Source organism: Cnephaeus nilssonii, assembly GCF_951640355.1.
Source record: "Cnephaeus nilssonii genome assembly, chromosome: 5".
In the NCBI taxonomy this organism is placed as follows: Eukaryota; Metazoa; Chordata; class Mammalia; order Chiroptera; family Vespertilionidae; genus Cnephaeus; species Cnephaeus nilssonii.
The window spans coordinates 31,282,973-31,423,052 of record NC_137076.1 but is presented as its reverse complement, the minus strand read 5'-3'; the positions used below and the strand labels follow the sequence as shown (position 1 = coordinate 31,423,052).

The 140,080-nt window shown below is 56.0% G+C and overlaps 4 protein-coding genes across 5 annotated transcripts; 1 reads left to right on the top strand and 3 right to left on the bottom strand.

Annotated features, from left to right (window-relative positions):
- Positions 1–56,280: 56,280 nt before the first annotated feature.
- Positions 56,281–74,410, top strand: ONECUT3 (one cut homeobox 3; the record flags this gene model as incomplete). Its single annotated transcript, XM_079771033.1, has 2 exons — positions 56,281–57,457; positions 74,121–74,410. The coding sequence occupies 2 exons, from the start codon at positions 56,281–56,283 to the stop codon at positions 74,408–74,410; spliced, it is 1,467 nt and encodes a 488-aa protein (XP_079627159.1).
- Positions 74,411–78,490: 4,080 nt separating this feature from the next.
- On the bottom strand, positions 78,491–101,248 carry ATP8B3 (ATPase phospholipid transporting 8B3; the record flags this gene model as incomplete). The annotated part of the gene is made up of 27 exons (XM_079773082.1): positions 78,491–78,544; positions 80,360–80,536; positions 81,687–81,814; positions 82,019–82,157; positions 82,352–82,585; positions 83,215–83,298; positions 84,912–85,135; positions 85,225–85,609; positions 85,895–86,012; positions 86,228–86,303; positions 87,667–87,778; positions 87,912–88,076; positions 89,677–89,789; positions 89,867–90,055; positions 90,506–90,662; positions 92,843–93,071; positions 93,170–93,360; positions 94,852–94,940; positions 95,411–95,569; positions 96,933–97,015; positions 97,462–97,532; positions 97,666–97,738; positions 98,237–98,298; positions 98,619–98,717; positions 99,785–99,898; positions 100,638–100,729; positions 101,200–101,248. The coding sequence occupies 27 exons, from the start codon at positions 101,246–101,248 to the stop codon at positions 78,491–78,493; spliced, it is 3,666 nt and encodes a 1,221-aa protein (XP_079629208.1).
- Positions 101,249–104,769: 3,521 nt separating this feature from the next.
- REXO1 (RNA exonuclease 1 homolog) lies at positions 104,770–126,089 on the bottom strand. Of its 2 annotated transcripts, XM_079770141.1 has the most exons (17): positions 125,618–126,089; positions 114,543–116,311; positions 113,213–113,317; positions 112,073–112,283; positions 110,111–110,274; positions 109,632–109,763; positions 109,416–109,539; positions 108,607–108,720; positions 108,336–108,473; positions 108,062–108,175; positions 107,359–107,432; positions 107,030–107,140; positions 106,337–106,452; positions 106,048–106,186; positions 105,767–105,887; positions 105,582–105,666; positions 104,770–105,493 (listed from the first exon to the last, which is right to left on the bottom strand). In XM_079770141.1, exons 1-17 carry the CDS (start codon positions 125,772–125,774, stop codon positions 105,472–105,474), a joined length of 3,696 nt encoding a protein of 1,231 aa, XP_079626267.1. In that variant the 5' UTR covers positions 125,775–126,089; the 3' UTR covers positions 104,770–105,471. The 2 variants fall into 2 exon arrangements, with proteins under 2 accessions (XP_079626267.1, XP_079626268.1); XM_079770142.1 differs by having other exon boundaries at positions 104,771–105,666; positions 125,618–126,069.
- Positions 126,090–130,389: 4,300 nt separating this feature from the next.
- Positions 130,390–138,490, bottom strand: KLF16 (KLF transcription factor 16). The gene is made up of 2 exons (XM_079772346.1): positions 137,875–138,490; positions 130,390–131,161 (listed from the first exon to the last, which is right to left on the bottom strand). Exons 1-2 carry the CDS (start codon positions 138,329–138,331, stop codon positions 130,860–130,862), a joined length of 759 nt encoding a protein of 252 aa, XP_079628472.1. The 5' UTR covers positions 138,332–138,490; the 3' UTR covers positions 130,390–130,859.
- Positions 138,491–140,080: the final 1,590 nt, after the last annotated feature.

Below are 140,080 nucleotides of genomic sequence, written 5' to 3'. Positions count from 1 at the left end.
ACGAGAGGCCCCTCCCAGAGCCAGGTCTGCAGCCGCCAAGGTGGCTTGGCTGGGCCCCTGCCCGCTCTGGACAATGTTACCACACTGTCAACAGTCAGGCTGGGGGAGGGGCAGGGACCCCAAAGGGCTGAGTCATTGGGCATCTGAGAGGGGATATGCAGGGCCCTATCCTTCCCTCTGGCCCAGCCCTGACTTCATGCAGGATGCGGGAGTCCATGGTGGGGGACACCAGGGTGGGGGAAAGGAAGAGAATAAGTGAACCAACCGCTCATCTCTTAGGTCTCACCTGCCGTCTGCCAAATCCCCAGGTGGGGCTTGAGCCCTCAGGGCTCTCCCCTCACGTCCTAGGAAAACTGAGACACAGGGTAGGGGTGCCAGAGGAGGGCAAACGCTTCCAAGGCCTGGGTGTCCCCCTGGCTGCTCCCAGGGGTGGTGGAGACTCCTCAGGCCAGGGGCTTGGGCCTGGACCGTCCCCACCTGGTAGTTCCCTCCAGGTCCTCCCCAGGTTTCCCCCTCAGGTCCCTCCTACCCCCACCCCCCCGCCCCACATAGCTCATCTCCAAGTCCCCCCCTAGGTTCTCCCCCAGGTTTCACCCAGATTCTCCCTACAAGTTCCCTCCTCTGGTTTCTCAGCTGCAGGCTGAGAGGTGAGCAGGAACGCCGGGGCCCAGAGGGGAAAAGGCATTTCTGGCAGAGGGAATAGAAGCTGCAAAGGCCCTGAGGCAGCAATCAGGATGTGGGGAGGGGGGGGGGAAGGGGGAAGGCTCTGAAGCTGGCCAGGCTTCGTGGGGGTAGCGGCTCGTGATCCATGGGAGGATTCAGGTCTTTTTCTGGAGTTCACCAGGAGCCACAGGAGGCTTTAGAGTAAGGAAGGGATGAGGAAGGAGCCATTTTAAACCTGGGCTCCTGGGAGGGTAGGGATGTTGGGGGGTGGGGCGGGGGGGGGGGGAGGCCGAGAGGTGAGGAATCTGGGATGAAGCTGAGCCCAAAGTCCACACACACACCAGGGAGGACTGAACTAGGTCTGAGATGGAGAGATGGGAGAGACAGGCCAGGTGTGCCTTCCTGCCCACCTCCTGAGACCCAGGGGGGAGCTGGGTGGCCAGGAAGGGGTCCAGGCTCAGGAAGGGGTTTGGGGCAGCAGCCGTGGCCCCGCTGGCCCCTCTGAAGCAGTAATTAAGGGCTGTGGCGTCCCCGCGGCGTGATGTATGTGCGCCTTAACTAATCATTTATTAGGGCACTGATGGTTCGTCAATATTAATTCATTTATTTAAACAACTCGGCTCCGTAATGAAGATGTTGCCTGAGAGGGGAGGCCGGCAGGTGGCGGGGCTGGGAGTCAGGGAGGGGGCTCAGACCAGGGCCTGGGGGTCTGCAGGGTTTGGGTTAAATGTCCCCACCGGTTAGGGTTAAGCCAACACCTTGCTGGGCCAATGGGGGGATTGAGGCCAGAGCGGGAGGTGACCTGCCTGAAGGCCTCATATCAGTCAAGGAGGGCGGGGCGAACTCAGACTGACCACCCTGGACACTTCGCCCCTGCTCACAGGACCCCCTCCCGGCTGCCCTGCTCCTGGACCCCAAACACCAGCCGGAGGGCTACAGGCTGGCATGCTTAAAGGCTGGCCTTCTCCTCCCAGGGCTGTGCCCTCGGCTGGCGCTTCCTCTCTAGTCTCCCGCCTGCCCGGTGGGCTGGTCCAGGGAGACATTTAAGAACAAAAATCAGATCACATTCCTCCTCTGCTCAGGATCCATTCATGGCTCGCCAGTGCCCTGCAGAAAACATCCACATCCATCTGTTCCACGGACCTCCCTGGTCCTCCCCAAGCCAAGGGCCCCCATTACATCTCTATCACCCGTGACCCTGGTATTTCCCCAGCAGCCTCACCTGGGTAAGGAAAGGGACCCTGCCTATCCCAGAGAGTGGGTGGCACTGAGCAAACGCGCCCCCCCCCCCAGCAGACACTGTGGGGCCTGGGTATCCGCCCCTTGGCACCTCATTCCAGCACAGCTGCGGCTGCCCTGTAGGGGCAACGGAGGGTCTGTTCTCCCTCCAAGTCTCTGCTCCCCGAGGCCCCCGTCCCCCAAGGTGAAGGGCCAATGCCCCTCCATGACCTGATGGACAAATGCCTGTCCTTTACCGGTGGCCGTACCACCCTGGAGCGAGTCCCTTGGAATCCCTGGGAATTCCTGGCAGAGGGACCAGCACATGCAAAGGCTCAGAGGTGTGGAAGGGCAACCTTAGAAGTCCCATCCAACCGTGGACAGAGGCTCAGGGCCTGTGAAGGTCTCTGCACTCTTGTGGCAGAGCACTGGGGAGCCACAGAGAGTCTCAAGCGAGGGAGGGACTTGCCTGATTTGCCCTCCAGATTTACAAGTCCACTCTGGGTTATAAGAGCTCCACTGGGCATCTGAGACATGGCAAGCACTAACTGAGCACCTACTGCGTCCCAGCCTTTGTTCCCTCTCTCAGAGGGGACATCAGGCAGAGGCCAGAACTGGCACTCCGTGCAGGCAGCTGTCTTCCCACATGCCTCATGTCTGCACACAGGAGGGCGGCCTCCCAGGCCAGCCTGGGTTCCTCCTGGGCCTTTCTGCACAGCTGGAAGCCGTTGAAGCTCACGGGAGCTGGACTTGGTGGCCAGGCGGTGGGTGGCTGGCCTGACCCGACACGGGCTGGCCCACCGGGGAAGCACCCACACGTCTGGGTTCTCCCTGCCACCCGTGGAACCGTCCAGCCACTCTGACAGTGTGGGAGGCAGACGGCCAGGGCATTAAAGTTAACTTCCTCTTAAACAGACTTAATTAGTGTTCTCCAGTCCCACATAAATTAATCGTGGCCGGCCACGGAGGCTGGGATGCCCGATCGATGGGCAGCTGGACGGCTGCGAGGAATTCTCTGGCTCATCCGTCATGTCACTCTGGCTGATAACGGCTCATGGCTTTATCTTCTCCAACCAGGCCCTGGCGGCCGGAGGGGGTCTGGGCGGGCAGTGTCCCACTCTCGGCCCCACTTGCCACATCTGTGAAATGGGGTGCTCAGATGAGGTGAGGCGGCCATGAGCCTGGAAGGGAAGAAGGACCAGCCTGGTGCTAAGTACCACCTCATTTAATCCGGGCCAGGGCCCTGCAAGGCATCCCTGTCGTCCTTAGCTTTTCTCCAGATGTGTCAGCTGAGGCTGGAAGAGGTCGAGGGAGCTCGGGCATCAAGCCCCAGGACTTGGTTTAACCATGTTCCTCGGTGTCTCTGGCTCTACAGGCTGGGGTTTTGTGGATGGTCACCTGTCCCTGGGTTGTGCCCTTGCTGTGTCGAGGAAGGGGCTAGGAGGAGCTTAGAATCCCCAGAAGGCCCTGCACCCTGAACTCTGCAAAGGGAAGAGGGCGCCACAAGTCTTTAGGAGGCAGAGGGCTTGACCAGGGTCGGGGGGGGGGGGGGGGGGGCGGGTCCCAGGAGGCAAAGGGTGCAGGCAGCTCCAGGCCGCCCCTCTGGAGAAGCCCAGCCTGGCACACTTGTTCTTCCAAGGCCAGGGGACCAGGCAGGAGTCTCCAGGCACCCCACATTCCCACATATCTACACAAAAGTCCTGTGACTACCTCCTGAGTACCAGCTCCTGGGTGGGATCCTGGGGTCTGGGTGATGACACCTGGAAGTGGCCTCTTTCTGTGGCAGAGACAAATGGATGTCTAATTAGAAAACGGTGGCGGGTTCAGGGAGGGCTTCCTGGAGGTGGGGGTGTTGGGCTGATAGATAACTGGAGGGGAAAGGGCTGAGGGGACGGGTGGATGAGGGTAAATTGATGCCACCACGAGGGGGTGGAGAGTGGGAAAGGTATGAAGGGGTTCCAGAAAGACCCCCAAACCTAAAACCATTCTGGAGTGGCGGGGGAAGTTAGTGAAGAAACCGCTGGTAAAGGGCAGAACCAGGCAGCAGTGTGGGCACGAAGGGGTGTGGCTTTTGTGGGGGCGTGGCCAACACTAAGAAATGCCTTGGGGGCTTGGTCTATAAGAGGCCTGGCTTTCCTTCCCGCAGGGGCATGAGTTGGGCCAAGGTTGGGGGCCCCTATTTGATGACCAGGGCACAGGTAGCAAATGCCCCTCCACTGCCCCCTGCCCCCCAGGAATCTTTGAATAAAATTGAGACCCATGAGACCTCTGTCTCAGAGTGGAGTCAGAGAGAAGAACCCAGGACTGGGGGAGGAGCCTGCAGGGGCAATGGAGGGTCTGTTTGGAGGACAGGGAGGGATTCCCCAAGGAGGGGCTTTGAGGAAGGAGGAACTGGCTGGGTGGGAGAAGATAGAGGAAACTGCATGTGCAAAGGCCCTGCGGCAGGCACCGTGTGAGGTTTATTAGCTTCAGGCTGAGTGGTGGCGGGGGAGCCTCAAAGATCAGGTGGAAAAGGTTTTACTGAGGAGGAAGGAGCCCTGGGGGCTTCTAGCACGTGGGTGGAGGCAACAAAGCAGCTTTCCTTTGGAAAAGTCCCTTCTGGTACCACCTGATGGGCAGGCAGTCCGAGGCAGGAGGGTAGGAAGGGGGCGGGGGGGGGGGGGAGACAAAGATCCAGGCAGAAAGAAAACAGGGGTGCCCTGGACTGTGGGAATGCAGAGGTGGGGAGAAGTGGGCAGATTAGACATGCTTTTTTGTTGTTGTTTGTTTGTTAATCCTCACCTGAGGATACTTTCTCCATTGATTTTTAGAGAGTGAAAGGGAGGGAGGGAGGGAGGGAGAGAGAGAAAGAGAGAGAGAGAGAGAGAGAGAGAGAGAGAGAGAGAGAGAGAGAGAAGAGAGACATATTGGTTGCTTCCCACATGGGCTCTGATTGGGGCCTGAGGTGGAACCTGCAACCCAGGTACATGCCCTTGAACAGGAATCAAACCCGAGACCCTTAGGTGTGCAGGCTGATGTTCTAACCACTGGGAAACATGGGCCAGGGCTAGAGATGATTTTGAAGGGGAGGTTGGAAGAACCAGGAGACCCTCTGCTGGGTGTGGGGGAGGCACAGATGGTGGTCTGTCCCCGCCTCCACCCACCCCCACCCCGTGTGTTCTGAGCCTGCCAGGCCTCTTCAATCATGGTGGCTCAGGTGTTCTGGAATTCTTATCCATAAACATATTTCAAGCCCGGCCACTGAGCTGGGATCCAAGCCCTGCACTCTGCCCACCATGTCTGATGGCTTCAAGGAGCTCAGCCAGGCATGGAAGAAACTGGTCCTGGCCCAGCACCAAAGAGTCAGCCCAGGCTGGGCAGCTCCCCTAGCGGGCCTCAGTTTACCCATCTGTGCAGTGGGCTTCATGCAGACCACGACAGAAGAAGGACTGCTAGTGGGAGATCTGCAGGCAGCTGGGCGTGGATCTGCCTTTGGGGACGCTTAGACACCGGGGGGGGGGGGGGGAGAGTAACTACACAGAGACTCTCAGTCCCAGAGATCAAGGCAGGAGACAGGGGAGGCACTGCTGAGGGGGAGCATAGGGGTCTCCCTCTTAGGGTCTCAGTTTCCCCGTGTGGGTGGGTGTGCTTGATTGCCAGGCAAACAATAACAACAAAAATATTGATAATAATCCCTTTCCTGGGTGGCTGAGGGGGGCCTCCAGTCACCCCCCTTACTTGGGCCAACTGACCTCTCCCTCTGCGCCTGGCAGGCAGCAGGCTGGAGGTTTGAGAAAAATGTTGTCTTTGTTTGAATAGTGATGGTCGGGGCGCAGCTGGGCAGGGTCCTCTGCAAACGTGCCAGCCCTGCATCCACGTCCCGTCTCCACAGACCGGTGGGCACGTTGCCACGCCCCTGGGCTTCAGTTACCTGGGAAGTGGGGGTGATTGGTGACACGAGGCGCAGTTCTGAGACATCAAGTCCCGAACTGGGTGCCAGGAGTGAGATTTTTGTGGGTAAAGTGAGTTATTGCCTGCTGCCCTCCATTAGAACCCCACCTCCTAAAGGTTGTCCCACCCCCACCCACCTCCACCCCGTGTCCAGAGCTTGAATGTGGAAGAGAGGAGGGAGGGAGGGACGGAGGAGCTAGGGTTGCCTTGTCCCTGTAGGGGGCCCGGGCCTCTCTAAATTCACAGAATGGCCTGCGATAGGTCTCCACGTCTTGTACTTCAGTTTCTCCAACTCTGAAATGGCCGCAACTGACCAGCAGGCCTCTGTCGGAGCCAGGAACAGACCCTTCCCCACTCTGAGGGGCCTTTCTTCCCAGCTCAGCCCCCGCTCTGCTGGTACATCCCCCGAGGGATGAGGCGCTCACCCGCTCCATAGGGCCTACGGGTGGAGACTTGATGTGCGTCAGGCGGGGGCCCGGGGATGGGTCTGGGGGAGGCAGTTCTGAGAAGAGGTGAAGACAGTTCTCAGAAACCCCGAGACCCTGAGGGATGCCTTTCCCTTCTCAGAAAGGCTTCCCCACTGACGCGGGAAGAAATGTGGGCACTGCAGGCAGGGGGCTTGGACCGGCAGCAGGGGCCAGCCCCAGGCTGCCCTGAGTTTCCCCCTCTCCCACATGCACCCCTCTATGCCAGGCCCATGTCTCTCACCTCCTGCCAGACCCCAGGGGCCCCATCCTTCCCCCCAACGCCTGGATGCACGCCCCACCCTCCCCAGTGTCCCTCATGGTTCCAAGCTAAGTAAGGGCTTACTCATCCCTGCCCCTTGTCATCCTGTAACCCCCTCCCTTTGGGCTGACAATCTACGGATCCAGGACTCACACCCACGCTGCACAAAAGTGGGGGCTGCTCTCCAGCTGTTTGGGCCCACGGGTCACGCTGGATAGAAGCAGTCCCTTCAAAGTGGGGTGTCTCTGGGTCCCCACCTCTGGGAAACAGCTCAGCCTGGGGGACCCCCCAGGTGTCTTTGCTGGCCGTCCTGAGACAGCGGGGCCCCCTGAGGTCCAGGCTGAGCAGCAGCTTCTTTCTTACGACTGGGGTCTCACCCTGGGCCCCAGCAGGGGAGCCCCTACTTACCCCAGGTCATCCGAGGTGTCCACAGAAGGAAGGTAGGTCTGTGGACATCTGCTGGGCAATGATGGGGGGGTTGAGACACAGGGGGAGCCCCTGCCTCAGTATTGGGGTGGAAGCGCTGGAAAGAAAAGAAGGAACATCACCTTTCCCTGCTGCTCCCAGAGCAGAACCCCCCCCCCGCCCCCGCCATCGCCTGAAAATCCAGGTGGTCCCTCCGGAAGGAGCCGGAGCTGGTGGGTACCGTGGGGTGAGAGGGGGAATTCAATTAGACTCAGGTCCACAGCCTGGCGACTGGGTGTTTAGGTTATTGCTGAGCCTCACTGGTGAGGTCTTCCATGAGGGGACTCGGCTTCATGAATGCTCTGCGCCCCCCTTCTTCTACCCACGCCCCCGCCCCCCACAAGCAGCAGTATGTCCCTAATCCCCAGGCATGTCAGCCCTCCCTCAGAAATCACTAATGGGTTGCCCGTCATAACTTGAAACTTCCCAGCCTCCAATTGCTGCAATAAATGTCAGGTTTCACACCCGGTAGAATGGCTTTAAAAAATGGTCAGTTTGAAAAACAGGAAATGCCAAGTGTTGGCGAGGAGGTGGAGAAACTGGGACCCTCACTCCCAGCAGCCGGTGGGATGTTGGATGGAGCAGCCACCACGGAGGACAGCATGGCGTTTTCTGGAAAAGTCAGACAGAGTCACCACACAACCCAGCAGTGTGGGTGGCTGTAGCCGCCCCTGCAACACCGGGTTTTTAAAAATTGAGGTAAAATTGACATAAAGCTAATAATTTTAAAGTGAACAAGTCAGTGGTTTTTAGTACATTCACAATGCTGTGCAACCAGCACCTCTTTCTAGTTCTAGAACCTGCCATCACCCCAAAGTAAACCCCATCCCCATTAGCAGAGGCCCCCCGGGAGCCTCTGTCCATCATGAAACCACTTCCTGTCTCTGTGAATGTGCCTGTTCTGGACATTTCCCGTGCCTGGCTTCTCTCCCTGAGCGTCACGTGTTCAAGGTCCATCCGTGCTGTGGCGAGTGTCGGTGCCTCGCTCCTTTTCACGGCTGAGTCGTGTTCCCCGGGGGGGTGGACACATGGTGTGTGTGTGTTCACCTGACTTACAGGTGGGTTGTTTCCACCCTTTGGCTGTTGTGGATCCTGCTGCTGTGGAAATTGGTGTACAAATGCCCGTAGAAGCCCCTGTTTTCAGTTCTTTGGGATATACACCTGAGAGTGCAATTGCTGGGTCATAGGGTGATTCCATGTTTAGATTTTTTTTAAAAAAATATATTTTTAAAATATATTTTATTGATTTTTTACAGAGAGAAAGGGAGCGGGATAGAGAGTTAGAAACATCGATGCGAGAGAAACATCGATCAGCTGCCTCCTGCACACCCCCTACTGGGGATGTGCCCGAAACCAAGGTACTTGCCCTTGACCGGAATCGAACCTGGGACCCTTCAGTCCGCAGACCGACGCTCTATCCACTGAGCCAAACCGGTTAGGGCTTAAATATATTTTTATTGATTTCAGAGAGGAGGGGAGCAGGAGAGAGAGAGAGAGAAACATCAATGATGAGAGAGAATAATTGATCAGCTGCCTCCTGCATGCTCCCTACTGGGGACTGAGCCCGAAACCCAGGCATGTGCCCTTTACCGGAATCGAACCCTTCAGTCCACAGGCCAACGCTCTATCCACTGAGCCAAACCAGCTAGGGCAATGTTTAGCTTTTTGAGGAAACTCCAGACTATTTTCCACAGCAGCTGCCTCATTACAGCCCTGAATTCACCTTCATCCTCTGGGGAAAAGTAGTCATCTGAGGAAATAGGGTGTGAAACCAAGAGGCTTGATGAGGGGGGCTCTCAGCTCAGTCAGACCATCACTCAGACTTCCACCAAGTCATGCTCAGCCTTTGCCTCAGTGTCCCCATCTGACAAATGGGCTAAAAGGGGCACCAGGGTTTCAAATCTTTGCATGTAGTGGCACAACCCTTTTTTCAACAGATCAGTTTGGAGAAGGCCAGTGTGATTAAAAGGGGTCCTCTCCTCCAAGTGGGGGTGCAGGTTCGGGGGCATGTGAGTTTTCTGTTGAGGCTGTAAAAACTCACCACAAATCAGGGTTTAAGCTACAAACATTTATTCTCTGACAGTTCATTTATTGTCACCCTCCTCCACTCCCGCTCCACCTGGGAGCTAGGACACCATTCATAGGGAACCGTGTGAGCCTCTGAGATGAGATGATCTCCAGTCACTCACTTACTGAATAAGCATTTATCGAGCACCTGCTGTGTACCAGACCTCTGTAGCAGGGCTGGCTTTGTGAGCACTGTCCACAAATCCACGCGTGGCTCAGTGCGCTGCTGTCGCTATCTTGAAATTCTTGCTAATTTAATCTCTGAATTTGTGTGTTGTAAGTGGAGTCTGATGGGACAATGGAGAACAGGACACATGCACAACACACGTGTCCCTCTCGGTTCCTGGGGGGCCCCATTTGCACCCACCAGCTTCCACAGTGTTAGAAGAACATTTGAATGACCACAAGTGAAACAAAAACAGCTTGGTTTGGGACCGTGCATCAGTGCGCCTGATGAGAACAAGATACACACATACAACCTACGAAACACAAATGGTTCAATGTCGGTGAATCTGCCCACATGCGTTCTGTGCTCTTATATGAATTTATTTGCATTTAAGACTGATATTGCAGACAGAATCTGTCCCATTCTGCTGCTTGTTCACATTTTTAATTTTTCTTTATGTAAAATGACAGGGGATGGCAGACGGAAAAAACCATGGCAAGTGGAGAGAGAGACACAGTTAAAGAAGGAAAAAGCTTTACATCTTAGCACCTCGAATGACACCTTGTTTCTTGCATTGGGAACAAGTGGCCCTGCATGATTAGTTTGCAGTGAGCCCTGCAAAGCACATAGCCGGTCCCGTAGGTACTCTGAGTGCTGGAGACAGTGTGAACAGACAGACAAAAATGTCCACTTTCACGGGTCAGACATTCTAGTGGGCAGACGGACAAGAAATAAGTGAATATTACACATATAAGGTGACGTGAGCTGTGGAGGAAAATTAAGTGGTAGGGAGATTGGGAAGGCGGAGGGAGTTGTGGTTATTTATTTGTCACATAGTATCAAATGTTTACCATGTGCTGGTGGTGATGTTAACCTGATTTCAAGTTATTTGAGTAAAAGAGGAGACTGAAAAATCTCAGGGAAGGACTTTGATTGGCCAGTGTGGGTCATGCACCCATTCCTAGACCAATCACCACAGCCATGGGGAGGAGATACTACATGATTGGCTGGCTTGGGTAAGATACCGATTCTCATGGACAACACTTGGTTCCTCCCCAGATTGGGAGGAGACAGAGCTGGACACATATTTCCAGGCCCAGGTGTTCAGGGCTGGGGTGAAGGGTGGGGAGAAGTTATAATCAAAGGTTATGCTTCTGGTTCAGGTGAGAATTCAGAGAGGAAGGGGGGCATTGGAGTTGGGGCTTTGAGAGATGAGTAGTAGTTTGCCTGGTGATGAAGCTGAAGGGCAGAGGACATAACATCAGTGAGAGAGCATGGCTGTCAAAGGGGGTAGTGATGGAGGTCAAATTCTAAAGAGCCTTCCACCCCAAGCCAAGGAGAGTGGGACCTTTGTCCTCAGGCAATGAAGAGGCACAGAAAAGGTTTAGAGCAAGAGAAGTATGTACCAGCTTTTCAAAAAAAAAAAAATGTATTTTTTAAAATTGATTTCAGAGAGGAAGAGAGAAGGATAGAGAGATAGAAACATCAATGATGAGAGAGAATCATTGATTGGCTGCCTCCTGCATGCCCCTAGTGGGAATTGAGCCTGCAACTCGGGCATATGCCCTGACCAGGAATCGAACCCTCACCTCCTGGCTCATAGGTCGATGCTCAACTGCTGAGCCATACCGGCCAGGCTGTACCAGGTTTGAGAGTGAGAAAGAGCCTGCTGAGGTCAATGTTGGGGGTGGTTTAGATAAAGAGTCAGCAAACAATGACCTAAAAGCCAAATAGGGCCCTTGGCCTGCTTTTATAAATAAAGTTTTATCGGCACACAATCATTTCTGTGTCATCTACAACGCTTTCACTACAGGAGCAGAACTGGGCAGTCCTGAGACCATCTGGCTCACAAACCTGAAACTATTTTTGCTCTGGCCCTTTGCAGTCTGGTCTAGAGCAGTGAGAACAGAGGAAGGTAGGAGACCCTGGAGGGGGTAGGCCCATGGGCACACTGCAGAGGGGCCTGTTCCAGGGGTCCTGAGGAGGCAGACTGGGGATGTTGGGAGGCCTGAGTGTGGGGTTGAGGGAAGGAGAGAGGACAGTGTTTCTAGCTGGGAGATGGGTGGACAGCATGGCCATCACTGACGGGGCCTCAGGAAGACCCTGAGGCCAGTTAAGCTGGCTGCGTTTGGGACATGGGACAATGGGGAGGGTTTTCTTGGACGAGAGATAGATGCACAGACCTGGAATGTTCTGTGGGCCCTGGCGGGCTGGGGGCCAAGGCCTCCAATGGCTGTCTTTAGAATGGCCCTGCATGGCGGGCGCTCCAGTACAGCCTGGAAGGCGCCGCAGTCCAAACATTCTGAAGGCCGGCATTGCCCGGAAGGCAGGCACCAGGCATTGAAGCTCTCCTGCAGGGCTGCCTGGCTGACCCCGGGGGAGCTGCAGAGTGCGGAAGGGCCTGCGTTGTTGGAGGACGTTCTGTGCCAGGAACCCCACAAGCCATTGTCTGCAGGGCATTTGAAGTATGTGGGGTCCCTGTAAGTGCCGGGCTGAGGTGCCTGTGCCGTGGGGCAAGGCTGGCATGGGGCTTGGGGTCAGTTTGGACAGAGCTTCAGATGACCACCTGAGGCACGGGGGCTTCCACCACTAACAACGGGGACCCTTGAGCCTGCACGAAATGCCCCACCCAGCCCTGCCTGTGCCCTGTAAATGCCCCAGGGCAGGGCTGCCAGATTTGTCTCGATGGCCTCTGCTGACCTGGCACCCCAACACCCTGCCTGGGCCCCTTCAGCCTCCCTCCACCACCCCGGGCCCCACCTGGCACAGACCTGGTGTCCAAGGGTGCCCGGAAGGATGGGCCATGGGGAGGGCCCCCACGATCAATAACTCCGTCAGTCACCGGGGCCGACGGAAGCCAGGCCTCGGCAGCCGCTTGCCATCCCCCATCCCACCCTCTAGGAAGGCGGATGAGACTAGGGGACCCTCTTGAGCGAAGCCCGGCACCCGCCTGCCGCCCAGCACCCCTATCTGCCGTGGAAGGACCCAGTTCCTGAATTGCTCGGATGGGCCGCGCCGCGGGCCTCCACCGAAGCCTTTAATAGCCGGGGCCTAATGTTTTATTGTTGGTTTTAAAAGTGTAATTAGTTCAAGTGTAAACAGAAAAAACCTGCTTAATTAAGAATTTTAAAACAGGGGCATAAAGCTCGAGCGGAAACATTGGCGAACCCCTAGAGCTGCTTTCATAAAATCGATCCGAAGAGGCTCCGAGTGGAGGGGCTGGGCGGGGCGGGGGTGTTGGGGGGGCCTTCTGATGGAGGCTATTTGCCTGCCAGGGCAGGGGCCCCAGGGACCTGCTGTTTTACGATCGGGGTCCTGGGACCAGTGCCTAATGATTTTTACGCATTAATGGAGATGAGAGTTGGCCAAGGCAGGCTGTTTAAGAAGCGTTTATGGGTGGCTTGGAGCTGAGTCATGTGACCCTGGGGCCGGCTGGGTGGTGAGAACTCCAGCCCCAGCCAAGGAGGCCCCCAATGCTACCCCTTCTCTTTGGGCTGCTGGGCTGGGCACCCTCTTGGTATAGGCCACACACACAAGGCATCACTGGACGGAGGCTTGGTGGTCACTGGGAACCTCCTGGCCGATCATGCCTGTCCCCTGTGTGTGTCAATGCCCGCCCGCCCTCAATGTCAAGGGCTTAAACTTCCCACTCAATTTAGACAGAGCCTGCCTTCCACTAGGGACGAGGCAGTGTCCACAGTGGGACTTGGAAGTCTTGGTACAAACCATGGCCTGAGGCGAGATCAGCTGGACCTGGCCTCTGGGGAGGGGCTGGTGGGACTGTCAGCGACCACCAGGAGGTCAAGGAGGCCCCAGATTGGACCCGACTACTCACTGAGTCCCAGAGTTTGGCTCTTCCAAGTGTCATGAGCTGGAGAAGCAGGAGAAAAGTCACAGAGAGCCAAGTAGTGCATGGCACTGTGTCTGTGCAGTCTGGAACCTGGGGCTGCGAGTCCTGGGGTCCGGGCACAGGCCAGGCAGGGTGTGCAGCAAGGGCTCCGGCCCGGCCTCAGCCACCTCCTCTGTGAAGCTCTCTGTCCCTTCCTTATCCCTCCCCGGCCGCCATGGCATCTTTCTGAAAACAAAACTACTGAGGTGCGTTTTGAAAGCAGTCGGCTGGTGGCTAGGGTCCCACTTCCAGCCTCGGAGCCTCTCAGATGGAGAGGGGTTGGTGGTCTCCTTCCCCTCCTGGGAGCCCCTCAGGTGCACCCAGCTCTGCTCCGATGGAGACGGGACGGGAGCTGGCCTGGACAGGGGTTCTTGTGCTCTAGGAGCTGCACGAATTCTGCTGTTCCTGCCACTGCCCCCGCACTGGACAGGAGTGGATACCTGGGCTTGCCCCGTCTCCGTGGTGGCCCAGGTGTCTCATGCAGCGGTGTCTGGCTCCAAGGCCTGAGCTTGGAACCACTGAGCCTACTGGAGACTGCCAGGGGGCCCTGGGTGGAGGCCCAGAGGAGAAGACCCTCCATTTCCAGAACAAAGCGCCCCCCGCCCCCGCAGGGAGCCCGGTGGATGGTGATGGTGGTGGCTAGTCCCTGGAATCTTGGCTGGAAGGGACTCAAAGGGCCCCTTTCTGGTGATCAGAGAGGCTGAGAAGGCCTGAGGCACCCCAGCTGGTCAGGGCAGGGGGATCTTGGATCTTGACCTCCCACTGTCCCTGCCTAAGGGACAGAGGTGTGTCTCCAGTGGCCTGTTTGCCCGCCCTGGTGTTGGGGGCGTCTCTGGGCTGGTCCCCCAGGGTGGTGATTGCTTCCTATGAATCATACAAAAAAAAAATACATGGAAGTGGCCAGCATTGACGCCACTGCATGGAGCCCCGCCTGCCCCCAGCTGCAGCCACGAAGGCAAATCAATAGCTGGCGAAGTGGCCGCCGGATGGGGGATTTCTCTCCTCTAATTGGGAGGCGAATGCTGAACACTGTTAGGGGGCGAGGCCTGGCTGGGTGTGCTGGGAGCCAGGCCCGGGCCAGATGTGCGCGTGTAGCTGGCAGGCACATCTGCTGAGCAGGGGTCAGGGCTCCGGCCTCACTCTGCCACTCTCCCATTTGTGGGTCACTCTCCGTGTCTGTGTCTCTCGTGTCTCTGTGTTTCTCTCTGTGTCTTTCTATGCTTCTGTGTCTCTTTATCTCTCCTTTCTTATTAATCTCTGTTTCTCTGGGTCTGTTGCCGTCTCTCTCTGCCTAGTTGGCTTCTCTATGTCTCTCCCTCTGTCCCTGTCCCTCTCTGTGCGTCTTTCCCTGTCTCTGTCCCTCTCTGTCTGTCTCTCTTTTCTCCCTTTCAGAATCCAAACTGCCTGGGTGGATGTCCCTGTGGTTCACTCTTTGGGTCCGGTGATTTTTTCTTTTGTAACGAGTGGCCTGACCGTGGCCCTGGCTCCAGCCCGTGAAGGAGAGGTCACCCGGGGCCACTGGCAGTGGGATCTAGGACAGCAGGGACCTCAAGAAACCAGAATCAAGGGTCCAGGGTGCAGGGCAGCCAGGTCTCACAAGGCTCTCTACTGCCGACATGTGGACACCAGGCTGGTGGTCCCAGAGTGTCCACCCCCACTTTCCAACGGGACAGGACAGGGCAGAAGCACCCAGACCTCTGGGTGGCACGTGGCCACCATCCCTCCAAAGCCATTTCATAAGTGCGCAGTATGGGCGGGGGTGGAGGATCCACAAACAGAGGGAGGGAGGGACACAGAGAGACACACAGAGAGAGGGCAGAGTTAGAGGCTAGAAAGGCACCAGAGACGCACTCAGCAGCAACTCTCACTGTCTATTTCTCTCTGTCCGTCTCTGTTTCTGTCTCTCTGTCTATGTCCGTTTTTTAAATTTATTTATAGATTTTTAGAGAGAAGAAGGGGGGGAGAGAGATCTATTTGTTGTTCCACGTATTTATGCATTCATTGGTTGATTCTTGTATGTGCCCTGACCAAGGATCGAACCCACAATCTTGGCGTATCTGGATGAAGCTATAACCAACTGAGCTAACTAGCCAGGGCTGTCTCTGTCAGCTTTGACTCCACCAGGCCAGCTAGATAACAGATCTGTACATAAAACACAGGCAGAGCTTGGAAGGTGTGACTCAGGGGTAGAACGCTGACCCATGAACCAGGAGGTCATGGTTTGGTTCCTAGTCAGGGCACATGCCCAAGTTGCAGGCTCCATCTCCAGTAGGGGATGTGCAGGAGGCAGCCAATCGATGATTCCCTCTCATCATTGATGTTTCTATCTCTCTCCCTCTCATTTTCTGTCTCTGAAATCAATTTAAAAAATACAAAATAAAATATATATATATATATATACAGGAATAAATGAAGAAGGTATACAACCCAGGATTTCCATTTCTAAATATCTCCCCAGAAGAACTGAAAAGAGGCATTGAAACAGACACATGTAAACACACCTTCATAGCAACAACACAGCATGATTCACAATGGCCAAAAGGTAGGCATAATCCAGTATCCATGGATGGAGGAATGGATATACATACACAATGTGGTCCATCCACACACTGAATATTACTCTGCCATGAATAGTAGTGAACTGACACTCCCTACAGCATGGATCTTGAAAACAGAATGTTCATTGAAATAAGTCAGACCCAGAAGGACAAATACTGTATAATTCTACTCATAGGAGGGCCCTAGAGGAGTCAGATCCATAGAGACAGAGAGTAGGTGGTGGGTGCCGGGGAGTGGGGGATGGGGATGGGGAGTTAGTGTTTAATGTGGACAGAGTTTCAGTTTGGGAAGATGAGTTAATGGTGAGAGTTACATGACAATGATGGGCTTAATGCCACTGAACTGTGCACTTAAAAATGGTTAGGATGGGGATCCAAGATGGTGGCAGAGTACGTGGAATTGACACTCACCTCCTCCCAGAACCAAACTAGAATTACAACTAAAATACGGAAAAATCAACCTGAATAACCAACTGAAGACTAGCGGCACATAAGTCTTAGGACCAAAGATTTACAGAAGTCACTCGAGCCTGTTAGGAAGGGCAGAGATGTGAACTGGGTTGGCCCCACACCACGTGCAGCCGTTGACGATCAGGAGGGATGTCTCAGCTGTAAGGTCCCCCTGAGGAGCATAAGGTCTCAACCCCACGTCGGGCTCCCAGCCCGAGCACCGGAGCTGGGAAGAGGCACACAGCCTCTGGCTGTGAAAACCGGCTGGGGTTTTGTCCTCCGGGGAGCGGTGGAAGTCTGCCAGGCGCCCTCTCACAGGGCTAACGCACACAATCTTGTTTGCAGCCACTCACCCTGGGCTTCAGTGGAGGGAGGGCGACTGGGAGAGGACCGGAGTTGTGTGAGGAGAGACTGGGTGGTATGGCTCCAGGGAGAGAGCTGGGTCCCTATGCTGAGTCCCCTTCCCACACAGCCCACAGATGTCACCTTTCCTGGGCTGAGCACTCCCCTCCGTATAGCATCAGCCTGGGGGAGTGCAGTAGCCCCGTCTCCCGGCTCTCTGTCAGCTCTGTGGAACTCATGCCCCGTGGAGGAGTCAGGGAGCAGGGCCTGGGATGTAGAGGTCAGGGTGGACACAGGGGGTGTCAAAGACTGAGTTGTGTGGGGTGGGGCCATCCTCCCTGCCCCCGTCTCACCTGACCAGTGCTGGCCCCCTCCACAGGGGAGATCCATCAGCCCCACCCTCCTAACTCCTTGGGACACTGCCCTGCTGAGCTCTAGCCCTACAGAATTGCCAGCTGGCTGTGGCCAGCCTGGTCTGCAGTGCAGACTTTCTAGGAAGACTCTCGAGGCAGCGTGGGCAGAATGGGGAAGAGACTGGGTGGTGTGGCTCTAGTGTGGGGGCCATTTCCCCCTTGGTCTCCCGACGGGCACCAGTGTTCCTGTGCAGAGACCTCCCTTCACACAGCCAAGTCTTGGTCTGTTTGGGCCTGATGAACCCCGCTGGCCTCACCCGGATGACGCTCTGAGACCCCCTCCCACCATAAAGGTCCGTGGGCACCCGGCGGGTGGGGTCTGGCCTTGGTGTACCCTGGAACGTTGGCTGAGTGACCTCAGACCCAGCACTGGTGCCGAGTTTGAACCTGAATCAGTCTGAACACCACTCACCCCGACCTGGTGCCTCACTGAGAACCTGCCTCGCACAACTCGCTACGGCCAGGCTCTTTCCGGGCCTGAGCCGAACAGGCAGCTGGCAGGCAGGGGCAGATCTCAGGGCGCCTGGGGCCTTTTGCTAGCCTGCCCCCCCGCTTGGTGTTAGTGACGCCGGCCCTGGTGCACAGCCTGGTCCTTCCCCCACACACTCAGGCCCAGCAGAGGCACCCACAAACGGTGGGTTGCTTTGTAGCTCCAAACAGGTAGTCCAGAGCTGGTCACAGGCAGTGCCTGACAGTGCCCTGCACTGAGTCCCTCCCAAGAGGCCCCAGAAGCAACACTTGGTGGCAGGCTTCAGATCACATCAGAACACAACACAATTAGCTCCACAAATGGCACACCCAAAGGCAAATGCTGCTTCACAGGGTCAGCCTCCACATTGTGTGATCCTCATAGTTAGCCAGCCTGAGGGTCAACCCCAGTCATGAATGGGCCAACAGCAATCAAGACTCAGCTACAACAGGAGGGCTCACATAACCCACATAAGGGACATTCCTAGCTCAAGTGACCAGGGATATTGTGTCACCTACAAGACACCTACTACATAAAGCCACCCCACCAAGACTAGGAGATCTGCCTAATACACAGGAACAGATAAGAGAGACAGCTAAAATGAGGAGACAAACAACAAAACAAAACAAAAACACATGCCCCAAATGAAAGAACAGGAGAAATCCCCAGATAAAGAATTAAATGAAATGGAGACAAGCAATCTACCAGACACAGAGTTCAAAACAATGGTTATAAGGATGCCCAAGGAACTTAGAACTTAAAAAAAACATATATAGCAAGCATAAAAAAAGACATAGAAACCATAAAAAGTCAGACACAAAGAATACAATATCTAAAATGGATATATTAGAAGGAGTCAAAAGCAGATTAGATGACGAGGGGACTGAATCAGCAATTTAGAAGACAAAGTAGCAGGAAACACCCAGACAGAGCAGCAAAAAGAGAAAATAATTTAAAAAATGAGGATAGCCCGTTGATGTGGCTTAGTGGTTGAGCATCAACCTATGAACCAGGAGTTCATGGTTTGATTCCAGGTCAGGGCACATGCCCAGGTTAGAGGCTCCATCCCTGGTAGGGGGTGTGCAGGAGGCAGCCTATAGATGATTCCCTCTCATCATTGATGTTCCTATCTCTCTCTCCCTCTCCCTTTTTTTCTCTGAAATATACACTGAGTGGCCAGATTATTATGCATTCAGAGATCATAATAATCTGGCCACTCAGAGAGTGTGTGTGTGTGTGTGTGTGTGTGTGTGTGTATAATTGAAGAAGGTATACAATCCAGGATTTCCATTTGGAAATATCTCCTCAGAAGGGGCCCTGTCCAGTGTGCTAAGTGGTTAAAGCATCCTCTTGTGCACCGAAGGGTCCTGGATTTGATTCCTGGTCAAGGGCACATACCTGGGTTCCAGGTTCAATCCCCAGTCCCGGTTGGGGTGCATGTGGGAGGCAACCAATCAATGTGTCTCTCTCATATCTTTCTCTCTCCCTCCCTTCCACTGTCTATAAAAATCAATGGGAAAAATATCCTTGGGTGAGGTTTAACAAACAAAAACAAAAAAAGAAAAAAAAAACAGTATGGAGGATCCTAAAAAATTAAAAATGGAACTGCCTTATGAGCCAGTGATTCCACTTCTAGGTATATATACGGAGAAACCCAAAACACTAATTTGAAAGGATATATGCACCCCTATGTTTATAGCATTAGTTACAATAGTCAAGATATTGAAGCAACTTATGTGTCCATCAATATGCGAGTGGATAAAAAAGCTGTGATATATATGTATATATATATATATATATATATATATATATATATATATATATATATACACACAATGGAATATTACTTGGCCATAAAAAGAATGAAATCTTACTATTTGCAACAGCATGGATGGACCTAGAGGGTATTATGCTAAGTGAAATAAGTCAGCTAGAGAAAGACAAATACGTATTATTTAACTTATATGTGGAATCTAAAGGACAATATAAATGAACAAACAAAACAGAAACAGACTCATAAGTACAAAGAACAGACTGACGGTTGCCAAAAGGGAGGGGAGGTTGGGGGAGTGCGTGAAAAAAAGCGAAGGGATTAAGAAGTACAAATTGGTAGTTACAAAATAGTTCTGGGGATGTAAAGTACTGCACAGGGAATGTAGTCAATAATATTGTAAAAACTATGTATGGGGACAGGTGGGTACTGGAAATATCAAGGGGAACATTTGTAAAGTATATGATTGTCTAACCGCTATGCTGTACACCTGAAGCTAATACAATATTGAATATAAAGAATGGTTAGGATGGTAAATTTTATGTTATGTCGATTTTAACACAATACAAAAACATTCTTACAAATGGAAAAATGATGAGATAAAATTTATACAGAGTGAAAGGCACAGATCTTAGTCTAGTGTTTGATGAGTTATAACGAATATGACTGATGTAAAAAGAGTTCTGCCCCATTGGCCTGCTGTGGTCCTAACTCATGAAGTTTAGTTTTTCAGTTTACTGGTCATGTTATTGCTGTGCTTCCTCCTGTGGGAATTTCCTCACTGTGCTTTTTTTTTTTTTGCAACGAAGCCTGTGGTCATGAGGAACCAGAGCCACCGCAATGTCCCTCCAAAGGAGGCTGGTACAGCAGGTCTGGCTCCTGGTGGGACACTGTAGGGAACTGAAAGTGCTCATGTGGGCTGAGTTCAGAGGTGTGTCACCTAATGACAATCCTGAGGTCAAAGAGCGTTGAAAGAGACACATGAGCAGATGCTACACTTGAACAAAGCAAGCCTATGTCTGGAAGGAGACCCAAGACCCTGGTGATGTGTCAGTGGGGAGAAGGACTGAGACAGGGGTCTTTAAAAAATTTATTTATTTATTTATTTATTTATTTATTTATTTAGCTCTATCATTTTATTATTATTATTATTTTATTGTTTAAAGAAACAGTCTAAATGCCCATCAGCAGATGAGCGGATTAGAAAACTATGGTACACCTTTAAAAAATTTATTGAATTCAGAGAAGAAGGGAGAAATAGAAACATCAATGATGAGAGAGAAACATCTATGGGCTGCCTCGTGCACGCCCCCTACTGGGGATCAAGCCCAAAACCCAAGTGTGTGTCCTGACCAGGAATTGAACCATGACCTCCTGGTTCATAGGTCAACGCTCAACCACTGAGCCACACCAGTCAGGCAAGAGATGGGGATCTTTTTGCTGTTTTATTTGGTACAGCTGAAAGTATTTTTTTTACCACTTGATATAATAAAATACATATGTCTGTAATTTAAAATTTACTACTGGTGCCTCTATCCCCAGAAAGCAGAGCCCCCTCTCTAGCCCAGGGTTGAAAAATCCTTTCTGGTTGAAATTTCTTGTCTCCCCTCAAGTCCCATCTCTAGGCCTTTGAGGCTCATCCTTCCCCTGGCAGAGGACTGAGTGTCCCTTCCCAGCCATGATTCACCCCTGCACAGTGTTGACTGGAAGCTGGGGAGACAGACATACACTCAGGGATACAATTGGATGAACAGACCAAAGAATGGATGGGTGGGTAGAGGGTGGACAAGAGGAAATACATGAAAGGTTTAGAGCAGGACCTGCACATGAGTAAACAATCAATGAAGAGTTAAATTGTGGTGGGAAGGAGGAGAGAAGTGGAGGGTAGAGAGTGGAATGAATGAAGGATGAGGTGGTACTAAGATGGATGAATGAATCAATAAATGAATCCATGATGGACAAGTGAATATATAGGCAGACTAGATATATAAATAAGTGCCTACATCAATATGTAAACCAATGTTTGGGTGGATGGGTGAATAGACACATGGTAGATTAGTAGGTGGGTGGATGAATGGATGAATGATGGATAAATGCATGGGTCTATGGATGAATGATGGGTGATGTATGAATGGATAGATGGACAGACAATGGATGATAGGCATATGGAAATACGAATGGACAGATAGATGATGGATAAATGAATGAAGGTATGGATAGAAGGGTATATTATGAATAATAGATATATAGATGGCCAGATGAATGGATGAATGGATGGATAGATGGATGGAAGAATGGATAGATTATGATGGGTGGATGATGGACAGATGAATGATGAATGGATGGGTGGATGGATGGATAGATGGAATGAATGGATGGAGGATGAATACATGTATGGATGATGACTGGACAGATAACTGGCCATACACATGGATGGATGAACAGATGCATTGACAGATAAGTGGGTGGACAAGTGTGCCCGTGTGTCCCACATCCAATGGGGCTGCATGCCATCACTTCCAAGGCCATGTTGATTCACTGAACTTCCAGCCCTGGATGCAGCCATCAGCTTCCCTCTGGGTCTCAGCCTCTCCCACCTCACCCTGAGGGAGGGGACATGCAGGGGCCCAGTATCCTCTATGTTACCCTTCCCACACCACCCTGCACTCCTCCTCCCCAGGAAGGGCAGGTCCAGGAGCGAGGAATGAGGTGGAAGGAGCAAAGAGGTAATTAATCTGTGGAGAGGGAAGCAGTGTTAATACCTTGGAGACACTGGGGACACACTGTCAGCTCCTACCAATTAGTGGCCTGCACCTGTGTGGGTGCTCTCCGTGGTGTGGCCGACTTGATTACTCTAATTAATTTTGTATCGACCCACATGGATCTGCTGGGAGAGCACTGATCAGCCTGAGAGACGGATGCTGCCAGCCTGCTCACAGCCCCCAAGGCCCGGCCGCCCCCCATCCTGAGAGTCAGCCCCCCCATCACTGCCCAGTCCACAAGGTCAAACGCCTCCCCACCTGGCCTTCCAGACCCTGAGAAGGGGGAAGGCAGCCCCTCGTCTCCAGAGTCCAGTCAGCTGCCCGGGGCCCACACCTAGACCTGCATCACTTGCTTCTTTGCAGGGTAGGGAGGGGGCACGGCTGTGACTCTGCACCCGCTCTAGCCGCAGGTCCTTGTAACAGTGGTGGGGAAGCGCAAAGCCTCTCCCAGGGCAGAGAGCCCTTCGTGGTCACTGGAGGCTGCCCCCTGAGAGAGAATGTGGGTGGGACACCATGAGTCACATGCTTGCAGCCAATGAAGCTTTCCCTGTGGTGGCTTCTGGTGACAGGCAGGCTCACCTCCCACCATGCGTGGGTGACTTACCTAAGTCGAAGAGGGTATTCGTTTCCTATTTCTGCTGTAACAAATCTTTACAAACTCAGTGGTGTAAGACAACACAGATTTGCTCTCGGATAGTTCTGGACGTCAGACGTCCAGGGAGAATCGTTTCCGGCCTTTTCCAGCTTCTAGAGGTGCCGCATCCCTGGCTCATGGCCCCTTCCTCCATCTTCACAGCCAGCAGCTCAGCCTCTTCCATCTCTGACTCTCACCCCTGCTGCCTTCCTCTTCTGAGGACGCTGGGATGGCGTTGGCCCCTCTGGAGTAATCTAGGGTCATCCCATCCCAATCTTAGGATCCTTGACTTAATTCTATCTGCAGTGTCCCTATACTACAGGAGGTGACATGTCCACAGGTCCCAGGACTAGGATGGGGACATTTTGAGGGGCTGTTCTTCTGCTGACCACAGAGGAGCATTCCCATATTGAGACAAAGCGATCTCCCAGCTGTGGTCAGAAGCTGGCTACAGCATCCGTCTCTCAGGTGAACAGAAAACCAGAGACATGAGCTAAACAACACATCCAGAAAACAACGTGGGACCAACACCTGCCCCCAGACTCCAGGCTCCCCATCATTAGGCTGAATGGAATGACCTCCAGTGTTCAGTTTATAATCACTGGATTTTGTTTAGAGCTGGATGAATATTTACATATAGATACACCTACTAACCCCCACCCCACTGAAGATCTGCACCGTTTCCTTTACCCCAGAAGGCTCCCTCCTACCCGCCTCAGCAGTCTGTACCCCTTGGAGGTAACCACTACTCTGACCTCCATCACCAAGAATTGTTTTCCAAGAGTTCTTGAAATGCGCATATCTGGCTTCTTTTGCTTAACATCATGTCTAGGAGATGCGCCATGTAGGTAAGGTGTATTGGTAGCTTATGTTTTCTTATTGTCCTGTAATATTCCATTGTATGAATACACCACCATTTATGTATTCATTCTTCAGTATTTGGGTTGGATGGACATTTGGGTCATGCTTAGTTGAGGGCGTCCATGAGTAAATCTACTATCAACCATCTTGCATAAGTTTTTGTGTGTGCGTGTGTGCGTGTGCACATAAGCCCTCATTGCTCTGGGTCACTTTCTCAGGGGTGGAATTGCTGGGACCCAAAATAAGTGGGTATGGTCAGTCTTCCAACGTGGCTGAACCAACCTATACCCCCACTGGCCGTGGATAAGAGTTCTCAATGCTCCATTGCAGGAGGATTGGCCAGCAGTCAGGAGCAAAGAATATTCACACAATCCTCTAGCAAACCGTAGTCATCTCAGCTCTGCCTTTACTTAAGGGTAACAAAAAATAAGAATAAATTTCATGAAAACTAAGAAAAGAGCCCAAACCTTCAAGGAGACTAGAGCTGCAGATAGGAGCGCATGTTGCTAAGAGAGCTGCTCCAGGAAACAGATGACAAATGTTTCATGCTCTCTGAAGGAAATGAAAGAAGACATGGATTATACAGGAAAAAAAGATGAAGGATTCAATGCTAAGTAAGAGACTAAGATGAGCACAGGCTGGCAGGGCTAAGGAATGATGGAAAGGAATAAATAACAACAGAACAAACATTTTAAAATCGTTAGGTGTTATATCAGAATCCACATTACCGAAAATCAAATTCATGTGGATCACTCGTTTGATAGATTATTCCAGAAGGCAGGGAAAAAATAGACTAAACAGGGCACTGTGCTCCCAAACAGAGCTGTATCCTGTAATCTAGCAAAGAAAACGTCCTCAGATAAAAAGGGGCCTGAAGCTATAGTCCAAAAAGGGCTTTCATTTTTTAAGGCAAAATGACAGTAAAACAAGCAACACCTACATTTCTACCGGGGAAAGGTGTGCACGGTTAGACTATGGGGAAACACACAGAAGAATGCAGATGGAAACAAACAAAATCTGAGCGCAGTCACAGCCCAGAGGAACCCAAACAGACAGGGGGACTGAGGGTCCTGTGGGATTCTGGGGCAAAAAAAAAAGACATTTCGGGGAAACTAAGGAAACAGGCATGTAGTATGAACTTCAGTTATCAATTACATATCAATGTTGGTTCATTAATTGTGACAAACGTATGATACTCATGTAAGAAGCTGATAATCGGGGAAACTGAGTGTGGTTTATAGAAACTCTTCGTATTGTCTTAAATGTTTTCCTATAAGTTGGAAATTGTTCTTTAAAAATCAAGTTTATTAAAACAAACAAGCTGCAAAAGAAAAAAAAAATCAGGGGTCCTAAAACGTGGTGACGGGAGAAGATTTGACCTTGGGTGGTGGGCACACGGGGCAATCTGCAGATCTTGTAACATAGAAACCCACACCTGAAACCTATATGTTCATGTTGGAAAATGTCACCCCAATCAATTTAATTTAAAAAATCAGGCAGGCTGGGTTCAGAGTTTGTTCTATAACCTCACATTTTAAAGGCAATAAAAGAATTTTCACCAAGAATATATAACTACCAAGCAAAATAGAGACAGATTCATAGACAGAGAGCAGGTAGGCAGCTCTGGGCAGGGTGGGAGGGTGGAAGGAGAGAGAGAGAGAGAGAGAGAGAGAGAGAGAGAGAGAGAGAGAGAGAGAGAATGAATTCATGGACATGGACTACAGTGTGTTGAATGTGGGGGTGGAGGGGAGATGGGTGGATGTGCAAGAGAGCGTAGAGGAGATAAATGCTGCTGGGAAAAAATTTAAAGAAAATATAAACATTGTTCAATGTTCACCAAATCTTATTAGTTTTGAGTTTTTTAAAAGCAGGTTTCAAGACAGGTGCATGATTTGAGCCCACATAAAGTATGCATGAAATCTGATAGGTTAGACATGAAAGTTCATTTGATAGCTGTTTCTTGGTAGTATGACTGTGATGATTCAAATTTTCCTATTTGTGTCTTCTTAGGTTTTCCTCATTTTCAGCACAGAATGTATGTTTATAATCAGAAATAAAGGTTTATTTTTAAAAAAGAAAAACATCTACGTGTATATAAATATGTGAGGTGATGGATGGTTAGCTAACCAGATGGTGGGAATCCTTTTTCATAATGTACATGCATATGAAGTTACCACGATGTACACATTAACTATCTTGCAGTTGTATTTGTCAATTATACCTCAATAAAGCTGGGGGAGAAGAAAGCAAGATAAATAAATCCCCAAGAAGTAGCAATTAAATATTGCTCTGGGTATGTAGGATGATTACAAATGTGATTATAAGACAGATAGTAAATATATGTTTTGAAAGATGATGCATAATTTACAAACATAATAATTTAATAGCAAAAAAAAAAAGCTGGAACAAAAATTCTCAATTGTATAACCAAAAATTGAGAGTTTGAGGATTCAGCTAAAAATCTTTAATGGGCGTGGAGGCCATAGATAGTATTCTTTTTAAAAATTTTCCAATAATTATTGTTGACATACAATATTATATTAGTTTCAAGTTTACAAGATAGATACTACTCTTTTTTATTATTATTTCAGAGAGGAAGGGAGAGGGAGAGAAAGATGGAAACATCAATGATGAGAGAGAATCACTGATGGGCTGCCTCCTGCATGCTCCTACTGGGAATGGAGCCCACAACCGGGCATGTGCCCTGATCTGATGGGAAATTGAACTGTGACCTCCTGGTTCATAAGTCAATAATGCTCAACCACTGAGCCATGCTGGTCGGGCGATACTATTATTTTAATAAAACTGCTTATTTGAAAAATTAAGGTCACTGTTGTTTTAACCTAAAAGTGACTACTTCCTGGTCAGGTAGCTCAGTTGCTCGGTTGGTTAGAGCATCATCCTGATATGCCAAGGTTGCAGGTTCAATCCCTGGTCAGGGCACATACAAGAATCAAACAATGAGTTCATAAATAAATGGAACAACAAATCAATGTTTCTCTCTCTCTCTGTGTCTCCGTCTCTCTAAAATCAATAAATAAAACTTTTAAATAAAAATAAAAGTGACTATTGGTAGAACTATAAAATGCTGTATTATTCCCCAATTACTGGGGGGGGGGGGGGAATCCAAGAAAACATTGACCACAATCAAAGAAACAAAGCAATCAGTAAGAGGCATTGATGGAAGAAAAAATAAAACCACATTATCAGAGTAAAGCTGGAAATCTCTGGTATACAAATAAATGTAAATGAGATAAACTCACTTATTTTTTTAATATTCCTAATTTTGGAGGGGGCCAAAAAACAAAATCTAACCTTATGTGCACACAAGAGACCCAGGTGACTTGGAAAATTCCAAGGAAAAGATGTTTTGATGCCCTGTGGGATTCTGGGACAGAAATGGGACGTGGGAGGAAAACCTGGGGAAACTGAATAAAGTGTGGAATTTAGTTCATTAGTAATGTCCGTGTTGGTTTCTTAGTTGTGACAAATGTGTCATTGGTGATGTAAGATGTTAACATTGGGCAATATCTGTATTATCTTTTTTTGTTTGTTTGTTAATCCTCACCCAAAGATATTTTTCCATTGATTTTTAGAGAGTGGAAGGGAGGGGGAGAGGCAGAGAGAGAGAGAAACATTGATATGAGAGAGACACATCGATTGGCTGCCTCCCCCCATGCACCCAGGACCAGACCAGAAGTTTCTAATTATTTTATTTATTTATTTATTTTTTTGCCAATCCTCACCGGAGGATATTTTTCTCCCTATTGATTTTTAAAGGGAGTGGAAGGGAAGGGGAGAGACAGAAAGAGAAACATCTATGTCAGAGAGACACATTAATCGGTTGCCTCCCAACTGGGGTCATGAATAGAGCCCGAAACCGAAACTGAGGTACGTGCCCTTGACCAGAATCAAAACCAAGGGATCAAGCCTGCAAATCAGGTATTTGCCCTTGACTGGAATCGAACCCAGGACCCTTCAGTCTGCAGGTTGACACTCCAACCACTGAGCCAAACATGCTAGAGTTGTATTATCTCTACAACACTTCTGTAAATAAAGAATTATTCCAAAATTTAAGTTATTTTAAAGCATAGGAGAAAATTTAGATGAGCTTGGGTACAGTGATGACTTTTTAGATACAAAGGGAGAATCCATGAAAGGCATCATTGACAAGGTGGCCTTCATAAAATTAAAAACTTCTGCCCTAGCCTGTTTTGCTCAGTGGTTAGAGCGTTGGCCTACAGACAGAAGAATCTCGGTTTTGATTCTGGTCAAGGGCACGTACCTCAGTTTCGGTTTCGGGCTCTATTCATGACCCCAGTTGGGAGGCAACCAATTAATGTGTCTCTCTGACATAGATGTTTCTCTTTCTGTCTCTCCCCTTCCCTTCCACTCCCTTTAAAAATCAATAGGGAGCCAAAACCGGTTTGGCTCAGTGGATAGAGCGTCGGCCTGCGGACTGAAAGGTCCCAGGTTCGATTCCGGTCAAGGGCATGTACCTTGGTTGCAGGCACATCCCCAGTAGGGGGTGTGCGGGAGGCAGCTGGTCGATGTTTCTCTCTCATCGATGTTTCTAGCTTTCTGTCCCTCTCCCTTCCTCTCTGTAAAAAATCAATAAAATATATATATTTTTAAAAATCAATAGGGAAAAAAATATCCTCCGGTGAGGATTGGCAAAAAAGTAAAATAAAATAAATTAATTAGAAACTTCTTGTCTGGTCCTGCTAATGTGACTCAGTGGTTGACCATTGACCTATGAACCAGGAGGTCACGGTTCAATTCCCCTTCAGGGCACATGCCTGGGTTGCTGGCTCCAGGCAGTCAAATAAAGAAAAAGAAAAAGAATGGATAAAGCTACACCAGGTAAATGAAGGCCTAAAAGGTAGGAAGGGCAATGATTCTGAAACAAAAACGAACTCAGGGTTAAAAGAATGGATGCCTGCCCTAGCTGGTTTGCTCAGTGGATAGAGCGTTGGCCTGCAGACTGAGGGGTCCCAGGTTCGATTCTGGTCAAGGGCACATGCCCAGGTTGCGGGCTTGATCCCCAGTGGGGGGCGTGCAGGAGGCAGCCGATCAATGATTCTCTCTCATCATTGATGTTCCTATCTCTCTCTCCCTCTCCCTTCCTCTGAAATAAATAAAAATATTTAAAAAATTCCTTCATGCCCTGACTGGTGTTGCCCAGTGGTTAAAGCTTCAACCTGCCCACCAAAGGGTTAAGGGTTCGATTTTGGATCAAGGGTTTGATTCCCGGTCAAGGGCAGGTGCTGGAGGCAACCAATCCATGTGTCATGTGTCTCTCTCACATTGATGTTAGTCTCTCTCTCTCTCTCTCTCTCTCTCTCTCTCTCTCTCTCTCTCTCCCGTCCTCCCTCCCTTCCACTTTCTCTAAAAATCAATTAAAAAAATATCCTCAGATGAGGATTAAAAAATAAAACAAAACAAAAAAAATTCATTCACAATAACAATAAGAGGCTTCAGAAGGAAAAAGGCATGACACATGCAGGACTTAAAAAATACAAAATTATCAAAGGACAAAAAATGACATAAAATAAATGGAGAGATGTTGTTTCAATTGCTGGGTGAAAAGACCCAATAATGTAAAAATATAAATTTCCTCTAGACTAATCCATACATTTTTATTTCAATACCAATCAATATTGCAGTCAGATTTCCCCCCACAGGGTGAGGGAGAACTAAATAAAATTATTCTCAAGTTCATGTGCCAGGATTTTTAAGAACAGAATGCTGGGGGGTGGGGAGACACTTATTTTTTGCAAGGAATTTAAATGTATTGTTGCATTTCAATGAATTGTTACACTATTATTATATTAAAAGCTAATCAAAGTCATATTAGCTTTGAGTATAATTAAGGTGTCATCTTTTCCATTGGATACCATACAAATACAATGAAGTGTGTTGTGTCTTATTTTCTTATACCAAAGAAAAGCCGGTCCCAGTGTCCACCATCTCTCACAACCATGCAGAGATGGTTGTAAGATGTTCATGGCAGAATTCTTTGACTCTTTTTTAATTAGAAAGAATCTAAATGTCTGTATCAACCAGCTATCAAAACTTGTGAAAAAGGTGGCTAGCTCCTGGCTTATCAATTTCACAAATAGCATTTTGCTCCCCTATTTATAAAATAGGGTGTATTTGTATCCCCAGTTATATCTGCATGAAAAAGGCTTGAACTATCCTGGGTCAAAATAAGAGAGGTCTAAACCCTTTGGTTTGATTCCGGAACAGGAAAAGGATGTGAAAAACCTGGGGAAACCCAACACAAGTGTACACCACGTAACACAGTGTCCGCCTGGCCTCAATTTCTCAGTTGTAACCAACATGCCATGAAGAAAAGTTATGGGGGAAGGGGAGTGTCTGTCTTATCTTTGCAACTTGTCTGTACATTTAAAATCATTGCAAAGTGCCCTGGCCAGTTAGGCTTGGTGGTTGGAGCATTGGCTGGTGCACTGAAGGGTCTCAGGTTTGATTCCCAGTCAAGGGCATGTACCTCGGTTGGGGGTTCAATCCCTGGTCCGAGTCTGGGGCGTGTGTGGGAGGCAACCAATCAGCCTCTCTCTCTCTTTTTTCCCCCTCCTCCCTCCCTTCCACTCTCTAAAAGTCAAAGGAAAAAATATCCTCAGGTGAGGATTAAAAAATAAATTTAAAAAAATAAAATAAAATGATTGCAAAGTAAGAAGTTTTTTTTTTTTTTAAGTAAAAACTGCTATTTCTGTTCTAAGAAATGAAATGACCAATGATTGCATTGTCCCCATTACACTTTCCAGTGCTTTCTAATATTTCTGACCCTGGAGACATATTACTTTTTTCACTGGAAAGAACTGCTAACCTTAAAAATATATAAAAATAAAAAGAACTTCTAACTGTTTAGTGCAGGTGACAGAAAATGTATGAAGCCATTTTTGTAAACTTCTCTAATATGTATGTACAATTATTTTACATGGGTATGCACATGGGCATGCTAGAAATCACACAAGCTTTCTCTCTGGAACAGTGAGATGGATATTTTTAGTTGTGATGGTGGATGAATTTCATTTTACTATAATTTCACTACCATGGACATGCAGCATTTGTGCAATAAAATAATAACAGGATTTATTTTTTTCCACCCCGAAACGTCCCCCATGGCCTACTTTGAATTTGCCCAATGACCTTTCCCGATACCACAATAATTGATCCTTAATCAAATATTCAAATGGGGGCTTTAAAGAAAGACACAGTGGTTTGGCAACTTTGATGGTAAATATTTCTCTGCTTGGCCCCCCCAGCTTCTCTAGTCCCCCCCCCCTTTTTGCAGCCTAGATATCGCCCTCCTCACTGGAGTCTTGCAAATATCTTTTGGTTTTAAGAGTTCCCCGGGGAAGCCTTGTTCTAAACGAGGTGTAAAAATCTAAGCGGCACACAAAAAAAATATAGCGTGAGGTGGGAATCAATATTCTCTTCACAGCTCCATCGATTAACAACCATATTCTTCATTTATTAATTATGAAGGGGGTTTCAGAGCCGCAGCCTCCTTCTCTCGCTGTGACATGTGGCTTCCCCCTCATCCCTGCCCCCTCTGCTACCTCCCAGGGTACCCTGGTCTGGGGCCAAGGTACTCCATCCTCAACATCCAGGGCCTGGGAGAAGAGGAGGCACAACACATGCCCCTACCAGCCAGGAGCACAGAGTTTTAGAATCGACCTTGCAGCTAATTATTCTATTTCTTTGCTCCTTTGCTTTTTTTTTCTTCTCTTCCTGTCTCCTCCAGTAGCACATAAGCTCCGTGTGGGACCCTGCCTGCTTTCTTCCTGCTGTGTTCTGAAGGCCAGGCATACGTGCTCAATAAAGATTTGCTGAGTGATGGAGCAGGTGGAGACAGAGAGAAGGGGCCGCCAGAGTTGGGGCCGTGAGGAGAAGAGTTGGAATGAGAGCTCTAACCATGGTAAATGCTTGTGGGTTGTCCCACGAGGTCTTGCCAAGGCCATCACGGAAGTGACAGCTGGCTTTGGCTCCAGGCAGTCCTGGTCTTACCCTCCCTAACTGTGCCGGCTCTGTTTACTCATCTGTAAAAGGGTGTTCAGATGAGGCGATCCCTCATGTCAGCCCTTGTCTGGGTTGGCCCGGGTTGTACATGTGAGGGTGACATGTCCTTGGTCTGAGAATTCATGGGGCAGACTCACCTTATCCTCAGAGTGCAGCATCAGGGTGGCCAAGAAGTGACCAGCAAATGCTTGTGGTGAATGTGAATGAATGGGTAAATTGATAAATAGATGGGTGGGTGGATGGAGGGTGGAAGGAGGGTGAATGAATCAGTGAATGGGTAGGAGGGTGGTTGGATGAGCAGATGAATGGAATGGTTGATAAATGAATGGGTGTGTAATAGATGGGTAATAGGTTGGTACATATGTGGATGGGTGGAAAAGTAAATGGATGGGAGGAAGGATCAGTGGATGGCTAAAAAGATAAATGGATGCATGAAGGAATGGATGTTATTGAATACATGGGTAGGTGGGTGAATGGTTTGGTGGATGGATGGATGGATGGATGGGTGGATGGATGGGCAGATGAGGGAATAGGAGTGTAATGTGTGGGAGAATGAATAGATGAATGGGTGATGGATGGATAAATAAATGGGTAGGTAAATGGCTGGATGAATGGATAGATGGATGTATGGATGGGTAGATAGATGAATGGATGGATGGATAGATGGATGAGTCATTCAGTGTCTTAGTGAATGGCTTGTTGACTGTCTGCATGGATTGCTAAAAGGATTAATAAATGGGTGCATTGATAAATGGATGAGTTGGTGAATACATAGGTAGATGGGTGAATGGTTTAGTGAATGGATGCATGTATGGATGAATGGCTAAATGGGTGAGTGAATAGGTAGATAAATGAATAGGTATGTAAAGTATGGGAGATGGAGAGACAAATGGATGGATGGATAGATGGATGCTAGGAGGATGAATGAGTAAATCAATGACTGGATGAGTGATTGAATGAATGAGTGGATGAATGGATGGATGAGTTGCTGGGTGCATTGGTGAATGTACGGCTTGTTGACTGTGTGGGTAAATGGCTGAATAGCTAAATGGACAAGTGTCTTGGTGAAAAAGCATATGGATGGGTGGGTTGCTGAGCAAATCAATGGGTACATGTCTATGAATACATGGATGGGCATGTTGGTGAGTGAGGGGGTGAGCAGGCATCTAGGTGGATGAACCAAGGGGTTTAACCTGCACAGCCCTAAGTTTTCTGGAACTCCCTTTCCAAATACTTACTGTGCCTGTGCAGGTGCTATGGGAGAAAACCTCAGCCAGGATTCTTTGCAAAGAATGGCACACAGGGTCGGGGAGGAAGGGTGGGTAAATGGATGACACTCTATAGGAGAGTGTCACAAGAGCAGAAGTAGGCCCTGGACTTGAAGCTGGCACAGCCCCAGAACAGCAGGACTCTGGGCAAGGAGGGATTCTTGTTGGGGGTAGGGAAGCCGGAAGGCCCAGTCTCTGCCTTCTCCTAGCCTGGCCTCCTTCCTGAGGGACCCCTAACACCTGCAGCTGGTCCCCCAACTTTCAGGACTCCAATGGCCTTTACCTCCCTCCACCCCCCTCCATCACACAGGTTCTGTTCACTCTGAACCTACCCTTTCCCTTGTCCTGTCTGTGCCCTGCCCCCCAGTCCTTCTCTCCCAGAGTTGCTGGAAGAGAGGGGGCGGCTCTCTGTGGGGTGCTGGGGTACAGAGCCAGCAGCAAGAGCTGTCAGCGCCAATCAGGGGGAGGGGCACCTCTGCCTGCCCGAGGTCGATGGGAGTGGGGGCTCAGGCTGCGGTTTACACTGAATCCACGAAAATCACCGAGGCTTGAAAAGTGCTCAATACACCATCGATCGCTCTCTGCTGATCGGCTCCGCAGCAGCAGGCTGGGAACAAGGGCAGGCGGCTCCCCCCACCACGGGCCCCAGGCAGAACCAGGGCTGCGCACCCCACCCCACCCACCAAGGCTCCAGCCCCTTGCCCCCAGGGCCTGGGAACAGCGCCCCCTCCGAGCCCATACAGACTTCAAAATGCTCCCCAGCTGCTTTGGGTGACAATGGAATTAAGACAGAAAACCAGACTCCTCCACGCTGGGCTGTGTGACGTTGGATGCATTTCTTTTCCTTCCTTCCTTCTCTCCCTCCCTCCCTCCCTCCCTCCCTCCCTCCCTCTTTCTTTCTTTCTTTCTTTCTTTCTTTCTTTCTTTCTTTCTTTCTTTCTTTCTTTCTTTCTTTCTTTCTTGATGCATTTCTTAGCTCTCGGGTCTCAGTTGTCTTCTCTGTAAATTAGGTATTATAACAACTCCTGGTGCCTCCCTTTCCTTCCAGCTGGGGGAGGGTTTCAGGCAGAGGGGAACGGTGTGTGCAAAGGCTTGCAGGCTGGGCATCTCATGGGCATTGAGGCAACTACAAGGACAAGTTGCTGCCACCTGCCTTTGAAAGGAGGGTGCGTGGGGAGGACTGAGATCTGTGTGCAATGTTGGGAACAGCTTTGGTGTTTAATCCCAGAAGTAACAGGGAGGATCTGCAGTGACACGAGTAGATTAGCATCCTTCCCCGAACCTATGCCTCCTCTGCCCCCCCTCCCAGGGCCCATTGGCCACCACTTCCTGCCCTTCTCCCTCATGAGTTCCTCCCTGGCTAACCCCTGGCTCCCAGGGACCTTTTTAGTCCAGATCTAATCGCCCCTCCCCTCCTCTAAGCCATCCCATAGCTCCCATTGCCAGTCTGGAAGGCTTGGCCTGATGGTTCATGAAGTCTGTCCCACTGAGTCTAGCCACACACCAACCAGCCCTCCCTGCTCTGCCTCACACTAGCACCGCTATCACCCCACCTGGATGTGTCCTCCTGCCTGAGTTCTGTCTCTACCCAATATGCCTGCTAAACCCCTCCTCATCCTCCAAGCCCCCCATCCCAACCCCCACCCCCGGCAGCATCTCCCCAACACCCCTAGCCCTGGGGCTCCTTGGGCTGTGTCTGGTCCTGTTTCCTCCAGCCCAGAACTGGGGGCTCCCTGGGGGCCCTGATGTCACCCTCCTTGGGGCTGGGCTTGCGGGGGTGTCAGCTATGAGTTGTGAAGGGTAAACCAGGAAAGGTGGAAGGAGGAGGCCTTCATAGCAGAGACTGGGAGGGGGCTTTGCAGACACAGAACCTTCCTCCAACTGCTGGTGAAACTGAGGCCCAGCTGTGGGGGTCCTGCCTCCCTCAGGTCCCCCTTGCCTTTGAGCCCAGCCCCCAACCCACACCCAGCACGACTCTCCACCCCTCAGCAGTTCCCATGAGGAAGAGAGAAAAGAAAAAAAAAAAAAGGAGAGAAAAGGGAATGAGACCAGTGGCTCCCCTCCCCCACCATCATTCTTTTCACTGGACCCCCCTCTCCAGACTCTTCTGAGGGAACCCTCCCCTCACACGTCCAGACCCCGCACCCCCACCTGACCCCTGCCAGCAGGCTGCCCCTCCCACCGCCCGTGTCCTTCTCCCCAAAGGTCAGGGAGCTAATGTCATTCCTGTGTATCTCTCACACCTCAATGATTAATAATTGAAGGAAAATGTATTTCTTCAGGGGCCCGGGGTAAATCAGAAATAACTACAGCATTCATATTCATATGCGGCCATAGGGCTGGGAATGCGGTGAGGAAGGCAGACCCGGGAGGGGAGTGTGGATCTGACGCTCCAGCAGCATCATAACAGCAAAAAAACATTTCAAGTCATTCTAATGGCAGCAACAGCAGCAACCTTTCCTGGGCGCCTGCTTCCCCGGGACACTGTACGTGTGAAGTAAAGGGTCTTGCTGCTCCCAACTTACAGATGAAGAAACTAAGGCCTAAATCAGGGTAAGTGACTTGCTCAGGTTCACACCGCTGGGATTCAGGCTCAGGGGTCCTATCCCGCACTTGGGACTCTGTCCAGGACCCCCCTGGCATCTTCTCTTTGGGATCTTGAGGCACAGTCCCACGTGGGGTAGGATGCGGATGTGTGATCCCATGTAGGGTCTGTTCACTGCCCCAAACCTGCTTCATGGAAATGGATGAGGTCAAAGTCACGGAGGTACACCCATGTTCACAACAGCATGATTCATCATGGCCAAGGGGTGGACACAACCCAAGTGTCCATCAGAGGATGAATGGATCAACACAACGTGGTCACTCCACACACTGGAATATCACTCAGCCACGAAAGGGAGTGAAGCACTGACAATCAATACACTGTGGATGGACCTTGAACACACGATGCTCAGTGAGAGAAGCCAGGCACCAAAGGACAAGCACTGTGTGAGTCCACTCACACGAGGTCCTCAGAGGAGTCAGATTCACAGAGACAGAAAGCGGAGGGTAGGTGCCAGGGACTGGAGAGTTCGTGTTGAACAGGGACAGAATGTCAGTTTGAGAAGATGAGAAGGTTCTGGAGATGCGTGGTAGGAATGAGTACACAACGATGTGAATGTACCTAACGCCACAGAACTGTATACTTAAAAATGGTTATGATGATCAATATCATACCGTGTATATTTTACCACAACGCAAAAAAATAATTTAAAGAAGGAGTGAGGCACTGACACTCGCTGCAACATGGATGAAGCTTGAACGCAGGACGCTCAGCAAGAGAAGCCAGACACCAAAGGCCACACGGTGTGTGATTCCATTCATGTGACATGCCCAGGACAGGCACATCCACAGAGACACAGAATGGACTCATGACTGCCAGGGACTGGATGAGGGGGGTGGGGGTGGCTGCTAATGGAGATGGGGTTTTATTTTGGGGATGATGAAAATGTTTAGAAACTAGATAATAGCAATGATGGTACAACGTTGTGAATGTACTCAGTACAACTGAATTGTACACTTTAAAGTGGTGAGTTTTATGTCATATGAATTTTACCTCAACTAAAAAGAAAGATGTACAATGAGAGTGAAGCAGATCACCCCATCCCTGTGATTTGGTGGTTCTGGCTCCCTATGGGTGGGGTAACACTCTCAGTGCTTTTAGTACAGTGTAGAGGTGCAGGGGTGGGGTCTATGTCACCTGTGTTCTCATCCCCAGTGGATTTATGCCTCTTACGCTTACCCTATGCTATTTGCCATTTGCCAGAACAAAGTGGGCTGGGACTAGCCTTGCCGCCCCAGCAAGGGGGATTAATAAATAGTGGGTGTCTTCTCCGTGGAGGGGAATGCTGGGTGGCTATTAAAGGAGATGAAGGCAGAGGAATTGTAGTGACGTGGAAGGATGCCTGTGTGATAAAATTAAAGACACAGGCCACATGACAGCCAGAGATGACATGAGCCCACTTTGGTAAAACCCTGGTGACCATTTCCCAGGGGTCCTCGCCAGAGCCACTTATACCCAGAAATTCCTGGGACCCTGGAGAAGGCCACCCTATGTCCCCCTCCCTCTGTGTCCACCTATAGCAAGTCAAACGGTGCCCTCCAAAACTCATGTCCACCCAGAACCTCAGAATGTGGACATATGTGGAAATACAGTCTTTGCAGATGTCATTAGTTAAGATAAGGTTGTACTGAATCAGGGTGACGTCTAAGTCCAATGACAGGCGTCCTTCTAAGAAGAAGAGACACACACATAGACACAGAAAGATGACAGCCATGGGTCTACAGAAGTAGAGATTGAAGTGATGCAGCCACAAGCCAAGGAATGCCACCAGAGGCTGGGGCAGGCAGGAAGGACGGCCGCCCTGTCTACACCGTGACCTCAGACCTTTGGCCTCCAGAACGGTACTAGAATAAATCTGCTGTTGCAGCCTCCCGGTGTGTGGGGCTTTGTTACAGCAACCCCAGGAAAATACTACGTACACCCCCAATCTTGGAAAGATGAAGAGAAGTGAAGGAAAGTACAGGAGGCAGTGCTATGGAAAACCTCTGGGCTTTGAACCCCAACAAGTCAAAGGAATGAGGAGGAGAGAGGGGAGATTGAGGGAGGAGGGGCAAAGTAGGAGAAAGTGTGAGGAGGAGAAAACAAAGAAGGTGGTGGAGGAGGGAGAAGGGAAGGTGCTAGGAAACCGCTTTTCCTGCTTCCTCGTCTGTGAAGTGGAGATAACTTGCCATTGCACTGAAGTTTTGAAGAACCAATGGGTTAAATATGTGCAAAGCACCTAGCTCAGTGCCTGGCTCACTGTAAATGCTCCGTGAATATTATGAAGGTAAGTCGAGGCCGAGCAAAGTGAGGGGTAACAGGATGAGTGGGGACCGCTTGTTCTGTAACAGCTGCAGTTTTGAGCCGGGTGACTTCCCCTCTGGGGCCTCAGTGTCCCCACCTGAGAACAAAACATGGCTGATGCCCACCGAGAAACAAAGCACCTTACCGGACTCCTCACAGAGACCTCCGGACAGGTGCTGTCTTTATCCCACTTTACAGGTAAGAATCCTGGGGCTCAGGGAGACGAGCTCAGGTGCCCAAGTCCACTAAGCTGGGGGTTGGTGGGGCCAGGATGCTAACTTGGGGAATCTGACCCCTGAGTCCACCTCTGGGATGAGGCCGGACACTCACTGACTACCTTGGCTGGGATGTTGGGGGATTTTAAGTGCAATTGTCCAGCAGGCAGGAAGCTGCGTGAAGGTGAGCTGCTGTCATTGTTATTATTCTTATGGAAGGGAGCAGCAGGGGAGGAGGAGGTGGGTGGCGGGGGCGCCCGAGCCCCTCCCTTAAACCCTTCTCCGAGCTTATTAAGCGCCTCTGGCCGCGGCGATCGATGGCCACTGGGCGCCGGCTGCAGCATCCCTCCCGGCCTTGGACCACGCTTGCGCACAGGAGCCCGATTGATCGCTGCAATCTCTGCTCCATCACCGCCGGGGCCCCGCCCCTCCTTCCCGGTCCGCGTTGCCCGGCAACCACTGCTCGGCGCACTCCCATTGGCCCGCGGCGAGCTAGGCTCCCGGGCAGCGCGTGGTCAGTTGGTCAGCGCGGCCGCAGCGTGGCCAGGGGCCTGGCTCCGGGCGCGGGTCGATGCCACCTCCCATCTGACCTTTCCCGGCGAGGGGAGGGAGCTGCAGGCGGGAAGGAGGCCCGGGAGAGGCAAGCAACTCAGTAGGTCTTGGAAAAAAGTTTATTGACCCATTTCTTATCTCGGGGTCACAAGGCTTCCTGCGGTGGGGGCGACTGAACGGCGGGTGGGGAGTGAGGAGGCGGCGAGGACCCCTTCCCAGCTCCCCCTGGTGCCCAGCACGCAGGGGCTGCACCTGCGAGCTCCGCCTGGCCACTTCCTGGGCTTATCCAGTCACAGAATTTACAGGGTGGAGGGGGGCCTGGTAACCACACGGTGTGACTCAGGGCCTTCAGATTCTCTCTGCCACACCAGGCTGACTCTAGGACCCTCCCACCCCCATCCCTCCAAAAAAGAGGCCAAAACATTCAACCAGTGCTCACTGAGACCCACACTCTTGCTGCCTATGGCCCACAACTCAATAAGGAAGGACAATGATTTTTGTTGTTGTTAATCCTCATAGGATATTTTTCCCCCCATTGATTTTTAGAGAGTGGAAGGGAGTGGGGGGAGAGTGAGAGAAACATTGATGTGTCTTCATGGATTGGTCACCTCCTGCACCTGCCGGGACCTGAGGCATGGGATGGAACCTGCAACCCAGGTACCTGCCTTTGACTGGGAATAGAACCCTGGACCCTTTGGTGCAGGGATGGATGCTCTAACCACTGATAAACACTGGCCAGAGCAGGAAAGACAATGATTTAAACTAAAATGTAAGGTTGACATTAAAGGGCTTGGGAAGCTGTGGAATCTTCTTGCCTACACAGCTCCTCCTCTCACGGAAGTCCAGGAAGGGGCAGGTCCTGACCCAAAGTGTCAGACTTTTTTTTTTTTTAAGACAGTTTAGCCCTAGCTGGTTTGGCTCAGTGGATAGAGCATCGGCCTGCAGAGTGAAGGGTCCCGGGTTTGATTCCTGATTCCGGTCAAGGGCACATGCCTGGGTTGCAGGCTTGATCCCCAGTAGGGGGTGTGCAGGAGGCAGCTGATTGATGATTCTCTCTCATCATTGATGTTTCTATCTCTCTCTATCCCTTCCTCTCTGAAATCAATAAAAATATATTTTTAAAAATTAAATTAAATTTAAAAAGACAGTTTATTTTGAAGGGATGGTTTGTGGTGTTCTAAACTTTCCAGCGTAGTAAAAACACAAAATTCCAAAGGCCCCAGAAACCACTTGAGTTTATTCAAAGGAAAAACTGGATTTTGTCAAAGGAAGGCTTATTGTAAAAATTAAAATGCTGTTTATAATAAAATGGTAGGGTTCCCTCTGTGGGGCCAAAAATATTTCCTCCTTCAGGGGTGAAAAACAAGATTGAATCATTTGATGCAAATGGATGAGTGTTTTAAAAATTTAGTGGACATGACAGTTTAATATGCATTCTGTGCCAAGTCCAGTGCTAGGAAATTTATTTAAATGATCTCAATTAACCCCCACAACACCCCCCCCCAAAAAAATCAGCATGGTTTTACAGAGGAGGAAAGTCTCAATGCAACTCTATAACCACTTTAAATGAAATAGAAAAAGACAATCCCTCGGCTACAGCCTTCCCCAGCTAAAACCAGCGGTGGTCATTTTGTTCAGAGTCCCTGGCCTCTGTGCTACCCACAGACATGCTTTACAGAGCTGTAGCCTTCATGTCACCCTCCCCAAATGTTTGCATTTATTTCACTTTATTTGTCACATAATGCTGCACCTGATGAATCTCCAGTCTCCCTCCACAGATTTTGCATTTCCAATTCTTAACAGCTGAGGAAGGCAGCACTGACCGGTGGGTGGGGGTGGAGTGAGAGTAGGGATATTTCTGAAAGCAGATGCTAGAATTCAATTTTCATTGTAACCACATTATTGCGTGGGGAGGGGGAAGGAGGCGGAGGTGGGCCAATTTGCTTGCAAGATTAAAAAGCTGGATTTTATCAAAAGATAAGCTATTTTTGACATGGCTGGTTAGGTTTGTAATGTATGAATGGTCCTATGAGTGTGAGTGAGCATTCAACTGTGCATTTTAGTGTGTGAATAAATGTACGAGTGTGTGTGGATGTGTACATGTCTGTGAGTATGTGCTTGAGTGGGAGCATGTGAGTGACTGTACATTTGTGTGCACATGTGTGACATGTACATAAGTATGAGTGTGTGTGAACGTGAGGAGAGGGAGGGAGGCTGAGGCTGGTCAGTGTATGTGACTGTGTATTTTAGCATGTATGCGCATGTGTATGTAAGAGTGCACGTGCATGTGTGTGACTATGTGCATATATGTGCACGAATATGTGAGGGTATATTCAAGGGGTGTTTGTCCATGTTTATTTATTTATTTTTTTATATATTTTATTGATTTTTTACAGAGAGGAAGGGAGAGGGATAGAGAGTTAGAAACATCGATGAAAGAGAAACACCGATCAGCTGCCTCCTGCTACCGGGGATGTGCCTGAAACCAAGATACATGCCCTTGACTGGAATACATGCCCTTGACTGGAATACATGCCCTGGGACCTTTCAGTCCGCAGGCCGACGCTCTATCCACTGAGCCAAACCGGTTAGGGCTGTCCATGTTAGTGTGTGAGTATATGTGTATACATATGGGTACATATTTGTGTGCACACATGTATGTTTGTACACATGTATGAGCATGTGAAGCATGTCAGTGGTTACTGGTCACATGAGTATATGTGCATGTGAGCATGTACCTGTGTTTGTGCACATGCATGGGGGTGTGGGGCACACATGGGTTTGAGTGTGTTTTTGCACATGTGTGGGTGTATGAAGGTGCACAAGTGCTTCTGCTTTCCACCCCTACCGCCTTTCTTTCTTGTCCAAGCTCCCAGCTTTCTGCAGCCACTCCGTCCCTGCCTGGCCTCCTGCTGGTCCTGCCACAGGATCACATGTATCTCTCTCCCCTGCTGACCCTGCCCATCTCAGGTCCCCTTCAAGTGCCACCTTCCCAGGAGCCATCCTGGATCTGCCGCTTGGGAGAACACTGGTGATTCTAAGCCTTCATTTTCATTTCATAAAAGTTGGCCATCCTTGGGCACCCTCTGAGAGCAGGGGCCTGTGGTCTTGAGCATTGCTTGGTCCCCAGAGCCAGAACAGGATGAATGGATGAGAAAATGACAATCACAGGTGAGCCTCGAGACAACTGGTCTGAATCGTGCCTGGCACGAGGTACCATTGCCAAGGCGGATGCCCCCTTGATAAATGGAGAAGCTGGGGTCAAGACAACAGGTCCCTCCACCCCAGGATGTGTCCCCCTCCCAACCAAGTGCCTGCCCTGGTGGGTATCAGCTGCCCTGGAATGCTGCCCCAGGTGGATGTGGTCTGGTGCATGGATTTCCGAAGCCATCTCTCCATCTGGCAGCTTTATTAACCCAATTCGACTGATCAAGTGATTGACGTGCTTGTTTATCAGCTCCTCCTGCTCCTCCAGGGACCTGTGTCAGGTGCCCCCCACCTCCATCTTCATCAGCCCAGGAGGAGAAGGGCACCAGAACCCCCTTGCAGCCCCATTTCTCACACACACAATTATACACTTTTGATGATCGGGTCAATTTGAGTAAATCTTTCCAGAAGGCAATGTGCCGGTCTCTAACAAAATTTAAAAGGCACATTTAAAATGAGAGGTTGGTGAGGACAAGAATTTTTATGTTACCTTCCCCACTCCGTCCTGAGCCCCTTAAAACCATGCTCAGCACACAGTAGGTGCTCAGTACGTGGTAAACGAATTCTCTAGGCTCCTGTGTCCCCACGGTTGGGAATTTAACCCGGGGGTATACGTGCAGAAGTGTGGCAATATTTACACAGGACCGTGCTCCCAGGAGCATTAATTCCGAAAACAACCTAAATAGGCAACAATAGGACACTGGTTAAATAAGTTAGAGACCATCCACACCACAGAGCACTGCACAGCTGCACCAATAGCAGCACCGAATATCCCTCCCATACGTTTGGTGAAAGGCTAGCTGCCCCGAAGGAGTTAGCAAGCAACCACATCCACACAAAAACCTACACAAAGGTGTTTTTACAACAGCTTTAAACGTAACTGCCCGAAGCTGGGAGCCACCAAGGTGCCCTTCAAAGGGTGAATGGATAAATCTACGCAGACAATGGAATATTATTCAGCACTAAAAAGAATGAACTATTGAACCACAAAAAGACATGGAGGAACCTTAAATGCATATTACTGAGCGGGGTAGGGGCGGGGGGAAAGCCAGCTTGAAAGGCTGCACACGATAGAATTCCAACTCTAGGACATTCTGGAAAAGGCACCACTGTGGAGACAAGAAAAAGATCCCCGGTGCTGGGGCCTCAAAATGAGTGGCTGAAACACGGAGGCGTGCTCCCTCCCAGCTCTGCAGGCCTGGGAGTCGGAGAGCTTCAGCAGACCTGGTTCCTTCTGAGGCCACCATGGAGTGCCTGTTCCAGGTTCTCTCTCCTGACCTTGGTGGCTACAGCCATGCTTGGCGTTCCTTGGCTTGTAGACCTCTCACCCCATCTCTGCCTCTGTGGTCACATGGCCTTCTCCTCCCTGTGTGCACATCTGTGCCCTAGTGTCACCTTTTTATAAGGACACCAGTCATATTGGATTAGAACCACCCTAATGTTTTCCTTTTAACTTGGTCATCTGCAAAGATCTTGTTTACAAACTAGAGGCCCAGCGCATGAAATCGTGCGCGGGTACGGTCCCTAGGCCTGGCCTGCGGTCAGGGCCATCTTCCCCGGCTGCCCCCAGCTGGCCCTGTCCCCCCACTGCCACCCACCCCTGGTTCCCCATTCTCCATCAGGTGATCGGAGCCTACTGGCCGGAAAAGGAGACTGAAAGGTGGTCAGTGCGCCTCATAGCGACTGGTTGAGAGGTTGTCTGCTCGTTCCACCTTTAGGGTCAATTTGCATATTACCCTTTTATTATATAGGATAAGATCCTATTCATAGGTACTGGAGTGAGGATTTCATCTTTTGGAGGAGGGACACAATTCAATTCTTAACACTTAATAACAATGTATTAATATTGGTTCATTAATTGTAACAAATGCACCACACTGATGTTACAATAGAGGAAACTGTGTGTGTTTGTTGTGGGAATGCATATACCAATTCCCTATACATTGCTCAGTTTTGTTTTTGTTTTGTAAATCTAAAAATATTCTAAAAAGCAAAGTCTATTATTTTAAAAAAAGAAAAAGAAAAAGCTAGGTGCCAAACAGTGAGTAGAGAATGCTCACAGTTGCATAAAGAAATGGGCGTATATCTATATGTGACGCTCACATTCTTTACACACATGAGACCCAGGAACAGAGGCTGTTGTGCAGACGGGACTGGTGAAACAGGGCAGGTGAAATGAAAATGGAGGCTTAAGGTTCCCTGTATGTTTTTTGTTGCTTTAAAAAAAAAATAATTTGTCCCCTATGCATATATTCCTTGCTCAAAAGCACTTAGAAAATATAGCAAAGACTACAGAAATTCCTATTTGTAACTCAGCCTTTCTGAAGTTAACTGTGACAGGGGAACCCTGGCCCTCCCATTGTCTCCTCTTCAGATGACTCTGTCTGATGTTCACTCTCCCCTGGGACCTGAGGTCTGTCTCCCATGACCCCTGCCCACGGCCTCCAGTTTTCCCAGCTCATTAGCTCTGAGCAGGAAGGAGGTGTTGGGGACTCACATCTACATAACTCAGTTTCCCTTCTATACAGTGAAATTAACATCACCAGCTTATCTTAAAAACTGCTTGTTTTTGTGTGTTTTTTAAAATATATTTGTATTGATTACAGAGAGGAAGGGAGAGGGAGAGAGAGATAGAAACATCAATGATGAGAGAGAATCATTGATTGGCTGCCTCCTGCACGCCCCACACTGGGGATCAAGCCTACAACAACCCGGGCATGTGCCCTGACTGGGAATCGAACTGCAACCTCCTCGTCCATAAGTCAACGCTCAACCCCGGAGCCCTGCCAGCTGGGCACGTGCTTGTTTTTATTAAAATAATAATAATAACCCAACCGTGTTCCCCCTACTTTAGCCCCTCCCCTATCCTTTGCATATGCTGTACTCACTGCCTGGAATGCGGTTCCCACTTCTCAATTAACTCCTGTCCCACTATGGTTATCAGAGCAAATGTCCCCTTCTCAGGGAAGCCACCAGTGCCCCTTTCATCTGGGTCATACATTAGGGTCTGCAGCAATCCCCCTCCTGTGCCCAGCTCCAGGCTTGGCACACAGTAGGCACAATAAAGATTCTATGGGCAACTGCAGAGATGAAAATACACGGAGAGTCCACAGCTGCATGAGCAGGAACTCAGCAAAGGGGATCAGCAATGGGAGGATTACTAACAGGCCTCTGGAGCCCCCTCTATGAGCCCCCCCCCCAAGATGGACAGGGGTGGGGAGATGAGGCAGAGGCCCCTTTAAGGGTCCAGCATCACCTTCTTTTCTCAGCGGCCCGGCACCCACCCACCTGAGTGAGACTCAAGCTGCCCATTAAGCGATTTTTTTTCCCTCCACTTACAGCTAGCGGCATCGACAGGGATGCTCAATATCTGAAGGGCTGTTGGCCTTGGAAGAGAGATTGCAGCCGCCCGGATAAAATATTCCTTCTCGCCCAGGCCTCCCCCAACCCCATAGAAGCTGCGTGTCTGATCCCCTTCCCTAATGAGCTCGGTTCTCTGCCCTCCAGGTGGATGAGGCACTGCCCACCCCCACCCCCTTGGCCTTTTAAGCTCAGCTCAAGATTTGGGGGGGGGGGGGAAGGGGTTGGAAGGAGAACTATGACACCTTCCACCTGTCTGGGTTCTGCTGTGGCCACCTCCCCCAGGAAGTCCTTTCAGACCACTAAGGCCAGGGCTCCATATTCCTGATGATCTCATACTTTGAGGTGGCGGGGGGCGGGGGGTGGGGTACAAAGAGGGACTAGAGCCCCTGTGGAGTCACACCACAGTGTCTAGGTGCCAAGATTCTTGTTTGCTCATTTGTTGCACACAAGGGGAGGCAGAGCTGGGCTCCTGTACTCCCATCCCTGTGGGGCCAATGTGAGGGGCTGGGTAGGATGGGGTAGGAGCACAGGAGATGAAGTGGGGGGGAAGGAGATAAGACAGGGCATACAGAATTGGAGGGGGCCCCTCAGAATGAAATAATGGCAACTTGGAGGAGAAACAGTCCCAAAGTGACTGGACCAGGCTTATCCAGCCTGCCTGAGAGAGGGAACACAGGTCCGACCTCCGGGCAGGAGAGGGGATCCAGATGGCTGGGCTGGGAGGGAAGGCCCATGCCCAGAGCCAAGACCTCCGTTTCTAGCTTCAGAACCAAGGACAGCTCCCTGCTCCCCTGGACCTGGGGAGGGGTTCCCGCCAGTCAGGCCATCCAGAGCCTGGAGCCTCCCTAGGGGTTGCCCCACAAAGACCCAAGTGCTTCCTTGGATAATGCCTCACCCTCGGTGGGGGAAGGGAGGGGGGAGGACTGAGAGCTGCAGACAGCAACGCTGTTTCCAAACTATGATTTCTAATGTCGTCGGCCGTTGTTCTGTGTCTAGAGAACATCACAAACTCTTCATACAGAAGGGGTTCAGAACATGTTGGGGGATGTGTGAGTAAATAAGTGATTCCAACATTTTAAATCCAAACTCCTCGCTTCATAAAAAGGGAAACGGAAACGTGAGAAGAGTGTGGCCTCGCTTCTCCTCCTCAGCCAGAATCCAGATCTTCTCTCCAGGCCTGAGGGGAGGTGGGGGTGAGCCCCGCTCATTGTCCAAATACCGGCCCATCCTTCGGGGGGTGAAGCTGAGGTCCTGAAGGGATCAGCTCTGACCCAGTTCTCAGGAGCCCCCAGGCTGTGGGTGAGACAAGGACACTGGGTGGGCCTCAGAGAGAGGCACCTAGTGCTGGGGAGTCCCTGGGGGCAGTGAGGGTACTGTATTTGGGGCTGGGGAAGGGCAGCAAGGGTTCTATCTGGGAAGGGAGGGGAAATTGTATAAAGGAGAGGGCATTTGAGCTGGGCTTTGCAGGTAGAGTAGGAGTTTCCTAAGGAGAGCAGAGGGACAAAGGAACATCAGAAACACAGGCAGGAAGATGGGAGGACATGACCCATTTGGGGAGAGTTAGAAGGAGCTCAGCTGGGGAGGATGACCCCCTCCAGGGGAGGACAGAGGCGGACTGGGGGGCCAAGCTTGTGGCTGGAGGCCTGCAGGAGGCTCTGTCAGTATGAGGAACAGGTGGGGGTGAATCAGAGGTAGGACAAGTGGGGAAGCTGCTCAGAGGGACCCAGGCACCCACTAGGGCAGAGCAAAGCCTCCCCTCTCCCCACTCACTAGACATCAAACCCAGACTTCCCCCCCTCCAGGTTATTAATTTTTCAGAGAAGAAAATGCTTTTTGTATTTTTTCCAGGCAAAATATTGATAATGGGCTTAATGTGCCTTTCCAGCTTTTGTGTGTTGAAAGGGCTTTTCCGTCCTGGTTGCTGCAGAGGCGGCACATTGCACACAGGCGTGCGCGCGCACACACACACACATACACACATCACAGTCCCCCACCGGCAGATCACACTTGTCTTCAGAGACATGACTGGGAATGGGGTGGGGGTGTTTTGATCGCTGCCCAGCAGGTTGGCACAGCCTCCTCCCCGCCTGGAGCCCCCACCTCTGCTCCACAAAGCCAGACACTCGTCAGCAAGGGAGCTGGTGTTTCTGGCAGCTTCAGGCTGAGATATAGCTTTGAGCTGTTTAAAATTTGCCTTCCCTTCTCTTGGCAATGTGGAAACAGAAAGGTAGGGAACTCCGTTCATTCATTTGTTCATTTATTCATTCACTCATTCATTCATCCATCCATCCATTCATTCACTCACTCATTAGCCAGTTACTATGCACCTATTGTGCACAGGTCCCTGCCTCCTGGAAGTTCATAGTCTGGTGGGAGAGAAGGGTACTAAGCAAAAAATTCCAGGGAGGAAAATATCACTATAGCACGTCGGGTGTGGCTCAGTGGTTGAGCATCCAGCCATGCACCAAGAGGTCATGGGTTCTATTCTCAGCCAGGGCACATGCCCAGGTTGCAGGCTCTCCCCAGCAGGGGACGTGCAGGAGGCAGCCCATCAATCAATGTTGATGTTTCTCTTTCATCGATGTTTTTATTTCTCTCTTTAAATTTTTTCTTAAAAAAACACAGCCCTGACTGGTGTGCTCAATGGTTAGAGCATTTGGCCCGTGCACCAAAGGAATGAGGGTTCAATTCCCAGTCAAGGGCACATACCTGGGTTGCAGGTTTGATCCCAGCTTGGTCAGTCAGGGCTCCCGCGGAAGGCAACCAATCAATGTGTCTCTCTCACATTGATGTTTTTCTCTCTCTCTGCCCCTCCCTTCCTTCCACTCTCTAAAAATCAATGGGGAAAAAATATCCTCAGGTGAAGATTGACAAAAAAAAAAAAAAAAGATAGCTAGGGAGCTGGAGCCTTAGTTGTTTACCCATAAAATGGGTGACCGCCCTGGCCTTGCCCACCTGCCAGGATGTGGAGGAGGAGAACTGAGACTGATGATGCCTACGGATGCCAAATCCAGGCCTCCCTACTCCGCTCCCAGTGCGATCACACCTGCCACAGTGAAAGGAACCAGAAAAGTCCCAGCCCTGGGGAGGTCCAAGGAACAAAACAGTCAGGGGGTTGGTATGCAGAGGCTAACCCAAGGCCACCTAGCTCCCCATCAGGGGCCCTGCTGCCTCCTCCCAGAACCTCCTGTGTAGTGGGGTCCACACTGTCCAACTCAGAGGATCCCGGAAGGCAGCAGCAAGGACGTGCAGAGCCTGGGGCGGGGGGGGGGGGGGGGGAGGAGCCACCCTCAGGGACCCTCTGCCCAGCCACCCCTACCTGTTGGCTCTCACACAGTGTAGTGTGAGGATCAGGCTTGGTGGCTGAACTCATCCACAAGCACTTTCTCAACATCTATTGGGCGCCATGGAGTGTGCAGTGTCTATGCCCATTTCACAGAGGAACAAACAGGCTCTGAAAGAGGCAGGGAAGTGAATAAGGGGGCACTGGGGCTCGAATCCAGAACCTACTCTTAATATTGTGGGGGTGAAGCTGGTGGCACCTAGAAGGCACTCAGGGGATGGTCTCCTTGGACCCTGGGCACCCCAGGGAGATGTCAGCCCAGTGGGTGGATCAGCTACCCCCCTGAGCAGCCAGCACAGGCTCAGTCTCCCCACTCGTGAGATGAGCAAATGAATCAGCCACAGTGGCCCTAAGCCAGCCCCCCCACACACACACACACATCCACCTGCACCTCACCTTTTATTCTGCTTCTGAGATTTAAAGGACTTCCATTGTCCCAGGCAGCTGAGCGGTGCCTGCTCTGGCAGGTGGAAGGGTTCCACCTCAGTTTTCTCCCCTGGAGAACAAGCAAGGAGTCACTAGGTGACCCTCAACCCTCCCCAACCTCTCCCCAACCCCTCCCGCTCCTGCTGGGGCTATGACCCCAGGGGGCCTGGCCAACCAGGCCTGGAAGCCCGCCCAGGGCCTGTGAAGGAAGAAAATGTCCCTGGTTTCTCACTCTGCCTGGCCCCCCAGCCTCCTGTTTCTCTCCTCCCAGTGGAGGGCTGAGAGGGTGAGGAGGGGGCTGGAGGAGGTACTCCCCCCCCCCACGCCCATTCCCAGGAGACACTGTCTATGGGGGCCTGTCTTACCTCCAGATGCATAGGAGTCAATAATAATAGAAACGTGATGCTGTGCTTGTTGTTTTTTTAAGCGAGGAGAAAGAGAGGGAACTCCAGCAGTTCCTACACAGCCAAAGTTTGGATATTCATTATGAGACCATTACAGAGGGAAGCCATGGGGCACTGCTTGGAGGGGTGGAGGGGTGTGGGTGCTGATTAAGTGGACTAACCAACAACATAGCTTTTAGCCCTGGAGGGGAGGGCAGAGGAGGGGAGGGGAGGGGAGAATCAGGGGAGGACTTCTGAAGAGGGGAGCATCAAGAATCCCCTTTCTACCCTGGTGGGGTGGCTCAGTTGGTTAGAGCATCATCCTAACCAAAAGATGTCAGGTTCAATTCCCAGTCAGGGCACATACCTAGGTCTCGGGTTTGATCCCTGGTCAGGGTGTGTAAGGAAGGCAACCAATTGATGTTTCTCTCTCTCTCCCCTCAGTCTCTGTCTAAACATCAATTAAAAAGAAGAACATTAAAATAAAGAACCCCCTTTCCTTACCAGCAGGAGAAACTGAGGCCACCCTCACCCTCAGCCCCTGCAGACCTCACCAGGCTCTGCCTCCCCCACCCCCACCCCTGGCCCGAGGGCTCCCCAAGGGGTCAAATTCAGGAGAGTTTGGGGGGGGACAGCAGGGGTCTTTTTTAGGAGGAGCCCGGGTGGCTCTTCCCCTCTGGATTCCTTTAATGATGAACCGGCTGGGCTGAGCCATGGCAGGAGGCACTGCAGACTCTACAACTTTGTCCCCACCACCTGGCTGCTGGGCACAGGCCCCGGAATAGGGGATCCTCCCCGAGTGCAGGCTGGACTGTCCCTCCTGGTCTCCTCACCATTGCCCCCCAATGCCACAGTCTGGGAGGTCCTAGGTTCCCTGGAATTTTCTGCAGGGCTGGGAGTGGAGGGAAGGACGCTAGTTGGGGACACTCTGTATAGCTGGAACCCCTGCCCCACACATTCAGCCGGGACTTCACTCAGGGTTGCTTCTGAGAACAACTCAATTGCTAGCTGGACACTCCAGTGTGTCCACATAATTCACACAAACTGGATGCACGTTGGGACTCAGCATATTGTGAGGGTGCAGGCGGCCCTCGGGGACCAGTCCTGTAGACTGGAGGTCAGCTCACCTGCTGGGGATTTGGGCAAATCCTGGGACCTCTTTGTGCCTCCGTTTCCTCACCTGAAAAATGGGGATAATTAGCCGCTCTCTAAATCTCAGCTCAAAGCAGGCAGAGTGGGGGGGACAAATAGAATGGGGTTCTGCTGTGAGCATCCCGTCCCCAGGTTACCAGGATCCCCACCCCCACCCTCTGGGGAGGGAGGGAGGAAGGAGAGCCTGATGATTGAAGGAAAGGAAAGCCTTTTCTTTCTGCACATAGTGACTCACCTACTGGGCTCAGGAACAAACAGCTCTCCCTCCCCCCTCACCCAGCACTTGGGGGAGGGGGAGGTCAGTCATTCTGCACCCACCATGTCTCTGATGACCCCCCTTTGTGCAGCCTGATGCCAGAGGGAGTCCTAAAGGCCACTGAGACCCTTTCCTGCTGGCCGCCCGAACAGCAGGAGAGAGCATGACCTCCTGGCACTCCAGGCCTGGCTTCGACACCACCCCCTCCTGTCCGTCCCAGCTTTATCTCATTGACTCACTCAACAAATGTGTCCTTAATGAAGGCCTGCAATGTGGAGCTAATGCCAGCCATCTGCCCCGCTCCACTTCCTACCCTCCCACATTGTAAGGGTCTTTTCATCCCTTCACTCCCCACCTGAGGGAACACCTACACATCCTACAAAACCCAGTCTCAGGTCCTCTCCCGCCGGAAGTCCTCCCTCCCTGCCTCCCCAAGCCCTGAAGCTACACGTGGAAGGCAGGGGCTGAGGCCTCCGCGCTAAGGTGGGGGCTACGCAGACAGGTCTGTTAAAGCAAGGGAATGGCCCAGCTCCCTTCCTCCATGCTCGACTGTGGATTCCTACACCCCTTTGCCCCAGCCTCAAACCCTCCGGGAACCTCGGAGAGGTCTTTTGGCCTCTCAGCCCCCAGCGGCCCCGGCAGAGGAGACAGGCTGGAGGGCGGCAGGGGAAGGAGGAGGTCAGCCATGCTGTCAAGTGGGGCAACAGCCGTCTCTACCTCCCCTCCCCCGTCCCCGGCTGAGCGGAAAGGGCGCGGGTGTATTCAGATAAATGGCGCGTTAATGGGGCGCCAGGCCGGGGCCAGGTTCCCAGCCGGAAGCCACCTGGGGCGGAGGCGCTGGACGCTCCGAGGGCGGGGTCCTCGCTCCGGGCCCGAGCCTCCGGCTCCGCGTCTGGAAAGTGGGCGCTTGCCCAAGCCTGTCCTCCCCGCCTGTGTCTTCGCGTCCTGGGCTCCCGAACCCAGAGCCGGGCACTCGGGGTATGGAAGCCGGCGCGCTCGGGCTCCGCGGAGCCAGCGGCCGGGACCCCGGGCCAGGCGGTTCCTGGAGGGCCCCCCGCGGCAGCCCCGCTGCAGCCCCGCCGGACCCCCAGCTTGGGGCCTCCGCAAACCGACCCAGGCTCCGGGGTCCGCCGGCCGCCTCTCTCCCAAGGAGAGCACGGTGGATGAAATGCACACAGATTTACATTTTTAACAGCCAGAGCCTCCTTTCCTGGGAGGGCCGGAGGGCACTCGGGCCGCGAGAGGGCGGGGGTCTCACCCAGCTGCCCGGGGCCGTAGCTCCGCGGTGGGGGTGGCGCGTGGGCCCCTCTGGAGCGCGGCGCCAGATGCGGGTTTCGTTGCGCCCGGGAAGCCCGCGGCCTGCGGTGCCCGACCGGCGCGGTCGGCGGCGTTGGGTCCTGGGCGGCCTCGGGCCCCTCCGCGCGCGCCGTCCTCCTCCCCATCCTCCAGGAGGCGCAGCCGCGCCCGGCCTGGCCTAGCCTCGGTTTCCCCAACTGCAAACTTGGGGACAGACTCCTAGTTTCCTCATGACCTCCAAGGGGTGGGGGGTGATCTCGGCAGAGAGGACGGGTCTGGGTCTGAGGTAGGGGGGCTCATTCGTGTCTGCGGCTCTTTCTGGCTGCGCCTCCAACTGGGTCTCGCCGCATTTTCAACCTTGGGGATCCGCCCTGCTCCCGCGATCCGCCCTGGACCCGCGGCGCGCAGAGGAGGCGACAGCGGGCAGAGGGAGCGGGAGGGGAGCGAGCAGACCTCGAGGGCCCTGCGATGCCCCAGCCCCTGAGTGTCTCTCTTCAGATGGGGAAACTGAGGCGTGGACGGAGCAGTGCGGGCCAAAGCCCGTAGTCCAGGCCCCCAGCGCCAGCTCGGCCTACGACCACCCATCCGCGCGCAATGAGTGGGGTGGGAGGGGATGGATTTCCTCCGTTGACTGGGTCCCTCGAAGTCCGGACCTGCGGAGGCCCAGCAGCGGGGGGAGAGGACCAAGGTACGAGGCCCCCAGACGCACAAGCCCTGCCCGCCGCGGACGTCCAGCCCCGGTGCCCCAGCGCAAACAAACGCCGTGTTTGCAGAGAGCGCGGCGGGCGGCACGGCCCCGGAGCGATGAGGATTCGATGGAGCCGCGCACCGCGGCGGAGGCGACGGAGCCCGGGCGGGCGCGGGGATCGATCCCGCGCAGCTGTTGCCAACAATCCCGCTGGAGCGTCTAACCCGCGGGCCCACCCGACCCGGCGCCCCCCGACCGCGGGCAGGAAGCTTGGGGCGACTGGCCCGCCAGGGGCGAAACCCCAACGTCGCTGAACCTCAGCTTTGGCGCTGGGAATGTCCCCGCGACCCGACGTCCCGATGGTGAAACCTTGGGGCGTCAGGCGCGCAGCCTCGCCGGGACCCCCCGCCAGGCCGGAAAACCCGAACACCCTGCCCCCCAAATCCAAATAAGTCCTCTGACCCCGCCCGAACGAAGGAGCCAGAGCTGGGCGGAGGAACGGGCCCCGCCAGGTGCGCGCCGGCTGGGCTGTGGGGCACCGCAGGTTTGAGCGGCTGGAGCTGGGCCGGCGCGGACCCCGGGCTCAGCCTGGGGGAACGTTAGTCGGCACCAGTTGTTAAAACCTCGCTCTAATAAAAGAAGGGGTGCGAGCGGCCGGTGAGTGTCATTTCCATGGGAGACGAATCGAATCAGGGCCCGCCAACCGTGGAGGCGCTTTGGAGAGGCCCAGGAAGGAGGAACTTGAGGTGCATTCGCCCCCACCCTGCATGCGGGAGCCAGAACGAGGGACGCGGCCTGTCCGAGAAGAGGGGAGGCGGAGGGAACTGATCAAAGATTCCAGCTGGGGGAGGGTGGGTTTTGACGACTGGAGCGGTGGAGACGACTGGGCCCCCAGGCCGAGGAGGAGACCTGAACCCCAGTGGGTCCTCCTGCTGCTCGCCGGGCGCTTGGAGCCTGGGGGTCGGCGGACTGAGACTGCGCTTTTCCGTTCTGCCGGGGCTGGCTGGACACAGAGAGGGTGGGCGTTGGCCAGGAGCAGCCCAGCCCCGCAGGGGCGCCCCCCGCAGTGCAGACTCAGGCTCCAGGGGTCACATTCCAATTTCCCTCGAGGGGATGCTGAGGTGGGAGAGCTTCCCCCACAGGGACTAAGGTCCCCAGAGAGTCGAGAATGGGGGGCACCCTGCCCCCACCCAGCTCTCCCCTCCCTGGCCGTCAATTTGCCTAATGATTCAAAATCGATCAGGCTCAAGCCACCAGCCCGCCCCTCGGCAGGCTCAATTCTATTTTACTAATTACTAAAAGGCCGGTGGCGAGGAAGCTGGTCCTCCGGCTCCCGGGGGCCACCTCCCTCTCTTTTTCTGGAGGTTGGAAAATTCTGCTCAGTCTCCCAGTGGGAGCACAGCCTGCTCGGGCCCAGGCAGCCTGTCCGAGACTGGGGAGCTCAGGGGACCCTGAGGCAGCACGAGGGAGGAGACTCCTCCTCAAAGCCACCAGTCCCCTCTCTTCCTTCAAAATGGACGCTTTCCTTATTAGACTAGAAAGCCACAATGCTCGCTATACAAATGAAAATGACCATGGATGGGGCTGGAAGAATATAAAAAGGGCACAAGAGATTGCTTGACTGTGACCCCCACGAAGCACCCCTTTGTTGACATTTGGGGGTTCAGCTTTCACCTTTGCTTTTCCAGCCATGGAGACCCTGATCCCCAGCTTCTGGGCCTGGGGTGTGATCATGTTATGAGACTGATTTTTAAATCCCACGAATACTTTTAATTGCGTATCTGTACCTGTGATTGTTGGAGGGTCAGATGGGGGCGCCCAGGCTGGGGCTCTCAGCAAAGCCAGAATCTGCCCTCCCACACCCCGACTTGGAATCTGCATGGGAGTCTTCAATTATCCAGACCCACCCATCTCTCCTACCTCTGTTTTCCCACCTGGAAGATGGGTGCAATGACAAAGAACCTGAAATTGTATCCAAATCATGAATTTGAAATGCCCATGGGGTCCAGTGTCACACTTGGACACAACATGGGAACCAAGGGGGAGCCCTCCCTATCCCCCTCCCACCACCACCCCGTTCTACCTGGGTCCTGAGGCAGAAGGAGAAAGTGATTTGACTCCCCCTCGGGCTGGGGGAGGAGAGAGTGTGTGCCTGGGAGACAGTAGGCAGCCACTACATGCCGAGTCCTCAGCACTAAGCGGGAGCTCTGCCCTACCCCACCCCAGGACTTGGATCTGACCACGCTACTGTCTGGTTCTCCCCCCCCCCGCCCCCCCGCAACCCCTCACCCCGGGCAGGGGCTGGCTCACCTGGTCTCCTGACTCCCTGGACCACAGAGAAGGTCCTCCCTCACTTTGGTGCTCTGCTCTCAACTGGGACAAGCAGGAAAAGGAAACGGAGACACAGAAAGGGCCCTGCACAGACTTGCAGTGCCAACAATCAAGTCCCCAAGGTGTAGCCACACCTGCAGGGGTGGGGGATCCCATTGAAGGTGGGGACGGGGTGCCTAAATGGTTTGCATGGGGGATTCCAGCAGAGGCATTAATAGCTTTACCATCCCTCCCCTCTTCTGGAAAATGAGCAAAGGTCCCCCTGGGGGCAGATGCAATGGGGAAGTGGGGAGTGGGCTGATTCGAGGGCTCCCTCCCCATCTAAGACTCTGGTCTTGAGATGGGAGCACCCTTTGGGGTCTGGTCTGGCCGCTCCAGACCCCCCTTCTGACCTGCATCTGACCCCACTGGAGGGATCACCTGTGAGTGTCTTTGAGTGTGGGAGGCCCCGGTTTCTCCCAGTCCCTGGGGGCCCTTGGCCTCACCTGTCTCCAGGTGGTGAGGAAAAGGAGGGTCTTTGCTCCCGCAACCCCAAAGAGAAACCCCAGGGAAGTGGGTGATAGAAGCAGGGTGGGTGGGGGAAGCAGAAAGGAGATGCATCCTTTACTGGCCTGTGCTGGGGGACAGGGGCTCTTTGCGGGTGAGCCCCAAGCCACGCCCACCCTGAGGAAGAAAGTAGAAGGGCCTGGAATTGGGCGGGGCCTTTGGCACCCCTGAGGCCAGGTTCTCCGTGGTACAGCTGAGGAAACTGAGGACCAGGTGCCCACAATCAGGAGCAGCTCCGTTCATTCCAGCGAACAGGCCCTGAACCGACCTGAGGACCCTCCTCTCCTCACCACTGCTCCCCAGAGAGAGTGTGAGAGGGCCGTGGCTCCCTGCGGGTGTGGGTAGAGGGAGCTGAACTTGCGGGGGATCCACCTCCTGGGGTCGGTGGGTGCGCTGTGGGGGAACAGGGGATCGTAGGTCCCTAGTCAGCCACAACCCCACCACACTCCCTTGAGATGGACCCGGGCGTCCTTGGCAGGAAAGTATTCTCCCTGACCCTCTGGGGAGGGACATGGAATCAGAGACCCAGAGAGGAGGCCCCAGCCCCAACTCGCTAGTCTGTCCCCAGGCCCCCTCCCGTAGTCCCCGGTAAGTCCGGCCCCCAGGAGGCCGCGCAGAGCGGGGGACCCCAGAAGGCCCACTCTGGCCGGCCTGACGCTCGAGGGGACCCGGGAGGGCGGAGAGCAAGGTGGCGGGAGGCGGCGGCGAGGGGAGTGGGTGGGCGGGGGCGCTGACGTCAGACCCGGGCCCGGCCGTCGGCCGCCGATCCCCCGCCACATCCTGGTGGCCGCGCTCGCAGCCAGGCCAGGCCCTGCGCCGCGCAGCCAGGCAGCCTCGCGCGCAGCCACCGGGGAGCAGGCGGGGGCCATGCAGCGGTCTTGAGCGCGCCGGGCCGGCGCTGAAGAGAGCGCGCGGCGGGCGGGCGGGCGGCCCAGCATGGAGCTAAGCCTGGAGAGCCTCGGGGGCCTGCACGGCGTGGCCCACGCGCAGGCGGGCGAGCTGCTGAGCCCGGGCCACGCGCGTTCGGCGGCAACGCAGCACCGCGGTCTGGTGGCACCCGGGCGCCCGGGTCTGGTAGCGGGCATGGCGAGCCTGCTGGACGGCGGCGGCGGCGGCGGTGCCGGGGGCGCGGGCGGCGCGGGTAGCGCGAGCGGCGGCGCCGACTTCCGCGGGGAGCTGGCGGGCCCGCTGCACCCGGCCATGGGCATGGCCTGCGAGGCTCCCGGCCTGGGCGGCACCTACACGACGCTCACGCCCCTGCAGCACCTGCCGCCGCTCGCGGCTGTGGCTGACAAGTTCCACCAGCACGCGGCGGCCGCGGCTGTAGCTGGGGCTCACGGCGGCCACCCCCACGCGCATCCGCACCCGGCGGCCGCGCCGCCCCCGCCGCCCCCGCCTCAGCGCTTGGCTGCCAGCGTGAGCGGCAGCTTCACCCTCATGCGCGACGAGCGCGCTGCGCTCGCCTCCGTGGGCCACCTCTACGGGCCCTACGGCAAAGAGCTGCCCGCCATGGGGTCGCCGCTGTCGCCTCTGCCCAACCCGCTGCCACCCGCTCTGCACGGGGCCCCGCAGCCCCAGCCGCCGCCGCCGCCCCCGCCGCTGGCCGCTTACGGCGCTCCGAGCCACCTGGCCGGGGACAAGCTGCTGCCGCCCGCCGCCTTCGAACCGCACGCCGCGCTGCTGGGGCGCGCCGAGGACGCGCTGGCCCGCGGGCTGCCGGGAGGCGGCGGCGGCGGCGGCGCGGGCGGCGGGGGCTCCGCTGGGCTGCTGGCGCCACTGGGCGGGCTGGCGGCGGCCGGGGCGCACGGTCCGCACGCGGGCGGCGGCGGCCCAGGCGGCGGCGGCGGCGGCGGCCCTGGGGCTGGCGCGGCGGCCGAGGAGATCAACACCAAGGAGGTGGCGCAGCGCATCACGGCGGAGCTGAAACGCTACAGCATCCCACAAGCCATCTTCGCGCAGCGCATCCTGTGCCGCTCGCAGGGCACGCTCTCTGACCTGCTGCGCAACCCTAAGCCGTGGAGCAAGCTCAAGTCGGGCCGGGAGACCTTCCGCAGGATGTGGAAGTGGCTGCAGGAGCCCGAGTTCCAGCGTATGTCGGCGCTGCGCCTCGCAGGTAGGAGCACGGCGCGCACCGCCCGACCCCGGGACGCTGGCTCGGGGCTCCCCAGAACCAAGCAGCCCCAGCCGCCTCCCCAAGTCCCGGCCGTACACCCCTCAGGCCAGCTCGGGGAGGTTAGAGCGTGATCTGCGCCCCTGCCCGTCTGTACCGTCGCCAAAAGGGAGAAAAGCGTTGTGCCGCCTCCCCCCCGCCCCTCCCGTAGCCCTCCGCCCAGCCCGTCCGGGAAGCATCCTGCAGGGTCGATTATTGTGTGTGTGTGTGTGGGGGGGGGGTAAGGGTGCTGTGCCCCAGACACGCCGTCGCTGTCAGTTCGGGGTGCCACTCTCCCCTTCCCCGAACAGGCCCTGCGGTGCCTCCAGCCCCGGGGCAGAGCGCTCGGGCTGCACGCTGGGTGAGGGCGCGCCGGCGGCCAGGGCCAGGCTGGTGCTCAGCCCCTGGCCCCAGCGCGCTCATCTTTGTGGTTCAGCCTCTGCGATCGATAGCCCCCTCCCCATCTCCGGCCGCTGGCAAAGGTCACAGGAGAACCGGCGGGGGAGGGGAGGCCCGGGGAACCCTCGTCCTGCGGTCCAGAGGCCTTCACACCCCTGCCTGTCGCCCGCTGGAGCGTTTGCTCTGGGCCTGGATGCACACTCCCCTGCCCGCCTTGCTTTTTTGTTTTTGTTTTTATGTTTCTCTCATTTCTCCCTTCTCTCTGTCGGCACGACCTGATTATCTATTTATTTTTTGCTTGCTCGCCGTTTTTCTCCCGTCCCGCCTCATTCTTTCTCCTCTCTGTCACTCTTTCTGTCTCTCAGCCTCTGTGTCTGTCTCACTCAGCCCCCAGCCCCTCTGGGGACCCTACTCCTGCCCCCAGAGAGGTGGCCTGACCAAGCCTCCTTCTCTTGGGTGCATGTGGGGGTGCAGGAAAGCAGCCCCACTGTCATTTCCAGGGGCCGGGCCTGTGAGGGGTGGTCTTCCCCTGGCCACATGGGGAGGGGGCTGCAGATGCTCCCGCCACCGGGACAATAGCTGCCGCGGGCGCTGGATCGATGGCTTCTCTGAGCACAGGGGCGAGTGGGCTGGATGGCGTGCGCTAGGGCTTACACTCGGCACCCCTCAAGCAGGGAGGCAGGGGGGCCTTGGCTGTGCCCCTCCCAGACAGGGGGGCTGGGAAGAGGGGGCCTATGTTCCTTCCTCCCCTCCCCCCCCCATACTGGACAACTGGGGAGTCTGCACCCATACAGGAGCCTTAGTTCCCCTCTCTGCAGAGTGAGGTGACTAGCTGAGCTGCCTATGGGCTTCCTAGATCCTCCACCTTGGGGAGTGGGGGAATAAACTCTCCTTATGTGGCAGGTGACGGAGTGTGTGGAGAGGTTATTGTGACGTGAGAAATGGTCTCAGGAACCTGCACGGTTTTGTGTAAGGGCGGCACCGGCTCTGCCTTGCTCCCCACGACACATGCAATGACAGGGGGGGGGGGTATTTGAAGGGGACACTCAGTCATGTCAACACAGCCACAGCCTGCTGTGAACAGAGTAGGTGACATCAGGCAGCAGAGAGCACCCGCCCCCCCCCATGCTCTGGCCAAAGGTATCTCCCAAATGCATTAGATACTAAGGGGCACTTGTTAAATGGGCAACACGTGGCGCCTGACATATTGCCACCGTCCACCTCCTCCCCAGAGCCTATATTTTGGGGACATTGTGTTCAACATGGGTGCATCCCAAAGAACACACGCCGCTTTCCATTTTCCTCGCTGTCACGTTATGTAACTACCATGGCCCCTTAGCGGTATCTCAATCTCATATTTCGGGCCCGAAAGATAGCCCAGGCCCCAGAAGGACAAAGCGCAGGTGGGAAAGCCCTGTGGAGGGTGCCGCTGCTGGGGGAGGGAGGGAGTCGTGGCCGGTGTCCTGACCCGAAGTCTGGGCTTCCCTTCCCGCCGCCTGTGAATTACAGATGCGGCACCCGAGGCCGCGGGCTGGCCTCCCGGACAAGGCAGCTCCAGCCGCCGCCTCGCCCTCTGAGCCTGGGTGTCCGCTTTGGGGAAATAAGAGTCAGCATCCGGGCCCTGAGGGACGCGGGAAGGGTGAGTGCAGGGCCTGGCCGCGCTGGGGGGTGGGGATAATGAACCGGTCAGCCGGGAGTGTCCCTCACGCCGCCCGCCTCGGCCCCCGCGGTGACCCCGCCGACCCTCCCGGTCCCGCCGGCCCCGGGGCTGCCGCACCTCTGGCGCCCTGGGGGCCGCGTCTGCGCGGGCGGCGCTGGCTGGGCGGTGGGAGGCCGGGGGGCTCGGGGTGATTAGCACCGGCCGGCACCGAGGCCTTTAGTTCCGGTCGCTGGGCAAAGGAAAAGCAGTTAAGTGGCGGCAAATCTCGGCAGTTAGAGGGGGGAGACAGGGCGCACGCCCCTCCTGAAGGTGCGACCCCGCAGGGGGCAGCCCCGAGCGCCTCCAGGTGCCCCCACCCGCTCCTCCTCGGCACCTGTCCAGCCCTGGCAGGGAGACCTCAGCGCCCTCCCTCTTCCCGTCCCGGGCCAAGCGAAAGCCGCTCGCCTTCCCCGCGGCCTCCTGGCCCCGGAGCATCAAGGGCTTTGCGCCCAGCCTGGCCCGCGCGCCGGCCCGGCTCGGGGCTGTCGCGTCCGGGTGTCCGATTCCGATACTGCGGCCAGGAGAGGAGGAGACAGACACACGCAGAGACACGGAGAGGGAAGAGACAGACAGAGGTAGGAGAAGCGGAGTGACAAAACAAAGGACGGGAAGAGGCAGAACTGGAGAGACCAAAAGAGAGAGACCAAGGGTGTGGGGGGAGAGAGACCCAGAAAGGGAGGTGAGAGTATGAGGGTCCGGGTTGCAGCTCCTCTGTGTGGGGTCCACAGGGCCGGGCTCCACCCCCTCCTCTCTCTCTCTCCGGGATCAGGAGCTGAGGGGGAAGGGTGCTCTCTTTGTTTCTGCAAGGCACCCGAGAAATCTGACCAGGTAGACCTCAGAGTCCCCCCACCCTGCTACTCCACCCCCCGCCTGCCTTTTCTGCGTGCCTCAGTTTACCCATCTGTAAAGTCTGTGCATTAGGGGAGCCAGGTTCTGGGTCTGACATTCTTAGATTCTAGGACCCCCTAGTCTCGGCAAGGCCAGTCCTACAGCACCCCCAAACCCACTGCCATGGGGGCCTCACCCCACCCCATCCCAGGGTCCTACGATTTCCGGCAGCTTCTCAGCTGCCTCCTCTTCGAAGCCCTCCCAGCTCCGTCTCGAACAGTAATTATGGGAGAGGGGCTGGGGGAGGGGCAGCAGGCTCCTGGGCCGGGGCGGGGCGGTCGATGAATTCGAATTACCGTCTCTAATTCATCACCGTTGCCGGGGTCGATAGCTTCGGCGGGCTTCAAATATTGTTTAAATTGCAACTCCGGAGAAAAAAAATATTTTTTGTTACTAATCAGAAAAAAAATATGTGTAAAATAAAATATCAGATGGAGGCAATTGAAAGAAGGGCCCTCTCCGTCCCCTAGGCCCACTGGTGAGTCCAGAGCCCAGAGTCGCTGAGGGATGATAGAGGCCAGTGTGGGAGGGGGCCATTTCTGGAACCAAGTTGCTGATGGGGGCCCGTGCAGTGATGACGGACATCAGGGTTGGCGGTGGGTGGGCAGAGCAGTGGTCAGGGTGTGGAGGTCTGGAGGGGGTGGTAAAAATCTAACTTGAACTGCAAGGGGGCCTCCACACCTCTCAGAGCCTGTTCCTGCCCCACCCCCACCCCCTGGGAAAGTCATCCCAGCAGAGAGCTTAGATTAGAGACGGGGACTCACCTGGGCTGCAACACTGACTGATCCTGAGCAGGGTCTGAGCCTCAGTTTCCTCATCTGAGAAATGGGCAGAATCAGATACCAGCTAGCAGGTGCTTGCTGAGGTTAATCTAGTCAAACCTTCTCCCATGGAGATCCTCAGACCCTGCACCCTGAGACCATGTTGCTTAATCACCCCCTCACACCCACTTCTCATCTTGGGGGGCTTCCCGGTTTCCTTCAGCAGCCTGGCTCCGTTGGATCCATGGAGACTAGGCAGGGGCTGCTGGAAAGGGCCTGGAGTCCGGAGGGGACACTATAGGCCCTCACGGGGATGCACAGAGTAGGAGGAATCTGAGTGTGGGGCTGTGTGTGCAGAGCCATATGGGTTCCCCCCAAACCAGCCCCCTCCTTCCAGACCACAGAGCTGGGTTGGGCCAGCTCCAGAACCCTGCCAGGGTTCGCCCCCTCAGACAGAGTGGGAGGGAAGAAGAGGAGCTTACTGGGGTGCTGAAGCCCTCCCCCGTCTCTCAGTGCGCCCACCAAGAATGAAAGATGGAATCATCCAGAATGACCTTTTAAGCCAAATGGGGTTATTGTGCCCACTGAGCAGCCAGGGCTGAGAGGAAGGAAGGGATTTGCCAAAGCCACAGACCCAGTGAGAAGTGGCACCAGTTCTGGCATGAGGGTGAGCAGACCCAGCTCCCAGCAGTAAAGGGGGGCCAGGGGTTGCAGCCCCCCAAGTCTGGTGGAGCTGCAAGCCCAGCTTGGTCTGCTCAGGCTCCCACCCCCTGCAGAGATGGGACCATTACAGGCAGGTAGCCCAGTGGAGACAAAGGCTGGGGGTGATGCTCAGTGAATTGGGGTGAGGACAGTAGCAAGGCTCTTAAAATCACCACGCGGGTGACCCTTGGTCGAGTGGACAGAGGGAGCTGGGGAGGCCTGTGCTCCTCACAGCTCTCCTGAGGGTGGCAGGATTGTGGGCCCACCTGCGCCCATCCCCCAGGGACCAACCAGAGACCCTCAGGGAGTGTGTGGGGGGACCAGGTTCTATTCCTCCCCTGCCCCCTCCAACTCCAAGCCACCGGGATCCCTCCCACCCCCAGGCTTTTCCTGTGAACCTCCCCGTCCTCCAGGCCACTCCCTCCTGGATGCCTGACCCTCACGTGGTCCTGGGCCCAGAGTTGAAAGTCCAGCACTCTCCGAGCCCAGGACCAGCGATAGTCCCTTCCTACCCGAGAGAGAAATGGATGGTCACCCCCTCGTCACAGACAAGCACACAGATGAGTCTGGGGGAGTCCTTGGTAGGGCAAAGGGGCTGGAGCTGACCTTTGGCTTCTTTATCCTGAAGGAATGAAGTCCTAGAACCAACCAAGGCCCCATCATTCTCCTCCTCAATCTTTCCCACTCCTGTGCATCCTCCCTATCAGCCACCACCACTCTAGTCTGAGTGACCCAGCTCCTGTCACTGCCGCCTCCTTGCTGGGCTCCAGGCTCCGCCCTCACCCCTGGTGTCCTCTCCGCCTCCGCTGGGCTGGCCGCCGACCTTTGAGGATCACGTTGAAGCTCTTTCCTCCTCTGCTTGGCGTCCTGGCAGTGGCTCCCAGGGCCCCTAAGATGTGAAGCAAGCTCCTGCCACAGCCTACAAAACCCAAAAGTCCTACCCGGGGAGTGTGGAAGGGCAGTGCTAGCGAGGGAACCTGGAAGGCAGGCGGGGAGGGGGAAGCGCAGAGAGAGCAGCTGTAAGGACTGAGGCTGGGCCCCTGCAGCGGGTGCCTTTGTGTGGAGCCAGAACCTGAGGAGCTCAGGCTGTTTGAATCAAGTTTTTAATTAAATATGGCCCTTGATCAATAAGGAAGGCGGTGCTGGTGGGGGAGGGGAGAGACTGGCCCGGGAGGCCCACGTGACCTCCTCCAGTCCCAGAACACCTGCAGCCTCAGTTTCCCTTCTGCCTAGGAGGCATCGATGTGGGTGTGGCTAGGAAACGGGATCTTCCTGCTTCTTGCCCTGTGGACAGATATGCGGGCGGTGGGCGGTGAGGACGCCCCTCAGACCTACGGAGTCTCGCGCAGAAGGCCACAGACTCACCGCAGGTAGAAGGAAGGACAGAGAAGGGCCTGGCGCGGCTGGCCAAGGAGCGAGGTGCAGGGACGCAAATGGACGCGCCCACATTCACACTAGGACTCGCGTGTCCAGACTCCGCCTCAGGACCCCCACCCACCCTCGGGCCGGGTCTGGCATATTCGAGGCCGCCCGGGTCTGGGGGCGCCAGGAAGAACTCCCCCAAGACCCGCGCTGGTGACTGGGAGTCATCCATGGGCCCCAGGGTGGGCCCACAGGACCACTTGGTCCTGTGTCTGGGCAGGTGCTGTCTGACCCTACCTCCTAGCGCCGAGGGCTTGGGAGGGAGTGGCATCCGCCCACAGAGACCGAAGTGGGTGGGTAGGGACCTGGTTCCGGATCCCCCGTGCCACAGCAGGGCCCAGGAGTCTCCAAGCGCCCTTGCGCACCCGCAGGCGTTGGGGCGGATGTCTGCCTGTGTCCCTCACGGGGAGGATGCTACCCCGAACTGCCTGGGAAGCCAGCCGCGGCGTCCCGCCAGGGAGGGTCCTCCCCACACCCACCTAAACCCGACAGAATCCAGCGTGCACCCGCCCTCCGCAGTCTGGCAGGACCTTGGGTGCACGCAGCCCGGCTAAGGAGCCGGTCCCTTGCCCTGCACATCCGAGGCCTCGGACCTCAGGGTTATCGGTGCATGCTCCACGGGAGAACCAATCCTCGGCGGGCGCCCGGATCCCGGCGGGGGCGGGGGCGGGGGCGGGGGGGACCACAGCCTGCCCGGTGGGAGCCTGGGGCTCGCCTCCTTCCCGGCTGAACTCCCCAGGGCAGCGGTGGTCCTGGTGCGCTGGGCTCTGCTCTCCCGGCGTCGTCCTGGGTGAGCCGCGCAGGCTTCCACGCGAGGGCTGCGGAGGCGGCGGGGGTCCAGGTAGCGCTCAGGGAGGAGGGCGGGGCGGCGACGGCGGCCTTGGACACGTCGCTTCCCATCCCCCTATCCCGTGCGCACCTCATTCCCCCAAATGAAGACTGGACTCCCCAGCCCAGAGGGAGCAGGAGGTGGATAGAGAAAAAGGCTCCCCCAACCCCCCGCCCCCGCAGTAAAAGCAACGACAAAGCCTCTGCTCTCTCCCTCCACCTTTCTTCTGTCCCCACTTCTTTGAGAATGCTGTAGTGCTTCTTAAAGTTTACACATTCTCCAGGCTCCGGATTTTTTCTTCTTCTACAAAGAGGTTACACCGAATCCTCTCCTCCTCCTTTTCTTGAAGAAATACGCACACGCACACAACACACACACACACACACACACACACACACACCGGAGAGAGTCCACTCTGTTCCCTTCCAGACACCAGAACATCCCACATCAGGAGAGAGAGCGCCTCAGGTCGTTCTTGCCGGCTGCCTGGTATCTTCCCTTTGTCCATGTCCTTCTTTCTTCAGCCACCGTCCTGCCCAGTGATTCTTCGTCACCCGGGGCTGTGGTGACTACCACGAGGGGGGCCATTTTGCATGTGCGTTGCTCTGTGCCTTTGTTTCTCAGTTACTGAAATGCTGGGCTCCCCTCACCCCTGGTTTCTGTGTTGGCCTCTCTGCTCTTTTTCTTATCTCTGGGTTCTTTCCTGTCATCTTTTTCAAATTCATTTCCAACTGTTGGCTGCTGTGACTTCTCAACATTTAAAAAAAAAAAAAGCTGTGTGTGTGTGTGTGGGGGGGGGTTGCCCCTTGGTGACTGTGCCTGAATGAGGGGAGGAGTCTCCGAGCAACCCCCCACACACACACCTGGTGGTGCAACCTCCAGATGAAGGCCCAGGAGAGGTGGCCCAGAGTCTGGTGGAAACACTTATTTTCCTGATAAGTCATTGAAAGGCTCAGAACTAATTTGAAAATGTGGCCATTAAAATCTCATCTGAGGGAGGGAGGGAGGGAGGGAGGGCCTCTCAGAAGGCTGGCAGAGGTACCTGCTGCTGGGCAGGAAGGTGTAGGCCAAGCTAGCAGGGAGGGGAGGAGAGGCAGAGTGGAGAGGCAGCAGGAACAGAGTGGGGACAGATGAGGGGCTGCCAAGGCCTCCAGGGGTCCTCATCTGAGGGCAGGGGCCTGGCTCAGCACTGACTTGCCCCCCACACACACACACACTCATGGGAACCCCTTTCCCTCAGGGGTGCAGGGTGTGGATAGGGAGGGTGGGCACATGTTCTCCAGGCCCCCCTCAGAGTGAGCTCTGTGTCACCTTGGGCTAGTCACCCACCTTCTCTGGCCTGGGGAGGCCAGCAGAGGATGCTCAGGGCAGCTCAGCCCAGTGGGACAAGCCACAAGGTGAAGGAAGGCATCAATGTTCCCCACATCTGGGGCTGGGCAGCTGGTGGCCAGGGGCGGGACTTGTTGCCAAGGAAACCGGTCATCATCCCAGCCGGAGACTGGGCTCGGTATTGAATTGTCTGCTCCGTGAAGCCAGAGCTGAGCACTGGAGGTGGCCAGAGGGGAGGGGACAGCCAGCTCCAGCTCATGCTCCCACACCCCCACCCTTTATGCCCCATTTGACAGACACTGGGGCAGGAAGGCTGGGGGGGGGGGTGGAGACAAGAATGCTCAGTTGCTGCTTTGGGTGCTGCACAGACAGCAGCGGGACAAGAACTATCCCTCAGTCAGGTGCTCCATCTTCAGTGTCAGGGACACCATCCTGTTGTTGTCCTTCCCTGGCAAACCCAGCCTTGGGGGGGGGGGGCGGGCAGCTCATCCTCCTAATGCCACTCTGGCTCATGTCTCTTCTCCTCCCCTTGACTTTACTGCCCCCCTCCCCACTGTCCCAGACACCCAAGCTCTGTCTCCAGTTCCATCCTCCTTGCCCAGGTCTGTCCCCACGTGGAGGTCTCTCAGGACCCAGGCCTGCTCACATCTTCCCCCCACAAATTCCCCACCCAGACTGCACTTCCATTCCCCCCACCTCCTGCTGCTCTGAGCGAGGCAGCGGCAGCCCTGTTCTGGAACCAAGATTGGTAAATGTCCGAGGAAGGAAGAAAGAGGCTGCAGGGTCCCATTCATTCAGCACTTACTGCCCAGATCTCATGACCCCTGCACAGTGAGGCCGCTGTCACCCCACTTACAGACAAGGATAACAGGGTCATGGGTCACTGTGTTCACCTGATAAACCAGGAACTGATGTCCATAGAGTGTGTGTCAAGGCCACTTGGCCTATGGAGCCCAGGCCTGCCATCCCTGCTGACCATGAATGGCCAGGGGGTGAGAGGGCAGCTACCCGGAGCCAGGCAGACAGGAGCTGTGCTGGAGGAGGGGGTCTAGATGGACACAGCCTGCATCGCATGTACTCAGACACAGCGGGCCTCCACCCACCTGATGTCCCAATGTCACACCCCGTTGTATCACATCATACCATTAGTTCTTCACACCGTGTGCCCCAAGGCCAGCTACAAGCCAATGTCACACTGAGCTCTGCAGCCCCCAGGTCTTTCCCACGAGCTCTGGGCCTCTTCCCTCCATCGTCCCTCCAGGTCCCCACGCTGCTGCCCTTCTGTCCTGCCTAGATGACCCCTGTTACCATCCCAGGTTGTCCCAGTTACTCAGAGGCTCACACACGTGTGGACTGGTTGTGTGTGGACACACACCCTGTAGCAAAGTACACCACACACCCATGCCCACGTACTGCCCTCCATCCAGCCAGGCCCCATGCAGCCCCGCACTGTCACACTCAGAGGACCAGGAACAGACAGATGCTTGCACATTCAGTCTGCTCAAGGCCAGGGATAGAAAGGATGAGCAGGAGACGATGAACAAGACCCACTGACCAACCTAGGAGAGGGAGGCAGCGAGGGGGGAAGAGGGGACAGGAGGGGGAAGGGGAAGGAGAAGGGAGAAGTAATGGAAGAGGAGCAGGGAGAAGGAGGGGGAGGATGGAGAAGAAGACGGTGTCTTTCAGGAGATGATGGGGGTGAACAGGGTGGATCCCAGCTTCCTGAGGTGCAGACCCGATTCTGCTCAACCCACTGAGGAGACTGAATCTGGGCTCCCCTTCTCCACCTGCCTGTGAGCAGGCCCAGCTGCTCCCTCACTGGCTGGGGAGAGGGTGCTCCCTGCTGAGGGTGCTCCCAGGGGTCCCACTGGCCCTCCAAGGCAGTGGCCAGCTGGGTCTCCCCTAGCAGGGTCCTGAGTCCGGGCTGAGTCCCCTTACTGTCACACTACCCAAAATGGGGTGTCACCAGGAGCATCAGTCATTGGACAAACACCCAGCCAGCAGGCTCCTGTGGACCGATTCCATGCTGGGGGTCCCAGAGGAGGGAGCTGGAGCTCTGATGGGGGTGGGGGAGGGGAAGGTTTTCCTGGGGGAAAGGCCACTGCTGCAGGGCTTTGAGGGATGTGTAAGAGTTCTCTGGCTGGGGCAGCCCGACCCCCTGCTCCTGACCTCAGTTTCTCCATCCCTCCTCTCTCCAGTAAGAGTCCAGAAGAGGTGCTGAGGCTTGAGGCCTGTCCTGAAAGTGGGAGAAACCTCATGTCCTCCCGTCAGTGGGTCCCAGAGCCGGGATCCTCCCAGGGAATCTCAGATAGGAGCTTGGGGTCTCATCCCAGTCCCACCATGGTATTCGGGACTTTTCTAGCTAAATCCCTTTCCACAGCCCAGCAAGATAGAGGCCATGATTAAGACTATTTTTCAGTTGAGGAAACCGACGCTCAGAGAGCTGACATGGTACAATAATCCACCAGATGGTGGGGCCTGGCTCTCCCTTGGGCCCCTGGAGGAGTCCTGGTGGGTGGAGATGGTCTGCTGAGCCCAGCAACTTTCTAGAAAGGCTGGAAGCAGGAAGAGAGAGGAGCTGTGGGGGCAAGTCCCAGAGGGTCTGAAACGAAAGGGCTTTCATCTGGAACTTGAGGGTCCCAGGGTTCACCTCCTTTGCCCCGGCCTTGACGTGGGCCTGCGGCTCTGGCCCCGCCCCTCCTACGTGAGCTGGTGCAGGACGGCTGCCCTCTGCCGGTAGCGTCGGGAACCTCGGGGCATGTGCTGCAGAAAGGCCCCAGTTAGCGCCCTTCCTGGGTGACGGGCTGGTTTGAGAAGGGAGGCAGGTTGGGGTGGAGCACCGATGTCCTGAGATCCAAGGGTCTCAGATTCAGCGGTTCTTAGCGTCAGGCTCTTAGTCCCTGGGGTCACAAAGGGCGGATGGGAGAGAAAGTTGGGACCCAAACCCTCACTAAAGGGGCCTCCGGATAGAGTGGGTGGATGGTTGTAAGTGCTGTGGACAAAAAGATAAAAGTGTGGGCGGGGAGGAGTTGCAGTATTAAATTGAGGGTCAGGGTAGGCCTCACAGAAGAGATGTTGGAGCAAAGACTAGAAGGAAGTGAGAAAGCCCTAAAGAAATGTGGGGGAGAGAGGTTCAGGCAGGGGTGACGCCAGTGCAAAGGCTCTGAGGTGGGACCATGCCAGGGAGGAGACCGATGTGATGTGGAGTGAGGGGCAGCAGTGAGAGATGAGGTGACTGAGTCGCGGGTGGGAGAAAGCTCACTGAAGTGGGGAGAGCTTGGAGCAGCTGATGTTCACTGAAAAACGTTTGAAGGAGGCAGTGCCCCAATTTTGCAAATGGGGAGACTGAGGCCCTGCAAGGGACTGACTTGCCCAGGGTCCCAGAGGGGGTGTCAGATGCCCCAACTCCCCCAACAAACCCACAAGCCAGCCCTGCTGGATCCTCCACCAGCTGTCGTGGCAACCACAGTTCGTGGTGAAGGTCTGTGTCTGGGGCCACTCCCTGTCCCCCCCACCCCGGACTGAGTCCCTTTGTGCTGGGCACATTCCAGGTGAACCCTATGGTGGTGTTTGGTGATGTAGCTGAAGATAATGGAGAAGATGGTGGTGGAGGTGCTGGTGCAGGTGATAGTGATGGAGGTGAAGAAAACACAGTAGGTGGATGGTGGTAATAAAAAGGTGAGAGCGATGTAGGGGAGGTGATAGCAGTGCAGGTGATGAAAATGGAGGTAATGCTATTGATAGAGGTGACGGTGGTAATGGTGGAGGTGATGGAGGTGCAGGAGCTGATGGGGTGGAAGGGATACTGATGGTGAAGGAAGTGATGGAGGTGGGAGAGGGATGAAGTACTGATACTGATGGTGGAGGTGGTGGTGGAGAGGTGATGGCAGTGATGGTAGGAGGCATGATGAGGCAGAAGTGACATTGAAGGTGGAGGAGGTCATGATGGAGGGTGCAATGGAGATAGAAGGGATGCAGGTTGTGGAGGAGGTGAGGGGGGAGAAGATGATGGATGGAGAAGGGATGCAGGTAGAGGAGGTGATGGTAGAGGATATCATGCAGGTGGCAGTTCCTAGTGGAGATCACTGGTGATTGGTGCCCCGGGTGAGTCCAAGACTTCTTCTGTTGGATCTCTGTCCCCTGGCCTGCTTCCGGGTCAGTCATTCTCTCCCAGCCTCCGTTTTTACTTCCGTAAAAGGGGTTCATACCCATGGCCTCTTCCCTTCTTGGGGCTGCCCTGGGTCGCACAGGAACTGCAGTGGCCTTTAGGCAGTTGGGAAGGATCCTGAGTGCCAGGAAGGATGCTGATGGAGGGGCGTTTAGGGCCACTGGCAGGGGCCTCCAGGCTGGTGAGGGGGCCTGTGGGGGATGGAAAGGATGACAAAGCTGCTCAGGGTAAACAGCTCCAACTGGAGCCTGGATCGATTGGGGCTGTGAGGAGCTGTAATTAGATTGAACGCTGGGAAGGAAGGGGGCGGGTGAACGGAGCCTCTTTTTGCTGTGATGGACAAAATGCGGAAGTTTTTTCACAACTCTGTTTCCCCCAGGCCCCTCCCCCAGCCTCTGCACCCATTGGGCACTTGATTGGACAAAGGGGAGATGGGTGGGAAAGGAGTGACCCACGTCTTAGACTCCCTTCCTGTCTGGGCTAGTCAACCCTGATTCCTGTTCAGCTCTACCCTGCCTGGCTTGCTGGGCAACCTTGGGCAAGTGGCTCACCTTCTCTGAATTCTTAAGGAGAAAACTCCCTGCCTTATGGAATTATTATAGGATTAAAAAATAAGATACATGTAAAGTTCCTGTGAGCTTTCTGAGGAGCATTGGTATCTCTGTAAATGTATGATGAATCTGTGAGTAAATTGCTAAGTGAATGAGTGAGTAAATGAATGGATTGAAGAGACAGGGATTTAAAGACCTGGGGCTGTTTTTTTTTTAATATATTTTATTGATTTTTTACAGAGAGGAAGAGAGAGGGATAGAGAGTTAGAAACATCGATGAGAGAGAAACATGAGAGAGAAACATCGATCAGCTGCCTCCTGCACACCCCCTACTGGGGATGGTGCCCGCAACCAAGGTACATGCCCTTGACCGGAATCGAACCTGGGACCCTGGAGTCCGCAGGCTGACGCTCTATCCACTGAGCCAAACCGGTTTCGGCTCTGGGGCTGTTTTGACTCTTCCCCCTACCTGGCCTCGCTGCCTGAGACCCAGCTTTCCCTTTGAAAGAATGGGAGACCCCCTCCCATGACCCAAGTTCCAAGGAGATGGGAGGTCAAACAGTTCCTTACACTTCCTTCCAAAAAATGAACATTAAAAAAAAAAAAACAACAGCCCTAGCCAGTTTGGCTCAGTGGATAGAGCATTGGCCTGCGGACTGAAGGGTCCCGGGTTCAGTTCCGACCAAGAGCACATGGCCGGGTTGCGGGCTCGATCCCCAGTACTGGGCGTGCAGGAGGCAGCCAATCAATGATTCTCTCTCTTTTTTTTTTTTTTTTAATTGATTTTTTTTACAGAGAGGAAGGGAGAGGGATAGAGAGCTAGAAACATCGATGAGAGAGAAACATCGACCAGCTGCCTCCTGCACACCCCCTACCGGGATGTGCCCGCAACCAATATACATGCCCTTGACCAGAATCGAACCTGGGACCTTTCAGTCCGCAGACCGACGCTCTATCCACTGAGCCAAACCGGTTTCGGCCAATGATTCTCTCTTATCATTGATGTTTCTATCTCTCTCTCCCTCTCCCTTCCTCTCTGAAATCAATAAAGAAATATATATATTTTTTAAAAAGAACATAAGTTCTTTCTCCTTTGTTTTGTATACAGAAGGCTATGTAGTACCCTATTCATCCCCTGGGTTTGTCTCACCATCTTCCCATATTCATATCTCACCCTCTCCCTCTGTCAGCTTTTCAATATAGTTACAAATACATTATTTTGCCAAAATCAATATACAGTATTAACATTATTATGATTTCAGTGAATATCATTGACAACTGGAATACTGGGATTGCATTTCCTCTCCTGTACAACCGTTTGTTTTTCCATAAGTTAATAATTGCCCATCACAAATTCTTCCCACACTCTCCAACAAAATGCAAAAATAATTCAATAGGATTTTCCACACATATTGGGTCATCTCCCCTACACACTTCGGTGGCGCGCCCGCTCTGATCTGGGTATGGCTTCCCTCTTGCCCTTGGTGCAATTTCCTGCTGTCTTCTAGGCCCTCCCCTCCTCATTCGGGGGGCCTCTTTTCCCTGTCTCCTAGTTTGAACCACGTTCCTGAATCCCTTCCTTTTTTTTATTTAACTCCTTATTTTGATGGAACACATCCTGCAGTATCTTTCTCAGAAAGATGTTGAATGTCTGACTGTATCTTTATTCCCACCTTCATGCTTGATGTTTGGCAGGCCATACCATTTTATTTATTTTTATACCATTTTAAATGAACATAATTGTCCCTCTGAATTTTAAAGGCATCACTCCACTGTCACTTAGTTTTTTCGAAGTCCAAAGCCACACTGAGCCTTAGTCCTTTGTGTGATATCTTCCTTTCCTCTCTCAGGGCTTTTACAATCTTCTCTTTTTTCTGGGTCACTAACATTTCACAAGGAGGGGCCTTAGGAGTGTCTTCTTTCATTCCTTGAGCTGAGCACTTCATGGGCTCTTTTAAGCTGGACTCTCATGTCCCTCAAACCTGCATTCTTTTTTTCATTATTTATGTGCCAATTTCCTCTATTTTTGGATTGCCTCTTGACCAAGTGACAAACCTGCTCAATTCATCTTCTAACTTGACTATCTTTCCCTTATTTTCCATCCCTGCACCTGCCTTGTCCTGTTTCCAGGGATATTTGCTTAGCTGTATGTTCCAATCCTTACGTTGGTTTTATTCCAGCTATTATGTTATATATTTATATTCTAACACATTGTCTGACCCTTCCATGATCCTTTTTATGGAACACCATCCTGTTCCCATTTCATGGATGCAGTATTTTTCTCACACCACTCTGAGAATATTAATTATAGCTTTCCCTGTTCTGTCTACCAGCATTTCTTTTGAGATCATCATCCCCCTCACCTCCAATCATTCCCCGCCCCCCAATTAGAAACTTGACTAAAGTGTCCAGTAAGCTCCAGCCGTCACTCTTATGTAATCATAAAGCCCGAAACAGCCCATAAGCAGTGTCCTGAGTTCAGGTCAGACAGAGGGAGACAAGGAGTGCAGTGGTGTGTCAGTTTACAGGAGAGAACCTGTTGTCCCTGAGAAGTGAGCCACAGCACCAGGAACATTCCTCTCTGTTTATGGACGCGCGGACATTGATCTGGTTCAGCCTGTCCTGGAACCGAAGGGAGTGAGCTCCGTGCGAGGTCCCCGCGGGGCTGGCGGTGGAGGTCTGCTGGGACCACTGGCCACTGCTGGGGAAGTAGCTGGGGGGGGGGGGGGCGGCGCGGGGAGAGTAGGACCACGGGTGCCAGCTCTGCTCCACACCCCTGAGCTGCTGCTGTTTCACCTTTGCAAGCATCTGCCAGCCTCCGGCAGCCTCTCCCTGCTCTGCACAGGTGGCCCTAGGAGAGGGAGGGGTGGTCCTGCACCCACCCTTACCCCCATCCTCCTCAGACCCTCCCAGCTTCCTGGGGCACTTGAGCAAGGCCAAGCCTGGGTCTCAGCCTGCCGATGGGGTTGGGAGGTGGGGGGGGACAGAGCGGGGGAGGCAGGACAGAGTGGCAGCTCAGATACTGGAATCAGACTGTGGACGCCAATGTTAGCCTCATACCGGGCCGCTGAGGTGGTCAGGCCTCAGGTGACAGCCCAGGGAAGGAGGCATGGACCTTCACAGTCCTTCTGAGAACTGGAGTGCCCCATCATCCCAGGGGGAGGTGACTGGGATGTGTGACTCACCCCAAGGACCTATTAATTAACTGCTTCTTTTGCCCACCTACAGTGAGCCCAGTAATTCAATTTCCAAGTCATTTCCCCCAACATCCCCCAGGTGTGGGCTGCGGGGGTTGGGGGAAGGGGGGAGGGGAGGGGGAGGGGAGGGGAGGGGAGGGGAGGGGGAGGGGAGGGGGAGGGGAAGGGAAGGGGGAGGGGAGGGGGAGGGTAGCCACCACCACCAATTGTTGTACTCTCCGGGGCGCGGAGCCTTTGGCGGGGGTGGGGCAAGAGGTTTGGGGATGTGAGCTGGGACGGGACTAGCCCGCAGAAGAGGCACTGGAGGGTGGTGGCCCGTGTCTGTAGAGCTGTGCTCACACTGTGTCCCCTTCTTTGTCTCCCCGCCACCCTATCCGCCTGCCCCGTGTCCTTGTCCCCTCACCCATGACTGTCTGCCCCCCTTCTTCTGTTTCTGTGTGTCTCTCCCACCTCCTTGCTGCCTCTTGGTCTCTCCCACGTCACCCTGCTGACATCTGTGTGTCTCCCCATGTCTTTCGGTCCTGTCCCCTGCCGTGTCTCCCTCCCTCCGGGCTTCCCACGTTCCTGCTGTCCCGGTGTCTCTGCGCGGGGCGGTCTCTTTCCGGCGCTGCCTGTCTCCTCCCACCCGGCCGCGCGGTGGCGCTGTCTCCGCCCGCCCGCCCCGGCGCCCCGCGGACCGCAGCCTGCAAGCGCAAGGAGCAGGAGCAGCAGAAGGAGCGCGCGCTGCAGCCGAAGAAGCAGCGCCTCGTGTTCACCGACCTGCAGCGCCGCACGCTGATCGCCATCTTTAAGGAGAACAAGCGGCCGTCCAAGGAAATGCAGGTCACCATCTCGCAGCAGCTCGGCCTGGAGCTCAACACCGTCAGCAATTTCTTCATGAACGCGCGGCGCCGCTGCATGAACCGCTGGGCCGAGGAGCCCGGCGCGGCCCCCGGGGGTCCCGCCGGCGCCGCCACCTTCTCCAAGGCGTGAGGCGCCCCAGCTCCGCGCCCTCCCCGCGCCCGCGGTCCGGGCGCTGCCCTCCCGCACCTCCCACCTCACCCAGACGGCCCGGAGACCCGCCCCTGGGGCCCCCTGGAGGGGGTGCAGTCCGGGCCTCCCGCACCCAGGGAGGGGACGCAGCACACCCCTCAGCCCAAGTGCACAAAAGGGCCCCCCTCCTCCCTCCGTCCCACCCCTCCAGGCCAAAGGAAGCCCTCCACCATCCTCACCCCGAGGGTGCGGGTGGCAGAAAGGGGCTCCCCAGCTCCCTCTCCATTGAGGACGCACAGGGGCCTTGGGAAAACCAGGGCTCGCCGCGTCCTCCCCGAAAGCGGGTCAAGAAGCACATACTAGAAGTATAAACCGGGTATTTAAAAAAAGAAAAGGAATTTTCAGAATCATCCCTGCTTAGCCCCAACCCAGACCCCCAGACCGCCCCTTCTAAAGTCGCCATGTCCAGCGAGACCCCTGCAGTGCCCCCACCCAACACCAAGACCGACCCCGTCGGCTCGCGGAACTGCCACCACAGCCAAGAGCCCAGCTGCCCCTCCTAGCGGCAGCCAGGATTCCTTGTGCCAAGAATTGCTTGCCTTAATGTCTGGGAAGGGGGCCTGCAATGGCGACCGCCCAGCACCGATAGGCGAGCACCCACTCCCACCCCATCCCAGACTGGAGGGGTGGCACATACAAACATGCCGGTAAACCCCAGCCGCTTCCCCTCCCCCTGCACCCTTCTGTCAGTTCACTTTAGCTTTAGACACCTTGATGAATGACACACAGGGAGAGACCGACCACAGCAAACAGAAGAAGACATCCAGATTCCACAGAGAATTCCCCTGGACAGCGAGAGGGCACCGGAGCTGGGGCCATGGTGTTCCTATCTACCTGGAACCCTTTGGAAGTCACTCAGCACCTTCCGGCACTTGGGGTGCTGCACTGGGCCTGTAGGGGCAACAGGGGTGCACCTGTGCTTGCCATGTCTCTCTCCACAGAGAAGAAGGTGGAATCTGTTTGCTCCGTTTTTTTGCCAAAAAAATTTTTGACAAGGGGGTAGGAAGGGTCAGAAATGAAGATGAGCGCCACCCACCTCCCCTGCTCAGCTGGTCCGGGTGACCTCCAAGACTGGCCTGCAGCTGGATCCCGAGAGCCCACCCCCTCGGGGTTCATGATCGAGAGGCTAGAAGGAACCTTCCCCAAACCTGGTCCTCTGCTGCCTCCCAGCGAGGTGGCCACTGCCCCCCTTGAGAATGCAAGAGACATTTCTAGTGAAATGCCCCTCCCCCTTCCCAGGTAAAGGCTACCTCACTCCAATGTTCATGTCCGTGATTGGAAAAATCACACTGATACCAAAGATTTCCCCCCCCCCCAAGGACTTGTGCTGGTTGTTAGAATTCCCTCGAGTTCGCCTCTGACTGTGTGCTCAAGGGCCTGCCCTGAGCCCTGCCCTTTAGGTACCCCCCACCCCCAAAGAGAGTGAAAGAGAGGGAGAGAGGATAGTGAGGTCGATGAGTGCCTTTTTCTTGAACCAAAGATGTGTGTGAAATGTTCTCTTGTCCTTATCGACTCGCTATTGTCCGGGCCTTCTAAGCAGCTGGATCTAAGTGATGCTTCTAAAGCCTTTGGGTGTTGGGCATTATCCTAAGAATGCCCATTCTGGCTCAGCAACCAACTCCTTCCCCCAAACACAGGTGGACACAGCCCCTTTTACCCACCCCCACCCCCATACCCCCACACCCACTAACACCCGGGCCCCACTGGCCGGAGCCCCTGATGGCAGGGACACAGCTTCTTGGACACTCTGCTGGGCGAGTCACTTGCTCTTCCCGACATTTGAGGCCCAAGGATAAGAGGCCAGGAGCCTCCCGATCTGTCCCCTGCTGGAAATTTAGAAATTGTCTGAGGATCCTTCTGGTTGTAGAAACATTCTAGTTACGGTGAACTGTCGTCACATCAGGTCAAGCCCCATTGACACAGGTCACAGAAGCATCCTCCCATTCCTGGTTCCCGTCCTAACACCTTCCTATCACACACGTGCACACATGCACACACACACACCAGCTCCTGTACCCCCTTCCCCGGTTGGCCAGTCCCCCTCCAGCAGGCCTGCACCCGGCCCTCTCCCCGAGCCCCCTCGGGTCCCACCCCTCCTGTCGCCAACACCCAGCTGGTCATCACAAACCAAAGACCATTCTCCATGCAGGGAACAACACCTCCAGCACAGCTCCTTCGAGCCTTTGACAATTTTCTCTGAAATACCTCAAAATATTTAATGTATAGTTTATGTGATTTTAAAAAAAAAATCCTTAGATAGCTTTTGGAATACGTGACTTGAAGCTTTATACCGTAAAATTATAATTTTGCAGACGATGGTATGTCATTTCTTTGACGAGTTCCGTGGGAGACATAATGAATGTTGGGGCAGCGAAAGCTGGGTGGTCAGAAGAGAAAGACAGAGGGAGCGAGAGCGAGAGACTGAGCTCACAGGACCGAAGGACCAGGCGTTTACAGATTTCTTATTTAAACGAGTCCTTTAGGAAAGAGGAAGAGCGAGAGGAAGAGAGAGAGAGAGGGATACTTTTGTGTTCTCTGGTGTGTTCTGCTTCTTGTTTTTGGAGTCGTGTCTTATAAGAGTATTTATTATTCTATGTGGTCTGTGTTCAAATGTAATTTAAGAAAAAAAGACGAAATGGAATTTGATTTGATGCATGACTAATGTACTCTTTCTTGATAATGTACTAAGTGGATGGGGTGGGGGGTAGGGACGGGCGCGGGGCCAGAGCCCCCAGTCCATGTGCATCCTTGTGTTTTGTGCCCGAGCCGTGCTGTCTGGGCCCTTTGCACTGCTCTCTGTTGATTTCCCCCTTTCCAGCGGGCGGGCGGTGGGGAGGAAAGAAGGCGGACAGCAGGGCTTAAGCACCCAGACCAGGTTCCCCTCCTGGCGCCCACCTGCCCCGCCGGTGCCTGCCGGGTCTCCTGCTCCAGGCTCTTGGGCGCAGGGGGCGGTCACTGCCATCTTGGACCCCCGTTGGTTTCACATTAGCATGAGTTCCCAAGTGTCTTGTTCAGAGGAGAGAGACAATCAATTCGAGTCTTGTCGCCCAGGGCGGTGTGAGGCTGGGGTGTACCCCAACTTCCCGAGATCCTAAGAACCCTCCTGAGACACCCCACAGCGACCCGGGACAGGCACCTGGCCAGGCTCCACCCAGACACCCCCAGCCTCCTCAGCTCTGGGCTGGGCCTGTGCACACCTTTCTGTCTGGCCTGGGAGGCCGGGGGTTGCATTTCCTCCTTCCAGCCTGCTTTGGGACCCCACACAACCCTACAGGAAAGAGGACGCCTTGCCTGGAACCCCACTTCCGCACGAGGCCCCACACTTCCACCAGGATAGCCCACCTTCTAAGACAGGTCCCAGGAAGGGGGTCCCTCATACCCTGAAGGACAAAAAGCCAGTTTGGAGGATCAGCCCCCCCCCCCCAAATGGGGGTGGGGCGCACATGCCCCAGGGCACTGCCACCCAGCCCCTGCGTCAGCTGGAATGTGGGCCATTTCACATTCTCTGCCCAAAGCCACACCAGCCCCTCAGATCCTTGGGCTCCTCCTTGTGGCCCCGGCAGACCACAGCCGTCCCCCCACCCCACCCCCGACCCCACCCCTCTCCCACGGGTTGGTCTTTGGGTGGATTCCCTCAGCCAGGGGTGAGGGAGAGCCCTGAGTGTTCAATCAAGACTGGACACTAGGGCTGTTTTCAGGGGAGACACTCCTGGGGTCATCCAAAGTCCCTCCCAAGGCTAGAGGGGACCGACGCCCTCTTCACCCCACCCTCAGGCGACAGGCTTAAAAGTAAAAAAAAAAAAAAAAAAGAATCATCTTCATTGTTAACCATTGCTGTGCTGGATTTGTTGTTTTGTTTTTCTCCAATAAATTATTTTCTAGTCACTCACCTGGGCGTGTGTGTTGGCTGACAGTGTGGAGGTGGCGGGGTGCAGGAGAGGGAGGCAGGGGGCTCACCCACCATGAAAATGGGGAGGAACAGAGGGGACCAGCCCAGTCCTCTCCGGTGCAAACCCTGCCCTACTCCATGGCCACAGCCATCCCTGGGCCCTCAACCCCACAGGGTGCCACCTTCTGTGGGAGCCTTAAAGCATCTGAGAAAAACTGAAGGCCTTTGAGCCGCCAGGCCTGACCACAGAGAGCCTGTTGGGACTTGCATCTGAGGCATCAGTGCCCACTGCTTTCTGGAGCTTGAGTTGTAAGGTGGTCTGTTCGAAGGGAAGAAAGCAGGGCAGCCTGGCAGGGGAATAGGCTGGGTTGGTGCCAGAATCGGACCTTATCAACTGCCCTGGGAGGGCCAGCAGGCAGCAGCCAGGGAGCCAGGACTGGTAAGCGGAATCTGCTCAGCACATTTCTCCATTTTGAGAGCAATGAAATTTTATCTACATTATCTACCCCAGGGTGAAGGAGGGGAAATAAACAAATAAATAAAACAAGCTTAACTGCCCTCGCTAGCACGCTCAGTGGTTAGAACGCTGGCCTGCACACTGGAGGGTCACGGGTCAATTCCAGGTCAAGGGCATGTACTCGGGTTGCAGGTTCAATCCCTGCCCAGCCCCTGGGGCAGGGGCAGGGGGCAACCAATCGATGTGTCTCTCTCACAAGGATGTTTCTCTCTCCCTTCCTCCCGTCCTCCCTCCACTCCTTCCACTCTTTCTAAAAATGGATGAAAAAAAAATATCCTCAACAACAAAACAAAGCTTTTCCTGCAAATCTTCCATCTGGCCACTAGAGGTGAGTGTTTTGATTTTTAAAACCAGGAAATCCGCTGAAACTGGTTTGGCTCAGTGGATAGAGCGTCGGCCTGCAGACTCAGGGGTCCCAGGTTCGATTCCTGTCAGGGGCATGTACCTTGGTTGCGGGCACATCCCCAGTGGGGGTTGTGCAGGAGGCAGCTGATTGATGTTTCTCTCTCATCGATGTTTCTAGCTCTCTGTCCCTCTCCCTTCCTCTTTGTAAAAATCAATAAAATATATTAAAAAAAAAAAAAAAACAAACAGGAAATTCTTCCAGGATGCATCTCAGAAAGAAGCACAGGAAAAGAGTGACCTCAGGAGCCCTGGGGTCCGACGGACCCTGGTTTATTAGAAAAAGAAAAGGATGTGAAGCCCTTTCATGGTGGGGAGGGGGTGCCGGTCCTCCCGAGGCAGGGGTGGCTGCCCCACCAGAGCAGGTGGGACTTGGCTCCCACGAGGCACTGGCAGGCTCTCCATGGGTGATGGCTGCCTCTCGAGGGCGAGGGCGCCACCTCCGTAGGTTCTCTATTTGTGGATGATTCTCTCTCCTCCTCCATGGATGCTGGCTGGTTCTCTTTTAAAAATGACTGGCCTGGCCCTAGCTGGTTTGGCTCAGTGGATAGAGCGTTGGTCCGCGGACTGAAGAGTCCCGGGTTTGATTCCGGTCAAGGGCATGTACCTTGGTTGCGGCTCAATCCCGAATGGGGGGATGTGTGGGAGGCAGCTGATCATTGTTCCTCTCTCATTGAAGTTTCTGACTCTCTATCCCTCTCCCTTCCTCTCTGCAAAATCAACAAAAATATATTTTTTAAAATGACTGGCCTGAAGGCCATGGCTGGCTCTTAGAAAGGGGCATCTGGCTTTCTCTGGGGGGTGGTGGCCTCTCCTTGGTTGGTGGCAGAGTCTCAGGAGAATGTGGGCCGGCCTGCTTCATTGGCAATTTCCCGTGGAAAGAACCAGGCTGCCAGGGTGTGGAGGGAGCCAGGTTTTTGGTGAGAGAACTGCTCCTCCACGGTCAAGGAGGAGCTCATCGAGGGGGTGGGCTGCGTGTCCTTGGGGGACACCTTCCCGCGGTGCTGGTGCCTCTTCCTCCCCAAGAACGACATCGTCTTCTGGTGCGAGGGTGACGCCTGGATGGGATTGTGTGGCCAGCCAGAGGGTTGCTATTGACCCCTGGTGACCTCCGCAAACTTGTGCCCTGTGTGATGAGGTCTGCGTAGCCTTCCCGGTGGGAGAAGGCATAGCTAGAGCGCCGGGCACGTGACTGCCGGCAAAGGTAGGGCAGAGGCTCCGCGGTGATCTCCTCAGCCTTCTCCTCCTCCTCCTCCTCCTGCAGAGCAAAGGGGCAAGCAAGGGTCATCAGGCTCCCATACTCGGTTGAATACTCTCGGTCACCTGCTCCCAGCGGGGGCCATTCATAACCCTTGGTCACCATTCATTGGCCAGGCTCTTCTCTACCCAACTACAGTTCTCCCTGGGACCTAACTTTGGACCAGCCAATTGCAGTCCTTCCCTGGGACTTAACTCTAGATCAGCTACCAGGTGCCTTAAGTGCCCTCGTTTGGCAAAGCTGGGAGAGGTTACCCTGGGCAGCCGTGTCTCCAGCCTGTGTGGCAGAACATAGCAGGTCTGTGGCCATATCTTGGCCACTATTTCAGTCAGGTCTCCAGCCCAGCCCAGCTGCAACTGGTCCTTCTAGTTTTTTGTTATCTGAGCCAGTAAGTCCCCCCAGCCCCCATGCACATTTTTTCATTTGTGGTAAAATAGACATAAAAATATACCATTTTAACCATTTTTAAGTGTACATCTCAGTGGCATTAAGCACATTAACATTGTTATGCAACTATCACTTCCACCTCCAGAACTTCATCTTCCCAAACTGACCTTCTGTGCCCATTAAAAACGAGTTCCCCCCCAGCCCCTGGCTCCCTCCATCTACTTTCTGTCCATAAATCTAACCCTCTAGGGACCTCTTATGAGTGGAATCACACAGTATTTGCCCTTTTGTGACTGGCTTATCTCACTGAGCATAATGTCCTCAAGGTTCATCTACATTGTAACAGGGGTCAGAATTTCCTTGTCTTTAAAGGCTGAATAGTATTCTACTGTGTGCATGAACCACACTGCGTTTATCCATTCATCCATCGATGGACACTTGGGGTGTTTCTAAGTTCCCCTTTTTGCCTAAACCTTTTCCAGGTCACTTCTGTAATCCCAACCCCAAGTCCTAGATAATTCACCGTGGAAGTCTGACCACGTCACTGCTGGAACCAGGCTGGCCGCCTCCGTCCCAGGAAGTATGGTTTCTTTTCTGAGCTCCTGGGGCCTATTATTTGCCCCTCCTGCGGGCACTGGGTGTGCACCTGGGTCTCCGACCCTTGACCCCCAGCTCCGTATCTCCTTGGAGTCCCTGCTCCCAGCACCAGCTCTGGTTGATGGGTCCCAGGAATGTGCAGGGGGGGGACCCCAGCCATCCTCACCTTGGAGTGTGGCTTCTTGAGGGCTTGGCAAATGACAGGCAAGGCCAGCCTGGGCAGGGTGTTTAACGACACATTCAGCAGGACCACCAGCAGGATGCAGGGGTGGGACAGCACGTTGCGGTCAGCATCTGGTGACCGGGCAGAGTCACAGCCTGGCCCAGGGTGAAGCCTCCCCAGAGCCTGCTCGGTGCCCCCTCTTCCAGACACCCCACCTCCTTCCTCACCTTCACCCCCAGAAGGCCTTTGTGCAAATTCTCTAAAGACACAGGCCCCACCCATTTCCAGGGCTGCCACCCTACTCCCTGCTGCGTTGGGGGGGGGGGGGGGCTCACACAGAAAGGGGAAGGTCTTGGGGGAGATAGTGAAGAGCCAGAAGCTCTGGCTTGCCCAAGTTGTCACCACGTAGAAGCAGATGCTGAAGAAGATGGCCAGCACCGTCAGGACCGTCCAGTACTGGATGATGAGGATGACCTGAACGGGAAAGGAGGGGTAAGCCATGGGGGCCGGAACACCAGGCCAGGCTACGCAGAGGAGGGTGGGGACCAAGCCCCCAGGTTCAAGGGGCACCTGCTAAGGCCTCTCAGGAAGGGTCACCAGGTGATGAGACCTTCAGGGTCTGTGCCCAAGTTCCCACCAGGGGTGGGGTGGGCAGCAGCCTGGCCTACCTCCATGGTGACGGACAGCAGGCTCGACAGGGCCACGACCACGGCAAAAGACTGATAGTCACTGAGGGGCCCAGCTGTGCCGTGACTGATCCACAGGGTCATGAAGAAGTTGACCAGGGAAGTGGCCATGCCGTGGACGAGGGCTCGGAGGAAGACGCAGTAGTTGAAGAGCTCATCCTTCTGGCCGGCAGTGTACAGCTGGGGCAGCTCCAGGCTCTGCTCAGCACTCACGTCCTGGGGGGGGGGGGGGCGGGGGAGGGATTCTAGAGGTTGGTTCCACAGCAACATGCACGTGCTGGGCTGCTCTCGGGATGCCTGGACCATGTGCGTGAGAATGGTGAGATGGAGAATTTTGTTATTGGTGTTTTGCCACCGTTTTAAAACTTTTTTAGAAAACGAAAGGAAAGTCTCGTTCCTCAGGTCACACCAGGCATGCCTCAAGTGCCCATCATCAGCCACCTGTGGCTGGTGGCTCCCACCTGGACAGCACAGGCAGGAGACACTTCTGTCATCCTAAACATCCTACTGGACCACCTGTTCTGGATCACTTAGCCAGACCCTCTCAGCGGGGAGGGCAGGGCAAACGGGAGAACCATCTTTTCTGACCCCCTCCCCACTGTTGGGCAGATGGGCAGACAGACGGGCAGACAGTGGGACTGAGATTTGGGAGTGGCCCCAAAAGGGCGGGGGTAGCTGGGCAAAAGGACTTCACCCCCTATCGGGGTGAGCTCCGGTGGGAACAGTTACATGGTGGCGGTCTAGGAGCCCTGCCCGCACCCCACCCCAGCCCCCCAGGGGCAGAAGGTGTGGCAGAGACAGGAGTATCTACAGGGAAGGAGGAGGCACGTCCTCAGCGGGCTCACCTGCTCGAAGAGCCCAATGTACAGAACTGGGAGGCTGGTGTACAGCAGGTTGAAAAGCACCAGGAACCAGCCTTCATACAGAGGCTAGGGGGGGGAGGGAGGGGAGATGTGGCCAGTGGTCAGCCTTCAGATGCCAAATGGCCACAAGCAGATGTGCTCTCCACCTGAGGAGACCCACCCAAGGCAGCTCAGCGCCTGCGGAGGATTCCGGGTGAGTGAGAAAACTCGTTGGAATCAAGGGTTGGGTTAAGTGATGCTGGGAGGTAAAAGGCAAAGAGGAAAAGCAGGGCCTAATTCTCTTAAAACTGCGCTTTTGGGTATTTGTTTTCATTGGAGGGCTTCCCTACAGAGCTACAGGAGGGAAAATGGCTAAAGAATGTGGTTTTGGTCATTTTAGATTCATGGAGTCACTGATGGATGGGTGAGAGACTTGGAAGAGACCTCACAGACAATGAGCCCGCTCCTTTCCCAATGCAGGAATCTAGTTCAGTTAAGGATATGGGTTTCAGCCCTCGCTGGTTTGGCTCAGTGGATAGAGCATCCGCCTGTGGACTGAAGGGTCCCGGGTTCTATTCTGGTCAAGGGCACGTGCCTGGGTTGCGGGTTCGACCCCCCAGTAGGGGGCATGCAGGAGGCAGCTGATCAATGATTCTCTGTCATCATTGATGTTTCTATCTCTCTCTCCCTCCCCCTTCCTCTCTGAAATCAATAACATTATATCTAAAAAAATAATAAAAATAAATAATTCCATAAATAAATGAGGGAGAAGGAATGGTTGGTTCTTCCTACAGAAGAATTCTAGTTACCAAAAGTAGAAAGATGGAACACTGTCCTCCCTAAGCTCAGGAACAAGACAAGGATGCCAGCCCTCACCATCTCACTGGGAGTTCCAGCCAGAGCAAGTAGGTAAGGAAAGGAAATAAAAGGTACCCACACTGGAGAGGAAGAAGGAAAACTATCTCTATTGTCAGATGACATGCAGAAAGCCCCAAAGGATCCACCAGAAACCTCCTGGAGCCAATGAAGGAATTCAGCAAATTTACAGAAAAACCATCTGTGTTTCCACACACCGGCAATGAGCAATCCCCAAAGGGCATTCAGAAAACAATCCCAGGTACAGCAGCATCTAAGAGAATAAGATATCTAGACACAAAACAGTAAAACAAACGACGTATAGTTATCCAGGGTGCCTCTGTAAAGCTCCCTCTCAAACGCCTTGGTATCAACGACAGGGAGCTGATTCCCTGTCTCGGCCATCCATCTTCAGACAAGGTCCTTACACACAGGGGAAACCACCTCTCTATGGCTCTTCTGAGGTGCCAGAGGCACATCTGTTCCTCACCATGCTACTGTTAAGAGTCTTGAAGTCAGGGACCCAGCCCCCACAATCGTCTCTTCTCGGGGGCTCAAGCTTATCCTGTCTCCCCTAGAAAGATCTACCTTCGGAGAAGCTGCCCTGCCTGGCTTCACAGCTCAACTCTGTCCAATACCCCGGCTGGGCAGGAACGATGCCCTCCCTCTACCTGGACTCTGTATGTGGACGGATGCAGCCAGGGAAAAGGTTGCATGGCCCTTTGACCCCAGGCCAGCCCTGCCCACAGGACCCCAGGGTGTGAGCGAGCCTGCTGCCCTCCCGGGAGCCGTGAGAGGGGCCCAGCATCCCCGGAATCCCCGAAGGGCTGTTCGCCCCAGCGCACCTGGGCAGTGAAGCCACTGTAGAAAGCGAACCAGACCTGAACCATCATGCTGGCCAGCGTCTTGTAGATGAAGTAGCGCAGGAACTTGCACACGCGCATGTAGGACCAGCGCCCGTGCACCAGCAGCAGCCGCCGCAGGAAGCGGAACTGGGCCAGCATGTAGTCGCTGTTCTGCACCACCTGCATGCCCTCCTGGCCCGCCAGCCCGACGCCGATGTCCGCAGCTGCGGGGGGACACGCAGCCTGTTGGCCCTGGGCCACGCCCAGCCCACACAGGCCTCCCCCCACCCCCGGCCGGGTGCCCACCACCCACTCTTGATCATGTTGACATCGTTGACGCCGTCCCCGATGGCCAGGGTCACCACCTTCTGGTACTTCTTGACCAGCGCCACCATCAAGGCCTTCTGCTTGGGTGTCACCCGGCAGCAGATGACGGCTTGGCATCGTGAGGCCAGTTCCACGAAGGCCCGCTCCCGCCGCACCTCGGGGCTCTCGGGGGTGTTGGGGTGCTTGTTCTTGGGCACCAGCCCCGGGCACCTCAGCTGCATCCCCAGGGTCTGCCACGTCAGAGAGGGGCGCCCCGCCTGCCGGAGGTCTGCCCTCTGCTCACCTGGCTCCTGCCGGGACTCCGCCACGTCCACGTCCACATTTTGGACGAGCTCCTGGGCATCCTTGCTCAGGGACAGCAGCAGCTGGTCCTGGCCAGCAGGGAGGTGGGGGAGGAGCGCGTCACTCTGCCCGCACCCCTTCCCTTCATGAACACCCCAACTGGCCACTCCTCCTGGCCCTGCCCCAACCCCAGGCTAGCCTTGACCTCATGGCTCCAGTCCCTGAGAACCATCTCTTGGTGTAGCATTCACTCTGGCTTTTCCGATAGTCCACCCCCCCCCCCCCGCTGCCCCCCCCCCCACCCCCGTCTGCTGCTCCTCCCAGCCCCTCCCACGCGCCGGAGGCCCCACAGTGAGCCCTGAGCTGACACTGACCAGGAACTCTCCGTTAAGGACCATGGCTGTTTTGACCTGTGACAGGAACCGGTTCTTCAGGGACCCCTTGCCACTCAGCACGTTGTTGTTGCTCTCCCAGTAGGCCTCCAGGATCTGACTGCAGAGACCCACTGGGGCTCAGCCACGCCCGGGCACAAGCTTCCTTCCATCCCCTCCCCAGCTGTGCCTCAGTTTCCCCCTCCGGGAATCCAGCCAGGTGGAGGCTGAGGACGTTCTGCAGACCTCAGGGCCACATCTGAGCCATGGGTGTCCCCGATCCCCCGCCCTCACCCTGCTCCCACCAGCTCGTCCACCCCCACTCCCACTCCTTACACTATCTCCTTCTCCTCCAGAATGAGCATGTCCTCCGACAGCAGCTGGCAGGCAAAGCTGATATTCACCGCAGTCTCTGAAAACCAGCCTCGCTCAGCCCCTGGCCGCCCCTGCCCAGGGCCATGCCCACCCTGCCCCACCCCCTGGCAACGGTGATTGGTTCAGAGGAGGGCATGTGACCCAGGCCGTCCAGTGAGAGCCAACCCTGAGACTTTGGCTGCAGCTCTGGCTGGCTGGGGCTGGGCTATTAGAGGGAAGTGAGTCTGGGGCCAGGGATCATTAGATATATCATGCCTAGAGCCCACAGGCACTTCTAGGAACTCACAGAAATGACTTAATTTCTTTTAAAATCAGAAGAAGAAGAAAAGTAAATGTGTTCCAGCCTGGACATTTGTCTTTATTCCAGCACAGCTGTAAACCGTCATTTTCAATCTTTCACGTGTATGTGCCTCCCGCCACAAAGTGCTAATGTGGGCCTGCTGTCACCCAGCCCAGGGGGGTCCCAGAGAACCTGCAGTGGGTGGGGTAGAGTCAGGGCTCCAGGGCTAAAGGAGCTGAAGTTCCACGCCCGCTTTTTCCTAAGTGGCTGGCAACCTCCAGCAAGTGCCCGAGGTCTCTGAGCCCACTGGGCCCATCTCCCACGCATGGTAACCAGTTTCCACCTCATGGTGTTGCCATGAGGGCCAGATACTCCAGCAGTTCTTGGCACAGGGCCACCCATCTGAGGGAGGGGCCTGGGGGGCCCCCACCAGTTCTGATCACCCTATTTCTCCCTTTCCCAGGACAAGGTGGGCGGCAGGGCTGAACCCGTACAAGTGGAACAGGCTGATGGTCACGCTTGGGACACAGATGCATTCTCTCCCACCCATCTCCCTTCCCTCCCACCCATCTCCCTTCCCTCCCACCCATCTCCCTTCCCTCCCACCCATCTCCCTTCCCTCCCACCCATCTCCCTTCCCTCCCACCCATCTCCCTTCCCTCCCACCCATCTCCCTTCCCTCCCACCCATCTCCCTTCCCTCCCACCCATCTCCCTTCCTTCTCTCCCACCCATCTCCCTTCCCTCCCACCCATCTCCCTTCCCTCCCACCCATCTCCCTTCCCTCCCACCCATCTCCCTTCCCTCCCACCCATCTCCCTTCCCTCCCACCCATCTCCCTTCCCTCCCACCCATCTCCCTTCCCTCCCACCCATCTCCCTTCCCTCCCACCCATCTCCCTTCCTTCTCTCCCACCCATCTCCCTTCCCTCCCACCCATCTCCCTTCCCTCCCACCCATCTCCCTTCCCTCCCACCCATCTCCCTTCCCTCCCACCCATCTCCCTTTCCTCCCACCCATCTCCCTTCTCTCCCACCCATCTCCCTTCTCTCCCACCCATCTCCCTTCTCTCCCACCCATCTCCCTTCCCTCCCTGCTGGGGAAGGCTGCCCTGTGACCTACCTTGCTTATCTCCTGTGAGTACCCACACTTTGATGTTTCCTTGCTTGAGACACTGGATGGTTTCAAGGATGCCGTCCTGGAGCCTGTCTTCAATGGCTGTGGCTCCCAGCAGCTGGGGGTGGAGGTGGGGGCCCAGGGAACAGCCTGAGCGGGGACTCAGCTACCCGGGCAGCGGTGGGAGAGCTGGGGACCCACAGGGCTGGAACCAGGAAGCTGGAGCCCCCTCACCGCCCTGCCACGCCCACCTGGAGGTTCTGCTCCATCTCCTCGTACACTTGGTGCAGGGCCCGGGCCCGGTTCTGAAGGAGGGTGCTGGCTTCCTGGTGCCGCCGGCACCACTCCTGGTAGGTGTCCTCATCGACCCGTTTGTAGGCCAGGCACAGCGTGCGCAGGGTCTGCCGGGCAAAGGACTGGGGCCGCCCGGCAGGCAGGCGCCACCCTGTCACCACCCTGCCTCCCGGCACTTCTCCGGGCAGCCCCTCTCTCAGCACCTCTCTCTTTGCCTGGGCTCCCCGAACCTCGACCCCCCCCGCCCCCAGTCCGTCCTCCCCAGAGGGGGCTGGGCTCACGTGCTGCCATGCTCCCTAGTTGCGGTTTCAGCCCCCCAAGAGGTCCAGTTCTGTTCTGTCTCCAGAGCTCCCTGCACGCTGTGCGGCCATTTCTAACTACCCCCGAAGACGCTCAGTGCAGCCCTGCCAGGCCCCTCCCCAGCCAGGGCTCCCCCAGCCCTTGACCCCCGCCTCTGCACCCCCCTTAGGAATGTCTGTGCTCCCCACTCTGCCTCATTTTTCAAGGGGCTCTGGGGGTGGAGAGGGAACAGACAGAATCCTGTGGGTCTCCAGCACCCCCCCCCCCAACCCCCACCAGAGGACCCAGAGATCCGGGGATGCCCTGGGGACTGGGTGGCCCCAAGAAAGGTATCTGTGGGCTCCTTACTTCCCTCCTACTTCCCCATCTCCCAGGCTTTCTGCCCCAGTGGGTGGCCCCAGGTCTTGCTTTTGCTCTCGACTGGAGGTGGGCCTCAGAGGTTGGGCTTGGCTATGACAGGGCTCCCTAGCCATCAGAAGCTTCACACAAGCCTTTGCTCCTCTCGTGCCTCAGTTTACCTATCCGTTCCATGGGGCAGTTGAACCAAGCCATCTTGCCAAGCTCCTGGGCTCTGGGCCATTGTTCTGACTGCACTTGCTCAGTTCTTAGTCAGAGACCAGCCACCTGCCCGGGACTCCCCATCCTTGCAAAGCAGGGCACTCTGAGAAGTCCTGAGTGAGGAACTCAGGGCATGCTTTGCATAAACACTCCCCCGGGCCCTATGCTGGGGACCCAGCAAAGCCCTTAGGGAACCCCAAAAGGTCAGGGCTGGGCCAGAGAGGGGTAACCTGGCGTGACATGACAGCCCCATGTTAGTGTCAGGTAGGAAAGTCTCCCTGGAGGTGGGGACCTGGAGGTGGCAGAGCCCTGAGGACCAAAGTTCCTGAGTGACAGAGTAGAGGAAGGCGTCCAAGCAGAGGGAACAGTGTGTGCAAAGGTCCTGGGGCATCACCTGAGCATGAGGAAAACTGCAAGCCGGAACCTAGCATCCTGGGAAACACCCTGGGGGGCGAGAAGAGCCAGCCCAGAGAGGTCAGCAGGAAGCACAAAGACACGGCTTCGAAGGCTTGGCTGAGGGGCTTGGGCTTCACCCACAGAGACAAAACATTTGGGGCAGGAAGGCTGCCTGTGTCCCGGAACCCGGGCCTGGCTGGGAACGGGGCTCAGTATCCAGGGCCAAAGCCTAACCAGAGAGAAGCCTCGTGTGACTTACAAAAAAATGCCCCCCCCCCCCCGCCCCCGCCGTGCAGGTGTAGCTTGGAGTTCAGCTCCTCCCTGCCCGTGTGTTCATGAGCACCCTGGACACCTGAGGCAATTTCTCTGCACCTCCTCCTCCTCCTCCTCCTCCTCCTCCTCCTCCTCCTCCTCCTCCCCTTCCCTCCCTCCACCCCTCCCCCTCCCTCCCTCCCCACAGGGGCTCACCGTTAAGGCCTCTTCCGTGGTCTCCTCTGTCAAGCCCTTCTTATTCAAGCGGTCGAAGATGACAGTGTCTGCGCCTTTGGTGTAGAGGTAGATGGCGCCCTCGGGGTTTCGGACTGCAGAGGGAGAGGCTCGGCTGTCGGTAAGCACTGCCCTTCCTGCCCACCTCCATCCAGGGGCTGAGGGTGCTCACCCAGCACGGACATGCGCTTTCGGATGCTGTTGAAGTCCATCATGGCCAGGACCTGGTACACCCGCGCCTCCCCGAGCTCCATCACCGTGATGCTGTCCTGCGTGCGCGCCACGAACACGTAGCCGAAGTTCCGGGCCGCTGTGACCAGGGCCTCCTCATCAGGGGACGCTGCCTGGTACAGCAGCTGGTCTGGTGGGGGAGGGGACCACGGGAGTGGGCTGGGGGAGCACAGTCACTGAGAGCCGGTTGTCTTTGGGGGACCCACCACCCATCTGCGGCAGGTTCCCCTTCCGTCTCCGTAGCCCAGGGGACCGAGTGGACACGGTGGGTGCTCACCAGATATCAACAAGACAATGGTCTCTTGGGCCAGTACAACCTCTGAGCCAAATGAAAGGAGGTGGATACTTGCGTCCCAGGCCAGATGGCCTTCCCCACCCAGTTCAGTAACAGATCTCGAGCCCTGGGCTTGGACACCCGCTGGGTCCAGAAGAGGTGGAGCTTGGGACACAGGCCTGAGAACCCTCTAGGCTGGATGACAGGAGCCCTGGGGCTGGACTGGACAACCTCTAAGACCAGAAGACCCTGCAGGAGCCCAGGGTCTGAGCACCCTCACAGGCGGGGCGGCCCACACCCACTCACTGCCTTCCTCCTGCACCATCACCGTGTGGCAGATGGCCAGCAGGCGCCAGAACTCCTGCACCATCGTGTCCCTGTTGCCACACACCGCACTCAGGAGCCTCGCGTTTTGGAAGAGCAGCTTCCCATCCGCAAATTTGTTCCGGAGGTAGGGGTTCTCCTAGGGTGGGGACAAACCGGTTCTGGGTAGGTCACTGCCCGGCCACCCCTCCCCCACCATCCAGTGCTACAGGGCCAGCACTCACCTTATGTGGGGTCTGCTCCTTCTCCTCCTCCTCCTCCTCCTCGTCTGGGCCTGGGGAAAGACCCTGCTTCAGGCCTCAGCACCCCAGACAGCTTAGGGTCCCACCGTCCCCACCCCCAATGCCAGTCTTCCTAGGGTCTGGACTCTGAACCCTAAACAACAAAGGACCCCAGCCTCAGCTTTGCCTTCTGCACAAAGGAGGGAAAGATGGGGCCCCATCTCCTGGGGGAATCTTTTTGTTGTTGTTAATCCTCACCCAAGGATATTTTTCCCATTTATTTTTAGAGCGAGTGGAAGGGAGGGGAGACATAGAGAGAGAGAAACATCAATGTGAGAGAGACACATCAATTGGTTGCCTCCCACACGTGCCCCTACGGGGGCTGGGGGACCTGCAACCAAGGTATGTGCCCTTGACCGGAATCCAATCTGCCACCCTTCAGCCCAAAGGCTGATGCTCTAACCACTGAGCAAACGGCCAGGGCTCCTGTGGGGGTCTTAGAAAGACTGTCCGGAGAGGGATGCGGCCCCATGGAGCACATCTTGTTTGAGCTATTCATGGTGGTTTATAAAACTTGGCTGGCTACTTTGAAAAAGTGGATGATTTCAAATAAAAGTCTGGTCCCAGAAACACGAGAGAGAGAAGGAAAACAGAGAAAGCAGCCCGGTTGATGCCACTTACCACAGACCCCACGTCTCGCTATCACCCACCTCCTAGACCCTGGCTCGGGGTCAGGTGGCATTTCCATTTCTCATACTGATGACTGCCTGCGGCACAAATTATTCCCCAGCGGATCCTCGGTCAGCTCCTGCTCTACACCTTGTGCCCTGGTTAAAAACTAGCCCAGGGGCTGGCGAACTTCGCCCGGCACCCTTACCAGCGGCTCTGTGGCCTGCAAGCTAAAAAGAGTTTCCACATTTCTAACTGGTTGGAGGGAAACTGAAAGAAGAATATCGTCTCGAGAAACATGAAAACGCTATGAAATTCAGAACTGGTGTCCTCAGGAAAGTGTGTGACCATCAGAAGCAGAACACGCTATATTCTGACATGTGAAGATGCTATGAATTTCAAACGGGGGAATCCACGTCAGAGGTTTGTGAAAACCAAGGTAACACTATTTCGTGACACGTAAACCGCTATGACATTCGAAGCTCAGCGTCCACACACAGCGGAGGCTGCCGTCCGGGGACAAGGGCTGAGCTGAGTCTCCACAGAGACGGGGCAGCAGGGGAAGCTAAAAATATTGACTTGCTGACCCTGGCTGGTGTGCTCAATGGTTAGAGCGTCTGCCCGAGCACTGAAGGGTCATGGGTCCGATTCCTGGCCAAGGGCACATAACTGGGTTGCAGGTTCGATCCCAGTCTGGTTGGGGTGCATGCAGGAGACAACCAGTCAATGTTTCTCACATCCATGTTTCTCTCTCACTCTCTCTCTCTCTCTCCCCCCACCCGTTTCCCCTTCCCTTCCACTCTCTCTAAAAAGCAATGGAAAGAATTTCCTCAGGTGAGGATTAAATATACACTGAGTGGCCAGATTATTGTGATTTCTGAACGCATAATAATCTGGCCACTCAGTGTATATCCTATATAATTAAAGGCTAATATGCAAATTGTCCCCTCGACCAGGAGTTCGACCAGCAGGCAGGCCAGCCAACTGCCCATGTCCCCTTCCCCTGGCCAGGTTGGCCAGACCCCACCCATGCACAAATTCATGCACCGGGATATAGATATATAGATATATAGATATATAGATATATAGATATATATATATATATATATATATATATATATATATATATATATATATACTGAGTGGCCAGATTATTATGCGTTCAGAGATCATAATAATCTGGCCACTCAGTGTATATGTATATTAACTTGCAGGCCTGTTACAGGCATCGCTTGCTGACCCCCAAAGAGGATGCCTTTGGCTGCAGTTCTGAGCTTCAGATCTGGGGAGGTGTGCTGGGGGTGGGGCCCAGGCTGGGGCAGGTCAGCGGACCCTGAGACCCACTCAGGTCTCCTGGTGATTGCAGCTCCCCAGGGCTCCCCTGCGCCCAAAGGTCAGTCCTTGCTGGGCAGCGCCGTGGGGAAGGGACACGTCCGGGCAAGGCCCCACCGTAGACAATGCCGTTGATGCAGCACTTCTTGAAGGCCATGATGTTCTGTGTGAGCGTGCCGGTCTTGTCCGAGAAGATGTACTGCACCTGACCCAGCTGGTCGCTGAGGCTGGTGCTTCGGGCTCTGGCAGGCATGTTCTGGGGCGCGTAGTACATCTGCATGTCCCAGTTGATGAAGATGCTGTTCCCCAGGTAGATGAATTCGGTTCTGCAAACACACGCTGGGTCAGGCCTGGCCCATAGCCCACCCACGCTCCCCCTTCTCTCTGGCTGAGTAGTGGGTGGGGAGAAGCCCCAGGGACTCACAGGATGAACATCGCCATGGGCACCGTGACGCTGAGTAGAATGAGGAAGCCCCAGAAGGTGAAGAAAGACTCGGTGGTCACACTATACGTGAGCCTCTCAGACACATAGTGGTGCTTGGCCTTGAATTCCTTCACCTTGTCCCAGAAGCCCAAGGTCAAAGCCACCGAGATCAGCACCAGGGACATGAAGATCTGCTCAGCAAACAGGAGATGGTGGAGCATGTGGAGGGACCCAGGGCAGCACCGAGACACCCCAGCGACTAGCCAACCGGGACACAGCCGGCGTAAAGGACAAACAGGAAATGAGAAGCCCCCGCCCCAAGTTCTGCCATCAGGATGGGGAAGTGGGGCTCGGGGGAGGTGGCTGGCAGTCCCGGGGAGGGAGTGGGGGACTTGCAGGGGTTTTGTGGCTGCTATTTTAAAAATTATATTACAACAATTTTTAAAAAGATAAAGTTGAGCCCTGGCTGGCATGGTTCAGTGGTTAGAGGGTTGGCCAGGGCACTGAAGAGTCTCAGGTTTGATTCCCAGTCAAGAGCACATTCTTGGGTTGCAGGTTCAATCCCCACCTTGGTCAGGTTGTGAGGCACTTGTTGGAGGCAACCAGTCAATGTGTAGCTCTCACATGATCTCTCTCTCTCCCTCTCTCTCTCTCCCTCTCCCTCCCTCCCTCTCTCTCCCTTCGTCCTTCCCTCCCTCCCTCCCTCCCTCCCTTCCACTCTCTCTAAAAAGCAGTGGAAGCCCTCAGTGGTTGAGCATTGACCTATGAACCAGGAGGTCACGGTGGGATTCCTGGTCAGGGCACATGTCTGGGTCTCGGGCTCAATCCCCAGTCGGGGGTGTGCAGGAGGCAACCGATCAATGATTCTCTCTCATCATTGATGTTTCTATCTCTCTCTCCCTCTCCTTTCCTCTCTGAAATCAACAAAAATATATTTTAAAAAATAAAGATAAAATTGATTAGGCAAAGAGTTGAGAATTCCTATATAATAAAGAGGTAATATGCAAATTGACCATCACTCCAACACACAAGATGGCTGCCCCCATGTGGTCAAAGATGGTTGCCACAAGTTGGCCAGCAGGGGAGGGCAGTTAGGGGTGACCAGGCCTGCAGGGGAAGGCAGTTGGAGGTGACCAGGCCTGCAGGGGAGGGCAGTTGGGGGTAATCGGGCGGGCAAGGGAGCAGTTAGGCGTTGATCAGGCTGGCAGGGGAGTGGTTAGGGGGTGATCAGGCTGGCAGGCAGAAGCGATTAGGGGCAATCAGGCAGGCAGGCAGACAAGCAGTTGGGAGCCAGCAGTCCAGATTGGAGAGGGTGCAGGCTGGGCTGAGGGACACACACACACACACACACACACACACACACACACCCATGCACGAATTTTGTGCACTGGGCCTCTAGTTGTTAAATAAATGTCCATGGAGAGTAGGTGAGCATTTTATTATCTCCTGTGGATTTGGAAAAATGTCAGGATCAACATTTATTTTATAAAGACATTTTTTACGTAGCATGATTCTAAGAAGAGTCTTTGGCCCACAGACCTATCTGTAGGGTCAGGCTGCACATTTTGCAGAGGCGGGAAACTGAGGCCTGAAAAATGACAGCCAGGGCTCTGTCTGTGGGGACCTTTCCCTTCCCTCTTCTGTGTCCTCCCAACCCCCAGGCTGGGGCTCAGGCAGCTCACCAGGATCACCAGCCTGTTCATCAGACGATCTATCTTGGTTCTCTTCAGATGGATTTTGCCACAGTTCCTCATGATCTTCGTGTCTAAACCTGCAGGGTTTGCATACATCTGTCTGTCCATCCATACATCCATTCATTCATACACACATACATACATCTATCCGTCCGTCCATCTATTCACGCTTCCATCCATCCATCCATCCACCCATCCATCCATCCATCCATCCATCCATCCATCCATCCACCCATCCATCCATCCATCCCATCTTCCATCCCTCTGTCAACCCCCCCCACTCATCCATTCACCTGCCCAGCCACCCAGCCATCTACATACAAGCACCCCGCTTTTCCCAGCCAAGTAACAAGGGTGCTGGCTCAATATGCACATTTCCACCGTTTTAGAGCCCAGGCCCCATAGGAACCATGTCAGGAGCCCCACATCGTATGGCAGCAGACACACAGCAGCCAGGCCTGGCCTTGTGAGTTCTTGCCAACAATTTCAGGGTTCCCCCCCCCCCACCAGGACAGCTCCTGCTGCAGGGGCCCCAGAGCGGCGGTACCGGCATAGATGACCAGTCCATAGCAGGTGTCTGTGTTTCGGATCTTGCAGCCACGTAGGAGGATATTGCCACTGTCCAGGGAATACTTCTCGCCCTCCCACTTCAGGCACCCCATAAAGTGGTGCATCTGACTGTTGGGTTCCTCACACACCACCTTGCCTATGGGCGACAGGGCAATCAGGGAGCCGAGGGCATGGCTGGGGTTAGGCCATCCCTCGCCAAAGCAGGGCGGGGCAGGGTGTGGGGAACATTCTGTCACCTTCTGGCTCTAGCAGCCCTCAAGGGCCCTGCACTGCCCCAAACTTGCCCCCCTGGCACCTCCACCCCCTTGCCATGCGGCTTCCTCCTGGATGCTCCCAAGCTGGCTCTGCTAAGCCTCAGGGTTCTTGTGCATGCTCTTCCCTGTGCCAGGACGCACACCTCCTCAGGGAAACCCTCTCCAATCCTGCAGCCAGATCAGGTCCCCACCCCCACCCCACCTCCACCCCACCCCCACCCCACCTCCACTCCCTGAGTCCCCTTCCTCCAGGTCACAATCCTGGGAGGTCAGCAGACATTTGCTCCTGCCGTGGTGTCATGAATCCCTGTGGGTTCTGTGAGAGGAGGTGCCAGCCTCCTCTCCTTCATGCTGGGGACCCTGGGCCTAGCCAGCACCTGGCACACAGGGCCTGGTCTCCGTGTAAGCGAGGCTTTTTCTCAGATGTCATGAAAACAAATGTAACCAACGCTTGAATATCAAGAGCGAAAGGGCTGTGTGTGTGAGAGAAAGGTTCTGCTGTAGGACCCAATCTGATTACCTTGTCTTTGCAATAAGACAGGAAGGAAAATAAGGAACCCCCTTGCTGGGCTCTGGCAAGCAGTAGCTTTACCCACAGTCTCACTTTCCAGGTGGAAAATAAGGAGTTGGGATGGATGGGTCGGTTCCCTGTCTGTGTGCACAGAGGCTGCCTTTCTGATTAAACAACCAAAACCATTTGCTTTAATGTGATCACGTTTTAAACGTAAAATGTAATGCCTGATCAAATGGTGCAGCATGTTTTCTAACAGTAACAGCAAACGCTCCGACTGTTACATGGATTTAAAAGACATGAAACGGGCCTGGGATAAGCTGGCCTATTAAAAGCTATCGTGCCCTGGCTGGTGTGCCCAGTGGTTAGAGTGTCGGCCTGCACATTGAAGGGTTGCAGGTTGGATCCCCGGCCCGGTCCAGGTGTGTGCGGAGAAAAAACCAATCAATGTGTCTCTCTCACATCAATGTCTCTCTCTCTCTCTCTCTCTCTCTCTCTCTCTCTCTCTCTCTCTCTCCCCTCCCTCCCTCCTTTCCATTATCTCTAAAAATCAATGGAAAAAATATCCTCAGTTGAGGATTAACAACAACAACAAAAAAATTATTTCAACCCCCGACACCCCAAGTAGACCCCATCACCATCCCCAAAACCCAGTGAAATGGGAACTTCCATGCCTGCTGTACAGAGGGGCAGACCAAGGCCCAGATGGGGTGGATGAACTCGCCACCTCTCACCTTGGAAGGAAGCCATCTTCCTTTCATTGGTCAGCGCCTGGTGCGTGACCACCGGGGCCTGCCTGAACTTCAAGTTGGTCTCCCTGGTGACGAGAAGAGGAGTGAGGTGAGAGGGAGGGACAGACAGCACCCAGGCAAGGCGCCCCCAGCCCCCTTCCAGAGTCATCAGACATTTTCACGGAGCCCCTGCTGCGGCTCAGATGCCCATCAGGAGGCTGAGGCCCAGAGAGGGAGGGGCTTGGCCCACATTCACGCAGGACATTTGTGAAATGGCTAAGGCCGGACCCCAGGCCTTCTCGGTGCTGGACAGCCGCACCTGGAGCACAGGGGGCCCCAGAAATGTTGGTGCAAAGAAGGTGGGCCCCTTTCTCTGATTGGATGTGACTGCCCCTGCCACTTGCAGGTCCCCCACAAAGGCTCCCAGGATGAATGACCCAAATACCCCCGTGGGCTGGGGACCACATTGTGTGGCCATTGGGGAAGGCCCGCCGGCCCAGGCCCCCAGCCCCTAGTGAGGACCTGTGCTCACCCGTCGATGTCTGCTGTCTCCACATAGCACAAACTGCTGGGCTCCGTGCTGGCCAGCAAGAGCACATCGGCCTGGAGTGGGGGGAGGAGGGGAGGAGGAAGAAAACAGCGCTGGGAGAGGGGGGCGTGGGCAGGAGAAAGACAAGCAGGGAGGTAGCCCTCCCCCAGGAGTGGGGAGTTCTGAGCCTGGCTGACACCAGCTCACCGGGACAACGTTGTCTTTGTGCAGACAGACCAGGTCCCCCACACACAGGTCCTTCCATTTTCTCCACAGAAAGCTGTAGGGGGTGGGCAGCAGGTGTGAGAGGGGGCCCAGCCAGGCCTATCTTTGGAACCCTTAACCCCCACCCCGCCCCCCAAACTGGAAGGACAGCGGGGGCAGGGACTGCAGCCTCCCCTCTGGTGCTTTTCTTCCCTGCCTGCCCACCCGCAGGTCTTTGTGGGGGACTCTCAGCCCACACGGGAAGTCCAGCCTTCCCTAACCTTGCCTCCTCCACCCCCTTCAGCATCCAAGTCCCTTCAGACCCTTCAGCGGAACCCTCAGCCCTGCAAGGGTTCACGCTCAGGTCCCAGCCTCTTTCCCCATCACAGGGCCCAGCCCTTAGCCTGGTGACAGCGGGCTGGGTCCCTGCAGACATCAGACTCCACCAGGATGTCTGGGGCATGGAGGTTTCTGGACACTCTGCTGGGCACCCCTCCCTGATATGTCCCCCCCACCCAGCTGTGCTGGAGTCCCTGTCCTCAGGATGCACCGCACACAGCGCCAGCGGCCTCACCTGCTCCCCACCAGCATCTGACAGGGCCTGTTGTTGATGGTCCTGTCACTCCTGTGTCGGCCCTGAGTCCACGGAGGTGGGTCAGAAGGGTGGCCCCGCCCCTGCCCTGCCCCTGCCCAGGATGATCCCACCCCCAGCCATGCCCCTCTGCTACCCCACACCACCCGATAGTGAGCCCACACCAGCCACATCTGTCCAGGGACGCTGATGGAGGAAGGGGGGCTGCTGGGACAACTGCTATGAACAGGAAGGCACGGTCCACCTATTACCCAGTGTGGCACCGAGGGCCAAAGAGCTATGGGACACCTGTCCCTGTGGCAGCAAGACAAGGACCACACCCTGCCCCCATCCCCCTCCCCAACTGACCCTGGACCCCACTTACGATGTCATCGGCCAGGTCTCGGGTGGCCCGGATGATGAGGAGGCAGATGAACGGGGCGAAGAGGGTGAACCAGGGCAAGGTGGAGATCTCGGGGATGCCCTGGCACAGAGGGTGGGTCATGCCGGGAAGGTGATACTGAACCACCATCCCAAACCGCTGCCCCAAACCCCTTCCCCTACCCAGCCTCTCAACCTGGCATCCTGTGTCCCACCTGCCAGCCCCCTGGGCTCCAGGCCGGCCACCTCCCCCTACAAATCCTGGGACAACTGCCCCTCTGTGTCCTCTTCTCCCTAGCAACCTCATCTCCCTCCAGGCCCAGCTCCCAGGTCACATCCTCCAGGAAGCCCTACCAGCCCCAAGTCTGTTCTCTCTCCAGAGCCTCAGCTTTCCTGTTTCCCTCCCTGTAACCCTGTTCCTCCCAGTCACCCTTCAGGCCTGAGCTCCAAGTGAAGCCCAGACCGGCCTGGGTTGGGGTGAGGGTCCGCTTTCCATCACTGGTCCCCTCCATGTGACTTAATGGCAGTGGGTGTCAGGGCCACCGTCAAGGTCTAGCATGGGGCCGGCACACAGTGTGTTTATTGCATCGATGGGTAAAAGCAGAGGGGTCAGAGCAATGAGAACTGAGTGGGGGTCCGGGCGCTCGGTAAGCTGCCCACTCACTGAGAGAGGGAGCTGCCCAGGTGGGACATCTGCCCACCTGGCAGGGCCACCCAGGTGCTGGGAAGTGGCCCAGCAGGTCCTGAGAACTGCTCTCAACCCTGCTTTCCTCCTTACCCTTTGGGGTCAGCTCAATGGGCTGAGGCCAAGAGGGTCATGTGGCCATGGCTATCCATCCTGGGGAGGGGTTGTGCCCTCCTTGGACCCAGAGGAGCCACTCACGCACCTTCATCGTTGAACATACACTGAGAGCATCTTCTGTGTACCAGGCCCCGGACTGAGCAGCGGAGACTCAGCCATGAGGGTGCTCCCAGTGTGTGAGGAGCCAGACACTGACCCCTCCTCCCAATCGCACAAACACACACTTGAACCTCCATGTGTCTACAGAGCCATGTGGCAAAGCTGGTCAAGGAGGGCTTCCTGGAGGAGGCAATGTGAGCCGATGGAAGGAATGGTATGGGCTCAGGTGCTTGTACTGACCCCCCGGAGCCACCCCTATCCTGCCCCACCTGGAGAATGATGATAAAGAGGAAGTAGAGGTTGGACATTCGGTGGAACTGCTCGTACAGGTTTAAGGGCAGGAAGGAGAAGAAGTTGTACTTGGCTGTGTGGATGATGTTGCCCTGGAATGAGAGCCAGCATAGAGGTGCTGCCCAGGCCAGGGCCCCACCTTAGCCTCACCCTGCCCTTTGACCACCATCAGCAATAATTCAACGAGTGCATGGAAAGCCTCGAGCCAATATTAACTATCTACCGCGAGCCAGCTCTACTGAGCGCCTGCTGAATGCAAAGCCTTCACAACAGCATTACTGAGTGCCAATTGAATGCAAAGCCTTGAGCCATCAGTAATGGAGCCCCTACTGAATGCAAAGATTCATCAAGTAGGGCTGTGACCCCAGTATTTCCCAAAGTGAGACACACCCAGGGGGATTTTAGGCAGAGTCTGATGGACACATTGTCATTTGAAGGTTTCGTATTTTCTTTTTGTTTTTCTTTTTTAATATGTTTTTATTGATTTCAGAGAGGAAGCGAGAGGGAGATAGAAACATCAATGATGACAAAGAATCATTGATTGGCTGCCTCTGGCACACCTCCTACTGGAGGCCAAGCCCACAACCAGGGCATGTGCCCTGACCCGGAATCAAACCATGACCTCCTGGTTCACAATTGGATATTCAACCACTGAGCCACGCCGGCTGGGCAGTATTTTCTTATTTTGAGGTGAACTGGGGTAGGGCTAAGGAAACAGTGGAAGCTCCAGCACCAAACTGGGGATTCATTCGTGATTGACGTTCAGTGTGTGCGGGAGGGTAGGCTGGTTGGGAGGAGGTAGCAGAGGGCGGTGGGGCTGGGGCCACCCACCTTGTACTTCTTCCTCTGCCAACACAGGAAGGCCTTCTCCTTGAACTGGTTGTTGTAGGTCCGGCTGTTGGCCTTCACCTCCCAGGTGAACGCTGAAGCCAGAGAGAGCAGGGTGTGGCATGGGGTGCAGGGAACACGGCCTAAGGATCCCCCGGAGGAGGTCTAATGGGTCCCCAGGGGAACCGCCATGGATGTGGGAGCTGGTAAACAAACACCACCCGGGGCCAGTCCCCAGGCTCAGAGGCCGGGCCCTGGAAGATCCGTCCATGCCCACTCCTTCTACAGAGCGGGCGAGACAGGCCTGGTGCCCGGCTCCGCGTGGAGGCTCCTCACCCAGCCTGCGGCCCAGCTCTTTCAGGTCTGCAGCCCCCAATTCCTGAGTCTCGCATTCAGTTATGGGACTTAGGACTATTTGTAACCCAATGAGAACTCCATGCTGGGCCTGTTGAATGGACTGGGTGGGGGGGTCTCCGCATCCCCATATTTCAGCCACTATACTCTGCAATGCCCCTTAGCTTACTCTACAGACCCCACACCCCACACTTGACCCCAAAACAGGCACCTGAGTTCTTCTCCTCCTCAACGTCCTCGCCGTAGGCCAGACTGCCCATGCTGGTGGGGCTGTCGGGAGAGGGCGCAAGGTCACACCAGTTGCCCAGCTCTTGCCACACACTGTCCATTACCCTGCCCTCTCCAAAATGTCACCTCCCGCCTCCATCGGCTGCCACCTTCCCAGGTCTGAAGGTCCAGCCGATGGCTGTGTGTCCTTCCCTGAATATCTGGGGCCTCCCCTGATCCCCATGTCCACCTGCAACAGCCCCATGTCCACCAGTCCCTCCAGCTACCAAGCTGAAGTTGCCCTGACTTCCATTACAGCAGGTCTCCGGAATGGATTCTCCCTCTGGCTGCTGCTGCTCACCCCCAGGTCCATCCTCTGGCCAGGCCGACATTGCCCCTCCTGGGATGGCGACGCCCACCTCCCCCTGGGTCTCCCTGCTGCCCCCTCTTAACCCATTTCCACAAGGGGCACAATGCCCAGCCCAGTGAGGGGCTCCGTTAGTGTCTGTTGACTGATTACATGGGCCCTAGAGTTATTCATTAATTGCTAAGCTTGTACAAAGGGCCAGGCTGCTCTGAGAGGTCTCCACGTGGTCTCAGGGCAGTGAACTGTAGTGGAGGCAGACGCCAGACTTCCCACCAGGAACTGGTCTCACCAGAGGGCCCTCCGAGCCCTGGCCGGGGCTGCTCCCTCTGCCCCGCCCTGGGGGAAGCACCCTTCCCCCATGCCCGGGCACTGCCTCCTCACCCTTCCGTTCTCCGTGCACAGTTCTCAGACAGGCCGGACTTCTTCAGGCAACTTCTCTGGGCTCCCCCTCTACCTGGGGTGTCCCCCATCCCAGATCTCTCACCTTCTCTCCTCTGCTTCTCTCCCTTTTCGGTCAGGATGGCTGGTGTCTGAGTCACCGGTTTCCCTGGAGCCCAGGGCCAGCTCTAAAGCTCCTGGGAGCCTGAGCTGTGCCTGTCTATTCCCCAAAGGAGAAGTGAGGTTCAGCCAGTGGGACCTGGAGCTCAGGAAGACTCCGTGCAGGACCAGGGGAGGGGGGGGGGGGGCGCGGGGGGTTGGAGATGTGCTGGGATGGCCAGAATTCACCCAAAACGTATCTGGGGTGGAAGACGTCCTAGTGTTTGCCCCCTCCTCATTTCCACTCAGCTCATCCAATCACCCCATTAGCCATCCCCCCTCCCCCCACCCCCACCCCCACACACGCATAAGGAAGCCTCAAGGCGAAGGATTCCAGGCCCAACCTCCCTGCCCTGGGGCCTCCCTGAGAGGGAGATCCCCTTATACAGACAAGAGTCCGCATCCCCTCCGGAAGGTGGGGCCTAGAGAAGTCAGGGCAGGGCCTTGCAGGGAGGGCGAGGGTAGGGGCGAGGTAGGGTGGGTCCCATGGGTGAGGCCAGGAAAGAAGCAGAGCCTGGGGTCATCTCTGGAGTGGTGCCAGCCTAGGGGTGTTGCCGTGGGTGAGGGGCTGCAGTGGGTCAGTGGGTGGGGTCTTGCACTAATGGAGAGAGGGGGTGTCTTTATTGACATTTTTAGAGAGAAGAAGGGAGAGAGAAATATCAGTTTGTTGTTCCGCTTATTCATGCATTCATTGATTGCTTCTTATGTGTGCCCTGACCAGGGATTGAACCCACAACCTTAGCATATCCAGATGATGCTCTAACCAACTGAACTACCCAGCTAGAGCGATGAGGAGTTCTTAATAGCACTGGAGTATTAAGGGGCCTATCATTTAGGGGCGGGACCTTGTAAAGCTGGGCCTGAGTGAAGGGGATTGGAGATGGCGAGGTTCCCCTGGGCTGTGTGGGACTAGAGGTGGAGGAAGGACACACGGATAGGTGGTAACTGCAGGTTTCCACACCTCCTATGCGAGGGCACAGTCTTGGGCCCTGGGCCGGGGGAGGCTGTTAGAGACACCATGACCATCCTAATGCCAGGAGGAAACCCATAGGGCTCCGCCCTGGTGTGCATCCACTCAGCGGGCGGCCAGGGTTTGGGGGGCCCTTCCTAAAGGAGGTGATGGGGGTGGTGACGCTGAGGCAACCTCGGTCGGAGATGGAGAACTAGAGCCAAGGTGGGAGGTGTGTGGAAGGGGTTACTAAAGTTCGGGTCCCCTTGAGAGTCGGGACTCAGGGGGAGGGACAAACAGGGGCACAGGGATGATTAAGCTCCATGTTTCATCACATTTTCACTCTCAGGAGCCCCTCAAATGCAGAAATTAGGAAGGCAGTGGGCTCTGGGCACTCCACCCCCTCGCTGGGCCCCTCGCTTTGCCCCAGTCCTGACCCAGTGGTGGTGCCTGTGCCCTGGTGTCTTCTTCCCACCTGGGGCTCAGGCCCCCGAGGCACCAGCATCACCTGTGAGCAGACGTTGGGTGAGTGAATGAACGAATCAACGAAGATCCCACCTTCCCCATTAGAGCAGCAACCTCTCAATCACTTTCTTTGGAAGCTGGGTCTGCATGTCCTGCTTGGCCTCTGGGGGTGCCAAGTAAACCTCTCCTTTCTTTCATTCATTCATTCATGCACTCACTCATTCATTCACTCACTCAACAAATGTTTACCCTGCCCTCCCCAGTGGTTAATGAGAAAGACCTTGGGAAAGGAGCTTTAGGAGAGACCTTGCTGGGTGCAGCTGTGAGGAGTCAGGGGACCTGTTCCCCTCCCTGGGACAGTAACGGCAGGGAGAGGAGCTTCCTGAGCAGTGAGAAACCTGTTTCGGCCTCCAAGAGCCAACAGGTTTAGCAAGCTGAAAGCTTGCATGCCTCCTGAGCTGGGGAGCTCCTCTCCCAGCTTCCCCTCTTCCGTGCTGAGGAGGGGTACAAACACCACACAGAAACGGGTTTCTGTAAAGCCACTGGCACCACCTAATTAGAAAACTCTTGTTTACAGAAGAGGAGGATGAAGTCAACTGGTTACCAAAGAGCCGCCGAGGGATGTGACAGTGGCAGGGCCTGACTGGACCAAGCCCTGTCACCTTCCAGGCACCGGGACCGAGAGGAACCCTGGCCCAGGAAGCCCTCGGAGAGGGGCTGCTATGTCCTCGGCACAGGGCTGCCTCTTGGCCTTCAGCAAAAGCCAGAGGCAGGGGGCAGGGCCTCCTGGCAGCCTTCTTCCCAGCACCTTTCTGCTCCCACATCAGGACCTGGGCATTCCCAGCATCTCTTGTATCACAAGGCTTTTTCTGGCTTCACTCTTCACTTTGAATAAATTAAAAGCAGAATCATGAACAGTCTGGCTGGCCCTCCCACCCCGACAAGACACAAACGGGGTGGATTCAGGGCACTGCGCACACATTTCTGGGGATTGGCAAATGGTGCACCTCTCCATGCAGTTTCTCATTCAGCCCCTCACAGGACTTGCCTGGGAGCATGACAGGCCCCAGTCATCAAGACTGCCCAGAGGTCTCGGTCTGCGCGGGGAGTACTTCACCCCCAGGGCGGGGCAGCCTGGGAGCCAGAGCGGGCTGTCCTGCTCCCCCATTGGGCAGGTCCTGGCCATGGGGACAATGACCTCCGCGGAGCGTGTGGAGTCACACCTGGCGCCAAGAACACCACTGGACCCCATGGCATCTAAAATTCATACAAACATTTATTCTGTCCCTGCCTGGGGGTTGGGGCATTGGGGAGGGGGGCTGTGGGCTTTGACAACCAGCTCCCAGAGGCGGGACTCGGATGGGAGGTGTTCAGATGCCAGAGCCCTGGGGGCTGGCTCAGTTCCTGGAGGTCAGGGAGTCCCGGTGGGTTGAGGGGGACCAATTCCCACCCAACCAGGCCCAGGCTAGGCTGGACTCTGGGGTCCTGGTGGCTGTGGCAGCACCAGTTGATTGCTCCCCCTACCCCACTCCCATCCCCCAGGAAGGAAAGCAGCACCAGGGTCTTGCTCCTCCAGGTGGGGGGAAGACAACTTTGCAAGTCATCAGGTTTAAATTAAAAATAATAAAAATAACATACAAAATAAAAAAAGACAACCCCTGTCCAAACAAACCCATGACAAGACTGCCTGGCCCACTGGACACTCTGGCAGGTGAGGGGGGAGGAACAAGTGGTCAGCCTACAAAGGTCACTGCTGGGGACACAAGCAGGGCCCGGTGGGTGGTCCAGCCTCCACTGTCAGCAGCAGCAGTCTCCAGAAAAGAGCAATCTGGGGCAGACGCAGGGCAGGCACAAGGGGCTACACAGGGCCTGGGCTCTAGGTAGGTCCGAGCTGGGTCTGGGTGCCACGTGGCTCCTCCTGTGCTCTCCACTTTCGCATCTTGGTGACGTGGACAGGGTTAGCTCTCGAGATTTATTGCACTGTTTGGAAGAGGCCTGGGGCTAGAGGGTGTGCCAAGGGCAGTGGGAGGCAGGAGCAGGAGGGCGGGCGGGGGCGGGCGGCAGTCACCGCTTGGTCTTGGCATCTTCTCGAATCTTCCAGATCACCAGGTGCATGCAGGCGCTGGCATCCTCGCTGGAGCTGTGCCCATCCACTGTGGGGTGGGGGTTGGGGGCAGGTCAGAATGAGCCAGCCCTGGGGCCCCACTGAGCTCCCACCAACCCCTCTCCAGCCCGCCCCGCCCCACTGTTCACCATTGTCCTGAATGATCTGTCTGAGGTAGTCGGCCATGAGATTCCGAAGGGAGCGCTTGTAGGGGAGGCCCAGGCGGTGTGGGAAGAGCACAGACGTGTCCACCACGGTGCTGTGGATGACCTGTGGGACGGCAAGCCTGTCAGGGACTTCAGCGTCTAGGGCCCCGGAGGGCTGGGCTGCAAAGGCATCCAGGGCTTGTGAGGATTCCAGAGTGTCTGTCTGGTTACTGACCCACAGCCCCACCCGCCCTCTGAGGACAGAGCCTGGGGGGCTGGGATACCTTCAAGGCCAGCAGGTCGCTCTCCAGGCTGTGTCCGATGAGGATGGTATCAGCATTGAACATACTCAGCAAGACGGCCTGGACATCCCGGAGCGAGATACTTGTGTCCGCAAGGTCAGCCTCAGTCACTCCCGAAAACCTGGGGCAGGAGGGGCAGGGACCTTAGGGTGGCTGGGAGGACACCAGGGGTCCCCAACCTAGGAGCTGGGTTAAGGTCAGGGAGACTGGATCCTAGTGGGGTGTAGGGTTAGCACCCTGGGATCCCAAGCCCTTGAGGGTCAGACCATACCTTGTGTTGTAGTCCACAATCTCATTGTCCGGCTTGACGAAGGTGTCGTAAACAACCTGCATGTCGGTGTCCACCACTGTGACCCGTGTCAGCTCCAGGCCATACGTGGTATAGGACTGCAGGCCAGAGGACACTGTTCAGACATGCCCCATGGCCCGCCTTCCTCCCCGGGCACCCGGCCAGACAACCCAGCCCAGTGCTCACAACCCAGGCTGCCCCTGGCTCCTGAGCCCTGCAGCAGAGGTGCTGGCCCCAGGCCAGAGGACCTTCTGGGGCCTACCTAGGGGTCAGAGCAGGTGTGAACCAGGCGCCTGGCTCAAAACCTGCATTGTGTGCACGAAATCTGCACATCTGAGTGCAGAGGGCACCTTGAGTAAGGCTGTCCAGAGCGTGTGGTGTGTGCTGGGGTCAGGTAAGAGCATCTACTTGGTAACGGAGAAAAGCCCTTTCTGAGCAGATGCTGGTAAGGCTGTGAGTGAGCCTTAGAGTTCCAGACACAGCGTGATCCACAGGGAGGAGGACCTAATTAACAATCAGGTTCACAGCTCTTCATCTGCTCTTTATCCTGAAGTCTGCACTGGCCCAACGCTTCAGGCAGAGATGCTGGGACAGCCCCACGGAGCAGCAAGACCCCTGCACCCTATAAGGGCCATGAGTCCTTAGCAAGGGCCTGTGGTCAGCCAGACGACTCACCATTTCACAGTCAAGGGCATAGATTCCGGGGTGAGCATCTTCCGGAAGCTCTTTATCAAAGGTCTTCATGAACCCCTCAAGGTTTTCCTTGCGGCCGTCCTGCACGTGTTGCTGAGAGGAGGAATGTGAGGGTGGCAGGCTCAGAGGGTGGGAAGAAAAGCCAACGAGGCTGAGTTCTTGGGGCCAGGCTTGTGCATGGACTGAACTCCCCTTTCCATGGCAGATGAACCAAAGGACAGGAAGAGGGCAGCTGAAGGTAACCTGCTCCAACCAGGATCGGGTGGGGGTTCCTGGGAGAGGAAGTATCACGCAGGGCCCAGGAGACCTACCTTGGCAACCTGGCAGCCAGTGGAGCCGATGGCGGCCGAGCAGCACATGTACTGAGTCTCCCAGCCTCCAGCCACTGAGGGAGAGACAGAGGTCAGGGCAGTGCCCCCACGCCTCCTGCAGGTAGTTGCTGACACCCACTTTGCCTGAGCTGGCAGGGGCTTCCCAGGAGAGGGGACCCCAGCCCGTGAGGCCAAGGATTCCAGCCCTACTCCTGGGGGCAGCGGGCTCTCCAGGGGAGGATTTGGAATAGGCACAGCCCCACACCCCGCAAGGGCCCTTTCTCGGATTGGCAATGAGTACACATGCAGTGTGGGTCCCCTTGGGGCATGACTAAGGGAATGCTGTGCCCCAGGGAACCCTCCATGTGCCCCAGAGGTGGGTCTGCAGGCAGCCACAGACACTCCAGACCTGTGCGTCCCTGCGGGGGAGAACCCAGTAACACTGGCCATTAAGTGAAACCAGCAGCTGCAGGACAGGACAAACCCTTTGTTCCCAAACGCCCACGTATTTCTACAAGCGCCTATGTATCAAGATAGGGCAAGGGGGGCGGGGGTGATGAGGTTGTGTGGAGGCCTTCTTTTATCTGTGTTTAAATGTTGTGACAGAAAGGTCTTTACATCACTTTTGTCATAAAGTACAACAAAGGGAAACTAAAAAGGGTTTGAGGCGGTCAGAAGGGAGGGGGCCAAGTCGGGATCTCACCTCGATTCCGGCGGAGCCGCCCCCAATGGTAGTAACATTCTTCATCACGCACACAGCGGCCCGAAGGGGACACGAGGTACTCAGTGCCACAGCGACAGCAGACCCTGCAGGAGGCTGTGGGTGCAGAGAGGTAGACAGGAGGGAGAGGGAGGAGTCAGGCCAGCCCCCGTGGCCTGAACCTCTGTGTCTGCGCCCACCGACCATACTGTTCCCTCTGCCCGGATGGACTTCCCTGTGTGCCCGCCGAGAAGCACAGTGGCAAGAGACAACTCACAGTCTTTGGGCAGCTTCTCCTCAGCAGTGAAGATGACAGCGCCCCCCGGCCGCTTGGGGTGTGGGAAGGGGTAGCCGTTCTCCTTAAGCTGGTCCTCGGTGAGCAGGTACTCTTTGAGGCGGTCGTACAGGGCAGCCCCTGCAGATGACCGAGGATAGGCAATCAGCCCACAATGAGGTTAGGGATAGCCAAGGGTTAGGCAGTGGGTGGAAGGGAGGGGTGGCGGTGGGGGGCAGGCACTGACCCCAGGCTCTGGAGGAGCCAGGTTTACCTTTCAGATCCTCCACACGGGGGCTGCTCGGGCGGTTGACTGAGAAGCTGGTCTTGGCAGCCAACTTGCCCCCCAGCACCGCCTCATGGGACACAACCCTCCGGCCACTAGTTTCTGGAAAGGGGGAGAGGAAGGGTAAACTAGGCTCGACTCCCTCATCCTGCCCAAGAGCTCCCCTACTTCCTCTTCTGTTTCCAGGACAGCTCCCTACCACCTAGAGACGGGGGAGGCCCGACCCCATGTGACCCTGGGCCAATTACCCCACCCCCACATGAACTCAGGACCAGCAGGCCTTGTGCTGCCTGGAAGCCCCTCTGTCTTCCCTCCATCTCCCCCCGGTGGGGGTTTTCACCCTCCTAGGGAAAGACTTTAACATGAGATATAATGGCCATTTCGAACAGGAGGTGTGGATGGGGGGAAGGGAGGACAGCAGAGAACAGAGGAGGGAAGCACCCATTGATGGCTTAATGCGCCCTGGAGAGGCATCGCGAACGTCTTCCCGGGTTAATGCACAGAGCAGGCAGGCGAGCTTTGAAGAGGCAGCCCCATTAGCAGGCGGGAGGCCCTCGCTGGAGAGATCCCGCTTTCAGAGGAGCAGGGTGGTTAAGAGCGCGAAGAGGCTGTTCTGAGGGCATGGGGCCAATGCCAGCTTAGACAGAGCCTGACAGCCGGGGACCTTTTGTCTGAAAATCTTCGCGCTAAGAGCAGCAGAAAGGCCGCCAGGAGGGTCCCTACCACCCTCGGCAGAAGCCTCAGGGCCTGGATCTTCTGGATGCAGCACCTAAGCTGCCCTACACTGCCCAACTTACTGCTAAGACCAGGCACAGTGCTGGGGACCAGGCCCCGCAGCTTCTTGAGGGTGTTCACAGCAACATTCAGGTAAATGTTCTTGCTGGGGCTTCGGTCGTAGGCCACCTTCTCCTCATTCAGCGCCTAAACACGACACCATTCAGTCCTGGACACCCCGACAGAGGGTCCCAGCCCCCCTGCCCAGGACCTGGCCCTGCACCCCCAGGGTCACGCACCTTCTCTATGGCTTCCTGGTTGGAGGAGCAGAACTTGAGACACTCCTCAATGAACAGGTTGAGGTATCGTTGGCGGATGACGGTGGGGACTTTGCCCCCAAACTCTTTTGGGATAATAGGCTTCTTTAAACTCTGGAGGGAACATGGAAACAGCAAGGGTGGCACGCCCTGCTTGGTCCTCTGACACACTTCTTGGAACCCCCTCCACACAGAGTAGAGCCTGCTGGAATCTGGGCCTTAGTGACCACAGGGGTCATCATGGTCTGACTGGTGCCAAGAGATGACCACACCAGTGTTGACAAAGAGGGGGAGGGCTCATAGCAACTCTGTCTTCTCTCTCTTCTCAATGTTTCTGTGAACCAAAACTACTCTATAAAGTGAGAGGCTGTGAATTAAAGAGAAAACAAGGGAACAGGAAGACTGTGATGCTGGGTGCATCATGAGTGGGGTGCCCTGGCTCCTGCAGGAGAGGCAGTTACCTGTAAAGATGGGCTGTGTGCCACGCGCTTGGGGGTAACGGTGCTGGTGGTCTTGGACGCCATGCCTGACAGCGTGCGCGTCTTTAGGAGCTGGCTGCCCAGCTCGAGGCCATTGGGAGGCTGGCTGCTGCTGGCCGGGAGGGTCCTCTTGGTACCTGTGGAGGCTGGTGTGGGACAGGGGATGTGAGTGCAGGAAGACAGCGCACCCATCACCGAGCTGCAGAGCACTAGGCAGCTGCGATCGTTCAGCATCAGCAGGATGTGCATCTCAGAGCACAGGGGGAAGAGCAAGGGATGGGAACAGGGGCTATGGAAGGACATTAGGTTCTATCTGTTTTGGGGCAAGTCCATCGAGAAGGGGGACACAAAAATGGGGCTGTGAAGACCGGCAGGGTGGTCCGGTGAGTGGCTGGGGGCATGGGGAGCCTCTGCCACATGTTCCGGCCCCTGACTCCAAAGCATTGACGTCTGAGAGAGGAAAGGCCCTGGTTCCTGGGCTGAGGACCAGAGGGTCTGGGACACCCCAGCCTGGTCATTGTGACCCAGCCGGCCTGTCTGCTGCTGCCTCTGTGTTCTCCTCTCCCTTTGATGAGGTCACAAACCAGACAGTCTCCCGCCCCAGGTAGGGCAGTGTGGACAGGGAAGGTGCATCCCTGAGTGTATGGGCAGGGGACCTCTGACCAGCTCTGAGCCTGGGCTCAGCCCTGATAAAGTAACAGGAGCAGATGAGGAGACCAAGGCGCTGAATGGAGGGCCCAGGTCCCTGGCTCCTGGGAATCCTATGCCAAGGTTGGCCTTGTAGGCCACGTGGGAAGAAAGGGAGGAACATGCACTTTTCAGCTTTTAGGCTCATGCAGATGTAGAATTTCCTGCAGTGCAAGTGCATAGCACTGGGTGGGTCTCCCAAAACTCTAGGAGAACCATCTAGGCTCAGCAGAGCCAGGTAGTGTCTAGGAATGCTGGCTGCCACAGTGGTGACTATGGATGGCTGAGTGCAAGTTTATGAAATTGTACACATCTCAGAGTGCAATCTCCATTCCCTGGCCTAAACCATTGCTAAAAACCCATAACCATACCTATCACTGTCAAGTTCTAACTCAGGCGCTCTGGGGAGGGAGGGATCAGAATGTGGGCACACCAGGGAAAACCAGGGAAGCCTGTAGATGCCAGTACCTGCAGGACCACCACATGGAACCTGACTGCCCACTCAGCTGGCTATCCAAGGGGGTCTTTAAACCAGCAGCAAGGACACCCCGGAGTGGGGCAGACCTTTGGGCTGGGAGGCCGAGCCTGCATCTGAAGAGCTTCCAGGTGGCTCCCACAGCCTGACCTGCCACATTTCCTCAGCTCCGGTACCACCACAGAGACACTCCCACTGAGTGTGCAGGCCCACTCTCAGACAAGGCCCAGTGGAGAAAAGTGCCCCTCAGAGAAGAACGAGGAACAAATACAGCACCCAGCCCCTCTCCCAGATCAGCTGGCTCAGTTCAATTAGGGCCTGAGACCTTGGATTACATCCCCAGGCCAGCTCCCCCTTCCTAGCACCACTGTCTGGAGCCCAGTGCCCACATTCAGACCAGCCCCCGCCAGGCCACAGGCCTCCAATACCTCAGGAACATGGGGGAGGCAGGGACACAAAGACCAGGCAAGGACAGAGTGGGAGGGCCACAGAGTGACCTCTGGGTCAGGGGCTTGGGAGGGAGGCGGGAGGCCAGTGCTGAGGAGGCTTGGGTCTGGCAGACAGACACCCCTCAGACTCTCTACAGCCAGCCCCCCAAAGCCAGGAGAGGCCCAGAGCCACTGGGCACTATGCCAGGCCTGCCCTAGGCTCCTGTTAACAGTCAGGAGACTTTCTCCCATTTTATAGACAAGCACATTGAGGCCAGGCCAGACCCTACTCAAGGCCACCACTGCAGGTACACTGGGAGCCTCGCCTCCCGAGATCCCTGCCCTGGGACTCACCTGCAGCCAGGCAGGGGTTGGGGACGTGGGCAATCCTCCTCTTCTCTCCGGGAACTGAGATGTGGATGGAGGTCGGCTTCTCGGCCGGCTGCTGGGCAGCCTGGAGCCAGCTGGCTGACTCCTTCTGAGCCTGCTGAGCTCGCCGGTAACATACTTCCTGGGCGGTGGGGAACCGGGTGGGGGGGGCCAGGCCTCTCCTCACGGGCTCTGACTGGGTGATGAGAAATTCCAGAGCCCAGCTGTATGTGAGGGGCACCCAGAGCAGTCCGCCAGGGGCAATAGGCTGATGGTAGAGCCACTGGCAGGGAGGCAGGAGCTCCAGGGTAGGGGCTAGGCAGGATGCACCCAGCTCCGCCTTCAGAGCTTGCAGATGCCCTGGAGGAAACCAGCTCCGCACTGTGGCCCTTTGGGGGGCTGGAACACACGTTGCTCCACTTCTGGGTGCCAGCATGGTCCTGTTCTCCTGGTCTCTGGTGCCTAAGAGCCTAGGCTGTGCCCTCACCCCTGATAACAGGCACTGGCAAGTGGAAATCCCTGCCTCTGATTAGATTGACACACTAAGCCAATCCTACTTGACTGATCTTCTCTAGACTAGCTTTCAGAATCCCAGGGCTCCTGGGATCAGATTGACACACTGATCCAACCCTACTTAATCTGATCTTCTCTGGACTGGCTTCCAGAATCCCAAGGCTCCCTCAGGACTGAATCAACAGGAGGGAGCTCTGAGTCCGGAGCGTGGGGCCCATCCTCTGCTCAGCCCTCCCTGTGCCAGGTCACTGAGTACCCCACAGTGACCTGACAACCACTCCTGTCTCTGGGCCAAGGGGAGGAAGCCAAGGCTCAGAGAGGTTTGGCCACTTGCCCAAGATCACACAGTGCAATTCGGAGCAAGACAGGGACCAGGCACTGTGACCCTGTGGGAGGGCTCACCTGCATCTCTCTCCCCTGCTCTGGACCCTGCTCCCCACAGCATGGAGCACAACTCAGATTGGATGTGGGTCCCAGGCACTTCTCTGCCAGGACACAGGGAGTGTTGAACTGCGTCTGCCAAATAAACCCATTGACCTTGTTCTGCAGACAGGAGATCCTTTCGCTGGAGTCCTGCCAGCCTCCACCCAGGACCCCAGTGCAGACCCTTACCTCCTTGCCTTGCTTGGTGAGATGAGAGATCCTCCTCTTCTGCCCAGGGAACAGAGTGGTCAGACCCAATTGTTCCTTGTCCTCCACCTTCTCTTCTTTGGGGGGCTGGAATACATGTTCATCACTCAATAAGGTTCTCTCCCTGGCCTCACTACCCATACCTACACAGCCAGCCTGGGGGTCAAGGGTGTGATTCCTAGGCTAACATAGGGAGTAGGGTGGGAAGGGTGGGTCCTCACCCAGCCCTACCTACAGCTCAGGAAACAGACTCAATGCCTCCCAGCCAAGGACCCTGGGTGCCAGCCCAGTCCTGAGCAAACTTCCCATGCCTTACTGGGGATGAAGTCTGCAGATATGCCCAGCAGACCAACTGCTTCCTGCTCCCCTCCCTCCTCCGCCCATCTGCCTGCCGACCCTGCCCATGACAGGGTTCAGAAACATAGGAACCAAGGGGATGAAATCAGATGGCAATGCCTCAGAGGGCTGTGAAGAGGACAATACTAAGGGAACAAGGAGCCAGAGGTCAGACCCTGAGGCCCCACACAGAAGCTGAAGGTTTCTATGCAGGGGCTGATCTATCCTGCTGTTTCGCCCAGCCGAGTGGCTGAGTGGTTGAGCAATGATCTATGAACCCGGAGGTCACAGTTCGATTCCCAGTCAGGGCATATGCTCGGATTGTGGGCTCAATCCCCAGTGTGGGGTGTGCAGAAGGCAGCCGATCAATGATTCTCTCTTATCACTGATGTTTCTATCTCTCTCCCCTCCTCTCTGAAATCAATGAAAAATACATTTAAAATAAATAAAGCAAGCTCCCTCTGGTGGCTGATATGGGAACATGGGATGAGGAACAGATTGGGGCTGGCAAAGGTTTGGGAGGGAGGGGAGAGAGAGGAGGGAGGGTAGAGGGAAGAGAGAAGAGATGAGGATGAGAAGGGGTCAGGGAAGAGGGAGACAGGGTAGAGGGGAGGAGAGAGAAAGTAGTGAAAGAAGGGGGAGGGACTGCAGGAAGAGGGGCTGGAAGGAGGAGGAAAGGGGCTAGGGAAGGGAGAAAGAAACGGAAGAGGGAGAGGGGGTTGGCAGTACCCCACTGCTGGATGCTCTTAGACGCTGTCACAGAAGCCCCACCGGGTAAGCCAGAACTCTGCCAGAGGGCCGTAAGTCAGTGTTCTCTTTCTAGACAGGGATCAGGGGGACAGCAAGCAGCCACGAGGGTCCCTTAATTTTGGACGAGTTAAGAAGCCATCTCCACCTCTGCACTGAGACTCCAGTCACAGGGAGACTCTGAGGACAGAGTGCCAGCAGCCCTCCTGAGCCCAGCCCAGCCCCTCACCTGCCGGGCCTTCCGGCCCCTGTCCTCCATCTTGACACAGGTGGATTCGTTGAAAATGCGCAGGCACTCCTCCATGGGGTCAGAGTCAAAGTCGACCTCCTTCTCCAGGGCAGAGTAATCCACATCTTTGCCTGCCCCCAAGGAGGAAGAGGAGGAGGAGGAGGATGTGGAGGAGGAGGATGAGAACAAGAGGGAGGCTGGGCAAGGCGAGGGGTGAGGGGAGGCCTTGAGGCGCTTGTGAGGCCCCCGCGTGGCTGAGAGGCCCAGGCTAGAGTCCGAGTCCGAGTCCGAGTCTGAGCTGGAGCTGAGGTTGGGGAGGGCAGAGGGACACGGTCCAGGTGCCGTGGGCCCTGGATCCTCATCCTCACTCTCATCCCCAAAGAGGTCTGCATGGCTCAGGGTCCGCCTCTGCAGCTTGGGGGCCTGGGAGGTGCCCTCATCCAGTGAGTGGGCCTTCCGCTCCACCAGCTTCCCAGATGGGGTTTTCCCCCCCGTCCTGTCTGGCAGCTGGGAGGCATCCCCGCCAGTGGGGCTGGGGCTTGGCTGCAGCCGAAGCTGGTCAGTCCGGCCTTTCCCTGAGCTGACCACTGAGGTGGCCAGAGATGGCTTTTTCTTGGTCCCTTGGGGCCTCTCTGCCCTGCGCTGGGGGATGCTGGCCTGTGAGACCCTCTTGTCCACACAGGGCTTCACAGCTGGCCTTTTGTGCTCTCCATCCTTACTCCTGTCTGTTTTCCGAACACCATCCCTGGGGCCAGGGGCCGGTGGCACCCCACTTTTCCTCTTCTTGGATCTTCCCTTCTTGTGGCTGCTGCATTCTTTCGAGGCCCTGGCTGGGGAGGAGACAGGCTTGGCCAGGCATGCCCCCTTAGGGTCCTTGGGAGGCTGCCCAAGGTCCCCCACATCATACTGCACAGCTATCTCCTTGGTCTCCCGAAGGCCGCCCTCCTCGGGCTCCTGGCCCTCCCTGGAGCCTGGCTTGCCAGGACCCTTGCTCTCAGCTCCTGCCTGGGCCCTCAGGGGGGTGGCAGTGGCAGGCCTGTCCCCCGGAGCTGCAGTAGTATCATCATCTGAGTCAGAGAATCTGGCATCGCAGCCACCAAAGGGGTCGCAGGGCTTCTTGAGGGCGGGTGTGTAGGGCTCACTGTTGGCACGGGAGCCCCGGGGTCGTTTAGGGGCCCGGCTATCCTTGGAGCTGGCCCTGCTGAGTAGCCGAGCGGAGAAGTTGGACAGTGGGTCATACTCCAGGTCAGTGGACGGCTTGGAGTCATCCACCACATACTTGCTGCTGGAGACTGGGCGGCTGTACCGTCTGGGCTGGCTCACGGCCTTGGGGACGTACTCCAGAGCACCACTGCCCCCTCCGCCGCGGCCCTGAGCAGGGTCCAGAGAAGCCAGCAAGTACTTGCTGCCCAGCTCAGTAGGAGCGGCCAGTGGGGTGGGCTGGTAGCTAGCATTGGGGCTTAACAGGCTTCGGCCACCAGGGTTGTAATCAAAGGACAGTGGGAAGGCATCCTCATCCAAGCTGGTGGCAGGGCCATGGGGTGCCAGGGTTGGGACCTCAGCAGAGACGTGCTCGCGGGCTGTCTCCAGGAGCTCCTGGTACCGCCGCTGCTCTATCTCCACCTCAGAGCGCACGGCCTCGATGGCCTGGTTGACCAGCTCCAGCTCCAGGATGTCTGAGTGGGGCTCGTCCCCTCTGCCCAGGACGCCATTCTCCCTCTGTGCTGGGAGCTTGGGCAGCTCAGGGTTGTACGGGTCATAACCAAGCCCTGAAACAGGAAGAGGGAGGAAACAGCGGTGAGCAGGCTGTGAAGTAGCAGCCACATGAGGCAGCAACCAGCCACTGCCTTGACCCAGATAACTGGCCTTCCAGAACCTAGCAAGGACTAGGTTTCCAGCAGACCCCATTGAGGCTCAGCCTGCACAAGGATTCCAGAGCTCTCCTCCATCCAGGCCCTCCCTTGCAGAGGCTGGTAAGTGGGGTGAGAGGTATAGAACCCTGGCCCCAGAGACAGCCACAAGGTTAAGAGACTGTCATGGCCTCTGGGACAACAACTGGAAGGGGTGGAGACTTGACAGAGAAGATCCAGAAGCCGGGTGAGATGGTGATGAGATTCCCTACACGGTAGCTACCCCCACACTGCTTCCTGCATCTGGGAGCTGGAAGAATGATGAAGGGGGCCTGACATCCAGGTAGGTCATAGGGCACAAAGATGCTTGACAGGGTGGGATGGGAGTGTGTTCAGAGCTCCCTGACTCAGGGCTGAGGGTGGGAGGGGAGCAAAAACCAACAGGGTCTGAGGCATGCAAGACTCTGTCCCACACATCCTCCTGCAGGGCTGTGTCTGTACAAGTGAGAAAATGGAAACCACCACTAAGAAGCACTGTGGACAAGGGACACCCACACACTTTTAATGGAAAACAAGAGGCAGGAGGCAATCAATGGGGTGATCCCAAGGGTGTAAAAAGGAAAAAGTACATGCTAGAGTTCAGCACAACCCCAGGGCCAACTGTGTTGGCACAAACCTCAGGACTCACTTATCGACAGAGGTACAGACATCTTCAATGAAATATGAGCAAATACAGCACATTGCAAGAAAGGAGTAATGTACATATTCAAATATACCAATCTACCATAAATATTCCAGAGTTTACAGTGTTCATCACTAGAAATTCTATCAGATATAATTCTCAATCATCGCTAAAGAAAAAGCCAATGGAGTTGATGCCCTGTGGTTGGAGAATGACAACTGATTCTCCCAGAGCCAGCCCTGCCCATCCCTGGACTTAGACTGTGAGGCCGAGTGCGGACCTCTGGCCTCCAGGACTGTCAGAGAATCCATCTGTGCTGTGGAAGGTACTCAGGGTGTGGTGACTTGCCATAGCAGCCCCAGGAAACTCATGCAGCCTCATTTAGGGAGAAGTCCATGCGGCTGGCTGCCCACAGGTGACAAGCTTTGCAGGGGACAGTGGCTGGGCCTGGGCTGCCTTTGGGGAGGGGATGAGGGAGGAATTCATTGTAGATGTGTAGTCTGGCTTTTAACTTGCGTTCCATTTTTGAAATTATATTCAGAAAGGTGAAAGGAACCATGTACCTATGCTTCAGCTGACGGAGGCCAGGCCAGGTCTGGGGGGTGGGAGATGGGAGGTAAAAGGACACAGGACTAGATGCCAGTGACAGAACAAGTTCCAAAGTCCCAGGGGCTCTCCTTGTGGGGTGTTCACAGGAGATGCCACTTAATACCTCCCTATCACAGTGGAGAACGCTGGGGTGTAAGGATTCGGGGTCAAGACTCATAATCCTGCCCTAGCTGGTTTGGCTCAGTGGATAAAGCGTCAGCCTGTGGATTGAAGGGTCCCGGGTTCGATTCCAGTCAAGGGCACATGCCCAGGTTTCGGGCTCGATCCCCAGTGGTGGGCATGCAGGAGGCAGCCAATCAATGGTTCTCTCTTATCACTGATGTTTCTATATCTTTCTTCCTCTCCCTTCCTCTCTGAAATCAATAAAAATATATTTAAAAAGGAAGGAAGGAAGGAAGGAAGGAAGGAAGGAAGGAAGGAAGGAAGGAAGGAAGGAAGGAAGGAAGGAAAAGACTCACAATCTTCCTACTTCCAGTGAGGGACAGGGTAAAGGGACCATCCTGAGGGAAGGCTAGAGACCCCAGGAGTGGGATTGAAGCTGCCCTCCCAGCCCACCCTAAACCCGGGATGGGTCCCTAAGCACCAATGGCAGACCCACCCCAGCCCAGCACCAACTGCATAAACAGACTACAGCCAATGTTCCCTCCCTCCCCCAGTCCTGGCTGCCAGCAGAGTGGAGGAGCCCAGGCCAAGGCCACCAGCCAAGAGCTGGGGTCACTTACTGGGCATTTCCACAGAGGGATCTGTCAGGTTGCGCTAGTCTCTGGGGGTCTCCAGCTCAGGTCACCTCGCTCCCTAACCTCCCTCCTTCAGTTAAGACGGCTCCTGCCCTCCTTGTGGGAAATGGAAGCAAGGACCCACCGAATGGGAAGTCCTTCCTCTCCCAGGACAGGTTGGCAGGACCAATGGATGAGGGTCAGGACCCAAGCAAAACCATTCCACAAAGGGTTCTCCAAGGTCAGGTCAGAATGCAGAGCCTGGGGATTTTCAGCCACTTTGGATTTGAACCAAAAGGGTTTCCCCCAGGAGCCTATGCTTTGGAAGCCAGGTGGAGGCGGCACTGTGCCTGGAAGCAGGGAGAAGGGTGGGGACCCTGCAAAGTTCCTGAGACCATCTGGTCTCACTGGCTCAGCTGGACCGGAGGCAGAGCTCTGGCTTTCTCAATGGGAGCCTGTACTGGCATGTTTCCTAAGGGCCATTACACCTGCTCCACCCCCTCCTGTTCCCAGGAAGCCCCTGAACTTGCTTGCAAGGTAGGAAGGGTATCGCACTGAGGGGTCTGAGCCACTCACTCTGAAGGGATGCAGCTCCTAGCCCAAGGTGGGGCATTCTCAGACCCAGGTAGAAGCTGCCTCCCTGCTCCACCCACTGCACCAAAGAGCAAAAGAAACCGCCCAAGGCAGGCTTGGGTCAAGGTCCTGATCCTGCCCTTCTGGGGCCTCAGTTTCCCCACCGGTACCATAAGGCTATTGTAACCAGCCTAAAGAACTCTAGACAGGCCTGGGAGCTTCCAGCACATAGGCCAAGGGTTTTGCTGTAGGCCTGAGGCCAGAGCTCAGCCCCTGAGGCAGGCACCTCCCCCAAGCTGCCCCAAGGTTATCTGAGGGTTGGTGAGGGATAAAATACAGAAGGTACTTGTTCATGACATCTAGCCCCCTGCCCCGCCTGCCTTGGAGGGCCAGGTCCCTCGGGGCACCTGTCAGAACTGGAGAAGCTCCCAAGAAAACGTTTGCCAGCAGCCTGATGCCCTGGGGGCCTTGTCAGCCCACTGGTGGGGGCAGTCAGAAGGCAACTCAACAGGTGACCTTGAGGTTGGGAAGAGGTCCTCCAATTATTGGGGATTAATTTGGGTGGAAGACAAAATCTCTCCTTTGAGGGTTCACACCAGTAAGCATGCCTCCAGTAAACAAGATTAATTGGGCTGTTTTTCAGAAAAGGGAGCAATCTGGGAATGACTAGAAAAAAAACCAAAAGCCTGGCTGCAGGAGTTACACTCCATGAGAAGTCAGAGCCCAGACCTGGTTCCCGTCCCTACTCCAGGGCGAGGGAGGGGCTGGCTGCTGCCTGGCTCCTGGAACAACCGTGAGGTGGAGAGCCTGCCTGGGGGTCACCTGAAAGATGTCCCTTGGGGAGGCCCCTCACTGGGTCAGGGAGGAAGAGGGGGAGCCTGAGGCCTCTTCCAGCCCCCACAGCTCACCGTCCCCTTGTGTTTGGCTCTGTGGGCCCAGCCCCACACCCATAGCATCTGGCCCAGCTGAAGGAGAGAGCGATGTGGCTCCCCTCCTGGCTCCAGCACCAGGGTGGCTCCCTTAATGACCTTGTCCCCTCTCGGACTCTCTGATCCTCAGTTTCTGGGACAGGCGTCTAGCATGGCAGAGATCAGGCCTCTTCCCCCATCTTCTGGGGCCGTGGGACACTGAATGGGGAAAATGTACAGGCCGGGGCATGGGTATGGAGGGGGGAAGGTGGGGGGCGGTGTAGAACACCACTGACCACTGAACCCTCACAGGGTGACCCACAAACAAGTCAGGTACAGGCCTTTCCCAGTCCTGGCGGGCACCTCCAACCCCTCCAGATCTTTCCTCTGCACAAAAACGCTTCCCCGCTCTGGACCTATCCCAGTCTCTGCTCCCACCACACCCTCCATTCCAGAAAACACAGGCACCCTTCCCTAACTGCTGCACACGGAATCAATGACAAGACATTGAGTGGACTGGTAAGGACCCCACTCGGGGAGGATGTGACCCACTGTCTCTGGCTTCTGAAAGCCCAGCCATCACCCACCCCTTCTCTCCCTAGTCTGCCCAAGGACTGAAGATAAGTGCGGGACTGCACAGCGGTTCCCCCAGCCTCAAACCTGATAAGATGTCAGCAGGGACTCCTCCAACCCAGGTGGCAGTCACAGCCTGTTGATCTGCCCTCCCACCGCCAGCAGAAGTACTGGGGACACCAGGAGAGACGCAGTCCCTGCCGCACAGGAGATAAGCGGGGACACAGGACTCGTCATGGTGGAACTAGACCCTCCTTGAATGGCAGAGGCCTTGAGATGGAGCCAGAAGACCCAGGACATTCAAGGCTGCAGTGGTAGAATAGGTGCAGGGGGAGGCCAAGGGCTCAGGGTCAGAGTACTCCACACTCGAGGCTTTTCTGGCAAGTGGAATCTGGCAGACAGTACCCCCAAAGGCTATCCCCACTGGAGGGCCCCCCAGGTCCTTAGAGGGCTGGCCGCCACTCCTTCCCCACAAACCCAGCCTCTCTGCTCCTGGACCCCCACTCCTGGACAATGGGCCCCTCCAATGGACAGGCCAGGAGCATGAAGCCTAGGGGTGAAGGCACCGGGCGACTCACACATTCTGAACCAGAGGAGAGGCACCCATATTGCCCATTGTGCCCTGGGGAGGGAACATGGAGGCCACCAGGAATGTGCTCCCAGGTATACATGGGGGACATCCAAGACATGCCCCTGCTAAGGCTGGCTGCATCTAGAGGAGCAGGTCTGGGGTCCTTCTCCCCACCTGGCAGGGACCACATACCTGCCTCTGGGGCCGGTAACACTGGAAGAGTTGGGACACTGGTTTGAGGCCCAGACCCCGGACAGCCTCAACTAGCACCCCTCAGCTCTAGGGAACAGTGCAAGGCCAGGGCCTCAGTGCAGCTGCACCACACAGCCAGCTCCGGGGAAGGAAGAGGCCCGGCCAGACCTGGGACCACCACAAAACCCACTCTGTATCCCCGAGCCACCCTGGCATCAGTCATTACACTGGCTGCCGGACCACCCTGCTCCCCAAATCTAGATCCTGGGTCCAGGCTGCCCTTGAAACACCCACTGCCTGGGGCTTAGCAGCCTGGATCCTAACGACAGGCTATGCTTCAAAATATGCAAAATACATGACAGCATAAAAACTCAAGGAAAGAGCCAGAGGGGTGGGCCGCAAGGGCAGACAGGCACCCTGGGGTGGGTGAAAGGTATCCTTTTCTCCTTCTAACGTGTCCGTCCTCAGTCCGTGACAGCACGAATCACTTCAGTGAGCCCAATAAAGAAAGCTTCAAAACAGAGTGCCCCCACTCGTTCTGGTCCCGGTGCATCTCCAATTCCCCAAACACATGGGACACGTGGGCTTTCTTTCCAATGGGTGATTCTGGGGTCACCTCCTCTACGGTGCAGGCCCCCAGGAGCGCCCGGCCCAACAGTGACCTGGCAACTCCAAGCACCTTCACATGTTCTGCGTGAAGATAGGGCAAAGCACATCCTAGTCAGGGGAGACGGAGGCTGCACTCCCATAGGCAGTCACAGGACGTGGGGCCAAGACGAGTGGGGTGCCAGCTGCATCCCCTAAGAAAGAGTCCACACACAGGGGTTACACATGAGCACAGTGGCTTTTATTACTTGACTCTGCAGGCAGGTGCTGGGGAGGAGGTGACAGGGCTGGCTCCTGAAACAGAGCCCACACCCCTGCTCTGTGAAGGCCCTCTTGGGCTACGCTCCCACAGGAGGGACACCAGTCTCTCCAGACAAGCAACTGTGATATGTGACTGCCAAGCAGGTGGGGACAGAACTGGCCTCTAGGACACAGAGGGACAAGTATCACCAGGATGTGCCTGGAGTGAATGTGGTCCAGGGCCCTCCGGACACACCCTCCCATCACCTTCCAGGCCCTGCCTCCTCTATCCAGCAGCTCAACACACTGACCCCCTGACCAGTACAAATGTCTGCAAAGGTCTGTGGGATGAATGACTGAACGGAATACCAGCCAAGAGCCACAGCCCCTCAATGCCTGCAGCATGTCCATTCCTGAGGACACAGGCCTCTGTCGTGATCAGAAGATAGTCCCTTCAGGACAGACAGTTACCAGCAGCCACACAGCAAAATTAACTGGCTCTGAGTCCCCCCATCTCCCCGTCTTTGGGGCGGAGTAGCTGGACCGCGGTGGCACTCCCAGGGCCTGTGCTAGAAAAGGACAAGTTACAAGTCAGTGTGTCAATGGAGACCCCTGCCAGGACTGCTGGGGATGGGAGTGGTGCTGGGGGACAGCCGCTCCTCCCCCTTTCACGCTCCTCCAAACCACAGAGCATAAGAACATCCCAAGTCTCCCAGTGTACTGTTTCCTTGTCTAGAATCCTGGATTGCTGCCTGCCTCCCAACCTGCTTCCAATACCAGGTAATACTCGTACTCATCCTTCAAGGCCCAGCTCAGTAACCACATGCATAGGGACACATGCCCAACTTCCCTACAATCCCACGTGCCAAGTGTTCTCTCTCTGGATCTCAGCCCACATCTGTTATGCTGGACACGCCTCCTTTGCTTCCAAAGCCTGGTTCATAGATACTAGTGAATCCACACAGACCTGGAGGAGCCCTTTTGGAGGTCCCCAGGGCCAGCTCCTGATCTTACAGATGACCTGCATGTGTGGGTCCAGGCCAAGGTCACAGCCTGCGAAATGACCAAGTCCCACCCATCAGCTTCCCATCCTATTCTCCTTCAGCAGCCAAAGCAGCAAGCAGGAAAGCAGTTCCCCCATGAATGCCTCAAATGGCGCAGGCTGACCCCTGCAGGGACTCCCGAGGACCTGCCATCACAGAGGAGGAAGGTGGCCGGGAAACACCTCCATGAATCAGTCAGTCTGCCCAGACTGGCCCCTCCGTTCCCACTTTTCATTTCTTTCTGTGTTCCATTCTCTGTCGTAAATCAGACCACACCAGCCAGACTCCACCTGCTGCACACGTGCACCTCAAAGAATAACAAACCCAACTCCGGAGCACCCACCACTCAGGTTAAAAAACATCTGACGGAAATTATTTTGTAAAGGGGATTCTGAGGTGGGTGGGGGTGGAGGAAGACCAAAAAGCAGGAGAAAGGGTTTCTGCAGCGGCTCAGGAGTATCAGACAGAGAGGATGCGGCGCTGCTTTTTGTTGAGATCTAGTTTGCAGAAAAGATACCTGAGGCAAATAACACTAACCAGTGGGAAGCCAGGCTGCCCCCTCCGTCTGGCTTTTTGCACAATAGAAAGTGAAGCCAAAATGCCTTCACTTGGGTGCCACACCCAAGCCCCCCGACAGCAGTGGTCCCCCAACCCCATCCAGGGTTCTTGAGCTCCTGTGCCTTTAGCCTCTGGGCCTAAGGAGCTAAGGGAGGTGGTGCTTTTTAGGGTCTGCCATCCCTATAGGCCTTGGCTAGCTCCCCCATCACATTCCCAAAATATACAGCAGGTCAGTGCTGGGACACTGATCACATTGGTACCACAGGCACTTGGGGTTGGTAAACCTGTGTGTGTAAAGGGGCCATGCTGGGCACTGTGGGGTGTTGGGGAGCATCCTTGGCCCCCACCCACTCAATGCTAGCAGCACCCAGTCATGACAATCACAGATGTGCCCAGACATTGCCCAGTGTCCCCTCGGCGGAGGCGGAGGGGGGAGGGGGAATTGACTCGTTCAGGTACTGCCCAGGTAACATGCACACTCTGCATGACACATCCACGTCCCTCCTAGTGCAGCCACCTTCCCTGGCCCCTCCACAAATCCCACCTACTCACCACACACTTCTGGCAAGCCTGGGCCCAGTCTCTGCTCTACGGATCAACACTAAGCAAAGAATCCCAAAATACACACGCCTGGATCGGGCAAGAGGCAGGTCTTTACAGATCCTAGGCCACCTGGAGGGGCCGCCTCGGGAAACAGAATCCCACTTAATCAGCGTGGCAGGATCACAACTTTGGTAAAAAGACACAATGCCTTTTGTTTCTAAGGCTGGGAGGACGAAGAGCAAGCTGGCCCTTGTCTTTTGATTTTTTGGTACTCGCCAATGTTATTGAAATGAACATTACTCTGAGTCTTGGGGGGAAAAAACTGATTGAATGGAAGGGCCTGTGTGAGGATGAACCACAAACAGAAACTCGGCTCATTTTACCAGTGATACAGGTAGTGTGAGAAGTGAACTCAGTGCGGGCAACAAGTACAAAAAGGACTGCTTTGACAACCCACAGCACCTTCACTTCTACTCCCATCTTTGCAGAAACATCAGGAACAACAGAACCACCCACCCTGTGCAGCAGAGAAGGCGCCTCCTCTGGGAGGCCTCAAGCTTCAATCCCAGGAACCTGGTGGCCCCAGCTCCCTGGGGGGCTGGAGCCACGCGTGGACGCACAGCTTCCAGGGAGGAACATAGAGATAAAAGTGGCCTCAGCGAGAAAAGAAAGAACCTATGGCCAGAGGTTATTAATGTCTCTGCTCAAATCTCACACCTCCTGACCTACAAGAAGCCCTGCCAGATCCCTCGCAGCTCTCACCAAACTCTGCCATGACAGTGACAATCGCCACGATGATATCTAAAGAGAAGCAAGTCCATTAACATTCGCTGCTCAACCCAAAGCAGGACATTCCTTGGAAGCCTGCCGCGCCCCCCCCCCCCCCCATCCCGTTCTTGTCAAGTGGTTTTGACTTATTCCCTGTACAGTTTCGTCTGACAACGCGGCTTTACAGAGTAGGTGCTCTTAATGAGGGCGCAGCCGGGGAATGAGTGCGGAAATAAACAAGGACTGCCACAACACGTGAGGTCCAGGGAAGCGGTGGGGATGGTCCCCGCTCCCCAGGAGCTCAGACGCTAATTAGGGCAGGAGTCCAGGGCCTGCCAACCAGTGTCCGCTCGCTCGCTTCCCGAGCCCCGCGTTATCTCACTCCACCCTCGCGGCACCCCTAGGAGGGCATGTTCTCCCATTGTTTACATTTTATACTTCGTGTAAACAGAGGCTTACAGAGGTCCCGCTACTTGTACCGGGCCCCGAGGTGGGTGGTCCCGGTGCTGGCTGGAGGAACGTTGCCCGCAAGAGTGTGGGGAGGGGGCTGGGCTGCAACTGGGGGGCCGGGGGAGCACCTGCGGTGGAGTTCAGGCCCGGGCCGGGAAGCCTAGCCCGCGGCGGACGAGCGGGCGGGCATTACCTGCTGCGGAGGGCGCCGCTCCGCCGCCGCCGGGCGCGCCCGGACCCCGGGCCCCGCGGTGCCGGAAGTGGCAGTAGGGCCGCCGGCAAGGACCCCCGGGCGCCCCAGACCAATAGGGACAGTCGATGGCCCGGAAGAAGCCGGTGGAGCGTAGCATGGTCCGTCCCGTGGGGAGGCCCCAGCCCGGAGCCGCCCACGTCCCCGGGCCCCTCACTGGCGTCGCGGTCGCCTCCGCCCGCGCTTCACAGACCCCGACGCCGCCATCTTGCTCCGAGGCCCCCAGAGGCCCCCGGACGCTGCCGTAAAGCTCCGGGGAAGAGGCTGTCCACAGCGTGCCCGATCAGAAACTCCTGATCTCGCGGAATCGAGGCGGGTCGTAAGCCCCTGGGTCGAGACAAGCAGGCGTGAGAGATGGGGTGGAGGGTGCAGACTGTTCTGCCTGAGGCCTCCGGGAGCCTCGCCGGTGCCGCCACCCGGTCTTCAGCGGCGGCAGTAGCGCCATCTTGAGCCCAAGGTCCCTTTGGCGTCTGAGCTGTCCACGGCGCGCCTGACGAGAAAAGCCCCCCTATGGCTCATTTGCGTTTAATTTGCGTCATTAGCATGTTCTTCTGAAGCGCCCTCTGCTGGAAAAGATGAGTCCTACACCTAGCAACCCCAGTGCTTCAGTTACTCCACGCTCTAACACTCACCTCCGCCCTGGTATACAGTTGGTTCGCAGTAGTGCTTAATTTCTCCCACCTGTATTCATGTCAGCACTCTAATCCCCAGGCCCAGAGGAGTCCTGTTTTCATTCATTAATTTTCCCACCAAATACTGAGCACCTGCTCTGTGCCAGCTGTTATAGATGCTATGCTGAACCGTCTTTTGTTTAGCCGTTAATCCGAGGATGGACATTTGGGTTGTTTCCACCTTTGCCTATTGGGAAGTGTGCTGCTGTGAACACAGGGGTAGGTATATTTGATTATCACTTTGTTTCAGTGCCAGTGTTTTAAATGATGTAAACTTGTTGCCCGTGTTTAGAACTTGGAGAGATGTCACATAAAAACTGCAATCCCCACCCTCTCTATGAACCGTTGGCTACCCTGGGCCCACCAGATGGCAGTTGCCAAGCAGCCCTGTGAACAGGTTGGGAGGTCTGTGCAGGTCCCCTCTCTCCCAGCCCACCTCTCTCCTTACTCCAGCTAACTGGCCTTGTGGGCACTTGAGCTTGAGACCCCTCACCCAGGGGTCTCTCACACCTCTCCACCAACAACAGAAGGGTTGAGTGTAGTTCTGACAATGCTAGTGAGGTGAAATAAGTGCTCACGCTCATCAGTGCTCCATCCATCCTCAAGGGCCTTGGCCATTCATTCCACAAATGTTTACCGAGTATCTACTCCATGCCAGACACAGTGCTAGAAAACCGGTGAACAAAGCAGAGACCCCCTACCCTGATGGAGGAAGACAGACATAGGAAATAAGTAAATGAGGTAGCGTGATACAAGGCAGAAGGTGCTGGATTGGGGGGAGTAGAACAGGGTAGGGCTGGGAAAAGAAGTGATTCGCATAGCCCTATGGGGAAAGTAGGATTTGAGCAGTTCTGAAGGCAAAGAGGAGCCAAGCAGACATCTAGAGGAAGAGCATTCCAAGTGGAGAGCACAGCACATGCAAAGGCCCTGGGGCAGGTCTGTGCCTGGCATGTTGGAGGAAGCCTGTATGGCTGAAGCACAGTGAGCAAGGAGTTAAGAGAGGAGGTGAGGGCAGAGAGGAAAGGGGGGTGGGATGGTGCAGGACCTTTTGGGCCTCGGGGAGAACTTGGGCTTTCATCCTGAGGAAAGAGAGAACCCTGGAGAGCTGTGGGCAGAGGAGGGGTGGGGCCTCAGATGTTCACACGCGCTGGCTGCTGTGGGAGAACTGTCAGGATAAGGGCAAAGGCAGGACCTGACTCAAGCGCTCACTTGCGCCCTCTGGTGGATACCATGAGGACAGACGGTAAGGGTGAGGGTAGGAGCCAGGGACCAGGGCTGGGGTAGCTAAGCTGCTCCAGGTGGACCATGATGGAGGCTGGAGCCGGATGGAGGCAGAGGAGGAGGGCAAAATGGGCAAATTCTGGATATGTTTTGAAGGTGCAGCTTCAGGGAGGTTTCCGGATGGACTGGATGTGGTTGGTGAGACAAAGAATCAAGGTCAAGGGTAATCCCAAGGATTCTGGCCCGCACCCTTGGAAAGATAGAGCTGCCGACTAAAGGGGTGATGCAGAAGAGCAGCCTGGGGAGGGGATGGGAACGTCGGGTCTGGGGTTGAAGGCCAGGTCTGGCTAGTGATGGGTCAGGGGGTGTCGTTCACACACAGGGAACCTGAGCAGGGCGGGGCAGTGGCTGTGTGCCAGTGGAGGGTCCAGAAGGCAGGAGGGGCCGTCTAGCTGTTTCCAGGGCCTGTGGGAGTGTGTACAGGAGAGACTGAGGGAGGGGTTGTGCCCATGGAGCCTGCTTTCTAGGAAGCCTGCCAGACGGGGACAGGGGTCCAGGGAGTGATGGCTGAGGTCTTTCAGCGCAGAATCCAATAGGAGAACACGGGTGGAACAAGATGGAGGGGGTCAAGGAGGAGGCTGTCCTTGAATAAAGGTGAGAGCCCATGCTCAGAATAGGGGCGACTCTGGCAGCCACAAAGACAAGACCCTGAGGAAAGCTGGGTGGGAGCCCGAGGTGCCAGGGAAGCCCCCCCCCGAGGGTCTGCACTCCCTCAACCACAGCCCTACTTCAGGACTTTGGAGACTGCCTGAATCTGGGATGCCTTTTTCCTGGGAGGGGGTTCAAAGTTCACACCAGCTTCTCAATGCTCCAAGGGATGCTAATCTCCCTCCCTGTGCCCCCCACCCCCCGCCTTCCTCCCAACTGGGAGCATACAATGTAGGAGCTGCCAGATGACAGCACAGGAGCCTGTGGGGACACGGAAGCCCTGAGAGCGGGACTCCCCCGGCCCCACCCCCGTGCTGTCACTGCGCCTCGGTAGCCGGGTAACGGGGCGGGAAGGTGGGCGACGGTGGCAGCTGCATGAGGCGTGGGTGACACTAGGCAGCAGCGTGTCCTGCTGCAGGCAGCCTCCTCCCTTCCCGGGAGTTTAAGGCTGAGGGGTGTTATTTTGTGTCCCAGCCACTGTGGACTTGCCAAGACCCCCACTAAGTCTCCGAATTCACTAGCCCTCTGTCTCAGTTTCCTCAAAAGGTTGGTGACCTTGAGGCCACATTGGTGAGTGGGGCAGAGCCCACCTGCTGGGGGCCAGCAGTGGGAAAAACCACACTGGCTCTGAGCTGGGTTTAAAAAAGGGCTTGTTTAATTAAATACAAGGATAAGGTCAGGCAGGGCAAGGGAGAGGGGTGCCACCAGAGAAAGCACAAGTCCCTAGGGATGCTACCCCCCCACCCCCCCTTCCCCCCTGGAAAGGCCACAGCTACCACTGGCCCCTTGGAGGAGGGGGGCATGGGTCTCTTCAGGCCCCTGAACAGGGGCCAGACATTAGAGTTCTCAGCTTCCTGGGCCCTGGGCCCCGAAGCCCACCGTGGACAGGCACCGGCCAGGCCTGGGACATCTAGGGGACATCCACACAGACACAAAGGTGAATGGGACACACCCCTCTGCCCTCAAGGACAAGGGCATTCCCCTCTGGGAGAGAAGGACGGAGGGCCAACTCTGCGAGGGTCTGCCCGTAGGCTGAACCTGCAGACAGACCCTCCGCAGCCAGCTCCAAAGGACCTGCGGCACCCATCCCTGGATCCTGCCAGGCTGAGGGGCCACTCCACAACAGGGCCATCCAACCCCCCACCCCCCCACCCCCGCCCCAGTCAGGACACAAGGAAGGCTCTGGAACAAATGCAGATGCCACAAACCTCCCGCAGCCAATGGGGGGGCAGGGGGGGCAGACAAGCCCTTTTAGGGTTTGGGGGCAGGGAGCCTGGGTCCCTTCCCACTCCAGAGCAGGGGGGCTGGATCCTCGGTCCCTTGGTCCAAAATGAAATCTAACCGGCTCCACCAGAGGACATGGCATCCACCCCTCCACCCTAAGGTCACGGCGACCCTCCCCTCACCTCCTTCTCCTGAGGATGACAGACCACCCACCGTGGCCCTGATCAAAAAAGAGATTGGCGCCTGAAAAAATATTCTACCCGGTCCAAAAACACACACAGAAACCCAGCTATGCCTGGGGGGTTCTGGGCCAGTCCTCCCGCCTCCTATCCTCGTGGGCGGCAGCTCCATCACTGGTCCAGGCCTGGCAGCCCAGGGGCACATGCAGCAAGGGGCAGCACGGAGCCAGGGCTCCCACCTCCCCTGCAGGGTGGGGAGGGGTGCGGTTAGCCCAGTGGCGGTCTGGTCCCTAAAGGGAGGGAATGATTGTCACGTGATGCTGTGGAAGGCCAAAGTTGGGAGCAGGGAGCAGCTGCAGCACCAGCTTCTCACTTACACTAACACACCACACCCACCCCGGGGGGCAGGACAGCACCCCAGCCAGCAGAGACAAGAAAATAAATAAGCCAGCATTCACTCCATCCCCATATCCACATCCCCCCAAAGGGAGGCAAATGCTCTTTGGAAGAACCCCGTTCCTCTCCCACCCTCCCCTATCTCAGAAGCAAAACCCAGACCCTATGGTTACCCTCCCCCTCCCCCTGCCCACCTGCCCGCCATGGGCAGTGGGGCAGAACCTGTTAACACCTGAGATCGAATACCCGAGTGGGGGACGGCTGGGCCGCACCCCATTTCCCTGAACATCTCCAATGGCTTTCCATGGGGTGAGGAGCCCCAGGCGGGTGGGTGGGGGCAGGTGTGCCCTCAGTCACCCCTGGATCCTCTATGGCTCTTTGCTCACTTCTTCCCAATCTAGAGAGGGGCCTGGGGCTGATTCCAAGCACTGGGCAGGGGGTACCTTTCCTGCCCCCCTCCACACACATATCCCCCGCCCCCCCAAAAGCAGGGAAGTGGCAAAGGGGAGAGAGGAGCACCTGCCAGCCACCCGCCTGGGGTCCCAGTTTAGCAGACGGGAAGAATTATAGGTCGTGGCTATTTACAAACACGGGCCCCAGCCACCCATGGTGGGGGGCATATCCACAAGGTCCAGCTGACCCCAGTCTAGTCTCAGGCCCCCTCCTGGCTTTCTTGAGGGGGCCAGAGGCATCGGGGCCCTCAGGGGAACGCTGGAAGGGTGCCTGGACAACAGGCATGTTGCTGGTGCTCTGGGTGGGGTGAGATCCGAGTGGGCTGGATGGGCCCTACAGGCCGGCAGGGGCTGGGCTGGGTGCTGGGCTGGGTGCTGGGCTGCCAGCCAGGCTGCAGGGCAGGGAGTCGCTGGGTGAGGTACTGCGGGCGCCTGGGCGTCGGAGCAGTTCTGGGCGGAAGCCAGGGTGGCGGCGTGCGTGCTTGGTAAGGTGGTCGCTGCGGGTGAAGCGCTTGGAGCAGAGCGGGCAGGGGAAGCGCTTCTCCCCCGTGTGCGTCCGGTGGTGGCGGGCCAGCTCGTCGGAGCGCGCAAACTTCTTGTCACAGCCCGGCCAGTCGCAGGCGAAGGGGCGCTCACCTGGATGGACAAGGCAGAGGGCAGAGACAGCTGTCAGTGGGTTGAGGTTGGGGGGACATCCCATCAGCTCCCAAAGCATCCCGGTCATTTGTCTCTTCCACACCCCCTAGTTCTAGAGGCTGAATTCTGGGTGTGAATTTAAACCGTGTAAATGCAAAAAACAAAGGACCCCCACTCAGTTCACAAACCCCTCATGAATATCCTCGTCCTTGATTTCCTGGGAGCTTGTAGTATCTACAGGACTATGCGCACTCTCCCTCTGAAAAGTAAAGCCTGCAGGGACTGGCTTCCACCAGCCTCCCGCACCCCCCACCAGCACCACCGTGGTGGTGAGGGTCTCTGTGTGTATGTGCCACACAGGTGCAGGCTCAGATGCATGCTGGGTGTTTTGAGGGGCTTCTCTTCATGCAAACTGGTCACACCATCCCCACCCTCACACCGCTCCTCTCCACTCCTCTGTTAGGGGATTCAAGGTGTTAGCGACCACAGTTCAAGTCCCTCCTTTTGGAAATGACCACCAAGGGTGCAAAGTGGGTAACATCACTGGGCCGTTTCCAGTGCCCCCCCCCTTGGCTGACCTTCATGGCCCCTCTCTGTGTAGACGGACATGTGGAGGGCCGTCCCGGGTCACCTGCATCCCTGCATCCTCAGGGACCGCGGCCCCACGCAGGTCCCCATTGCAGCGCCTCCGGGAAGGGGCGGGTGGCAGGGGCATGGGCAGGTCCTCACCCTGCAACTTCCTCTGAAGACCACACCCACCGCCCAAGCAGACCTCGCCCATCCTGCCCACCCCCCACCCAAGCCCGACCCCACAAACCCCATCTGGGGTCTCCGCTGCCCCACAACCATGACGCACCCCACCCCCAGAGTCTCAAAGTCTAAACTGCCAACTTCTCCCCAGCCGGAGGGGGGGCGGGCAGGGGCCAGCCTGGACCTCCACCATACCCAAGGCCAAAGGGCCGGGCATCTGGGAGCCTGAGATCCCCCTGGGCATGCTCCGCCTGATGCCCAGAAGTTTTGGAGTGTGTGTGGGCATGTGTACATAGAATGTGATACGTGTGTGGGAGGGGGGGGGAGAGGGGCACAGCCTGGTCAGGTGTTGCCTCCTGAGTTACACACTAAAAGGCTTCTTCCGGAACACTTCGGTGACCAGGGCTGACCCTTTTTCTGGGAACACGCCCACCGGTGGGGGGCAGTGGTGGGGGAGACAGACAGGAGAGGGTCCCCAGCCAGGGGTCAGATAAGACTCCCAAAGCAGGACCCCATGGAGAGGGATACAGGCGGAGATGACCAGGAGACAGCAGGAGGGACCACAGGACAGACCTGCAGCCATGGGGACGGCAGGGCTGGCGTTCTCGGGGTAACCTGGTGACACTGCTGCTGTGAAAGCTCAGGGGGAAAGAGCTGTGGTGGGGACACCAGTGGACTCCCCAGGGACTCAGCCATCACCCTGGCCCAGGAAAGAGCCCCATCCCTTCCTCCAGGCCACACATGGACACCCCCAGCATGACAGGAGAGGGGGGGTCAGAAGCCTAATAGGCCCCCCAGAAGGTTTCTTGTGGGGTACCTGTCGGTCTTGCTCACAGCTAGAGGAGGGCAGTCCCTGGGAGGAGGTGAACCCAGGTGTCTGGGGAAGGGTACGAGTGCCACCTTCCCCGGGGAGGTGCTGAGGGGAGAGCAACTGTCCCCAAGACCGCAGGCAGCTGAAATCCCTGGGGCTGCCCCCTCCACACCCCACGCCTCCCCAAACAATCCACAAGGCAGGGCCAGCAGCAGCTGGGGGAGGAGTCGCAGCAGGGAGTCCTCTACAGAATCAGGGGGCTCAAGAGTGTCTGGAAAGGATCCCAACCTCACCTCAATGGTGGCGACCCTCAGAGGATGGATCCGGGGAAGGGGATCCAGTTACAGGGGCCGGGCTGCTGGCTTTGGCCTGGACCTGGGTGCCCCGCTGAGGGACACAGTCGTGTAGCCATCTTGCAGGACACAGGCGGGAGAGCAGAGGGGAGAAGTCATCCCGTTGCTTCTGTAGCCCGCAGGAGGCTCACTTCCCCATTCAGGGCACTGGGGCTGGTCCCCACCTTCACCCCTCCACCCGGCAGTTCCACCTTCAAAGAGCCGGTGGCATGGGTGGCGACAGTGCCAGCCAGGACAGGTCGAACGCAGCTGAAGCCGCTCAGAGCACAGCTGCCGCACACAGCTCACTGGCGTGGGGACATCCACAGCCCCAGCCCGCGCTGCTCACGTGGTCCCGCTCCCACAGTGTTGGGCAAATGCCTGCAAAGATGCCAGGCCCTGCCACCCTCTCACAGTCCGGGAAAGGGGGAACGTTTAGAGACTCAGGGCCAGTGAGGGCCCCAGATATGGCCCGTTGGCTGCCCCAGGCATCCTGGCTTGAACGGGTGCTAGGGAACAGGCCATGCCGTGGGTAAGGCCATGGTGGACTTAACCCTGCGACCGGCTGGGCCATGGTGAACTAGGGACAGCCAGGAACCAGCACCAAGGATCAAGTCACTCCTCAGAATGGTCTCTCCTTACCCTGCAGGTGCCCCACCCCGCCCCCACCCCGCCCCCTTTCCTGGCTTTTAAATCTTTGTGCTCAGCATCTCCTGGGTGTGATATTGCTCCCCACCCCCAACCTGGTGTGCCCAATACATCTCTGGAAAGTCTGCAGACCCAGAAACTCAAGCTCAGACTTCTGGCTCGAGTTAGGCAGCAGCTAACATGTTTGCCCATCGTCCATCTCATTCACCCACCACCCCAGTTTGAAGCTATGACTACTCCCACTTATTTGAAATGATGGTCATTAGCAGTCCCTCCCTTGTCCCTCTCCTCCCTCCTGGAGGACCCAGGCTGCCCCAGCTCACTTCCTAACCAGACTGGCATCTTTGGCATAAAGGGGGGCTCTTGGTGCCGGAGGTGAGGAGGCACAGCTCCCACAGTCCCCCTCCCCACAGTGTGTGTGTGTCAGAGACCTGATGTTCTGGAAACACCAATGGGCAAAGGCGATCCACCCAGCCCCCCTCCCTCCCTGGGAGGCCTGCTCCTCACTCCCGTATCATTTGCCCAATGCCTGGCCATCTGGGCCACCTTTATCAGGGAGCCTGGGTGGTGGGTGGTTATCACCCCCTGCAATGTTGGGGGGCCCTCCCCCACCCCCCAGCTGGGGCACAGGCACCTGAAGCCAGTTCTAGCTGCTCTCTGCACCCCTGCCTATTGGAGAAGGAGACGAGGTGGGGAGGCGGTTCCTGGGGAACCATGCCCTGCTCAGGCCTGGCAATGTCCCCTGCCTAACCCCAGATAAGCCACCAGTCTCCTGAGCCCCACCTGACCTTGAGAGCTCCAGCTCTGCCTGGGGGGCATGCTACTACCCGCCAGGCCTCAGTTTCCCCATCTGCCTCTCCTCCTGGGGGCCTCTTCGGCAAACTATCACCACCACCCCGCCTTGGGCTGTGGGATCGGAAAACTCGGGGTCACCCTAGCCCCTGTCCCCCACATCCTGAGGATTCCCCCTCCTACCCAATTCATAAATCAGCCCACCGCTCCCCTCCCATGTAGTGGTCTGGCTCCTCAACCCCTAATCCCTTCTCCCTAAGCGGATTTTCCTCTGCAAAACCCAGCTCTCTCCGCCGGTCCCCCACCCTGCCCTTCGGATTAAATGAAGCCCTGAGGCGGCTCTTCCCCCTCCACACCTCACACCACCATCTCCTCCAAAGCCACACCCTAGTGCCCCTTCCCCCCTCCTGCAATCAGGGTGCTGTCCCCGCTCCTGGGACACACCCCTCCCTGCCCCACCTGATCCCAGGGCTTCAGGTTTCTACTGAGAAGGCTCTTCTTCCAAGAAAGCCTTTTCCTCCATCAACCCCCGCGGTTCCAGGTCCCAGGGGACAGGACTGCGGTCCCCAGTACCTTGCTCAGAGTAGGTGCTCACCTACTATTTCTCAGACTAAGGTAGACGGGGTTTTAGAGTCACGCGGGGGGGGGGGGGGGGTCTCAACTGGAGGTGATCCTGAACCCCCACTCCATGGGACACTGGGCATATCTGGGAACATCTACGGTTGTCATAACTGGGGAGGGCTCCTGGCACCGGTGGGTGGAGGCCCAGGGGAACTGAGCCCCCTCGAGGCACACATGGCTGACTGCCTGCTGGGCACTGGGGGCGCAGACAGGGGAGCCCTCTGGAGATGAGGGAGGCTGGGAGAGCATAGACAGCCAGCCTCTCCTCCCGCCCCCGCCCCATCTCCCTGCTCTCACTCTTGTATCCACAGCAACCGCAGTCAACATTTCCCGCAGCTTCCAAAGTCCTTGCCCGCCCCACGCAGAAGAGCTGTGTGCTGGGCCAGGGGCTGCAGGCAGGGCACGGGACAGCCCTCTCGCTCCCTGCGGTTGGGGAGCCCTGTGAGAAGATCCCAGGGCCCCTCCGGCCTCTTCACCGCCCCCATGCACCAAACGAAACAGGGATGATGGGGGCACCACACTCCCTCCAGTGCTGTCGGCTCATCTGTACAGTAAGGCTAGATCAGGATTGGCATTGCCTTTGCAGAGAGAACAGACCTCAGACAAGGTGGGTAGGGGCAGGACTCTCTCCCAAGGGCCCTTGGGAGGACGGCTCAGCAGACAGCTAGCTCTAATTATTCTCTGTTCCTAGCCTTGGGACACCCAGGATGAGCATGGATTCCCCACCCCCCAAGCAAGCTGAACAGCAGCTGCCCGTCCAATGGGGGCCAGGAGAGCCAAAGGGCCTTCACACAGACTCCAGCAGGGCTTGGTGGTCCTGGGAGTCAAGGAGATACTGAACATGCAATCATTAAGCACACAAGTGTCCAAAATCCTTGAGAAACGGAACCAAGGGGCACCTGCCAGATGGGTCCAGGAGCTGCGCCCCACTAGGTCCTTGCGCTATTGTTATAAACACAGCTCCAAGACAGGACATCCAGAGCCACAGCTCCCACCGGGCACAGGACCCAGCACGGACGGCACTCTGTCCTCCCCACCATCTGCACTCACCCTTGCAACACCCCAACTCAGCCTCTTTGGCCTCCGTTTCTCATTAAAAACAGGGATGGCAATACTGAAGTACTGGCCCCAGCAAGGAGTCCTCCTCCCCCATGGACTCAGGGAGCCGGTCACCATTGCCTGGGGACCTAGAGGTGCTCAAGGATCCCAAGACACCCTGGACAAGTGTCCCTTGGGAGCCTGGCCACCCCCCCTTCACTCCATCCAGAAAGTCTGACAGAATCCAGGGGCAAAATCAAACCAAGTCAGGGCACTGGGGGTCCCCAAAAAGTTCTCAGAGGACAAATACCTCAGGCCAGAGATGGGACAGGTGCAAGGGCACTGTGGTAAGTGAGAGATGGGATCCCTCTGTCCCCTCTGTCAAATCTCCCACTTCAGCCGCCCCCACCCCACGCGGTTGAGCCACTGAACTCTTAGGTGACAATCCACGCCCAAAGAGGCACTTCTCCATCTTCATGGACCCCCTAAATGTCCCTCCCACAAACATGAGGATACCACTATCTTTAAAAGCAAATAATATCCAGTGACTACACAGAGAAAGATGTTCGCTCCTTTTAAGAGAATTTAGACCCCACCCAAGTCCTGTCCTGGCTGTGCTCACAGGTGGGCAGAGCCTCCGTCCCCTGAGAACAAGGACAGGAACTGAAGGAGAGGTGGGAAGAGTGCGGAATGGGGAGAGGGGCTGCCAGCACCCGTGTGGCATTTGAGATCTGGCCACTGGCCTGAGGCTGCCTGCTGTGTGTGTCTGCCACACTACTGGGAACCTGCTTTCCTGCACCCTGTGCACGTGTCAACAATGGGAACCTGTCCACTGAGCCAAGACCCGCCACCCCTGATCCCCAGCCCAAACTCACAGCTTGGTGGGCATTCTCATGGTGGGCATTCTATGGAGAGGAGAGGGGGCCCACAGCAGGATAAGGGGAGACGGTGACAAAATAAAAGGGTGACCAGCACCCCTTGACTCCAGGCTCCCCTAGATGCCCCACCACCCACTGGGCTGAGAGAGGTGACAGTGTCCCAAAAACCTACTGCACAACCCTGTGCACCTTCCGGGTTCTGCAGCAAGTGGGGGCAACAACACGCTAGAAACACTATGAGGACCTGATTCCTTCAGGGAGTCCTCCTCTCCAATCTCTCTCCTCCCCAGACTAAGGTCCCAACCCTCACTCTCAACCCCTCTCTCCGCCTAATTAACCCCCCCCCCAATCCTGGCCCCGTGCCAGGAGCGGCGCCTTCCTCTGAGCAGAATCCACAACGCTATCCCGCAGACCGCGACGCGACTCCTCCTCCCTCTCTACAGCTAAGGAAACTGAGGCAGGGGAAGGGGAAGAACGAGAACCTCAGAGCTGGGTGCTCCAACCACAATGCACAGCACCCAGATCCAAACGCAACAGAAAATAAAAAAGAAAGAAGCCACTGGAAAAGGGGGCTGCCTGGGAGCCCCGATCCCACTCCACGACTGCGCGGCGCCGCGCTCCCAGCGAGCCCCTGCCGTTGCCGCCGCGCCCGCCATCCGCGCGCCACCCGACCGCGTGGCCGCCACGCCCCCTGCGCGCGCCCCACCCACCGAGGCCCCGCCCTCCCGGCAGGCGCGGCGGCAACCCGGGCGCGCCCCCCACCCCGCCCCCGACCCGCCACGCAGTTTCGGGGTCCCGGCGGGGGAGGGGGCCCAAGAGGCTGCCCTGGCGGGCCGGACTCACCTGTGTGCGTTCGCAGGTGCGATTTGAGGTGCGAGGACTTATAGTACGCTTTGGCGCAGCCCGGGAAGGGACAGCGGTGGCTCTTGGCGGCGGCAGGCGCGGCGCCGGGGGCGCGGCCGGAGGACGGAGACGAAGCGGCCGAGGAGGAGGAGGCGGGCGAGGCGCCCCCCGGGGCCGCAATGGACCCGCCTCGCAGGTCGGCCAGGATACTGGCAGCCAGCAGGTGGGGCGCGGCGGCAGCTCCAGGGCCCGAGCCGGGGGCAGCCCGGGAGGGCGGCGTTGGCGGCCCCGGGGGCCCGGGCGGGGCGGCCTCGCGGCGTGGCGCGCGCACATCCAGGCCGGCGGCGGGGCCCGCGCCCTCGGGGCCCGGCCGCCCGCGGTGCACCACGGCGCCCGAAGAGATGGCCATGAGCACGTCGGCTGCGAAGTAATCTACGCACGCTACCGCCGCCGACATGCCGGAAAAGGGCGCGCGGCGCGGACCGAGCAGAGGTGGCGGGAGCGGTGCCCGTCCGGCCGGCGGCGGCTGCTCGAGTGCGGGAGGAGGAGGAGGCCGGTGCGCGCCGCCGCCGCCGCCGCCCGCGCTCGACCCGCCCCGCCCCGCCTGACGCGCCCTGACGCACCGGAGCCCGCGGGGGCGGCCACGTCCCGCCCCGCCCGGAGGACGCCCCCTCGGGGCGCCGCGACCACGCCCCCAGCCCGGCGCGCCCTCCAGCGAGCCGCACGCTGCCGCCTGGGGCGGGGTCCGGGCGAATGGAGCCGCCTCCCTGGCGCGCCCCCTCCGGCCCGAGAGCGCGCCCTGGCCTTCGACCCTGTGCTCTCCTTCCCACGCGTGGTTCTAGGCCTGGAGCTCGACCCTCCTGGTGCGCCCCTTCTGCTGCGGCAAGGCCCCCAGGCACCTCCCCAGAGAGCCCCCTCCACCAGAGTGCCACGCCCCTCCTTCCCCGGACTGCTCCGCCCCCTTTCGGCGCACCCCTCCCTTCGCGCGCTCCCCGCCCCTCGCGGGCGCGCCCATCCCACGGCGCGGCGCGCGGCAAGCAGAAGACCGCCCCTTCCCCAGACGCTTCCCCCGGGCCCCAGCGCGCCCCCGTTCGCGATGGGGGAGGGCTCCACACCCCACGTGGTTGGGTGGGGGTACGGAGGCGGCCAGCCCCGCCTCCCGGCCACGTGCGCGACCCTTCCCCCCCACACACACGCCGGGCCTAGTGCCCTGCTTGACTGCGCGCATCTGTGTCCCCTCCCTTGCCGCCTTTGGTGGTAGTCCCCATGCTGCACCCTGAGGCCCCCCGGGCCTCCCGGGCCTAGGCACCGGAGGAGTGGGCCGCCCCACCCCCCGGGTCGAACGAACCTGTGTTCGTTCCTCTTTTTGCGCCCCATTCGGGAGTCACTCTGCTCGCCTCATTAGGGCTGAGGATTGGTGTGCGTTCGGGAGGGCGAGAGGAAAGGGGTTGGGAAAAGGAACCTACTGGAATCGCAAAAGGCTGGGCTCGGGGCGCCTTGGCGAGGCAGAGCGTCCGGCCCTGCCGAGACACGCGGGTCGCGGACACCGCTCCCCGGCGCTGGGCAGGGATCCTTGTAGCTTGAACGATGAAAGTGTGGTCTCTCTAAGCCCCGGAGGATGAACCGACCAAGTTTAATAGCTGGGGACGCAAATGGCCGGGGCTCGCAGCCCCAAAGTGGTGGGTGCAGGCCAGTGGGCGACCACGCCCCCGCCCCTTCCTATGCCAGCGGTAGCGGCGTTGCAGTGGCCTGAGCGGCCTCCAGGGGGCCTGCACGGCCTCCCTGCCCAGGTTACAGTCCCCAATGCTAGCTTGGCGACCTGCATGTGGACAGGGGCCATGACCCTGGCCATATCCCGGAACTCGATCCTTACCCTCTCCACCCGCAACTCCTAACTGGCCTGATACCGCTGAGCTCCTCTACCCCCAGGCTAGCCACTGTCCCCTGGGGTTCCGCCCCTTGGTACTAACTGTGGCAGCCCGGAGGGAAAATGGGAATGGAGCTTTGAGTTCAGGATGCAGAGATGAAATGCAGCCCAGTGGGCTCCCTTTGACAGACAAGCCCACTCTCCCAGGCCTGGCGCTCCGAGGCCCACTGTGGACAGCCATTATCCAGGTGGCATTCATTGGGCGCTGGCGGTCAGCATTCCTGCCGACCTGGGCCCCCTGTACCTTTGAAGATCTAGGTGGGTCACCTGGGCAGGCTC

What these genes read in the sequence shown, in the direction of transcription:
- REXO1 (XM_079770141.1), bottom strand. Translation starts at nt 125,774, where the DNA reads ATGCTACGCTCCACCGGCTTCTTCCGGGCCATCGACTGTCCCTATTGG. An exon ending in ATGCCCTTGACTGTGAAATG is followed by an intron (nt 106,453 to 107,029) that starts GTGAGTCGTCTG and finishes TCTGGCCTGCAG; the next exon opens with TCCTATACCACGTATGGCCT. An exon ending in ACAGATCATTCAGGACAATG is followed by an intron (nt 105,667 to 105,766) that starts GTGAACAGTGGG and finishes CCCACCCCACAG; the next exon opens with TGGATGGGCACAGCTCCAGC.
- KLF16 (XM_079772346.1), bottom strand. Translation starts at nt 138,331, where the DNA reads ATGTCGGCGGCGGTAGCGTGCGTAGATTACTTCGCAGCCGACGTGCTC. An exon ending in GCACCTGCGAACGCACACAG is followed by an intron (nt 131,162 to 137,874) that starts GTGAGTCCGGCC and finishes TTGTCCATCCAG; the next exon opens with GTGAGCGCCCCTTCGCCTGC.